General features: G+C 33.9%; 6 protein-coding genes across 7 annotated transcripts in view; 4 read left to right on the top strand and 2 right to left on the bottom strand.

Annotated features, from left to right (window-relative positions):
* Positions 1-20,405: 20,405 nt before the first annotated feature.
* On the bottom strand, positions 20,406-33,876 carry LOC145326776 (uncharacterized). The gene is made up of 9 exons (XM_080170184.1): positions 33,764-33,876; positions 26,192-26,241; positions 25,728-25,762; positions 25,241-25,310; positions 24,199-24,241; positions 23,626-23,694; positions 23,309-23,392; positions 22,708-22,796; positions 20,406-20,922 (listed from the first exon to the last, which is right to left on the bottom strand). Exons 1-9 carry the CDS (start codon positions 33,792-33,794, stop codon positions 20,689-20,691), a joined length of 705 nt encoding a protein of 234 aa, XP_080026310.1. The 5' UTR covers positions 33,795-33,876; the 3' UTR covers positions 20,406-20,688.
* Positions 33,877-35,919: 2,043 nt separating this feature from the next.
* Positions 35,920-39,070, top strand: LOC145326764 (uncharacterized). Of its 2 annotated transcripts, none has more exons than XM_080170167.1 (6): positions 35,920-36,048; positions 36,556-36,627; positions 37,140-37,181; positions 38,214-38,333; positions 38,634-38,730; positions 38,935-39,070. In XM_080170167.1, exons 1-6 carry the CDS (start codon positions 35,958-35,960, stop codon positions 39,035-39,037), a joined length of 525 nt encoding a protein of 174 aa, XP_080026293.1. In that variant the 5' UTR covers positions 35,920-35,957; the 3' UTR covers positions 39,038-39,070. The 2 variants fall into 2 exon arrangements, with proteins under 2 accessions (XP_080026293.1, XP_080026292.1); XM_080170166.1 differs by having other exon boundaries at positions 38,616-38,730.
* Positions 39,071-39,289: 219 nt separating this feature from the next.
* Positions 39,290-50,777, top strand: LOC145326763 (uncharacterized). The gene is made up of 23 exons (XM_080170165.1): positions 39,290-39,598; positions 40,157-40,294; positions 40,402-40,457; positions 40,888-40,949; positions 41,507-41,616; positions 41,974-42,134; positions 42,480-42,578; positions 43,133-43,255; positions 43,831-43,946; positions 44,309-44,393; positions 44,874-44,935; positions 45,442-45,477; positions 45,557-45,580; positions 45,936-45,983; positions 46,096-46,170; positions 46,296-46,406; positions 46,953-47,009; positions 47,598-47,648; positions 48,063-48,098; positions 48,666-48,716; positions 49,007-49,060; positions 50,407-50,457; positions 50,645-50,777. The coding sequence occupies exons 1-23, from the start codon at positions 39,353-39,355 to the stop codon at positions 50,668-50,670; spliced, it is 1,878 nt and encodes a 625-aa protein (XP_080026291.1). The 5' UTR covers positions 39,290-39,352; the 3' UTR covers positions 50,671-50,777.
* A 483-nt stretch (positions 50,778-51,260) lies between these two features.
* Positions 51,261-54,584, bottom strand: LOC145325526 (uncharacterized). Its single transcript, XM_080168505.1, has 5 exons — positions 54,469-54,584; positions 53,969-54,092; positions 52,707-52,781; positions 51,849-51,906; positions 51,261-51,364 (listed from the first exon to the last, which is right to left on the bottom strand). Exons 1-5 carry the CDS (start codon positions 54,553-54,555, stop codon positions 51,301-51,303), a joined length of 408 nt encoding a protein of 135 aa, XP_080024631.1. The 5' UTR covers positions 54,556-54,584; the 3' UTR covers positions 51,261-51,300.
* Positions 54,585-59,609: 5,025 nt separating this feature from the next.
* Positions 59,610-78,794, top strand: LOC145326762 (uncharacterized). Its single transcript, XM_080170164.1, has 20 exons — positions 59,610-59,795; positions 60,127-60,307; positions 60,818-60,948; positions 61,076-61,200; positions 61,594-61,657; positions 62,091-62,182; positions 62,570-62,642; positions 63,099-63,207; positions 64,129-64,204; positions 64,592-64,729; positions 65,278-65,376; positions 65,846-65,981; positions 66,310-66,454; positions 66,807-66,974; positions 67,331-67,530; positions 75,626-75,728; positions 76,229-76,364; positions 77,249-77,306; positions 77,716-77,860; positions 78,271-78,794. The coding sequence occupies exons 1-20, from the start codon at positions 59,646-59,648 to the stop codon at positions 78,402-78,404; spliced, it is 2,463 nt and encodes an 820-aa protein (XP_080026290.1). The 5' UTR covers positions 59,610-59,645; the 3' UTR covers positions 78,405-78,794.
* Positions 78,795-123,970: 45,176 nt separating this feature from the next.
* LOC145326582 (sushi, von Willebrand factor type A, EGF and pentraxin domain-containing protein 1-like) overlaps positions 123,971-124,635 on the top strand; it is a 139,881-nt gene continuing 139,216 nt past the window's right edge. Inside the window, exon 1 of the mRNA XM_080169953.1 lies at positions 123,971-124,046. Within this exon, the coding sequence (XP_080026079.1) occupies positions 123,995-124,046 (52 nt within the window). The 5' untranslated portion in view covers positions 123,971-123,994. The remainder of the gene's footprint in view (positions 124,047-124,635) is intronic.

Genomic DNA, 124,635 nt, shown 5'->3' with positions numbered 1-124,635 from the left:
GCATTATTTGTATCAATTTATGCATTCATAGGCCTATCTTTACCTATATGACACCATATATGGGTAACGCTAGCCTATTCATGGTAATCTGTATGTGATTTGCTAATAGTATATGTTTATTAAAGATATTATGTTTATAGTTAATGTAATCATATAAACAACCAGTACATATATGTATGCCTACAACCATGCCTGATTTACGTCACATATTAACACACAGATATTTAATTGCACAGACAAACACTAAAATCCTGGTCCAGAGCTAATGTTATAGCATGTACCTCTTGAATTTATTCAGTTATTTATTAACTCTCCTACCATCAACTTCTCTTTCTGGCTTTAAAAGGTAATGACTTAGTTGTTTGGCATGCATTGTAGTTTAAATTTAGGCCCCTTAGTACTTAGCATGAATTGAGCTCAGGCCATATGTTAGAACTCTAACACTTAGCACAATTCACTGCTTGGGACTTAGGGCACATTTCTGTCCTACTCTACTTATAATTTTAACACTTATCCTGTAAATATTTTCATACTTAACTTATGCACTTGTAATATAAATACACTTTATAAAAACATTTTCCTTCCTTAATATTTAATATGCTTATATAATTTTGATCGAATATCAAAACCAACCATTTATTCTTAGGTTAAAGCAACATAATACCTCGCGTGGGACTTTTGTTGAGCTTCCACCAGCTCAACCAAATTCGTATTATACTTGTGGGAATAGAGGGTTAAGCATTCTAAACAAACGAACCGACGATGAGAATGTCTATGTGTATTGCATTAAAATTAGGTTTTAGTAGTACTCATAGAAGAGCGGTCTCCATACCTAAATATGGACAAACGCCCCATTCGCACACACAATGGTGCAACTTACCGGTTGTATCTTGGAAAAATTTTACTTCATAAATTTTTTTTTCCTTACCGTACCCGAACCGCCTAAGGCAGGTATTTTTACCAAAATCGAATAATTGTAGTTATGGCAAAATCGGATTTACCAAAACCTGTGAAACTATTTGAGAGCAAGGTTAGGACTATGAGGCGTTTGAAGAGATAGGGACTGAAAGGCACGACACAAATGCAATTGAGAGCCTCGTGTACGAGCAGTTGCACTAGCTGACACTCTAGAGGCCCTAGAGAATGCTAGCATATTTGTGGCCATTGGTCGCCGCCCTATAAGGACACTCGCACTGGTTGACACTCTAGAGGCCCTAGAGAATACCAGCACACCGGCACCTCCATGTCCGCCTCTCTTTAGTAAAACACTTGGGTTGGAATAATCTATGATTGAGCTATGTGCAAAATTTTGATTTCTGGACTTAGTCAGAATTTTGAAATTTAGGAGTTGTGCTAGGTGGCGGAGTATATATAAATCTTCGGACTTAGTATGATTTTTACTTATTCGGAAATTCTCTAAGTGTTGAAATACTTGAATCTTTGATACTTAAACCAGAACTTATTAAGAATCAAGCATGGAGTAATTTTTCATTTATAAGCTATCAAAATACTATTTGTAAAGGACCATTTTGAACTGTCTTATTAAATGAAAACTTAGGAGCAAATCCTATAGAACACGGGAAACGCTGTTAGTTGGGATACATATTGTCTTTGGAGCCATGTTTCTGAAACAATATGCCGAAAGCAGTTAGTACTCTTGAGTCGTAGTAAAGGGCCAAAAGATTATTACAAACTTGTAGCATTTATACTCAAGTTAAACTGTACTAATACTTTGGTGCCGTTAGAACCGATTTTCTGAGATTTGCACTTACTTATACATGCCTAGGACTTATATTCTTAATGCAATTCTGATTTATATGCGGATGTATCAAAATAACTATTGCCTCCAAAATTTTGAGTTAAACAAAATATTTCAAAGTCTCAAAGATATTCTCAACATCGATCGGTTGGAATGATATAAGTATAAACAAATTACTGTATGCAATCAGCAATAATTCCAGAGACTTCCTGATGCTCTGAGCAAAATACTCCACTTTTGGACTTAGCACCGATCTATTTCTTTTGTTACAGAGAGAATTTCGAATCTCTGGACTTACAGTAATTTTTATGAAATTGGAAACTTGGTTGGAAATTTACCAAAATACGGACTTGTAATAATTGCAATTTTTCCAACTAGATTAACAAATTTCATTTTCCACACTTAAGAGAAAATTTTGTTTTAGAGTATTCCTGTCTTAGCCAAAATATTCCAAATTATGGACTTAGAGAGATTCTATTTCTTTTGGTGAAGGATAATTCTAACACTCTAATACTTTATGATTTTAAATCCTTAACTTAGCGAGATTTGCACTTAGTCAAAATACCCCAATATTGGACTTAGAGTGATTCTATTTCTTTTGACTTAAGGACAATCTCTAAAGTAGCTTTGTGAATGGACTGTTAGGAAATTTCATCTCGGACAAAATATTCCACATCTGGACTTAGAGTGATTCTATTTCTTTTGTCCTAAGATAAATTTGTTAATTTTTGTACTTAGCATAATTCCATTGAAAATCGAGAAACGTATGTTTACTTAGGCTTACTAGCACATAGACTATAACCAAGTAACATAAAAGTGTGTCTACATATAGCCCAGAGTTTTTATAACCTAACAGATTACTTTTAGATAAGTTAGAAAAAAAAGTGCACTAAAATCAGTTAGATTAGTTTTCAAAAGTATAAGTATTGTTTAATTCAAAGTTGATAGGCTCCTTTGAAGTTTGATTGACAACCTCCACATTATAGGTTGGCCACCTAGTGTAGGATCTCACACTTCCTCAGAGTAAACTTGCACTTGAATACTGTATTACTACTAATTATAATTAGATTACATCCGGTCAGATAATTTTGAAAACAATCTTTACATATATAAATATAGGTATATCTAAATTGTATATCTTACTACAGTTATAAGAATTGAAGTCATAAGTGAAGCCCCAATTTTGCGCAAATTACGTTATAGGATTGGAAGGAAACCCCTAATACAACTATAAGTAAGAGGTGGCGAGATCTTTGACATTCAGGCAAAATTGTTGCAATATTATTAGAATATAGACGATCCTTTGGGAGTGAACCTTAGTAAGTTATATTCATAATAGCCTTACAGGAATAAGTAGATCGTAGGCTATAAACACATATCCTTAGAGTGAAGTAAGAGTTCAACAAGGATTATAAATTGCTGTTTTCTTTTCTCGACAACCATAATTTGCTAGGAAAGTCGACTCCTGAGCAAACTAAACGTTAATTTGCGATAGTATATAAGCATACCCAAATTAACTCCGCTGCAAACATTACTTAACTTGATAACCAATTTGAATAGCTAACTAGCTCAAATTGATTCCATAAATAAACCTATATAAAAAGTTAAGTAGGAGTGTTTCTACAGTTGAGCTTAATTAAGGATAAGGGTGCATTAGCGCACATTTTAGAATATCAATCAAAAGCTCACACTCACGTATATACGACATAGAAACGACTATAGGTGAAGCAGATACCACACCCATCTATAGCTAAACACATTTTAAAGCAAAGAATTGTTGGTTTAAACAGATTCTTGACTGTTTTAAACTATACCCATTATTTGTACACCTCTCGAACTTTCGCTATTTTTTTTATCTTAAAAATAGTACAACATCTCACAGGCATTCAAAGAACTTACAATTAGTTCTAAGACTTTACAACTATTATCATGTCATCTTCCCGCATGCAAGGCCAGAAGGATGATGAAGCTGATAAGGAAACCACTCCTTGTCGGGGACGCTCGACAACACCTGGTATTAAAACCCCTTCAGCTAATACAGACACTAGAGACTCTGATGCTTATGAGGAAATACAAATATCCAATCTAGATGAATCAGAACAAATTGGTGAGAGGAATATAAGCCCTGAATTGAATGCGATATCTCTGGCCTCACTATCAACTCAAGCTAACTTATCAGACTCGTGGAAAACTGTTTCCCGCAGGCGGACAAAAGTAGCAGAGCCAGCAGATGAACTTCTACTCTCACAGAAACTGAACACAATACAACTTGGTAGACCTAACACGAGTGGCTCACTTGACGTTGGAAGGAATCTCTGCACAAACTGTACAACAAGTGTGGAACACAAGAGAACCCACAACACCAACACTTCGAAATCTAAAGAGAGAAGAGCTAACTACAGAGACAGACAAATTGCCAAAATAGAGGCCATCTCAAATTATCATAGAAGAAAATCCACCGTTAGAGAAATGGCTACAAAATCACCCAATCCCAAACCTTATCACAAGGATAACAGGGACAGGCATTTTCAAAGGAATACCAAGCGGGATTATCAAGCTTCTTATAGGCTATCACCTGGACGCTACTGTGTAGCATGTGGACAATATTCTCACAACATATCTGATGGATGTAGATTATTATGTGACGATACAGGGAGGTTATACCCAACTGTATTGACATCAGCTTTCTGCACAAATTGTTATAAGACATATGGTAAAGAGTTATACCATTCTCGACACTTATGTCCTGGAAGGCCAGCCATGATGGAATTATACCATAGTGGTAAGGTGAAACCTAGTGGTGTCTTCAGGCAAACATATGAAGACTGGGCTAAAGCCAATGCTGAGGAATCATCTAAAGATTGTAACCTCAGTGGAATCAAAGCTACCACAGCAGAAATAATTCCCAATGAGCCTAAAGATCAAGTAAGAGATAACATTACACCAGCAAAGGAGGAAGAAAGAAAATTATACCTTCATTGCTCTGGTTGTATGCCAGAAGAAATAGATTGTAAATATGACTATGACGTACGCATGACAGCCTTACTTGACTCAGCAACAGATAAAAACATCATATCAGCCAGGTACTATAGCAAATTGTTTGGCATAGTAATGAACGATGATAAGAATCAGCTGGAAGAAAGTCATGAGCTACCAGTCACATGTGCAGATCACAAGATCCCCGAACCCAGAGAAGTAACTCTCATGATTCGCCCCACATCATTTTCAAGCCGTCATTACCCAATTCTCTTTTCAATTGTAGCTGAAGACCATGAGGATGTCGCACCTATGATAATTGGACTGAGTGGTATTAGAAGCCTACAGCTAACATGGACGCCTGTCACAGACAAATACCGGTTAGCACCGTGTTTGTATTCTATTCTTCACCCTGAAGGACCGCTGAGCAGTATTTTCTGTTCTGAACTTGAGCTCCAGCTCTGTACAGGAGTAGTTAAAAAGATCAAAGCTAAAGAAACCCAAGTGATAGTAATGAATATCAACCACTTTTTCAACCTAGCACCTGGAACACAAGTGATCCTCAGCGATGATCATATTTCAAACGAAAATGCAGGAATTAAGATCTTACCTGGACAAACACAACTCATTATCAATGATGATGGACAACTCAGTGGCAGAGCTCTAATAATCAACAACTCCAATCACACTATCATCAACACAGTTATCACTGGTTACATAGAGTCCAGCGACCAATCTATTGTCAGAGAGGTAGTCATTGATTTTGACTTCTCAGGATCATTCATATATGGACTACCTATGCTACCAGAATTAGACGAATCTGATGACGAATTGGATCAACTTGCCATAGCCCGAAACACACCAGCTATTAATTAGATCACTCTAATTACTAGTAACCAACCCAATAATACTCCTATACAAATCTGAAACACAAAATCAATAATTACATTGATTAACTTATTAAGCTGATAGATACACTTTAAATCATACAGCTATCGAACAGGGCACTCACATATCATGAGTGATCTTAATCTGATTATCATCTTAATGCTAATAAAATTTCCAGTCTCATCTACTCCTGAATACAGTAAATTCGTTGAACACATAGATGATGTTGTAGAAATTAGGTTAAGGTGTATGGTCAAGATTGAAAATTTCACACACTACTATTTCAAATCAACACAAAAAAAAAAGAGAAAAAACTTGAATAGTAATATAGCTAATGCTTTATGGCATAATTCTAAAATCTTCATACATTCACATGTAGACAGAAAAGTCCTGAACAATCAACAGTGCCAAAATACCACTGGGACTTTGCCTAAAGACTATTATTACTTGTGAAGCAAATCTTACACTAAAACTCAACCTAAGACAGACAAGACAAAATTGTATAAAACAAAAATATATATTAGGACATGACCTAGATAGTACACTCCACCCCAGGAGCCCAGTATACTTAGGGAGTATCATTAAATTGATTGAACTATCTAAGGCCGAAGTCAGAATTATTGAGCATACATTTTGAATATTCTGAAGAAAGTTGTGGAAAATATGCACATAAAAGATAGAAAAAATTAGTTTAAGAAAATTTCAATTACCTTGAAAAGTTGTAACTTTTCCTTGGTTCTAGGTTTACATGTCTAGCGCAGTATAAATTGAAAGCAAGCATAGCGGTTTTCAAAAGATATATGGACTTACAGATTTTACTGAAAGAAGACTTTTTATGCGCATATTCACAACAGTAGGCATAAATGAGCCAGTAGCACATTCGATCTCACTTATATTTTCAGGTTGGACGAGCTTTTGTCTCAATCCTAGCACAAAGGTGAAACTTAGAGGACACTAAGAAAGTTTGGCAATTGGACCAATTTTGGTAGATTAACTAGCACGTTGACATGTAAAATAACCCTGTCAAATGAAGCTGGTACCACCTCTAGCTTTTATGTAATAGTCTTATTATAAATTGCATTGCCAGAACTCACAGATCACTTTTATCACCTGATCTAATCCTTATATGAGCATACAATACTATATCGTTCCTGGTGATAAGACACCAAGCTTATCGTTGCATTTTGCAAGCTAAGGAAAACGATATTGGACCGCCTAAATTTAATTTTGATTATCCTGAAAACCCTATGAATTATAATTCTTAAGTAACCTTGTAGTTAACATTAAGTCTAAGAAACACATCTCGGATACTTATCCCATCAGCCTATAATAATGCCTGAAATATATGCCCAAATCCATATTGCGACAAAAGTGCATCTAGTTTATATATAATTGTGATAAAAACAAAACTATCGATTAGGATCTGTACGAACAAAACTATATCTTTATTGCTCTTATTATAAGAGCACAGCAACAGTATATATTGTGATATGCCACAATTTCACCCATCAATGATTTTATTTAAAGATCTAGTAATTAAGCAAAAACCATTGCCTACCCTCAAAGAAAATTTCAGTCAAAACAAAATTAAGCTTTTCTTTCTTGCATATTGTACTCAGACTTCTTTAAAACTTTAAAACTTCAAGCGAAAACTCCTTCAGAACTATAATATAACCCAAATACTAATGCATCTTGTCAACAAATGAATAACAGGTATATTACAGTTCTAACCAAAGTAGATTTGAACTGTTATAACAACAACACAACTAATAATAATGCCATAAAATATTTAAGTTATAAACCATATGAACTAATTATAACTCATGCTATAAGAAGGGAACACTTTTGCTCTTCTTTCCTTACGCGATATTATATGCTGTACGCAAATTTTGATAAAACAGGGATATTTAAAAGTTTAAATAATAAAACTCCCCTATATCTACTTTAAAGATGCCAAAACCTGCTTTAATTGCTAATTAAAGATAAAATTACAACTAAAATCACATAAAAATAAAAGGTAAACTTACAGAAGGTTCATGGAATTAATTAAAGCAATACTTTCCACATAAGACCAGTCCTAACATCACACATATCCTCTCACAGTATTAATAAATCGCAAGTTTTCAAAATAAACATGGTTGAAAGGAGATCTGATATAAATACAGACAAGTTAAATACCCTTTCAAAATCAAAGAGTTTCAAACCAATTGACTAATATTTTGACACTTTCATAGAGGATACAAAAGAGTAATTATAAAGTCTTACAATAAAGTCATGGACTAAAAGATAATTAACTAAACGATATATTTCCGCCTATAATTCTGGCCAAAGCAAAATCTGCAACCAGAAATATGTGCACAGTCATCTCTTTATGCACAAATAAGCAGCGGAATGATTACCATTATAACAAAATGCAAATTTAATTAATACAAAACCTATAATTCTGGACACGTACAGAATTCATATCTATAAAACATTGAACATAAATTATAATATCAGATTTCAAGAGATATAAATCCATTCCAATAACAATCACTTACATTTCCGTTTACCCTGTAAACTCGGGAACAATATAATAGTATGTTATTCTAATCTGATAACAGAGATATCATAATTTATGTAGAATTTTCCCACTCAAGGTTATATATCCAGTGGTAAAATTTACGTCTTCTCTCTTGACAAGGGGAGACCAACCATATACAATACACGTCGACTAAATAAGTCGATCCCTTCGAAAATATTTATACACAAAAATATATAAAAGGAAAATTGTATATGTATAAGTTTTGAATCTGTATAGTCTAAACAGAGTCAAACGAGTAATACAAACTGTACAAACATACGCATGTCACTGCGTAACCCAATATATACAAAATTGATTTAAAAGTTAAAATATCTAATACAAACTATGTAAATTACACAAGCATAAAAATATTATTAGACAACCTATATATATATGCCTTGAATTGAGATGAACTTGATTAGTTATTAAGCCTATAACCAATCTACATACAAAAAAAATATGTCAAAAACTTTAATTATAGTTAGAAACCGGAAACGCCCACTCAGGATCTAGCAGTAGCGAAAGTGGGATAATAAATAGATTTTGGAAAAATAAGTTAGTTTATCATAGAACTCCAAGCAGTGAAGACCTTATCTATTAGTGTAAGTGTATCAGTCAGAAAAGCAACTTTTGATTGTAGATATAAGCATTTATTAAATAACCTTAACTGTTTAACAATGTATCCTAAGATAATATTAATAATACTAAGTACGTACTACTATAGTACAACAGCAAACACAATGACAGACTTGATACCCACTCACTATCAAAGTGGAGAGTATATAGGCTACACAGCTGTAGCAATTCAGTCCATTCAAGTTGATATATCTGTAGGCAATACAGCGCCTGAAATAGCAATCTATGATGGCCTGAAGACTCAATTAGACATTAGCTACGATGGACGCACATTCACTTCAGCACAAACTAAACTTATAGGCAAGTTATATACCAAAAAGATTAAGGACTTGCTTATTGAAGTAATAAAACTTATCCGCAAAATCAAGGAAGCTATTGAAACAGTAACTCCCTTAATAAGTTCTAACCGCATTGAAGTGACTAATAACGTAAATAAACTTTCTTATAAGCTAGATCATGATAAGTTTGATTTTACACAGTTATTGCTTGCGGAGATAGTACCACAAATTGTAAGTGGTATAACTCTTCATGCCAAAGCAGCTAACTTTGTGCAAACAGCAGAATACTCTTATGTTGATAGCTTGAGCAACTTAGCCATCACGAACTTAGAAGAGCTTAAAGCAGACTTAAACTTCAGACTTACTCTAGTTCAAGATCTTGCAAAGACGGATATCACAGACTCTATTAAAACTTTTGTAAGGCAAGAGCTTAACTTGGACTATACTCATAATCTTGGATTGGAAGTCCAAAGCCGTTTAAGTGGTGGTACAACATCATTCACCACTATCCTATCCATGGAATTAAGTTCTGAGCCAATAAAAATCTACAGATACGCACCAATTCCTTTTGATGAATGCTATATCGATTCCATCTATTACTTGGATAAAACCAAAAGAGTATATAGACAATCTTACTATAACGCTTATCTACCGGTTGAAGCTGACCAGTGTCTTAAGGGACTACTTAGCGTTAATGAAACATTGATAACCAAGCACTGCCCTTTGGCAAAACAGACTTATCCCTACGCTTATGTGCAAGATGGAATTGTCTTTACTAGCTTGAGTGAGAATACTAATCGCAGTTTAGAGAATGCATCAATAACTATTACATCCACTCCTTTTATTATAACAGGAGGATCATATAATCTCACATTGGGAGATACGATCACACAATTCGCACTAGGTTATGACCGACAGACCACGGCACGAACTTTACCATTTGCGTCAGAATCACTGTGCCCACCTAAACCTAAAGAACCATTGACCATTAGAACTATCTTCGCTCATATAGAAGAAATAGCTATATACGTGTCGATAACAATTATCATGGTCATAATATTAGACAGGATCACTACATTCCTAGTCAGACTCTTGAAAAGAATATTAAGAGTATTTCAGAGGAGTTTGCGTATACGTGGTAGAACGCTTATCCCTCAACGACCAGATGCACATCATCATAACCTAACGGTAATCTACGGCAGGAGAGGTCACCCCGCCGCAACTACCGCTAGTTATCGACCTAGAAACTCAAACAGAATAGTTAGATAAATATACAAGTTAACATGATCCCTATGACTTGACTTCTAATGCATCCGGATGAAAAGACTTACGGACATTCCCAATGATATAAAAGATTTTGCCAATCGGAAAAATATAATACTCTCGTACTTACCTATACAATATCATACTTATACTCTTGTACGTTTTTATAAAAATCTATGTTATTATTGAAGGATTTATCCTAAAAAGTAGTGATAGAAACGGCAAGAAAATAAATCACATATATAAGTAACTATGATACCAAAAGAACATAGCAGGTAATGATATTACTTATTTAATCATTGTAAAATGAGCAAATTTCAAAACTAAGTTAAAACGCTTCATAAAGGTAACAATTTTATCTAATTATTATCATTACTAACGTGACAAACGAACAAGTAACGCTTATAGAGTAGCTACGTAATTTTACACAACATATGTTAAACCAGTAATTAACAAAGTATGTATGTTACTTAAAAATCTCTATATTTATTTTAACAAAAGTAGATAATCTTTAGAAAAGGTATAAAAATTTTTGACAAATACTTCTTTTTGGTGAAAATTATAAAGTTAAGACAATTTCTAAAACAGGATATAAACTCCCATTTAACAAATCTTTGGAAACAAAATTGTGATAGTAGAAAAAATTTTCTGACAAGTTTTAACAAATTTAGTTAATATTTTTTTTTTGGTTGGACTTAAGTTGTATACTGGCACATAAGAAAAATTCCGAGATCACTAAAAATAATTGAGCAATAAATGTAAAAAAAAAAAAACTTATATATATAGGCACATAGCCTATCAACGACTCTACTTGAATCAGGAAAATTCTATTTGGTGGAAATAAAATTTAGATTTAGCTTTAATGACAGGCCTAAGAAAATTTTACCCCGAAACTTAAGTTTTACGGCTATTGTAGTAAGAATTAAAGGGATGTAAAGTTCTATAGCTTTGAAGAAGAATGATATATACTCTAAACCTTAATAAGTTAAACAACTCTTCCTTAATGAAATTACCCGATCAATGATACTACTTTAATTGCTCAAATATTAAAATTTACAAACAGTCTTTACATATCTCTCTTACAAGTACTTGAATAAGCATATTTAAATAGCTTTGTCTAACGTCAGTCTTTCAGTCTACTTAGATATCGGTTACAAAAAAAATATATGCTATTTACAGGTCCTCTATATATATCACAGCACAATTAAAATTCACGATTAATGCACAGGGGTGGATATAAATGAAAGATCAGAGAAAAGGTACTGAGGCGCAAGTTCGACTAAATATCTATATACATAACCCTTAAAAGCTAACAAGAATGAATAAATTGTGATATAAGGCTGAAATTAAAATTGTTAATATAATATTGAGAAAAGAAATTCAGTTCAACTATGACGAAAGTAATTGAGATTACATGAAGTTTTAAATTAGGGGAAAAGAAAATACAACCTTATACCATTATTTCCTTACATACTAAGTTCCTTACAAGCTAACATGTAATGATATAACAAAATAACAACGGTGTAAATTATTTGGTCTTGTACAGTATGAAAGTCATAATGTCTAATATTTTACTAAATAGTAATCACTATTTTGACTAGTTACATAGATTAAGCATTTTGTCACATGTGTCTGAGCAGTTTTTGTCTAATAAAAATTACAAAGTCTATGACCAAGCTAACATTCGCCACTTCAACGCGTACGCTTAGGGCCGGCAGAACCCCGTCGCCGAGGGACACCTTCAGCATCGGACTCCTCCCTGCTATTATCCGACGAACGCACAACTGAAGTCAGGCTAGCCGTCTCTGAGGCAGTCTCTGGCGGAAGAGATGGGGTGGGAGTCTCGATTGTAAGACACAGCCGCTCTAAACCTCCAACAATTCTCTCTGGCAATGGGAACCGAATCTCACTACCCATGGAACCGAACTGGCTGGATGGTATATCGATCTCGAACACGTCCACCAGAGGAAGTGTATTTTCCGCTTCCTAAAATAGGGAAGTAAATATTAGTTAAAACAGAAAATCTTAACAAATAATCAGGGAGAAATATAATAATGCTTACCCATATAGATAATTGAGCAGCCCTGATACTTTTAGAAAATTTTTATTAACTCCGCTAAAGTCATAATGCTAACCATTGGAAAGGGAATAGCACTATGGTTAAAATAACTTATTGTATATACGCATAGCTAAAGTCACCAAATTCTTTACCTCAAGTCACGTAGTTTTGGCGACTAATAATATTAAACGAATTTAGCAAACTTACCGCTGAAAGGTCCGCTGCAGATGGGGAATCAATGCGACTAAGGCATAGAGATGAACTATAGCTGGATCCTTCTGCAGACCCTCCAGTACTGGGCGGGCTAAACCTTAGCATGTTTGTATAATGTTCCTCCAGATTGATTGAGTTGGTCGCCTAAAATATAATAGATTTTATCAGTTTAATCGCAACACCAACAAAGAATCTAGGAAAATCAGGAAATGAGAATGCCTAAAATCCTGTAAAGCTATATGATTAGGTAGCGATTCGACCCACTTTATAATAGAATTAAAATCTTAGATCGGTTCAAAAATGCTTATGCAACCATACATTTTAAGATTAATATTCTACCAATAAAAGAATTTTAGTTGCAAATACCTCTAGATACGTGTACAAATGTGCAGCCTCTTTCTGAAAATTAATAGAAAAACTAAAGCATGGATACTTACATGTAGACGCTCTGTTTGATCAAAGATCAACGGACGGAAGCCAGGACTTCCCGACGGGGTGTCCAATCCCGCAGGCACATTACTTCCAGTAACTCGATCCTCAGTGGCAGACAGGCGGTGTACAGCAAACAGCCCAACTCTGGATCTCACTTCGGCTGGAGTCGATGGACTAGCAGAGGGAGCCTAAAACAAAAAGAAGACATTAAAGTCTTGATCTAACATTTAAAACCCCAATGAGAAACGTGCGGCACGAGCAAACTCTCAACCTTCCCAGAGGGAAATAATATTAGGTTGCTAATTAAGATTTTAGTAAATGTTAACTGGCATCTCAATTTAATTGCGGTAACCGAGCGGATTTCTCTGGCGACATAAAACGACGACAAACGGTGAGCGATATATATGGAAGAGCCGAAAGTCAACGTTGAGGAAGTGAGAATAGGACAGAACAACCCTGCAACATCATGATGCTTTATTAGACAAAACGGGTGGCTAGAAAAAAAAAATATACAAAACAGAAAAGAAATATACAACAGAAGAAACCTCACCTGTGTATCTGACAGAATATCATCCATCACAGAGGACGCGGCTTCGTACATGCCTGTATCCGACGGCTCCACAGTTGGCGACGTAACTCCAGATCTAGTCCTGTTGGTCCTGTTACCGCAGTGAAGAAGCTCAATGGTCCTGACGCCTATGTTTCGGAGGCGCGTACATACATCTCTTATCCAGCGAGCCAGCGACCTGTCTGAGGTGTTGTCTAAACGTGTTAGAGTCTCAAGCCCTACAGCACCGAAGAAGACCACTATGAGAGCACATGAAAACAAGCCTAAACCCAACAACATGTTAATTAAGCCATCCATGCTGAGTGCGTCCAGACTCGTCTTCTGGTCTCTCCTCGACTCGGCAGACCCAGAATCGCCTCCGGCAACATCGTCACCAATGTCACCGCAGGAGTTCTGCATCACCGAGTTGAGGAGAGACCAGATGATTTGTATCGTTCTACTAAGCATCAGTGAGAGATGCTCGTTGCCAAACATCTCCCCTTGATCCCTTTCGGACTCTACAGTATCAAAAGTACTTGTACTCCCATAGTCATCGACATCAGCAAGGCTTGGCATCCCAGACGCGTCGCTGTACACTGAACTCGAGTCGTCTAAGGAAGTTTCGAGAAGCGAGGAATTGGCAAGAGTGGCCGCAGCCGCTCTCATCGATTCCTCGAATCTTTCCTTAATATTCTGATGCGCGTCGAGGCTGTCAGGAATATACATTATGAGCGGATGTAAATTTAAAATAAAGGACTAGTGATTCTGAAAGGAAATATAGCAAAATTGATTTTATGAAAAAGACTGTACACACGAATATTTTTCTTAGTATTTTAAGCAACTATGGTTGAGCTTCCTAACCATTAAAACTTTGATTTATCATCTAAAAGTAAAATTCTTTAAGTTAAAGAATATGTAATTAATCTTACATGATTCAACGCTTAAAAATGGCTATCGTTAAGCTATCCAAACATTAAAACTTTGTTTTATCAGATTCAATTAAGTTAAAGAATATGTAATTAATCTTACATGATTCAACGCTTAAAAATAGCTATCGCTGAGCTATCAAAAACATCTTCATTATGATGTATCAAGCAATTAAAACTTATGTACTAGCTAAATCTGAATATTTTCAATGACGTTTTAAAAGTACTTTCGATAAAGCTAGCTAAATATAATTTTTGTAAGCGACCATTTTAAAATAAATATGGTTGAGTTATTCGTAACGTAAATAACCTATCAATTAGCGTCATTATAATTGAATTAAGTAAAAGGAAAATCTTATTTTAAAACCTATAGTAAACTTGTTTTAGAAGATTTGAGTCAGGACTCAATACATTTTGATTATAAAAAAGGGACGCAGTAATCAAAAGTTAAAACGAATAAAATGATGGAACATATCTGTGTCAATATAAGTTTTGCTTACGATGAACGACTTTAGCTTTGCAGACGGAAAACGTAAACAAAACAAGGTACGTCAATGTGCCTGATGATTCAGATATGTCCTATCAAAACTACAAATATTATATAAAACAAAATTGTCATAGATTGAAGATATACCCATATTGCTTCTAACCCACTTTCGATCAAAAATATAGTGATAAAGGCCTTATCGACAAAGAAAATAAGATTCTTGAGTCTTAAATAGAGGCTAACGAATGCAATAATGGGCATATCAACAATCTATAACATAAAAACATTCATATAAAACAAACGGGTTACTATATTTTATCACTTTTATATAAATTCTCTTAGAATTTAGCGGTAAAATTAAACACTCGAACGCAAGCTCCGCTCGCAAAGACAATTATTAATGAAATGAGCATAATTACTGGGCCGCCAGCTTTTTATAACCTCGCTCAAATCCAACCCCTATCACTTTTGACCGCCCAAACATAAACAAAGGGTTGACAACTTATTGTCACGTAAAATTTAATTACGGACGTCGAACGATATATTTTGTAGATATTAAGTCTAAAAGGTATACTTGACAAGCGATGTAATGTAAGACATTAGTCTTTAAAATGATTAAAATTTATTCGTGTTAAAAATAAGATAAATACAGCTAATGCCAACAATGGTATAAACCATATGTACATATACAAAACATACAAACAAGGGTTACCAACTATTGTTAGTAAAATCTTATATTTATACATATATACGAGTAATGTAACCAAAGAAATTAATACGATATGTAAATACTAATTGTACTTATACATTTTTATATAAAATATTGTTTAAATTTAGGAAACAGTTATATTTAACAGAAATAGAGATAACTAATCAATCCATTATAGGTCTATCTGTAACGAAAAGAATTTCTATAATATCCCAGGGATAAAATGATTAATAAAAGATTATTAAAATTTCTTTTGTTTAGATTACCATAGCCAGGATACCCCAAGGAACCGGTTGGAGCACGCGCACTAACTCTTTTTAGGATCTACCATGGACCAGTCTGGAGATAACCTAGATGATCATGGAGTATTGGAGCCCTACCACCACCCTACCTTGGACGGATTGCGGTTGTGTTCCTGTCAACACCTTGACACTATAGACGAGAACAACAACATTATCACCACACCAGAGTACGATGGATTCTCAGAGAACCTGTCCATCACCATCAGGAATTTCTTGTTAAATACAGCCCTGAATACCAGAGAAGATAGTAGAGTGGAGACCGATAGTGACATCAGCTCCAGCAGCACACTATCCCTCTCTACAAATGACCTCAACCAACTCTACTATGACCTGGAAAATCACTCAATCACCTTGGACGAGAATGGTAACGAGGTAGCACAAGTGGACGCCCTTGGCTACATATCTACCTCACCCCCAACCTCAACCTACACTTCGAACGAGAGCACTTCACCACCTAGTTCATCATCAGAAGAAGCTGAACTATCCAGAACAACCAACGCAAAAACATTTATTGATGTGACAATGTTAGATAAAACTAAACCCCTCAAGAAAAGAATGTATTCTATTTGGGAGGTTTATCATCTTGTATACCCAGCTATGAAAATACGCAAAGCATACTTTCTTAATGGAAAGCGTATTTAACTTAGCTTGGAATACATTTATAGTTTATTATATATGCCTATATACTGGGACTACTAAACTTTTTCTTTTTCTCTTTTTTCTTTTTTAACAACTTACCCCCATTGGAGATGCGATCCTCAATTTTCAAATTCTTTGAACGTACATATGAGACTTCTACAGAAATGCTTCGCATCTATAACTATCTATCTATGCTTGATATAAAGTCAACACTTTATAGATCATATTATGAATCTTTGATTGACACGTGCCCTGCAATTATCTAGTAGCACTCAGGGGCAAGACACAATTACTTTAGCTAGGCCCAAGGCATTATTTGTATCAATTTATGCATTCATAGGCCTATCTTTACCTATATGACACCATATATGGGTAACGCTAGCCTATTCATGGTAATCTGTATGTGATTTGCTAATAGTATATGTTTATTAAAGATATTATGTTTATAGTTAATGTAATCATATAAACAACCAGTACATATATGTATGCCTACAACCATGCCTGATTTACGTCACATATTAACACACAGATATTTAATTGCACAGACAAACACTAAAATCCTGGTCCAGAGCTAATGTTATAGCATGTACCTCTTGAATTTATTCAGTTATTTATTAACTCTCCTACCATCAACTTCTCTTTCTGGCTTTAAAAGGTAATGACTTAGTTGTTTGGCATGCATTGTAGTTTAAATTTAGGCCCCTTAGTACTTAGCATGAATTGAGCTCAGGCCATATGTTAGAACTCTAACACTTAGCACAATTCACTGCTTGGGACTTAGGGCACATTTCTGTCCTACTCTACTTATAATTTTAACACTTATCCTGTAAATATTTTCATACTTAACTTATGCACTTGTAATATAAATACACTTTATAAAAACATTTTCCTTCCTTAATATTTAATATGCTTATATAATTCTGATCGAATATCAAAACCAACCATTTATTCTTAGGTTAAAGCAACATAATACCTCGCGTGGGACTTTTGTTGAGCTTCCACCAGCTCAACCAAATTCGTATTATACTTGTGGGAATAGAGGGTTAAGCATTCTAAACAAACGAACCGACGATGAGAATGTCTATGTGTATTGCATTAAAATTAGGTTTTAGTAGTACTCATAGAAGAGCGGTCTCCATACCTAAATATGGACAAACGCCCCATTCGCACACACAAGAAAGTAAGTGAGTGAGAGAAAGAGAGAGTTAGAGAGAGTTAGAGAGAGTTATAGAGAGAGAGAGAGAGAGAGAGAGAGAGAGAGAGAGAGAGAGAGAGAGAGAGAGAGAGAGAGAGAGAGAGAGAGAGAAAGAGAGAGGGAGAGAGGGAGAGAGAGAGAGAGAGAGAGAGAGAGAGAAAAAAGATATAGAAATTATTCTTGGTTCAGAATAAATGATAGGCCCGTACAAAAAGATTGTGTTGATCTCCTTTCTAACAAAAAAACTGAGTTTTCAGAGATTAAAAATGTTATCACTAATAAAGTCTGCACATACAAAATTCAAATGTGCATCTAAAGTTCCTCTAGCTTCACTATTTAAAAGATAACACTAAAAAAATATACAGTTTTATCTCTAAATTTTATCAAAATGATAACTTAGTAAAATAAACAATCACTGCAAGTTTTATTTACAGAAACTGCGGTTCAACTAAAAAATGATAATGTTCTGAAATACTTGTTTTGTATTTAAGGTGTGTTGTTATTCATTTAGGCAAATAATTTTTTTAGCAAGTCATTTTTTTTCGTGAACGTATTATGACCGTAGACGACTTAGGGTGGTGGTAAAGGGGTGTTAACACCCCCTCAAACTTTGAAACCCCTCATCATGCCCTTCTCAAAATAAAAAGCTTGGATGTCCCTGTTTAAGACGTTATTTTATTTAATAACTCACTGGCTAAAATTAGGATCTTTCGCAGAAGAGTACCAAATAAGATCTCCAACGAAAATATTATATTGATTTATTGACATGTACTTTTTATACATATATAATCAAAACGTTGAGCTACCCAAGGACATAATCATAAGTTTTATATGGTGTGTTAATTTTGCTTTTTCATATATTTGCGGGTTTGTAAGAAACTTTAAAAGAAAATACGCTGTTTTGATGTTATCGTGTATTCTGTGTATATAGCCAAAATAAATTTTAAGAACTTGCGTTGTTGTTGTATTCTGTAAACTTTAACTAGGATAACAATATCCATAAAAGTACAGCTTATGAATCAAACAACTGGACTCACGCACATTGATAATAGTAGTGCCGTTAGAGATAAAAATATTTTATATTTTTTAAAGAGATGCTTACTATGGACTGACTTCCCCATAGAGAAAAATTCAGAAAAATTGTCGTAAATTTAGCTTACATTACACTCATTTATTAGGTAAGTCGTAAATCCAGTAGGAGGGGAGGGGATTTGGTAAAGGGAGTGGAAGGGTAATTCGTCATGGAATTCTGGTGTAAGATCTAAATAATAATATATCCATTACATCCTAATACTCTAGTTTAAAATTAGCCTCTGTAAGTGAAGTATGGGTACGATATGTAGAGAAGCTTTGCGCCGTGTAAAATGTTTGTCCTTGTTCTATGTGACCTATGTTGTCTTCTAACCACTAATAAAACCAATCTATTTGTATCTGCCCATAACAATGTTACCAAACTAACACCCCACAAAACCATCCTACCGCCTAAACGGGACTGCCAAACACCTCCCTTCAGTCTTCACCCTTAAAAGATGATAAATCACCTGTATCAGCTATCCTATCCTACTTTATTAATGAACTAGCGGCTACGCCCCTAGAGGCCTCTTGGGGGGCACTTGAGGAGGGTGGAGTCAAATTTGATAACCCTATTTCTTATTTTAGATTTTAAAAGAAAAAGTAAAAAAAAAATTTTTTTTGGGGGGGGGGATATTTTTTATTTTTGTGGGGATTTGGGGTGTCCCACTCCCCAAGAAAATAGTTATAAACCTTCCCGGGACCTATGAGAAGCTACCCTGTTAAGGAGAACCCGATCGGTTCAGCGGTTAGCGAGATCCTTCGGTACACACAGACACACAAACAGACAAACATCCTGTTACTTTAGTATAAGGATTAGTAATGTATTATTTTGTTGTGTAGATTTTTTAGTATTAAACGAATCTTTTACTAGAACACAACTTGATTGTAGCGAAGCTAACCAATAACTGTCTTTTAAGGACTCCTTCTGCTCCGGATTTCTGTGGTACGAGTTGGATTCTTGTACTACACAAGGACATAAAGCCAGAAGCGGGTATGGCTCACGGAGATTAAACCCAAAAGGATAATTTATTATTACCTACTACCTAATTAGGGCGGGATTTTAAGTTATCATTTAAAGAACCCAAGGGCATCATCCGCTTGTAATGGGATGCAATACTCTAATGCCCACTGGTGGATATTAGGTTAAGTAATATCCAACAGACAACCAACCCTTTGATGCACGACCTTTGACTGAGAAGTTCTAACTGTGCATGGTAATGAGTTGCGCCTGTTTTATGGGCTAAGTCAATCCCCCTACTTAAACTATTTATGTCGCGAACCTGACATAGCATCAGTAGGAACCATTTTTAACGTCTTTAGTTAAATGTTAGGTTAATACAGCAATTCTTTGCCATGATATAACATGTAAAAAATAAAATATGACAGAAAAAAAACAATAACATTACATAAAAATATATTTCTTAACGAATAACAAACAAGAACAATTTATACTTTAAAAAAAAAAATATGTATGTATTTTAAAGAGTTGGTCTTGAATAAGAATGAATGCGAAGAAAAAACAATGAAAATGGTAAAAAGACAGTCAATAAACAAAAACAATTTCTTACTTATAATCATACCCATATTTTTATGGAATGAATTTTTAACATGTATTTCAGATTCTTAGGTACATGAGAATATCCAATATATATTGGTAATTGACTTTTATAAAACAGATATAATAAACCAGTTAAAGAGTAGCTACACTTAGGAAAAAATTGGTTTACAATCAAATATTCCAATTAGAATCCTAATCTTTCAATATCAGGATTTAAAAATCTTGGTGTTTTAGAAGTTTCAGTAGCTGTTGTATTGCTTGATTCTGATTGGTCGAAATCTGTTGATGTTTCTGATTGGTCTATAATTATTGTCTGGTTGATACTTGCTTCTGATTGGCTATACAGCGCCATAGTTTTATTTTTGCTGCCCTCTGATTTGTCCATATCAACAATAATGGTTGCTCTTGCTATGCTGTTCTGAAATATTTTTGAATGAAGGTGTATCAACTTTTTTTTTATAGCTAGCCGGTTCTTTTAGTAAGTAGTAGATGTAAAATTTTTCATAGAATTCAGATATGCAATCGGTTTTTTTGTAGACCTATTATTTTTTAAGTAATTTAAGTTTTTTTAAAAAAATAATTAAGTCGGTTTTAAGGTACTAAAACGCAACAAAATAAAAGAAGAAAATGGCCAGTAAGAACAAAAATAGTAAGATCTTTAATTTGACACCTTACTTTTAAAATTCTGTTGAGTAATGATTGAAAAAATCTATTTTTTAAACCTCGGTTTAATAAAAACTTTAGACCTAAATATTTTCTCAAACAGACATTAAAAACATGGGTTCATATATACCTTTAGAATCAGAAAAATATTACGAATCCATTGTAAGCAAAATTGAAAAAAAGTAAAAAAATAAAAAAATAAACAAATGGCCAATTATATTTTTTGTTCAGGCAACACTATCGTCTTCCCTTTTTTACCCCCTCTATACCCCCTTCCCATTTTTATACTCAATTCAAGAATTAAGACGTTGCCTGTACAATATAATACGATATTTTCATATAATTCCTTTTATTGTAGTTTATATACTATATTGTAAACTTTTTTTTCAATTTTGCTTACAATGGATTCGTAATATTTTTCTGATTCTAAAGGTATATATGAACCCATATTTTTTTACCTGTGAAATAATAAAATTAAGTTCAAAGTTTTTATTCTCGTGGGTTTAAAAAAATCGATTTTTTCAATAATTACCTGACAGAATTGAAAAAGTAAAGTGTCAAATTAAAGATCTTACTATTTTTGTTCATAATGACCATTTTCTTTCTTTTTTTTGTTGCATTTTAGTACCTTAAAATCGACTTAATTTTTTTTTTTAAAACTTAAATTACTTAAAAAATAAGAGGTCTACAAAAAAAAACGATTGCATATCTGAATTCTATGAAAAATTTTACATCTACTACTTACTAAAAGAACCGGCTAGCTATAAAAAAAATAGTTGATACACCTTCTTTTAGAGAAATATTTTTTTTTCTGAAAAATTTAAACAATTTTAGTCTCATTACTTTCTGTCATTTTTTTTACAACTTTAAATTAATTTTGAAAATAATTCCTATTCTTATATTTATTTTATACATTTACATTAACAAAGAAAAAGCAAAAACATGTAAAGCAACAGAGAAAAAGACTTGTAGAGTTGCTTTTGTTTCTTATTTTTTTAATAAAAGGCGAAATAAAGGAAAATGAAGCTTTCTATATTGTCTAATAAAACAAGATAGAAAAAAAACTTTTGGCCAAAGAAACCAGAATAACGTTATATTAGAAAAATCCATTACTATAATATAGGGTTATTCTGGATACTTTGGCTAAGTTTTTTAATTCATCCCCTTTTTTATAGGTACTATAGGTATCTTCAAGAAAAACTTACTGTAATTTTTGTCCCTTTTTTCAACAAAGAAAACATATAAAGCAACTGACCATATTACTTGTAGAGTAGCATTGGTTCTAATTGAATTTTGTTTGAATAAAAAGGTGAGATAATAGTTATTTATCGCATAAAATTATAGACAGCTTTCCGCGGATAATAAAATGAAAAATTATAAGATTAATTACAGTTTGCTGGGGAAGAGGTTTAAGGCACAGTATTAAACTAAACTTTAAATTTAATTTATTATCTTTATTTTATTATTTGCAAAAAAAAGTGTCTTTAAGGGGATATTAATTGGTTTCGCAGCAATTGCCAATACTGAAAAAAAAACTTACTGTTATTTGATCCAAAAAATAATCTCTGTTTTCCACAGGGTTGATAGGAGGCAGAAAGTAGGCTAGTATTGGGGCTAGAAACAGTAAACCTAAAAAAATATAAAAAAAATGTTATATTTATATTTGTTCTATATTTTACTAGCTGCCACGCCCCTTGAGGACACATGAGAAGCTTTATTTTTATCTACATACACATTAGAGGAGAACAATGTCGGTAACAGTTAGCGAGATCTTTTAGTACAGACAGACAGAGATCCTGTTGCTTTTATATAAGGATATTAGTCTCTGTGAATTTCTCAGCTAGTATTATAGTTAGACCGCTAGATTTTCCGGTAAAGGTTCACTAATCAATGAGCATCTAGTTCATAACTCACTTAGACTGTCGGTCAAGTTGAAAAAAAATGAAGTAGCGGGTTTCGTCTTATTTTTTTAAACTAGCTTTTGAAAGGTTATTTTAGGTTAGGTAAATGTTAATGATTGCCCTGTAGGAAATAGGCCCCGCAGAGTTATAGCAACACGCAAGGGCTAGAAAAAGGAGAAAAGCTACTTTGAAAATACGACAAAACCAGCTACTTCGTTTTCTTTACAAAATTATTTTTACCTATGACAAAGATAACAGATTTCCATAGGAATGCATTTGTAAAATGCGCCAGTTGCATCCAGCTAGTCGCTAAACTGCCACCACCTTTATTTATTTATATTTATACAAAATTAAAAAAAACACCAGAATTTGGGGTGAATATTTTTATAATAAAATAGTTTCATAGTCCTTCCCAGGACTTATGAGAAGTTACACTTTAAAGGATAACCTTAACAGTTAAGCGGTTAGCAAGATCCTGTTAGTTTATTGTAAGGATAATATTTAGAATACTTTAAAGCTTTAGAAATGAAAATAATTTTGGTGTGTATAAATTTAACCTTCTCCAAAAAGTTGCACTGCCAGCTTTTCTTGTTCTTTGGCAGTCAAGTGATCATATCCAGATTCACCTAAAATTTAACAAAGTTTGAGGAGGTTTGTTGGTAAGTGATGAACCAACAGACCAACAGATTGTAGAGTGTCAGAACTAAATAAGCAGAATAATAATGCATAAGTCTAAACAAAATTGTAAGTAAATTTGTTGCAAAACTTCTTAAATACAGGATACTATTTAAGGACATTTTTATATTTTTAGGAATTGATTATAGCGATGCTTCCCAATCCCTTATAACTTTGTACCTTGTAAAATAGGAATCAGTATTTAAAAAATCAGATAAAAAGGATAATAACAACATACAAAATTTTCAAAAAAAATCAGCACACCTTTTAAAGGACTTACGGATTTTTCAAAATCCTACCTAATTGTTATAGTAATCATCGTGCAAAGTTTAAAACCGATAGGACAACTCTTATATGTCGAACTAACGAAAAGAGCTAACTGTCCCGGATGGACGGACGGACCCTAATTATAGAAAAGTTTAGCGTTTGAAAAATGTATCTAGGAAAAATTTTACCTTTTTTCCTCATATATTCTGAGCATGGATATCCATAACAATCCTAAGCAAAGAAAATACAAGTTAATAAGTAGCGCAACAATAATAAGCTACCAATATTCTTGAAAAGCAAGTGGAAATTAAAGTTATCATCTACACAACATTTTGGTAAATCAACCAATATGATTTCATTTCATATTTTTGCAATTCATTTATTATTTTTGAAATCCGTTAGCAAGCAAGAAGGGATTATTTCAGCTTACTTACTTGGTTGGTCGGCCGTTAATACACACTTTGTATTGCCTTAAAAGGAGCTGCGTTTTATAATAAGTGTATTTTGATTTATTTTCATATTTTATAAAGTTTACATTTTTGCCGCTAGGTGCCTCTAAACTTTTAAAAAACTACTGTTTTCTTTAAATTCAAAACATCAAAATTCTGTAAAAAAAAATCTAAAATTAATTATCTAACTTTAAGAATTTTGAATTTTGATATACTCTTTAAAATTTTCATATTTTTTTAAGAAGTCAAGAAAAATTTACAAATTGCTCCTAATGGGTCCTAAAAAGCCTTCCCAACAAGTACGATCCTTTTGAATGTTTAAAAGGGGAATGATGGCTAGTTGAAATCTATCGACTAAATGGTAGAAGCTTGCAGACGATTATCAAAAGTCGCATGCAAGTTATATCCTTCTGATCCCGAAAACACTTCATTAATTTTGTTTTAAGTTTCTGTTCAAGGAACGCTAATACTCTCATCAAAATAAATTTACTTGGATTAATCAATAGATCCATCGAATGTTGTAAAGGCTCTAAGAATGTTAGGTATGTCTTTATATTTTTATGCCAAGAGAAATATGAACTTGTTCGTCTTTTTAAAATCCCTGCTAGAAATAATTCAAATGGACTTTACTTTCCAGGAAAGTTTTCTTTCTGGGCTCCTTATATATTATAAGACATAGAAGGAAGAGTTACATTTAATTTAGTATATTTATATTTAGCGTCTGCGTAACTCTTTTATATAACATTACAAAATCGGCTACTGGCCTTTATTAAGACCTTACCTCTGGAAAGTTGTAGGGGATATATCTGTCCCTGGCATAATCTGGTACTTTAGAGTCCAGGTCAGGTTTCCTACAAAATTTTCATTTATACTTGTGGCTACTGCAATTCTTAAACGCGAAGCTTTTCTATAGTTAGGGTCGGTCCGTACGTACGTCAGGAACGGATAGCTTTTTTCGTTAAATTATACAATTATAAGCGAAGCATAACTATAATCAAGTCCTAAAAATGTAAGTATGTCCTTAAACAGTATACTGTTTTTTATTCAGCTTTAGCTTTCAGGTTTAGCACCGATAACCCTACCCCCCCGGGCCCCCCCCCCTCCCTTGTTTTTTTTTTTTAAATTGAAAACAAGGAGCAAGGGGGGGATAGTTTTTCATTTGTTTGTTTATATAACTTTAGGTCAGATAGAGTTAGGTTATATTGGGTTACCGCAATTTATTTAAAAAATAAGGGGTGGGGTATCAGGCTGTAAAAAACTATTTTTACCTGTGTAAACCCAATTCTTCCAGTTCTGTTAATAACTAAAAATAAAATAGAAATTTTTTTTTTTTTTATTACATGAACGTAACTTTTTGATAATCATTAATGTGAAAAATATGTCGGCGATATTCTGGGTTGTCAAGATCCTAATTATAAATAAAATAAAGATTATAACCCAAGGGGAAAGTTTGTACACTGCTGTTTGTACCATCCAGATAAGGAAACGTATAAATCAGGGATCTGTAGGGATAAGAAAATCTACCAATTGATGTACATACACACCCAATATTAATACACAAAATTACCCCTTCTGTAGATTACAATTAGCCAATCAAAATTCATAAAGATACACCAACGTTGTTAAGCCAACGAATAAGAAAAAATATTATTAAACTTTGAGGACTGTGATACTGATCAGAAACTAGAATAAAAATTAGTCAAAATAAAAATTGAAAATATAAATATTTTACCTTACTGATATCAGATCTACTTTGCCCACAATAAGTATTCTCCAATTGACCTAAGACAAAATATTTTCAATAGTTGTGCATCGCATCGTATTATAAACAGCTTTCCGCGGATATAAACATGTACAATTATAAGATTAAATGAGTTTTGTTAGACCCTTCATCCTAAAGTGAAGACTATAGCGGGTACACCTCAAGAGGCCTCTTGAGGATATTGATAGAAGGAGGGGGGGGAGTGTCGACACTCCACTTCCATTTCAATTTTCATTTTTTAAGTAGAAAAAATGTTGTAAGGAGGGGAAAATATTTTTTCAGGGGCTATATCTCTTGGGTTGTTTTTGTAAATTCCCCCAAACCATTTTTTTAACATTACAGGACACGTAAATATATACCTACTGTAGCAAAAAAGACATATTATTACTTAGATCTTATGTGGTATCCGCCGAGGATAAATGGCAGACACCGGAGTTCAATTAGATTACGGCAGTGTAACAGACGTGGACACCTTACTATAGAGAAGCTACGCTTCTCTAGCATTCACTAGATAATGATCAACATCTATTTCAGTTGTCACTTTATTGAAGGTTTAAAAGATACTGAAGCTATATACAACAAACAATAATTACATGGATAGGAATAAATAATCATAACATAAAAGCATCATAATACATATACAATGGTCAGTTTGGGCAATAATGATCCCCCATCCCTGAAAAAGGGTGGGGGAGAATTAAGAATACAGTTAACCATAATAAACATGACAGATTCAATCATTAATTTTAAGCATAGGGAGGGGGTCGCTAGACCCCTTCCCCAGGACTCGGGGGAGGGCCATTGACCCTCCACCGAACCCTAGATCAGGGGTGCCATAGGCATGGCTCACGGTTGCCGAATACCACAACTCTCCCCTCGGAAGGCTGGGAGATGATTTCCCTACCAGACTTCCGACAGTGGTTGAGGCCTTCGGTCCGCTCCTTAGGGCTAAGATATATATACAAACGATAATGATTCAATGGAATCCTAGTGGTGAGTGTCTTCTTAGGGTTGATGGGCTCCCAATGTGGGGTAGAAGGCAGAGGCTGGCTTGGGTTGGACACGTTGGTCAGCGCCGGCAGGTATCAGGTTTGCTGGTGGCACAGTTGTTGCTGGAACGGTCAGCAGTGGGGCCTGCTGGTTGTTGTTGGCAGCGGCTGGGGCGCTGGCTGCCAGGTTAATCGTCTGAGCAGCGGCCTGTCCTCCTGAGGGGCCGCGGGGTCGGCCAGAGGGCGGTCCTGGCCTACCTGGGCGGTCATGCCCGCTGTCAGTTGATTTCATAGACACCATTTCCTCGGCTGCTTCCCTGCCGATGGGAATGGCATCCCAGTCCACTGAAAAGTCCCGGGACTTGGCATGGTTGAGCCTGGCTCTAGCCAGCGCTTTCCTATACAAAGCTGGATGGTACAGGAACACTTGTGATATCGCATTCAGGGCTGCCCGGACTCCTCCTTGTGCTGCTGCCAGGGAAATGATGGTTAGGTCCCCCAGCAGTTTGAGGATCAACAACAGCAAACACAGTATGGCTGCGCCATCTCCCCACTCGTGGATGGCTTGTCTAAATCCAGCCCAGACATCCAGGGCTGCCTCTCCTTCCTCCGCCAGTCGGTCAATGTTGTAGGACACTATCCCATGGTCTCCTGTGGCCGAACAGCTGCCTTGCTGAACGCAGGAGCCATAGGATAGGCCGGTCAGCATGGCACTCTTGTATGCTGGGAACGCCAGCAGTTGTTGCCAGTCGTTCAACTCAGCCTGCGAATACAAGCCACCTGAACTGAAGTCATCTAAGGGTTCTGTCAACAATTGCTTAGGCGTATCCAGCGGGGGTGGCCTTTTCTTGGGAGCGGGGGTTAACTCTATCCAGCCTTCCTCCGCGTGCACAGTCAGGGGGTAGGTGGAGGAGCAGGGAATCTTGGTGGCGTGTTCACTATATACCCGTGTCACAGCGTCTACAAAACCTGTGGGCTCTACTGGCACTTTGTCCCAACACTCCTTGTGTTCGCGGACAACGTATTTATGACGTTGGCAGGTCAGCTGCAGCAGGATGTCTCCCCTCAGTACCGAGAACGTGCTCCCCTGGACACGCACAGGGTGGGCCGGGTCTAGTTGCTGGAGCTTCCAGCAGTTGGCCGCTACTTCTTCTGCTGCGGTGCTTTTCATGCGCGTTTCCAGGGTAAACCCAATATAACCTGCATGTATTTGTGCTTGAAGGGGAACGTCAACATCCCTGGCCGACACTCTGGGCAGCGCAGCCGCGGCTGGGTCAGCTGCCACGAACAACGCTGGATGGTTTGTGGCATGGGCCTCGAAGTCGCAGTTCACAATCGAGGTGGGGTTGGTCATGTTGATGAAAAACTGGGCCTGATGGTCAACCAGATATGCATCCATCACCAGGCTGGGCTGGAGGCTGCGGATCAGCCTCAAGGGGCAATCTCTTCCCAGGTGGTCCCACACGTAGGTTGCTTCCCCAGTGATGCAGGACAGCTCAGAATGGGGGCACTCTAGGGTCAGGTGGTCAGACTGGGACTCCACCCGTCCATCCTCCACCACATAGGTCTCCTCCTTGACCAGCAGCCGTCGCTCCTGGAGCACTAATTCGTTGCGGTATAGCTGGCCCTCGAAGTGGACGTCCTCCCCTTCACAACCCACCCCCTCGGGGCTGTTGACGAGGGCGCCCACCATATCGATGGTGAAGAACAGGGGATGGTTCAGCTGGAACGTCAGTGGCTGGGTCTTGCCTGGCAACGTGTAGACTCGGTTCCTGGCCAGGTCTCGGCACGCTTCTGGGTCTATCTTGGTTGGCCTCATGAGGGTGGGGACCGAGGTCACCTTGAGGTGACCCCATACTCCACACCTGAATGTCCACTGGGACACGGTGAGCTGACAACTGTACCCGGTGGTTTCCCTCACCTTGACTTGCTGCAGGACGTGTACTTCATGGCCCAGGGGCACCTCCTGGTGTAGGGGCTCCATGTTACACATCTTTTCTTTATTGTAGGATGTGACATGGGTGGGGTTGGCACAGTCCCATCCCACCAGGACGTAGCTGGTTGTAGGCCACACGGCTGCCAGCAGGAGGCCCCACAGGACCATCCACCAATGGGAGAGGCTTCCAGGCAACCATCTTCCTCGTACACGCGGCTGGGGATCTTCAGCTCTGGTCACGGCTGCTTCTTGGGACTGGACACGGCTGGGCTGCTCCTGGCTAGATACAAGTTTCCATTGAGCGTTATCTGTATGCGGCCGAGGCACCCCGATACCCTCCCCAATGACAGACTGGCAAGCGACTGGCACTTGCCTGGGTGTCGGCTCCCCTAGCCCCAAGTGCTCCCTTCCCTTGTCCAAAGCATGCCCAGTGGCATGGGGCTGAAGTGCATGTGGCACAGGCTCGCCCTTACTCACTTCCCTCCCCTGCCCTAGGAACTCAGGTGCATGTGGCACAGGCAAGTCCTTATTTTCCCGAATTTCAATCTCCCCAGCCTCTGGTGCAGGGGGCACAGGCAAGGCTGGGTTTTTACAATATCTTGGATACAACACATTTAACAAATTCAACTTATCCTGATGTTGAGCAGCTGGGTTCCCCTGGCTGGCAGGGGGCTCTGGATGGCATGTAGCTGGGCTCTCCCTGCAGGCTGGTGGCGCTGGCTGACTGGGGGTGACGGGTGTCACCCCTTCCTCTGGGACCGCTGGCTCGTTCCAGGACTCAGGTCTCTCGGTGGCGGCGACGGTTGTCGCCCCAGACATCAGGTTGGAGGCTGGCTCGTTCCAGGATCCAGGTATCTCGGTGGCGGCGACGGTTGTCGCCCCAGGCACCAGGTGGGAGGCGCTGGATAGCACCCCCCCATCATCCCAGGTGGCGACGCCGGGTGGCGTCCCATACATCGATGCAGAGGCGCTGGCTAGCACCTCCTGCCTCTCTCGTTCGGCGGCTGCCAGGGCCTCCCCATACACCGTCTCAGGGACGCTGGGCAGCGCCCCTCCACTCTTGCTGGGTAGGCTCAGTCGGGCAGGTTCCATCATGTTGAGGCTAAAAGGCTGGGGCCTCAGCACCTCTGGCTCGGCTATGTTGTTGGATTGTATCAGCTCTGGCCCCAGATGGTTAAGACTGAAGCCTAGGCCAACCCGGTTGGGTTCAGCCGCGCCGCCCAGTACGTTGATCCTAGCTGGGACAGTCCCAAACTGCGGCATCCCGTCGGCTCGGTCCGCAGCTCTGGGGGCGGCTGCTTGCTGTTGTGGTGCTGGGGGCGCGCTCCCTTCCATGTGGGCCACTCTGCTGGGCTTCCCTGGAGGGGCACTCTTATCGGCGGTGCGCCTGCGGCTGGCTACCTGGGCCCAGTCAGCTCTACAATCGGCCGCCGTGTGACCGTCATAGTGGCAACGCTCACACTTGGCAGAACGGTCACGGCGTGGCTGGGTGCGTCTCTCCTCTAGGCTAACTTCCACAGGCGTTGGGCAGTCTCGAGCTCGGTGGCCTCTCCCCTGGCAGCGGAAGCAGCGACCTGGGACCTTGTCATCTGGAGCGACCTTCCCCATCTGGTGGAGACCCGGAGCCAAGGAGCCAATCTCCATTGGCTCCGACTCGTCATATTGGGGCAACTGGATGCAAGCAGATCCAGTCAGCCCTTCGGTCGAGTCCACTAAGCACACACCTTCCTTCAGTTGCTTAGTAACCATGGTGACGGTAAACATGGCCTTACGAGTGTACTCAGGTACACTCGTAATTTCATGGTTCATCATGAGGCGTTTTACATTGGCGTTACGAATTCCACGATTTAATTCGTCCACCAACAACTCAAGATCCTCATGGTTGTAGGCGTCCCTATACAAGGCGCACTTAGTTGATATGTACGCTTGTATAGGTTCTGTCGAGTGTTGCTTGTAATCCCTAAACGCTTGTTTAAGCGTTTGGGATTCAAAAGCAGGGCGAAATAGCAATTCACACTCGGCCTTGACCTGTTCGTAGGTCAAGGCTTGGCCTGCCTCGCCAAACAGATGGGACGCCATTTCCGCCGCTTGCCCTACCAGTGACAGTAGGAGGGCGTTGCGGCGGTTGAGGGAATCATGAGGTGGCACGCGGTAAGCCGCCCATGACATCTCGAGTCTGCGGATATGTGCCGACCAGGATTGCTTGGGCGGCCCTCTATACTCCGGCAGATTGCTCAGCATCAGCTTGCGGTACTCGGCTGGGGCCGGCTGAGGGTCATCCTGGAGCCATCCTGGGGCTTGGTCACCTCCTGGGGCTTGCTGCTGGTCCATTGGGTCAACGGTTCAACGGCGGGCACAAAGTTATACAGTACTAAAATGAATGGTTTGTCACTTGAGGCTTTCTAGCCTAACAGCCAACACTGTTTGTATCACTAGGTTGGTAGTTTAGTTGCAAAGATATAACTTAGCTGTACTTATCACTAGTTAGGTGCTGAGGTTGTAGGGTAGGCTGGTAGGGGTAGATAGATGTTGAGGGTCTGAACTGCTGTCAGGAACTGATTGGGTTTTCCTTTATCACACTAGAGCTAGAAGGAGAGAAGCTTGTAATTCTTTATTTGCTAAAAATACCCCTGTTAAATGCTAGGGAGTAGCTCCGCTCCGGTGTGTGTGTGTGTGTGTGCGTGTGTGTGCGTGAAATCTCCTGTCCTTGCAACGCGCGTCCGCACCGTCAAATCCGCGCACACGGGGAAAACGCGCTCTCACCCCTCAACTCGCTCTCTCATTGGTCCGCTTCGTCCGTTGAATTTATGATATTTTCCGCACTCTGTTGCGCTACCCGTGAATGGCGCTCTGTGTGTCCGATCGCTAGCCCCACACTACAGACGGACTTAGTCTAGTGTGGGTAGGAAGGGGGGAAGCGCGTGAGGGGACGGGGGTAACTCCGTCCGTTTCCCCTGTGAGGGAGGGAGGTAACTGTGTGCTGGTGTAATAGTGCCTTTTCTTCTTAATCCTAGGCTTATCTATTATATCACCCTGATTGTATTTGCCTTCAATGGAGAGGGGCTCCTCCCTTTCCCTTGGAATAAGGGGTGTATTGTTGTTGTGCTGTGGGCTTGAGATGTTTTGATTGTATATCAGGGTCTTTATTATATTACATCTAGCTTCTATTTTTGTCCTTATCACAATTGCATAACAGATTTGTTTACCAACTCTGTTCTATTTTTAGCTGTTATCACAATACACAATAAATCCAAGCCTGTTCTATTCTTAGATTTATCACAACACAACAATTTGTTTGCCAAGCTTTGCTCATAAATCTATTGTTTAGCCATCACACCAGGGTGGTAATCCCTGCAATGTAACATAATATCTGTTTTTCTAGATGGGTGGCTGCGTTGTAGCCTCTCAGGATACTTGGAGTTGACGTAGTTTTTCTCTGTTCTGGTGCACTACACTCGTATGTTAGCTCGCAGCTTGCAGCTATGTGGCATGTTTCAGCCTATCGGCGGCAGGGAATGTCCCGTCCTGCTAGCGCCGCTGATCCAAATCCGGCTGATGGCGGCAGGGAATGTCCCGTCCTGCTAGCGCCACTGGTTCGGATCCTGCTATTTCTTGCAGTAAAGTTGGCCTATTTCCAGCCGTTTACACTTATTTGGCTTGTTTCAGCCGGTCCGCAGGCCTGTTTCAGCCCTTTGAGCGCTCAATTCTCCGTTAGATATCAGCGCTGCTCGCGGTTATTCGTCAAATTTCGCTGTCTCGCTTCCACAACTGCCGGATGCAGAGTTAAACTTTGCTGTCCAGGGTGGGTAATTCAGGTTGCTTGCGTCAGTTTTGCCAGATTCACTGCTGGGAGTACCTTAGCCTCAGATGCGCGTCTGCTCTACACTTGTGGTTCGCCGTAATCTCACACAGCTGTCACCAAAGTTGTGGTATCCGCCGAGGATAAATGGCAGACACCGGAGTTCAATTAGATTACGGCAGTGTAACAGACGTGGACACCTTACTATAGAGAAGCTACGCTTCTCTAGCATTCACTAGATAATGATCAACATCTATTTCAGTTGTCACTTTATTGAAGGTTTAAAAGATACTGAAGCTATATACAACAAACAATAATTACATGGATAGGAATAAATAATCATAACATAAAAGCATCATAATACATATACAATGGTCAGTTTGGGCAATAATGATCCCCCATCCCTGAAAAAGGGTGGGGGAGAATTAAGAATACAGTTAACCATAATAAACATGACAGATTCAATCATTAATTTTAAGCATAGGGAGGGGGCCGCTAGACCCCTTCCCCAGGACTCGGGGGAGGGCCATTGACCCTCCACCGAACCCTAGATCAGGGGTGCCATAGGCATGGCTCACGGTTGCCGAATACCACACTTACACCAGATTTTCATGTTCTCTAATACAGTGAAACATTCAGTGGGATGAAATAACGATTCCCCCTTCCTCTCCTTGCACCCCATTCCTCCCCTTCATCTAAATGAACTAATGAACTGACCAATAAATGAGAAGGGTAATAGCAACCAAAATTTTTCTGCAATCATAATATCCATTAATATATACTACTTTCATTTATCAAAAACAAGATATTAATCTTACCTATTATCAATAAAAACATAAACAGCAACATTTTTCTTTGAAATCACTATTAAAATTTTATGAAATATAAGTAAATAGTTGTATGTGACCACTACTACACAGGTGATGTAACACAACTGAGCAACTTTGGTACCTAGCTTTGCGGTCATATATTCATAATAATACTTCAAGGTTTTACAAACGGTTTAGAATTCATCATGTCCAAAATTGTATGAAATTACACATAAAAGCTTAGTGTAGCATAAATTTGAATAAAACGAATAAAGTGACAGTACTTGATATAGAACATTAATTTATAAATCTTGCTATGCTTTCTAAATCGTACCTAACTGTTATAGGAATCAGCATTCAAAGTTTTAAATGGATGGGAAAATACTGACATGTCTACATTAACGAAAAGAGCTAACCGTTACGGACGGATGGACGGACAGACCAACCCCTTTATAGTAAAGCTTCGCTTTAAAAAAAATCATTTAAAACTATACCTTCTATACAATCTTGGAGAGTATAAAAGTAGGCGTATAAATAAACAACCAAAACTTTAAAAAACTCCAATTTAATATGTAAAACTGTTATTAAAAAACAACAAATATGTATTTTTCTTGGTAAATAATGAATTTTATTTCAGAAATTTTTTTTCTATATAAATACTTTATTATATATTCTTTTTTTGCTACTTACTCTAGTATAAAAATTGCAACTAACTTTAAATGCTATTTCACCACGTTAATTTTTCATGAGTTGTATGAACACTAAACCCCTCAAAAAACCACCTAAATGCCCCCCCCCCCCCCCTTTAAATCCCCTCCTCCTTTATGATGTATCATAATATGCTACAGGTGATTAAGGGTCAACTTAGGCTGACACGCACGCTTACACAAAACACGCACGCACAACTTCCATATCCACGCCCACACACAAGCACACACATACACACCAATGTACCCAGTCTACAATATTTTGGAGGAAATATATTTAGAAATTCTAATGCTATTGTCATTCCCTTCCAGTAATTGATGAAAATGAATTAAGAAATTATATACAGTGGCGTGCAGAATGAGGTGTCAACCACCCACTAAATATTAAATTTGTAAGAGCCTCTTTCTCCTTTTTTCGCCCCCTTATATTTTTGAAACCCCTCTGGTGCATCGTTGTGCACGCCAACGCCACTACCCAATATACTAAAGCTTAGAGCCTAAAAAATTATTAAATATTTTAGAATTTAACTCATTTGATTTTTAAAAACTTCCTATAACAAAAGTAATCTAATATACTATTGTTTTAATAGAACAATCCAGCAAAAAATGCAAAGAAAATGTTTTGCATTCAGTATTTTAATTCTTGTAAAACATCAATAATTATTTTCTTTCGTACTGTGAGTGTTTGTAAAATATTAACAGTTTCATCAGTATGGCTTTGAACCTAATCGATATTCGGTGGATAAGAACCAGTTCTCGGTTACACTAAAAATCATGTATCGTATCGTATTATTTATCCAGTTTCTATTCAATGCACAATCATAGTATTAAACATTTTTATTTCCGCGGAAAGCTGTTTATAAAAAGATGAGATAGATAACTATTCTGATACAGTTTTTTTTTAGGGGGGGGGGGGGGAGGGGGTATTGAATGGGGTAGTATTCATATTTTTATGGGGGTTTCGCCCCCACAAATTTGTTTTTGATAAAAAATTTATTCATAGGACATTTTTACTTTTTTGAGGGAGTGAGAGGTGTACCACGCTCTCAAACAAATTGCTTAATATACCACCTCAGGACTCTAGGTATAAACCCTTAGGACCTTAGCGGTCCATCGGCTACCAAGATCTTAAAAATTAAGGCGAAATTCATAAAATGCCAAGAAAATCTTCAGCAAAAAAAAAAATTGAAAAAAAGGACCATGGAAATCTTAAAAATATATATATATAAAAGGACTAAGAAAATCTTCAACAAAAAAAAATGGGGGTATTTTTTTTCGGGGGGGTTAGGGTGTGTCCCACCCCCCAAGAAAATAGCCTAAAACCACCACAGGACTAGTAGGTATATTCCCCGAAGAGTAGAATCCGATCGGTTCAGTGTTTACCGAGATCTTAAGGGACAGACGGACAGACAGACAGACACCATTCTACTTTGTATTATAGATATCTTTAAAGATTCATTTTGTCAAAAGCATTTAAAAGTTTTAGACAAACAAAAATGGTAAAATGGAAAATAATTATAACAACAGTTTTAATAATTCCAGCTTTGTTAGCTGATCCTAAGAAGAAAAGTAGACAAAGAATGAAAGGTATATTACTTACAAACTTTTAATACAAAGGGCAAGACAAGTGGTGGGGTGGATAGAGGGGTGATTACACCACTCAAACTTTGAAACCCTTCATTTTACCCCACTAAAAGTTGCAGAAAATACGATAGATTACCACTCTTAAACATTTGAAACCAATATTTCCTCCACTCAAAAAGCTTGGACGTCCTTGGCAAGGATACTCTTTGTTTAATTTATTAAATTATTTAAAATTAGCGGTTATGCCCCTAGAGGCATAGATTGGGGAGTTGAATTCGATAACCCAATTCTAAATTCAAATTTTCTTTTCTTTTTTCGGAGGGGGGAAATTTTTTTCTAGGGTGATTCCTTTTGGTGCCCTCCCCCAAAATAGTTATAAACCTTCCCAGGACATTTGAAAAGCTACCCTTTAAAGGAAATCCAAATCAGTTTTATCAGTACAGACAGACAGACAAACATACAAACATTCTGATACTTTATTATAAGGATACACATTTTAATATTATTTAGATGAAAGTTTTACAGATGACCTGGAGGTTGAAGATTCTGTTTATATTAATAATCCTCCAGAACAAAATGGAGGTAATGATACTTTTGTATTTATGTCAAACAAAGCAGTTTAGAATTTTTATGTTTATGAGCCTTAATATACATTTTCTCCTATTTCTAGCCACTGCAGGAGGCTCTAAACATGTGGGGCCAAAGGCCTAACCCTGCGGGGCAATCACCTAATAACCTATCAAAAACTACTGTGAAAAACGACGAAACGCCCCTTAAGAGTCGTTGTCACGGATGGAACTATACCTGCTCATTTTTATAATTACAACTCTCCAGATCAAAATGTAGATATAATTCTGTATATGAACACATTGGAGCAGAATCATCTTTATATTTCAGCCCCCCAAAAATTCTATTCGTGCTAATAATAATGATAAAATGGAGTTAAGATTTTTAAATCTTTAGAGCAAAATTGATTTATGAAATTTCTTCAGGTTGCAGAAAAGCTCCTAGCCAAAACTTAAAACCTATCTTATAAAGACTTGACTCAATTAGAATATAAGATAAAAATAATTTATTTGTCTATTATCATTTAGAATACATAGATGATGAAACTAATGCCAATGAACATCACACAGGTAAAAAATGAATTCAATACAGAATCAAAACAAGGATGACAACATCCATATTTGCGGAACTCTGAAACGTTAAGACAAAAAACATTTACACTTGTATATAGTCAGAATTGGATAAGTAGAATACAAATCAAAATATTATAAGTAAAAGTCTGAACGAAATTGTAATTAAATTTGTTGCAAAACTGCTTAAATGCTGTTTAAGGCCATACCTACGGTTTAAAGACAAAAATCAGTTTCTTTTAAATGAACATACGGACTTTCTGGTAACGATTATAGAGTTACTACGATACCTAAATCATACCTTGTTATAGGATTCATCATACAAAGTTTGAAAAAATAGGACACTTCAAGCATGTTTAAATTAACAGAAAAGGCTAACCGTGCCGGACGGACAGACGGACCAACCTTAATCATAGAAAAGCTTTGCTTTAATTAAAACAATTTATCTAAAAAGGTTATGGTAGTGACTTTAAAGAGACATAGTTAAAATTTTCATTTATTATTGCTTTATTTTTAAGTGAGTAATAGTATTGCTTTCATGACATTTTACATTAAATAAATGATTAACTTTTTAACAAGAAAGGAACTCCATAGAAAAGGAACAAAGAAATAAATTAAAAGTAGAAAACTGCTTAGAGGCAGATTGTAAGCTGCGGATATATCCTAGACATCCTTATAATAAAGTAAGAGGATGTTTGTGTGTGTGTGTATGTCTGTTCCAAGGATCTTGCTAACCGCTGAACCAATAAAGTTCTCATTTACAGGGTAGCTTCTCATAGGTCCTGGGACGGTTAATAACTATTTTGGGAGAGAGTAACACCACCCTCTCAAGAGAAATCACCAAAAATACCCAAAAAATATTTTGAAAATTCCCGCAGGGCGACGCTAGTGTCGGAAAAACGTGAATAAACATGAATAAGAAAACCTCATCTTACCCTGGAGAAATTATTTCTAAAATTATGTATTTTAAAAGATTCCATTAGTGCCACTAGAGGTTTGGGGGCGTAGCCGCTAGTATAAACATATTTAAAGATGAGAGCAATGATGAAACCTGGAACCCTTCCAGCAATGATTATGTGGAAGTTGTTGATATTGAAGAAGAAGCACCAGACAATGAGGCAGAAATCATCCAAGATACTCACGATAAAAAGGGTAAGGATACTTGTTTAATCTAACCTGCGACTGTGGCCTAATACTTCCATTTGAATCTTTGAAAGGTAATCAGTTTGAATCTTTGCCCGACACTTCATCATAACTAAAGATGTAAAGAATGGTTCCTACTGCTGCTATGTCAGTTGTGCGACATAAATAGTTAGAGTAGGGGAATGACTTGGCTCAAAACAGGTGCAATCAAAGGGTTGGTTGTCTGATGGGCGAATGGACATAAAAAATCAAACACCTTATCTTCTAAAACCTTGTAATTAAATATTTTAGGTGATTTTACAAATTCAGATGATGATTATGAGAATATGGAGAAAGATGATGCCTTTGAAGAAGATGAAACTGATATGGAATCAGAGGTTTGGGATGCCAAAGATGTAGAACAGGAATGTAGAATCAGTTTAGGCTAATACTTTAGACTAGGATGAAATCACTTTAAATTGCACATATATGTTTTTTTTAAAGCATGTTAAGAAGTATGTATATATAATAAAGATCAATATACTTTAAAAGTTATGTTTTAACACTTTGACAATAAGAGAAAGAAATATTCGTAGTACAATTGAAAAGATTTACATTTCTGAATGAAGGATGAGGATCCAATGTTTGAGGGAGGAGAAGATTTTAATGATGAAAATGAAGAAATGCAGTCAAGGAATATTAAACTTTCTCTTTTTAATTTATCTTTTAATTAGGGTAATATATACAAGTAATTGGGAGGATACTTAGTTCTAATCTACATAGGCAACAAATGCAACATAATTAAAGGGGTTAAAATGTCTTATATGAACAACTTTGTAGAATGCACAGTTAGACTTCTTTCTTAACAAGGATTGTTAAGTTAAGGAGTTTGGCGAACCAACCATTACACCCTCATCCCCTTGGCAAAGGGAAATTCAGTAACAATTTAAGAAAAGGAAGAAAGATAATTTAATATTATCAGAACTGAAACAAAACAATCGGATAACAGACAATTACCGCTAGCTTCACCAAATAATCAAGCACTTGATATGCCAGAAAATGATCCAAATGTTGATAAAGCAAAAGAAGCAGAAGAAATTTATGAGGAATTAATGAAACAACAAATGCCTGGCATGCATCCAAAGCTCAATATAAAGGAAAGACAAAAGAACAATGAAGAACAACAAATGTCAGAACAGATAATATCAGATCCAAAGTCAGCATTTGGTATTCAAGAAGGACAAATGAGTGATGATGAAACCAATGCTGATACAAATGATTCTGTTGGTGATGATGTAAGAAATTTTGAGGAAATGTCTATAAATGATTTTAATAGCAAAGCTACTCCTTATTTATACTTCTGTTTTGACTCCTTTTTTAGGCGAAACAAGAATATCATAGCTTACATTTAATAAAGTTATGTTCATGTATTGATTCCTTTGACCTGAATTAGTGAGCTTCCAGGCATTCTTGCTTGCTTTCAGGGAGTTGTTGGAGTGAGTTTGGGCCACATCACGTCATTCTAGAGACTTAAAAATGGTACCTAATGCTGCTTTGTCTTGCTTGTGACACTAATTGTAATAGTGGCTGGAATCCTTTGTTTAAAAACATGTACAACACTTTAAATCCCTAGTTAGAACTTTCAGACAAAGGTTGTGCAATCAAAGGGTTGGTTGTCTTTTGGGTTCTACTAGTACCCCTGGGCTTTACAATAGCACATTCAGTTAAAATAAAGGAAGCCATGGGGTTCTTGGATGACCGCTTGATGTCAAAAAGGACCTCACCTTCACTGACACTAGGTGGGTAATAATGACAGGTTTTAATCATATGGAAATCATTTGAACATAATTCAGCAGGGAGATGAGGAGGAGAAAGTAGAATCTAGAAATGACAAAAGTGGCGGATTAGCAGATGATAATACACGTGCTGGGCAACCTATGGCTGATCTAGTCACTGAAATGGGATGCAAGAAATCAACATTACAAGATTTTGTAAGTATTTCAAGAAAACATCATAATTTGTTGAATACAAAAGAATATAAACCAAATGTAAAAGGGTCTATATAATAAAATTTTACATATCTGTAAATCATATTCAGGGCAAAGATTTTGTTTGGAACTGCCCAGACAAATTAGAGTTTGGAGCATACTGTAGGTAAATTTACATTTACAAATTTTTATTTAATTTATAAATTACTAGTGGCTACGCCTCTAGAGGCCCCTAGGGGCATTTAAGGGTTTGATTGGGGAGTTGACTCCATTAGTTTCAATTTTAGTTTAAAAAAAAAGAATTTTTTGTTAAGAGGGGGCTATGACCTATGACAAGCTCCATTGTAAAGGAGAACCATATCAGTTTAGTAAGAACCTTCCAGACAGAAAGACATTCTATTACATAAGTATATAGATTCATTAAATCAAGCCATGGGCTATTGTTAACTAAATTTGCCTGCCTCAACTTTAAAAAAGCCAATCTAAAAAGACATAGCGAGCTTAAATTCTACCTAACATTGTGTAACTAACAATTTACTTTTATACTTAATATACTTTTAAACTAAAATTACATACCAACTTGTTGAAATGTTAAGATTGATGTGTGCTAAAGATTCAATTATAAGTGGTCAAGTATATGCAACATGTACTATTGGAGGTAAACTTTAACCATTGCTATTGTTTATTTAATTGTTGATTGCAGCTAAGCCCCTAGACGTCTCTAGGGGTACTCAATGTGGAGAAGAGGAAGTCGTGATCCTTCCCAAATCGTAAAAAATTTTAGTTTCAGAGAGAAAAAGCAAAAATAATTTTTTTAGCGGGGACATTTTTTTCTAGGGGTGTTTTCTCTTGAGGGAGGTGTGGTATTCTCCCAACAATAGTTTAAACCTTCCTAGGACATATGAGAAGCTTTATTTAAAGAAGGACCATATCGGATCAGACTCTCAGACACTCTGTTATTTTTTTTTATACTCATTGACAGATTAAAAAACATATTGAGAAGAAACAGCTTATAGTTCCTAATAAAAAATGGCGTCATACAATACAAATGACCAATGATTGTAATTGACCACTGGTAAAATGTATATTGGCCTATCATTGGTCATTTGTATTGTATGACGTCATTTTTTATTAGGCACTATAAGCTGCTTCTATTGAGAGTCTGAGAGTAATAAAACCTGACACTTTCATAGGGATTGAATACATTTTGTTTAGGTTGGGTAAGTGCTCCCCCAATGATGCCTTTAACCTGCAAAAAGCTGGATTGTCCAGATGTTAAAACTATGACAATCAAGGATAGATGGAATTGCTTGAAGCCTAAAGTTGTAAGTAATTTGTTAAAATTAGGATAACTTTATGGTTTAAGATAAATATATAACCAGACAACTACATGGATCCCCCTACTAAGGACCTTTTTCGTCCACTAGTAAATTGTTTTCTACTCTTTTGTAGCGATTTGGCTGTGTTATTATTCCCGACGCTATTCGTTTATTTTCAAAGACAAAATTGAAAGTCAGCACAGGGTCTTTTGGAAGGAGACATACAGTTATTTAACCCCTTCCCCCTCAGGTGTTTTACTCTAATGGCTCTTCTATTGAACAAAGATATATAATATTTTTCCTAATTTGATAGTTATATGCAACTGTATTTTTATCTAAAAGTGATGGCGCAACCTTTTTCAGGACTGTCCAGCTTCTGGAATTGACCGCCTGGGAGAAGTGTGTGTGCTGAACTGTCCGAAGAATAATGGAAACATGAATATAACTCTATCCCTGGGTCACCAGATGACAGTTTGCACTACTCAGGGCTGGGCACCCAAAATTGATCTTCTGTCATGTCCAGAGTAATTTATTTTTATTTTAGTATCGTATTATATAAAGTAGTAAGGGTTTTCTGTCTGTAGCAAAGAATCTCGCCAAACCCTGAACCAATATGGTTCTAATTTACAGGGTAGCTTTTTATAGGTCCCGGCAAGATTTATAACTATTTTTGGGGAGAGTACCACCAACCTCCCAAGAGGAATCACCTCTAGAACACCTCCAATTTTTATCTCATTTTATTTTAAAACTAAAGATAAAAATATAAAGGGGGGCGAAAAAAATGGTTTTAATCTTATTACTGTACATTTTTCTATCCGCGGAGAACTGTTTTATAATACTATGCGATAAATAACTATTTCTTTTTTTAGTTTGACTTCCAGGGATGGGAATAGAAATAAAGAAGAAATATTTCCTCCAGGATGGAACAGAGACGGACATTCTCCAAGCGGAGATAAATCAATAAACAGGTAAAAAGACTATGCTGTGTTCCTCCAATTATTAGTGGAATTTGATAACTTTGAGGCAAAGAATCACTTAGTACATTGATAAATTTTTGATTAATCAGTCTAAATTGCAATTGAACAAGGATGACAACATCCATAAGTAGTGAAGAACAAAAATTATTGATGGATATTGGATAAAAATTAACGATAGAACAGTGTCATAAAAATAAACATTAAATTTGATTATCACGAAACCTTTAAAATCAAGAATTTAAAATGCTAGTAATCAATCTAGCACCGCAATTAATAGATAAATGATAATGAAAAAAGTGAAATTTTCAAATAGGAATCGAGAAAATCATGAAAACCTAAAAATCTAGAAATCGATCTAGCACCCCAATTATTAGACAAATCTTGATGAAACTTGGTTGAAATATGACGACTATAAACTTGTTTAATTCCTAAACTGTCAGCTGTCTGTCTTGAATAGGAGCCGAGAAATCACGTTTCTCCCACTTTGTCTCTAACAGACGGACGGATATTTTGAATTATAGATTAATGCCATCTTATTTGTTAAGGAACAGCGTCTGCATAGATCCAGAAAAGATGAGAATACCAATAGAGCAGAAGAATGGGAAATGGAAGTGTATGGGAGAAAAATCATTAGAATCTTGTGAGCTTCAGTGCAATAAAGGATACAGGTAACAATAATATAGTTTTTTCCCGTTGTGACACTCTACAAGTGTTAATGTTTGTTTGTCCTATTGCTTCAGAGCTTCGCTTTTATGGATGTTGTTATCCTTGTTTAATCTTTGTATTACGAAGGAGCCTTTTCTATGTATAGTCCTTGAAAAAAAGAAAAAAAGAAACATCCATCAGGCTACAGTGAGCAATATAGACAGACATAAACGTTCACATAAAAAAAGATACTATTCAAGAAACTTTTATAGTGCCTAAAAAACATACGTCCTACTGGCCTACAACTTAAAAATTAAAATGTATACTGGGATGCCATTGATAATTTAGTTTGTGTATTGGCCTATCATTGGTCATATGAATTTATGACGTCATTTATTATAGATACTTCATAAAGATCTTCATTGAAGTAGCTTGTAGTGCCTAAAAAATGACGTTATAAAATAAAATGCCCAATAATAGGCCAGTATACATTTTACTATTGGTCAATTACAATGCATATACTGGCCTATTATTGGTCATTTGTATTGCATGGCGTCATTATTTTAGACACTATAAAGAACTTCTTTATTTAATTTAGACCAGACAAAGATAACATAATAAATTGTGTTGAGAATAAGTGGGACTCTCCGCCAGCTTCCATCAAATGTGTCAGAGATGATCCAACCCGTACCTGTGACTTTCTACCAGGAGCAGGTTTGCTAATTCAGCTTTATACCAGAATTATAATCATTTTCATCATTAGAAACAGAAGCTGTTTATAGTGCCAATTAAAAAAATGACGCCATACAATTGAAATAACCAATGATAGGCCAATACAAAGATTAAATGACCAATGACAGGCTAGTATACATTTTAATTGACCAAAGGTAGGTTAGAATGACGTCATAATAGGCACCAAAAAAGCATCTTAGAAATTTAGGTAGTTAAATGCATAGAATTTTTTAGTCGACTTATTTACATAAAATCTCAACTTTACATTTCGGTATTATAGAATTTGGAAGCTTGAGTGTAATGGAAAAGATTGTGGTTTTGGAATCACAATCCTATAATTTTAGAATTTGGTAGCTGGGAATGTGATGGAATAAATTGTGCCTTGAAATGTGATCCAGGATATGAAACAATTAGACCCGTAACAGCTAAGTAAGTTAAATTTCTTTAATTCTCAGGTAAATAGGTTTTAGGCCATACTATACAACCTCTTTCGTAGATCAATGGATTTTTTATTATTTGGATCTTACACCAGATTATCATGTAAACTAATAAAGTAAAACATGTAGCTGGCTAAAATAAAGATTCATATCCATTCATAGATCAATTTCAAACATTGCCTGGTTTTTCCTATAACAGATAGGTGCGATTTAAGAAGCGTAGCAACACTCTTATCGTTTCCAGAGAGTCCGTATGTCCATTTCATACATGTTGATTTTTAACCTTTTTAACAACAATTTTTTATGTGTTATAATTACATTATTCATCTGATTTTTGAAATAATGATTCCTATAACATCAAGGTAAAATGTTGTAAGCAAAGCATCTATATAATCAAGTTCTAAAAATATAATTATGCCCTTAAACAATATTCTCTATTTAAGCAGTTTTTCTTTTGTTTTACACTGTTTAGATGTGTGAATAATGCTTGGTGCACATCACAACCTGGTATTGGATGTAGACCAAAATTTCAAAGTAAGCTTCCTATCCTATTATATAAAATAGTAAGATTTTTTTTGTCTGTAGCCAATGATCTAGCTAAACGCTGAACCGATATGGTTCTCCTTTCCAATGAAGCTTCATATAAGTCCTGAGATGATTTTAGACTATTTCATTTTCAGAAATAAGTCTGGTTATGGTTCTAATTGCTGGTCGTTTCACACATAGTGCCTAGTCCCTAGTCAAAAACAGAACCTCCCCTCCTCCCTCCATATTTTGCAATAAATTGTAGTGTTAGTTTTTCGAATGTATTAAGATCAGACTAGGGTAGGTTATATACTCGACAGGGTTATGGCACCGTAGGTAAACCCCGCAGAATTAGGGCCCAAAGAAAAAAATCTAGCCTCTCCCTCCCCATTATTTTCAATTTATTTCAACAAAGCTAGATGGAGGGGGGGGGGAGGGGTAGTACATTTTAAGGAAAAGCACCTCATTGATTAACTAAACATAATTAAATATAATAAAATTTAAATTTAATTTAGGTGATCAAAGTAATAAAGTTTTACCAGAGAAAAAAGGTAAAGTTTATTTTGCTAATAACTAGTAGTCATTTTTTATTCTTAATTAAATCTAAATGTGAAGATATTGTCTTCTTAGGTGACCCAGAAGGATATAAAAAAGGTAAAAAATGATTTCATTATGCATCATTAAAGGAAGCCTGCAGGAAATACAGCGCTCTAACTGCTGAAATTCTGAATACCCCAAATTTGAAGCCTCCAGCTTAATTAACAAAAAAAGTTATAGGCTTTTGAATCTAGAGGCTTTAAATTTAGACTATTTGATCTAATTGTGGCCATCTTTTAGCTGTTAAAGCGGTGTATTTCCTGCAGGCTCCCTTTAAGTATTATAAACTAACAGACCTTCCTTATACAATCATGAAAGAAATATCTGTGAAACAGAGATTCTCTTGCCGTTAATGGGAGTGTTATAAGACACCACCCTATCCCCCTCAAATTATTTTATCAACTATTTTCAGTTGAGGGTGGAATAGAGTTACCAAATGTATTTGTTGGGACAAAAGAAGGTGATTTTCTAATTTTAAGTAAATATAATTTATTTTAATTGCTTGGCTTAATACACCGCCACCTGCCGCCCAAATATAAAGACCTATATTGAAGGCATTATTATTTGTTAAGATAACAACAGACTGCAAGCAGATGAAGAAAATGCAACTGAAAGAATTGTTGAATCTAATGAAGTTCTTGTTAAAGGTTGGTTTCATTTTAAAGTGAACAAAACTTTTAAAAATCCTTAAAAGATGAAAAAATTAAATAAATGACAACTTACACAAATATGCAAAAGCACATAATTAAACAGAAACAAACCTAAAATTTAGATGAGAATGAAGGTAATACTTTGACTGACCTAAACACTATGGATGATAATGGTCCTCCTCTCATGGAGGGATCACAAGGATTTGACATGAACAAATTCCAACAGCCTCCTGGTAATTACTTTTCATTTGTTACTTAAGATCTCCAAGATTAAGATTAAATATTACTAGAGTAAAGTGTGCTGCTGAAACCTCTTTGATAATAAACAATGGATCATGGAAAGAAAACGAAGTAACGGGTTTCGTCTTATTTTCTTATATTTCTAGCCACTGCGGGGCCTATATTCTAACCCTGCGGGGCAATTATTAACATTTACCTAACCTAACCTAAAATAAGCTATCAAAAGCTTTCATATGTCGAAACCCCCTACTTCATTTTCTTTCCATCGTTGTAAAGATTGCGTATTTGTTATCTAAATGAAAACTTGGCAAGTTTCCCTATAGATATTTATTTTTTTATTAAAATAACAAACCTAAAAAAACCAGGCCAAAACGCCAAAACTCATCCTCCTACTATCAATATAATCCACGTAATTGCATTTGGGCATTCGTATAGCTCTCATTAAACATATCTTAAACTTGTATAACTTAAAAAAGCATATTAAAATGAAGGGGGGGGGGGGCTTCAGTTGTCTACTAACATAAGACTATTTTGCCCAGGTTCTGAATGGAATCCTCCGCTGCCTCCATTAAATCCTGGAATGGATGGTGGGGTTGGTAAGTTATTTGGCACTCATATTTAACAATTAACGTCAAGCTTATGAAAGGACATAAATTGACGTTTTACATCTCATTAATATTTAGATGCAAAAAAGTGCAAAAATAAGCAGCTTATAGTGCCCACAAAAAATGACATCAATACAAATAACCAATGATAAGCCGGTATGCATTTTACCATTGGTCGATTAAAATTTATATCATATCATTGGTCATTTGTATTTTTGACGTCATTTTTTATAGGCACTATAGGCTGCTTTTAATCAAAGATCTATATTAATGAAACAATAGTTTTAACAAGGAATATTTTTTTTAATTTTTGGTAAAACTTCAACTTTAGTAAAATACAGCATTAATGTTTATCATCACGAAGCTCTTTACAGAGCCTACAAAAATATGGCGTGATGCAATACTAATGACCAATGATGCACAGACTAAATTACCAATGATTTGCCAGTAAACATTTTAATTGACCAATGGTAGGTCAGTGTGGCGTCATTTTTTATAGGCACTATAAAATGCTTTTATCTTCTTAGAAGTTTAAATAAATGATCCTAATTTAAATTCTTTTTGCAATATACTTTGCAGATATAGTGGATGGAGATAATGGCTTTGATGCGTTCCCTCCACTTAATCAAGGTAATTAATATATTAATCCATGCGCCAAGCAAAAGATAATTACTTTAATTGTAATAGCTGCTGCCGTATCAGAAGCATCAAGGTAAATTTGGGGGGAAATTTTTGGACCATTAAACACAGAGAGAGATGGGAAAATAGGCTGTTTATCACACTAGTCCCCAAAGTTAAATTATAACGTTTTCTTATTCATTTGCTTAGAACCTAAGTGGATTTTGATTGGTTGATATATTAAGTTGGGTGTTTAAACGTTTCAACCAAAAATATTATTCTACAGAAGGGGTAATTTTGTGTATCATCATTGAGGTTGTACATCAATTTATCAAACATTGTCTTATTCCTTTAGATCCCTGTATTAAACAGGTGAATTATTTTCTCTTTTTTTTCAAAATTAATAGTATGATTAATTTGTATTAGGAGTTGGATTACAAGAACCAGGACTTCCAACAATACGTAAGTAATAAAGTCAAACTTTCTGAAAGAGGACAGATAAACTAACCAACTGACCAATACACAAATTCAAAAATTTCTTTGCTGTCACAATTTAAAAAAAAATTCTTGTGTATTTAAGTATTTTTTGCGGCTAGGCCCCTAGAGTCTTCTAGTGGTTCTTAAAAAGTCGACCCAGTCTACTTTTTTTTTTAGTTTTTAAAGAAAAGTAAAAAAATATTTTTAATAGGTGCATTTTTTAAGGGGCGACTTCTCTTGTGAGGGTGATGGTTACATCCCCCAAAAAAGTTATATTCGTTCCCAAGACTTATGAGAAACATCGGTTTAGCGGTTAGCGAGATCCTGTAGTACAGACAGAAATCCTGTTACTTTATTATAAAAAGACGCCATACAATAAAAATGACCAATGTTAAGCCAGTATACATTTTACCACTGGTCAATTAAAATGTATACTGACCTATCAATGGTCATTTGTATAGTATGACGTCATTTTTTTAGGCGTTATTATCTGCTTCGAAAAACTGGATTTGAACTTGATTTATGGTTAAGTCTCATTTTTTTCCCTTATAGGTAAACAAGGTGTTCCAAGGTTTAGACCCAATCAATACAACCAACGACAAGGTAAAGCAGATTAAACAAGGATGAAAATATTTAAGGAGGCTAAACTCATAGAGTCTTATAATGCTTGGATAACCTATACCGTTGATTATTTCATATTGAAATGTCAACTAAAGCCAATCTACTTCTTTTATTTTATATTTTCTGAAACCAGAGATTATCCTGAGTGGGTTTCTTAACCTTTACAAGGCGGCTCCAGCACGGAGGACATAAAGCATGACTGCATAAACCATAAAATAATTATAATTTACAAATTTTTCAAATACTTTTAATAACAAATAAAAATATTTTAGGGAACTCTATGAATCTTCTTCCTGGGCCTAACCTTGGTTTTAACCAGAAGCAAGGTAGAAATTCATAAGCTACTGGTTGATTCGCCCCTAACCTCTAGGGACTTTGTCCTAGTACGTGATAAGAAGTCCACCCACTCCTATGCTTTTGTGTTATGTATTATTTATTACTTATTTTTTATGACAACTTTAACATAACAGAAAGTGTATTTTTATCTTTTTTAGGGGGTTGGGGATGTCCTCCCCCACCCCCAAGAAAATAGCTTAAACTATCGCTGGACCAGAAGCTAATTTAAACTGTTTTTAACCTTTTTTTAAAACATATATAAAAAATATACTATGACAACAGTAGAATCGGACTGCAGAGCCTAAATTTGAATTAAGTCCCCAATAAACTTTTTTGGTGGGATTTAAGAATTAATTTTTACTGATGCTCTCGTCATTTTTGACCAGAGCAAAAGGTCTTTTTTTTATTGGGGTAAAATTCGTAGCTTTTAGAGTGTTTTGCTTCATAAATCTTGTATTCTGGTATAGAGTAAAATTAGGCCTTTTGATTTCATCTAAATTAATTCATTAAAAAATTAATTCTTTGTAATATATCAATGAATTAACATTAACATATTTGTGTTCTATCACTTAATTTTTAAACATAAAAAATGGCTGTAAAGGGTTAAATGACAACAAATGTTTATGCAATACAACAAATTTATTTTTGTCACATATACAAATGTGATATAAAATAAGATTATTCAAACTTATTTTTTAAAATAATTTTAAAAAGTATGTATTTTTTATGTGTATGGTTTTCATTCTTTTCATTTTAATTAAATAAAAATTATTTAACTACATTGGAAATAAGTCACTTTGTGAAAACACTCTTTTTTTGAATTGTAAAGAATTGAAATAAAACAAGACTTCTTATTGGTTAGATTTCAGAATTATTTGTTTTATTGTAAACGTTAGATTTTTCAATGAAATTAATTGTTTTGTAAAAAATTATTTCCAATGAACAGAGTAATGTTTTTCTTATTGTATCAATATAAAGTGAATTATATAAAAATGTTCTGTAAGCCACAATATTAACCAAAGTAAAAAAAGAGCTTTTGCTCCGGTCAAAATGACTACAGCAAAACTAAAAATTTATTTTTAATTCCCCCCAAAAAAAGTTTTATTGGGGACTTAATTCAAATTTGGGCTCTGCAGTCTGATTCTACAGGTGTCCTAGTATATTTTTGACCCCCCATTCAAAAATAGGTTAAAAACAGTTTAACTGAAGAGTAGAAATTAATCAGTTAAACAGTTACTGTATCTTGCGCTTCAACACCAGAATTAATCCTATAATTTATCGATTTGCTATCCGTGGAAAGCTGTCTATGATACGATGCAATAAATAACTATTCTAGGGGTATCCCGAATGGCAGGTGGTGTGAAAAGACGGAGACATTTTAATCCTAGTAAGTTAAAGCGTAACTTCTCTTTAAGCAATACAAGTCGGTAGTTTGACATCTTAATAATATTTATAACTGCTTCTCTGATAGGGTAGAGCAAATCTTCAAGATGCTTTGAAATATTTTATTTAGGGTTAAATCTTATAAATATTTCGTTATAATTGAACATAAACCTCGTTGTTATAATTTTTAGGACCACGGCAGCCATTGATGGGATGAAATAATCAAATCTTTTAATATCTGTATTATTTATGTGAAATTTTATTTAACTATATAAATAAATGTAATGTGTATTGAGCAATATGATAAATAAATTATCAAAAAGCACGAATTATACATATAATTATACATTACCAATTATAGTTGTAAGGAAAAATAATCATCTTTGATCTTTATATTTATTCTATTAAAATTAGTTTGAGAATCTCGTTATAGTGCCTATAATTTTTTTTGCTTTTTACGTCTAATTTTGAATACTGTCTTCATGTTATCAAGTTGTTAAGGTTTTAATTAATGTTAAAGTGTTGATAATTATTTGATCATTATTTTTATTAAAAGTTTAATTTCAATATTTTTATTTTGACGCCATACAATACGAATGACCAATGATAAGCCAATACACAGACTAAATTACCAATGGCAGGCCAGAATACATTTAAATTGACTAATGGTAGGCCAATATAATGCTTTTTATAGGCACTATAAAATGCTGCTCAATTTAACAACAACAGCAATTGACATACGTGACTCTGTCAGACGTTCTCATACTCTAGTTGTAGGGAAGCTTCGCTGGTAAAAATATTGCAATTCTTTAAAACATTATTTATTTATTTGAAAATATGTAAATGGTTAACATAATATACTTGAACAAAATCTATATCTTGATTTGTTAGCATCGCATGGTTTAGCAAACCTAAAATAATACAATTATTATAGAAAACCAAATTAAGAAAATAAAAATTCAATTAACTTTCTTTAAGGGTTACTTTTACCTAGGAGTTTAACTTAAACCTGATATTGGACCACCAGAGCCCTAAGCAAGCATAAAATTATGCCTTTTCCCCATAAAATTTCTAAAATATTCTTACATCCAGCTACTTTAGTATACATGCTCGTAATTAGTAGCGAAGCTACTCTATAATTCACTTTGTCTGTCCGTGAGTCGCTGAAATTAAGGGATTAAATAAGTTCACATTCATTTACACCAAGTTTCATTTAGGTTCGTATATTAATTGGGGTGCTAGATCGATTCATATATTTTTAAGATTTCATGATTTTCTCGACTCCTATTCAAATTTTTTTAAGACATTGCTGTATAATTTACTTTTTCCGAGAGTCAAATCATATATAATTAGCTTCGCTACTTGCACATGTTATCATCCTTGTTTATATTTTACTTTCTAAATCTTCTTGCATAAGATGACTTTAGACAAACACCTGCATGGGCTGAACATCCTGAAATTGAGTTAAATTATTGTTGGGCCCTTAACATCTAAGGGCTCTGTATTCAAGGAATAACTGAGAAGGTGGCTTAAAAATTACCTAAAACCTTTTAGTTCAGTAGTTATTGAAATCTTATTGAAAGCTTCAGACAAAAAAGCCTTTCTACTGGAAGAGGCATGTAGAAATTTTCATGACTTAAAAATTCTTTACTCACCATTTTTTTATGGATATTTATAAAAGGGGGTCTTAATATAACAACTTACAAATTCAATTCAAATTTACTTCCATTAATAATCTTTTCAATATCATTATTTTCAACAATAGCTTTCTTAATTTCTTTTTCTTTAATTTAGAAATTTGAAAAGGCGAACCAAAAGTTTCAAATCTGCAGCTTTTCATGAAAACATATTTTAGTCTTATCTCTGCCCTACCTTACCTTACCTCGTAATAACGTGATTCTCCTTCGTTTTTCAGTTGATCAGTTAGAGAATCCAAAGCATCATCCGCTTGTAATTGGATGCTATACTCTAACACCCAAGGATATGAACTTAAGTAACATTCAACAGACAACCAACCGCTTGAATGCACGACCTCTTTCTGAGAAGTTCTAACTGTGAATGGTAATAAGTTGCTCCTGTTTATGGGCTCATTCCCCTAGTCAAACTATTCATGTCGCGCACCTGACATAGCAGCTGTAGGAACCATTTTTAGCATCTTTAGTCATGACGCACGATTCGAACCTAACACCTCCCCAACGACGAGCATATGCGCTATGTGTTGAGCCACGGTCTAGGGCACTTTGCAGCCGTTACCTCTTCTGCAAGATGAATTAAAAGTATCCCGTATTGACTGTGCATCATAATCCTTTCCCAACTCCGTCTCCAATGCTAAACAAATTAAAACATTGTTTTCTATCAGATCTAAATCTTTAAATCACAGCCTCTAGTGAAAGCGGCTCACCCATGGATACTTAAATGCAAATGGCAGTGGTGAGCCGGAAAACACTTTGGAAACACCCACCGGTTCACTGGCATTGCAAAATGACTACTGTCACTGAGCAGGTGGATGTTTCCAAAGTGTTATCTTGCTCACTGCCATCTATAATACAAAGTAGAACGATGTCTGTCTGTCTGTCTGTTTGTCTGTCTGTTTGTTTGTAGCGAAGGATCTCGCTAACCGCTGAACCGATCGGGTTCTCCTTTACAGGGTAGATTCTCTTAGGTCCCGGGAAGGTTTATAACTATTTTCTTGGGGGGGGGGGGGGAACACTGAAATTAAAACTAAATTAAAATTAAAATAAAAATAGAGGGGTCGACTACCCCCCCCCTTCAAAATTAAAAAAATTCTTTTAAATCTAAAATAGGTACGAAAAATTTGTTTGATCAATTCTCTTGCCCCTAGAGGGTAGGGGCGAAGCCGCTAGTTTTGAAATAAATATTTTATATTTGTGCCCTAATTTTCTCAGGTGATAAATGTTGATTAATATAAAGTTGCTTGCTGCTTAAAAGGATGACAACATCCATATATAAGTGAAGCTCTGAAACGGTAGGATAAACGAACATTAACACTTGTAGAGTGTCAGAACTGAAAAATTTAAATATAAATGTATATGTCAAAACAAAATTGTAAGTAAATTTGTTGAAAAACTGTTAAATACAGTTTAATGTTTAGGTACATACTTACATTCTTAGGAGTTTATTATAGAGACGATTCGCCTATAACAATGTACTTTGTTGTTCATGGAATCATTATTCTAAAATATCAGAATAATAGCATAATTATAACACATAAAATTTTTTAGTTAAAAAATGTTAAAAATAAAAATTTCTTAAAAGGACGTACGGACTTTCTGGTAAACGATTTTAGAGTTGATATGCTTCCTAAATCACACCTAACTGTTATAGGAATCGTCATGCAAACTTTGAACAGTTCCAAAATGTCTAAATTAACAAAAAGAGCTAACCGTTCCGGACGGACGGACCAACCCAATTTCAAACAAAATATTAAATATGTAATTCAGCCAAACATACAACAAAACACAAATACACAGTAGCTGCTCTACTAAAATACTTACCTTCTAGCTCTTGTTTAGAAATTTCATCTGGATCTGACTGTTGGGTGGCTTTGGTTATTAAAACATCAGTCTCATCTTCTTCATCATCATAGTCATAGTATACTGAATAGTCCACATTACTTCCCTAACAAGGATGACAACATCAACAAAAGCGAAGCTTTGAAACGAGAGGACAAACTTACATTAACACTTGTAAAGTGTCAGAACTGATTAAACATAATTTTAATGTATAAGTCGTAACAAAATTGTAAGTAAATTTATTGCAAAACTGCTTGATTACTTTACTAAATACTGTTTAAGTACATACTCAGATTTTTAGAACTTAATTATAGAGATGCTTCGCTTAATATTGTACCTTGATGTCCAAAAATCGAATAGAATAAATCTATCATACAAAAAATATTGTCAAAAAGGTTAAAAATCAATGCTTTAAATGGACGTACGGAATTTATGGTAACGATCATAGAGTTGCTACTTTACAACTTTACGTAATAGGCTACCTGAATAAATGAACAATTAATTATCAACTGAAGAAAAATAAGAAGAAGAATAGTGATTCTGTATCCAAATGATTTACCCAACATCATTTATTACATTTCAAGTCTTAATCTGAAAAGAATTTGAATTTGATTGTGAAATACAAATTAGTTTAGGTTAGGTTCAGTTAGGGTAAGAAGAGCTCCGCAAGGATATTAACCCAAAGGTATAGAAAAAAATTAACAACCTCCAGAAGCTGCGCCCCTTATATCAGGAGGCTCTGTATTAAACGCGTGGCCAAGGGGGCAGAAAAAAAGTTTAAAACCATCAAAAGACTCAAGTATGAAAAATCATATGTAACCCTTCTCTAAAATGCAGAACTCAATCGACCAAATGTAGATTAAAATTTTAAGATTTAGACAATAAAACTTTACTACTTATATAATAAAACTAGCGGCATCTATAGGCTTTGTATTCAAAGGGATAGAGAAATTGCCCAAACCATCCCAAGACTTAAATCTGAAAATGTAAAAGCCAAAAAATCATTACGTGACATTTGCTACTGTATATGAAAGTACTAGCGGCAATACCCCTAGAAGCCTCTAGGGCACCTGAGGGGAGGATGGGGAAGGTGTTGATTTATTCAACCCATTTTTTTTATTTTAGAATATTTTTTTTTTTTTGGGGGGGGGGGGAAGGGTGGAGTTTACCAACCCCCATTTTTAATTTTAGTTAAAAAAAAATTTTTTTTTCATGAGCGAATTCTTTTTGGAGGGTGGTGGTACCTTCCCCCAAAATAGATATAAACCTTTCCTGGACCTATGATAAGCTACACTGAAGGAGAAACTTTTCGATCCAGCAGTTGGCGAGATCCTTCGGTACACATAGAAAGACAGACAAACAGACAAAGCTCCTGTTACTTTATTAACGGGATTACCGAACATGGACTAAAAGCTATAATCAACTACTTAACTATTTATTAATTTTATATTTGGTAAATTCTCTAAAATTTTATCATAAAAAGATCGCAGCTGCTCTACAATTTTTTTGTTGGTTTTCAGTCAGCCTGTTACATGGTCTATTTTTACTTTTTAACGGTTTAGTGGTTGGCGTGATACTTCCGTACAGACATACAGACAAACATCCTGTTACTTTTATAAAATTGTTATCTATTTATTTTCAGAATTTTAAACATTACTTTCACAATTTTAAAGATAATAATAAATATTGCCATTCTTGTATAAATAGAAGAAATTTAAATACTCTGTTCTGCAAAAAAATATTTAATATACTTTATCCTAATGTATAATGTCACTTGTTTCAAAATTACAAAAAGTCAAATCTTATATTTTAAAATCATAATTTTCACTACATAACTATATTAAAGTTAAATTATTGAGATTTCAAAACTATTCATCCCACTGACAAAAAAAGAAGGTATAACAAGTTCTGGATTGGTTGACTACTACGTCTACCAGGCACGCTATGACAACTCACTTGCCTACACGCAACCCTGTTAACATTAGCGGTGTCGTAATATCTTTAACCTCACTGTTAACTCATTATCGGCGCCGCTAACATCAAAGTCCCAAAAAATATAAAATCCGTGTCCGAATGAAATTGATCTGGACAAAAAACGGTTGGATGTAAAAAAAAAGTTACTTTAAATGATCTGTAGTAAATTTAATTGCCTAAATAAAAGTACTTCAGAGTCAACTTAATGAAACAAATCCTTCCCCAAGCAGAAGATGATGGATTTACCCCCTCCCCCAACATTTGATTTTAAAATTATAAAAAAATTCGATAAAGTTATTATCTTTAGGTGACGTTCCTCTTGATTATTTTTCGTAAAGAATTCTAATGCCAATCGTCATGTCAAATGAACTTGTTTTTTTATTACGCAATATTAACAGAGTATCATGGATGGAAAACTGGAAATTTCACATTTTATTGACTTTCAATTAATGCAATAGGGAGATAGAAAAATGTTATTACAAATCCAATTTTATCTCTCCAAAAGTGAAGCTACTTTATAGTAAGGTCATGGATCCGTTCGTACATCTGTCTGGCAGACTTATTGGTATCATGCAAGTCAGAAACTGACTTGCTTGCATATTGCTGGATATCCTTGCAGAAAATTACAAAAAAAACTGGTATAGTGGATATAGAACACGTGGATATTGTGAAAGATTCTGCTACACCCTGATAAAATGTTTCTCACAGCTGTCTAATATAACGATACCCCTCATCCTAAGCCCTGACCGTGGAGGAACGTATTGACCTATATATGAGAACTATATTAGCAACATCAAATTAAAAACTTATATTCCTCTGGCATAATATCCACGTATTCTATATCCATTCCTGGTACACGCCCGCCACGTAAACACACAGAACACAATTTTTTATATGTTAACGAATGTTGAAATAAAGATCATAAAATTAATACCATTTTTGTTAGCCTAGGACTTCGGCCCCTTGGGGCTTTGATTGTATTCAGAAAAAAAATAATTTAGTATAAATGACAACAATAAGAGGCATAACAGTTTTCACTTTTCTTGGATTTTTTCTATTTTTTTCTGGAACGGAGCCAACAATCTAAAAGAATCATTCAAAAAAAATCATAAACATCTATAATTTATTTATTGGAATGAATATAAATTTAATAAAAAAACGCTCTTTTTCCTTAAATAAAAATATAATTTTTGCTTTTTTACGTCTAATTTTATATACCCTTGTAGATTGTTAAGGTTTTGTTAAAGTGTTTATAATTACTTGATCATTATCAATATCTATATCTAGAGTTTAATTATGATATATTTTTTGAAACTATGGTGCCTATAAAAAAAATGACGTCATACAATACAAATAGCCAATGCATATGATAGACCAATACACAGACTAAATTACCAATGAAGGTGTCTTAACCATAACACTTTGGTTAAGTGTGACTTCCGAATTTGCGGGAAGTTCTAGAGATCTTAGTCTTACGGACAAAACCCCCAACACCAGGAACCATCAAGTTTCAACAGCAGGTTTGAGTATAGATTTATTGACACAAACTATTTCAAAGTCCTGAAATTACAAAATCAATTAATACAAAATTCCAGTTTTTATATCCACACAATATTATTTGCTTTTTAAAAATCTTTTTTTTTCTACAGTTAAGAATCTTTGGGTACTTTGGCTCTAAAGGAAAATTATTTGATTTAATAGATCATTGTTAAATGCATAAATATAAGCACATAAAAATTACTAAAACATAATATTTGAATCATAATAAAGTTTCACGTGTAGCTGGCTAAAGCCTTTAAACTTAATAAATCCGTACTATACGCCATACAATTATTTATAAATGAAGAAAAATCTACCTGAAGTTCTTATGGTTTAAGCACCTGGCATACTAGGGTTATTCACGCACTATGAGACCACTGATAGGCCCGACTCAATTCTCCGAAATCTTTATCCACACACATATCATTCAAAAGTAACGTGGAGAGACCCAAACATAAACAATATTCAAATGCCGCGACTCTTTAGGAAAGTTAAACAAAGACGACATTTTTTCTGACTGGAATTATAGAATAAGGAAATTAATTTCGATCTTGACAAACACAAAGCTTCCTTGAAAAGAGGTTAAGACAGCAGGCCAATATACATTTTGATTGACTAATGGTAGGCCAGTATGACGTTATTTTTTATCGTCACTATAAAAAGCTTCATGATTTTTATTTTTCAATATATATTTGACATATAATATTTAGCGCAATAAAGAATTGCTAAAAAACTATCTCTTGTGCAAGATTTAATGTTTGAACATCATTTCAATATCTTAAAAGAAAGCCTATATTATACCGAATGGTTTCTACAACAGCAGTTTTCTTGATTTTTTGTTTATAAGCAATAATCTTAAATTTTTCCCGTTATTTTATTGACAAAAAAAATTAAAGAGAAATAGTCAACAAAAAATTTTTTTTTTCCTTATAAAAATCAAATTAGAAGGCTTATCTAGAAAAAATGCTTTTCAATGCTGCTTATATTAACCCCTTCTAAACTACTGTTAAGTTTTGAATTAGATTCTCAATCACTTTAAATTAAAATTCCCCCCCCCCCCAATTTTTATTTACTTTTTCTTTTAAAATCTAAACTAATAAATTGGGTTATCAAATTCTACTCTACCCTCCTCAAGTACCCCTAGACTAGAGGCCTCTAGGAGGCGTAGCCGCATGTATATTACAAAAGAACAGTAAACTGTAGTTCATTTATTATGATATAGAAAGTGCTTTTTACGACAAAAGTTTCAACTAACAACTTACTTTGAAAGTGTGGCGTTAGAATTGACAGGCGACAAACCTTATAGTCATAGCTACGCTATTACTTATAGCAATTGTAGAAACAGTTTGAAATGTCGTCGGTTTTGGACAAATTATTTCCCCGACAAACAAGCTTTCCTTTTTTGCCATTAAAATTCATTTTTTGTCTCAATAATTATTTAAAAGGATAGAAAATTAATCATTTAGCTTCAAAAACATATTAGTCTTTTTTTTCTATTGAATTTAATGTCAAATTTAATTATTGAAAGTGGGGGAAAATATATACGGAGAAAATTTGGTTCTCATTCACAGTGTACACTATTGGGTTTGTTTTGGTTTTCTGTGTTCTGTTTACATTATGCTAAATTACATTTGTCGGCAGAAATATATTTAAAAAAAAAATTAATTTCATCCATATATTTTCATGTGTTAATGTCAGAAATGCCACTTTTGATTGTAAAAATAGTGGCTGCGTCTCTAGCACCTAGGGTCTATATATTGAAATTATATATTTGGTAGTATAAGATATGTCGACAATAAAAGATCGAATATTGAGCTACACATCTATATATAAACATTTTGTTGAACCTTTTCAAATAAATTAATACAGAGGGAAGGGGGGCCTTAGTTTCTACCCTCCCCCATATCTCTATTATTCCTAATTTAATTTAGAAGTAAGAAGTGGAGGGATCGTTTTCTTTATAGTTAATTACATAAAAATAAATTAAGTGGTTAGGTAACAAAGAAAAGATATAGCTATATAACATTCCTGACTAACTTAAAAGAAGAGTCGTATGGACAATGGTGATGCACGGCCCATCAAAGAGTAGCTTTGGTTCCTTTTTAAAAGTAATGTCTTATTTTAATTATGTAAATTTCAGCTAAAAATGGATTCCCGAACCATTGGAGGAGTGGACAATGGTTATATCAAACTTGAGCCCCTAAATCAATTGACGGGGGGTGTGGGACCCCCCTTAAACACGTCTCAAGTTTTTCCTGGGATTCAACATTTCATGATGGATGAAAATAATATCAAGGAAAGTTGGTGTAGCTAAACTCAGAATAAAATCTAATTTAAAACAAACAGGATTAATGTGTGTATGTCTATAATATAGAACGATTGGTCCAAATATTAATAGAGACTTAGTATTGATACAAGTCATATCTTAGACTACATGGCGGGGATGTTCCGTTGTATATATGTCATCTACTTAATAAGAGATTTATAGCTCAATTCCACCTTGTAACCAAGTAAAGTTGAAAAGAGAGGGTTACAGTCTTGTAGATTTAAGGTTTTTTAATTTCATTACGTTTTGGTTTATTACCTATTGTTTTATAACTTCTCACCAACTTACATGTATTGCTTAGACTCAAAATCAAGAGAAAGAAAATTCATTTGAGTGCAGTGTATGTCAAAAGCGCCTAGCCTCCAAAGAAGGACTGAGACGGCACGAATTACTTCACGAGGGGGCTGTTCACGAATGTCAACTGTGCCATAAGAAATATACTTCACATAAATATCTTAATATTCATATGAGAAGTCATACGGGTATGTTTTTTATTTGTTTGTGTCCGTAATTTTTACTCACTAATGTATGGTCAGGGATAAGGTACAACCAAAGAAAAAATATATTTGGCGTGAACTTGAAGTCATGTGTCAAAAAATGATTCATTATATATTTCGTGACAAGATACGAGGTTTTTTAATGTTATTGGTAAAAACTAATAAGGTTCCTCATGAATTACAACTTTAGATAACTGACGCAAAATCCTAACAGATCCTTAGTTATTTTACCATACAATAATTTACCTCAATGAAAATAACTTTTAAAATCTTACATTGGTAAATAAATTATATAAAAAGAACAGAGGTGAATTCTTTAAAAACTTTTGGCTCACTAAAATCAGTGAGGCCTGCTAAAAATTTAGAGGGGATAATTTTGCCTTACTAAAATTTTAGTGGGGCAAAAGTTTTTTAAGAATTCACCTCAGTTGTTTTACTTTTGATATTCTGATTTTTTGTAGATTCACATAACAGGCATATTTATATTTATTTTAGGTGAAAATTGTTACAATTGCTCTGTGTGCAGTAGAAAATTTCCCACAAAAGTTTCCTTGTCTCGACACGAGACTATTCATGCTGAAGTTAAACCTTTTAAGTGTTCACACTGTGACAGAGGTTTTTCACAGGTAAGCAAGTACATTGAAATTAAGATTTTTTACCCCGGCCGTTTGAAATTAGTATCAATCAAAAGTTTTAAAATTTAATTTTATTTTTATTATTTAAAAAAAAATATTTATACCTACATAATTTCAGGAAAGCGGGTTACGACGTCATGTTCAGCTACATACAGGAAATCTTCCCTCCACATGTGATGTTTGCCAGAAAGGTTTTCCCAACGCAACAACTTTGAAAGCGCATATGGCTGTTCATATGAAGGAAAATATGACATTCAGTTATTTATACCATTATTGTAGAACTTGTCTTTAAAGTTCTGTCTGTAAAGTGATTATTTGAATAGAGGCTTTTTTAATTGGAAAATTTCAGATATTTATATTTTATTCTTATCAGCTGAGAAAATCATGTCCCACCATTAGAAATTCATTTAATCCCATAGCATTACAGACAGATCCTCAATTCATAGGTCAAGAACATCTTCATTAAAAAATTGGCCGTCTAGTTTCAATAACAGTTGAGTAAATCATATTTCTTCATAGGACACACAGACAGTTAGTTAGAATAGTTTAAATTTCCAACTTCAATTGTTAAATACCTAATGATTATACCCCTTGAAAAATCAATCAAGAGAATGTCATTGTTTTTTTTTGCTAGGAGGAGGACATGCCTTTTGAATGTGAAATGTGCGGCAAAAAGTTTGCTAGACATATTTCTTATGATGTAAGTAATTACAATAACCAGAAAATAAAGAAAATTAAATTTATTACCTAAATAACCTTATGAGGGGGGGGGGGGGCGGGGGGGGGGGTTGAGGAGGTGCATGTGTTTGTCTGTATAGGGGCAGTTTAACGAAGTGTTCTTCACTATACCTAGCATGTAAAGAAAGAATTACAATAAAGACTTTATAGTTACAATCTTGTGATATTTGCATCATTTAGAAATGTAATATTTTTATTGTTTGATATCATATTTTTTACTATTTTTTACATATTCCCGATAAAATAAAATACTAATTTAAAACGGTAGATACCTAATATTGTGATTTTTGCTTAAAAAAACTTTTGCAAAATGTTAGGATTTGACATCTGCCATTTTAACTTTTTCGTATCTTTTTTCTCTATTATAACTTTTATTTCACACATCTTATTTTTAGGTTCATATGCGCTTACATACCGGTAATCTTCCATTTAATTGTGACATATGCCAAAAGAGTTTTGCTCAAAAACGTACCCTGCAAAAACACAGGTGCAAAACTTTTTCAGTTGAAGTTTAGTGAATTTGCATTTTGCTTTCCTTTTTTTACGAAAAGAATAAGTTTGGTCTCTTTCAAAAGTGTAATTTCTATATAACACGGGTCAGTATGTACGTGATTCCTTCTGTCTGTTCATAATTTTTTTTATTTACTTATTGAAAAAATAGATACCTATTACTTAGAATTAAACAATTATTTGTTGCCCTATTACCTACCTATATTGTCAATTTCTAATGAATTTTTGCAATTTTATTTTTGTTTACCTACTTTGTTAAATAATCCCCAATAAATCTGTACCGCACTTTTTGTCGTTTGCTTTTTGTTTATGCATTTCCTTTGTTATAAATTGTCCCTGTTAAAAAATGTTTAAAATATTCCAGGATGACTCATTCTGAGAAGGAGCATAAATGTGGAGATTGTGGGAAATGTTTCGCCCGCCAAGATTTACTCAAGGTTTATATTATTTTACAATTTATGGTTTTGATTATACTTAACCACTTATACTTAACTTACAAACTAAATATTTCACCCTTTTCGTCGATATAGATTTCTGTGAGATTTTCTATTTTAAAAATATGTAGGTAGATATCTTAAACTTTCTAAATGTAATTACAAAAATAATTTGTCCGAAAATTAAAGGCATTTTTTGAATGATTTAGAATTTTAAGGTTTTAATAGAATAGGTATATAAATAAAATATGAAAACTCACTAGAAAAAAGAACTAGGTATAAAATAATATGAAGAAAAATGATATTTTTAAGAGAAAAACTTAAACTTAATCTTTTAATCTGTTTTGAGCTAAATTATCTATCGTTTTTAATTTCCCATTTATATACTTTATTTTTGTTTATCCCATAATATCTAACCATCTTCAATTTTCAATCTTTCATTCTTCCTTATATTTTTAGATTCACATGAGAGTGCATACTGGAGAGATGCCTTATGAGTGTAAGGTCTGCCATAAAAAGTTTAACTACCCTAATTCCCTGCGGCTTCATGAAAAGAAACATTTAGAAGGTATGTACAATTAATTTTCATAAGCGAAGCTTTTTTTATATTATGGATGTGTCCTGACATCTTTTCTATGATTGGATGGATAGCTTATATGACAAATTTTAATATTTTAGCTTGTCCTACCTATTAGTGATGGCAATCCGTCGAATTTTTGGGCCGGATTCGGATTCCGGATTCTTAAAGAATCCGTCAAAAAAAGTGGCGGATTCCGGATTCGGACTCCGGAATCTAGCAATATTTTAAAAGGATTTTTAAATTTTTTAAAAATTAAGTGCTACATATGTCCTAAAAATCAATGTTCTTGGTGTTCTCTATAATTCACTTCCGAGAATCGAAGATATTATATATAATGATGAAAATCTTTGCCTTCAAAGAGGAGGAGTTGAAAGAAAAAATTCAAGACGCTAATTTTAGCCTACCAAAAAAGAATCCGGAATCCGATATTAAAAAACGGATTCCGGATTCGGATTCCAAAATTGGCCAAAAATTGGGCGGATTCCGGATCCGGATTGCTAACCCTACTAACTATAGATTTTAATCTTTTAAAAGTTACAACAAAGCTTTATTGCGGTTTCCCCTAGGGACCTTAACAAATATTATCTATTTTGAAAACTTTTTTCAAATAAAGAGGGAGGTTGGTTATGCTAAAATTCCGTAAAGGTGGGAGTTTTAAGAATTAAAAACAGTAATAGAACGATAAAATTTATGTTAACTTTTAAAACAAAATTGTCTTTTCAATAAGAAATAACACATATTTAGTGAATATTATCGTTCTACTACTGTTTTTATGCCTTAAAACTCACACCTTTACGGAATTCTAGCACAACCTATTTCCCCCTTTAAACTTATCTTATTTTAAACTATGTACTCTATTTTATGATAAGTGTATCCAATTAAAATAAAGCTAACTTTTAACGTTTTTAGGTTCATCAAAGGAATTCCAATGTGATACATGTGAGAAAAGATTTTCTAGTCGTGCAACATTAGCAAGACACACGAGGTTGGTCAAAATTGATTTTTGTAAAAGTTACATTCTATAACTTACTTTGTCTGTTCGTCCATACGACATGGAATTTACTAAGACGCTTTAGGAGATATGCTTCTGTACTTTGTTTTGAAGAATCTTCAGACTAATTAGAATCTATTTTATATATCAATCTGCCCGTATCGCTATGGGTTAGTTAGTGTTATTTCTATTTGAGGAAATGGGATTTCAGCAACCACTAAACGGGATATGCTTCTGTAATTTGTTTAATTAATAAAAGATTCATTTAACAAAATATTAATTTTGTTCGTCTGTACATTTGGTTTTTTTTTTTTTTTATAAATTTTGTTTTTAAGTTAAAGCATTGCTTCTCATGCATTTTTAAAATTGTTATGTTTACAGATTACATACTGGAGACCTGCCATTTGGATGTGATACTTGTGAGAAAAGATTCCCGGACATAACAACCCTGAATGCGCACAAAATAGTGCACACAGAGAAAGAGTTAGAATGCACAGATTGTGGGAAAATGTTTAACAGGTAGGTATTTTGTTCCATAGAAACAGTGATACGTTATTTAGGGGGGGGGGCAGAGGGGTTTAATATTATTTAAATTACTAGCGGTTGTGCCCCTAGCATCTAGGGACTATGTAATGGAAGGGTTGGACAAAAAATAGCCTAAAGCCATCTTAAGATTCAAATTTAAAAATAACAGTCTAAACTTTAAAGCCATAACGTAAACCACAATGGAGGACTTAATCGGTTTAGAAGTTATGGATATCTTAAGCTAAAAACAAAAGAAACATTATTACTTTATATATCAGGATTGTTCATTCCTAGAATAATATAAAGATATTTTGTTTACCTTTAAATAGTTCTAACTTCACTGTTACCTATGTAAGTTTAGGTAAGAGTAAGAGTGGGGACGAGAAGGGATTTGGCTTTGCTTAATGATGATTTAATAAGACCAAAATAGTACCAAAAATATTTTGTTAACCTTTGAATAGTTGTAACTTATTTTAGGTTTGGTCGATTTTTGAGGTATTTTTGAATACCTACCCACCCATTGATTATAAAAATATATTTAGGGTAAAATTGTTAGAGCTTCACATGAGATTACATACCGGAGATTTACCATATGAGTGTGATATCTGTAAAAAGAGATACCCATTGAAATACAGTCTAACGTAAGTTTTTAGTCTAAATCATTGATCATGAATACATTTTCTTTTAGTTACTCAAAGACTTTCATTCATAAAACTCAATTCCGACAAGTGGCACAAATATTTTTGACTACCTTACTACTTTTGTTGGCAATTTAGGCCGCAATTCGAACTCATTAACTACACTACAATTGGCTAAATGTTTATGCAAGATATAGAGTGTGTTTTATATTTACCTTACAGCTTTGAAATCTGTCATTCTTTTCCAATACAATATTTTGGATCATGGAAAGAAAACGAAGTAGCGGGTTTCGTTGTATTCTCACAGTAGCTTTTGATAGGTTATTTATTTTAGGTTAGGTAAATGTTAATGATCCTGGCAGGGTTGGAGCCCCCTGAAGGGGATAGAAATAAGAGAAAAGCCGCTGTGAAAATACGACGAAAACCGCCGCTTCGTTTTCTTACCATGATCCTATTTTCTTTATTCCTTTAGGAAACACATGAGGGTACATAACAAAGATCGAGAGAAGAAGTACAAATGTAATTTATGCGACAATACTTTCTACACCAAGGATGGCTACACCAGGCACATGATGGTACATTCTGGTGATCTTCCATTCCCGTGTGATGTAAGGATTTTAGAGTTGGTAGCGTAGCTACTCTACAATTTTCTTTGTCTTAAAGTATATCCTGTTCTATTGTTTAAATGCTTCATAGTTCATTGTCAAAGGCTGTATGGTTATCTTTTGAACTCTTCCGTCAGTAAAAAAACTAATTTTGTCTGTCGTAATCTAGTGGCAATATAGTCCTCTTTTAAGTGTAATATCAATTATTTTAATAATCGTATATTTTGATAGTATTATTTAACTTAACCAAACCTAATAAGTAAAAAAATGTAGTAAAGAATACCAAGGCTAATATTCAGGAATGAATATATTGTTCATCATTAAAATTTAGATGTGTGATATGAAATTTGTGATGAAAACTCAGCTTGAGAACCACATGAGATGTCATACCAAAGAACAGCCTTACCAGTGCAACCAATGTGATAGGAAGTTTAGTCAGCGTGGCAGCTGGAAACGCCACATGCAGCTTCATACAGGTTTGTCATTGTTTAAATTTCACTAATACGATAAACTGCATCATCAAAACATAAATAAGCGATCCTCGTATTTTTACCTGTCAATACATATTTTTTAGCCTAAATTGTTACCTACCATGTAATAATATGATACAATAAATTTAAGATTACCTAGCACAACTAGAAAAATATAAACTATATTTTTCAAAATTTTCATTGTACATAAAATTTGATTTTAAAATGCCTAGAACTTTTTTGTTATTGAAGCTGAGGCTTCAAATTTGGGGTATTGGGTCTACTTGTGGCAGTCTTTCAGCAGTTAAAGCGTGGTATTTCTTGAAGGCTTCCTTTAATGTTGAAATGTTCTTTTTAGGTGATTTGCCAATCACATGTGATATATGCAACAAATCCTTTGCCAACAAAGCAATCCTGAAGTCACACATGCCAGTGCACAAAACAGAGCGGGATTATGAATGTATGGAGTGCGGGCGTGGGTTTACTAGACAAAGTCAGCTTAATTATCACATGAAAATTCATCAAGGTGCGCTTTTTTTCCTTTTCATTGTTTAAGGCATTAAAAATCTTTTTTCAAGCTAATGATGTATTGTATATTATTGGATTTAAACAAGCAACCCAAAAATCAAGCGATAGGTTTTGTGAGTTAACATTTCAATTTACATTTATTACTAACGGCTACGCACCTAGAGGCCTCTCTAAGGGATTTTAATTGAGGGTAGGAGTTTTTTTGCAGGAGACATTGGAGGTACCGTACTCGTCCCCATAATAGTTAAAAACCCTCCCTGGACCTATCAGAATCCTATCGGTTCAGCAGTTACCTTGGAATTTAAATGTTATATTTACATTTTACATAAACTATTAATACAAAATAATATTTAGGTGATCAGCCGTATGTTTGTAAAATTTGCGACAAGGGATTTATTCTACAGTGTAGATTAGACAAGCACATGAGAACACACACCAAAAAGAAACCATTCTCCTGTGAGGTTTGTGGCAAAGGATTTGTAAAAGAGAAGAAACTAACTCTGCACATGAGAGTCCACAGTGGAGAAAAACCTCATGAATGTGCCATTTGTCAGGTGAGTGAATATCTGTTTACCTAACTTTACATAGTAAGGTGGGGGGGGGGGGGGGGGGGGGGTTAATGGTACCATCTCGTAATCAGTGTACAAATGGCACTTAGAATCCAAATTTTGTTATGAAGCAATGTATGAGTAATCCTTGTAAGTCTATTTTCCCTTAATCGAACAAAAAGTTGGAAAAGTAACGGCTAACGGCTCAGTCGAGATGGTTGCATTACCCCCCCTCCCTATCTAGTTTGTAGGGGGTTATTCTCGAATAAAAATTTCAAAGAGATCTAGGTGACCCAAGGACATGATTCGCTTGTAATGGAAATTGATACTTTAACTCCCAATAAAGGATAATTTAACTAATAATAGTTTAAGATGTCTGGAAGTCCTAACTAACTTTTCACGCTAATAAGGTGCACCTGTTAAGTGTCCAAGGCATTATGATTCCTCTGATCTCACTATTGGTGCCAGGGTTGTCATATTGGGCACTTTTTTTGATATTGGGCGGCCCAATTGCCCAAAAGTGGTTTTGGGCACCCTTTTTGGGCAAATGTCGTAAAAAGCATATAAAAGGATATAAAATAGTCTAAAACCATACTGAGACTTATTATTAGAAATAAAATAGCCTAAAACCATCTGAGGACCTTTAAAAGCTCCACTAGAAAGGAGAACCATATCGGTTTAGCGGTTAGCAAAATCTTATTCTAGATACAAAAAAAGCTTACTAATCTATATAATAGTTAATATCACCCAAAAAATACTCCCGCCCCACCCCCCTCTTTTTTACCCACTCCCCTTTTTTTCATCCCCCTCTTTTTTACCCACTCCCCTTTTTTCACCCCCCAAAACGTGGGGTGCCTATATCTGCCCAAAAGGTCCGTGCTCAGAAAATATATGGTAAACCTTGATTAACAATGACAATACAGAACCTCCCTGGACCCTGGATAAGTATCTTTATTTTATATGGAGTTTTACTCCTCAAAAATTTTCTTTAATATTATAAGAAAGGCAGCTAAATAGCCTTAAATCATACCGAAACTTATTATTTTAAATAAAATAGCCTAAAACCATTGATATCAGGACCTATAAAAGCTCCACTATAAAGGAGAACCATATCGGTTTAGCGGCTAGCAAGATCCTTTACTGGAAAGGAGAACTATATCGGTTCAGCGGTTAGCGAAACCCTTCTCTAGATACAAAAAAAGCTTATTTAATACTTATTTTTGCGGGAACTTTTGTTTAATGAAATCTTCCAATTTTTAACATTTACAAAACAGCCTGCTTTATTGAATCAAGATCCATGACAGTCCGACATCAGAGCTCCAAAAATTCTAGAGTTATCTCTAAATCTATCAAAAAGAATGAACTTGATGAAAACATCTCTTTCACCCCTGAACAAACCTGGAAAGCCATAAAAGCCTCTAAAGCCTCAAAGGCCGCTGGACCTGACAACATCACCAACCTACACTTAAAACACCTTGGACCAATTGGAGTTAGTTACCTAACAAAAATCTTCAATCTATCCATGACCACCAGCGATATACCTGACATTTGGAAGAAATCAGTCATCATTCCACTCCTTAAACCAAATAAACCCTCAGATGAATCCGACTCATTCAGACCTGTTTCCCTTCTTTGTCCTGCCATTAAGATCCTGGAAAGACTTCTTCTCCCATCATTAACTGAAAACCTTAACATCCCTGTCCTCCAACATGGCTTCCGGAAAGACCATAGTACAGTAACAGCTCTCAACGACTTTAATGAGCAAGTTACCAATGGTTTTAACAAGAAATTATCAGCGAAACCTGATAGAACAGTTCTCCTGCAGATCGACTTAAGTAAAGCATTTAACATGGTAAATCATGACAAGCTACTTAAGGACCTCAATGGATCTACCTTACCTCCGACACTTAAACGTTGGTTCTGTGGCTACCTTAAAGGCAGAAAGTCCCAGGTAAACTTCAGAAACACTTCTTCTAAGTTCCGTAATGTAAGGGCAGGGGTTCCACAAGGGGCAGTCACCTCCCCTATCTTGTTCAATTTCTACCTTTGAAACCTACCACACCCCCCAGAGAACATTCAGGTAGTTCAAATGTGACGACATAAGCATTTATGCCACTGGAAACCCGATACCAAGATTAGCTGAAACCATCAACAAATACATTCCAGCAGTCCTGAATTTCCTGGAGGAGAGAGAGCTTAAGGTGTCACCAACGAAATCTACAGTGACCCTTTTCACAACAGATACCAAAGAATTCAACATCAAACCATCTATATACATGAATAATGTTGAAGTTCCCCATGAACAAACACCAAAACTCTTGGGAGTTACATTTGATACAATGTATTGCTATGCTAAACATGTGAAAAATGTAACTGACACAGCTAAGTCAAGGGTTAACATGATGAAATCCCTAGCTGGCTCCACCTGGGGCCAAGATCAAGAAACACTCAGTACCACCTACAAATCTATTTGTAGAAGTGTTCTAGAATATGCTGCACCAATATGGACGCCTGTCATATCTGATACCAGCTGGGATAAACTTCAATCTGTACAAAATCAAGCTCTCAGAATAATTACAGGCAATCTAAAGATGTCTTCAGAACCCCATCTTCATAGAGAATCTAAAATTTTGCCAATTAAAGATCATTGTGAAATGATTTCAAAACAGTTTCTCCTGTCAAACTTTGTTTCAAACCATCCTAACCATAAACACACTTCAAAACCCCTTCCACCAAGAAAAATCAAACCTTCTATTCAAACTTACAGGCCTAACATAATTAGGCATCTACCTGTTACCAAAGACAATCTAAAACGTAAAACCAAAGAAATACATACCAAAGAAGTCAAAACAATTCTATCAAAATATCCACCAAACAAAGTCTTACAGAGAAATCCCCCAGAAATCAATATAGAAGAGAAAAGACTTCCCAGAGCCACAAGAACACAACTCTCTCAATTAAGATCTGGATACTCCAGACTTTTGAAGTCTTACCTTCACAGAATCAACGAATCAACAGACGACAAATGCCCCAACTGTAAAATACACACCCACACTACTAACCACTTGTTCAACTGCCCTCAAAATCGTACCAACCTAACTGTTTTATCCCTATGGACTCAGCCTATCCAGGCGGCGAATTTTCTCAACCTCGACACGGGCATAACTTGAACTGAACAGAAAAAGAACTGTGATGACAATTCCTGCTGGAGGCTTATCAATCAATCAACAGATCTATATAGGAAATAAATGTCTATATATGAGCTCAAGTTTCCCAAGCGATAAATGTTTAAAACTCATAGTGCTCCGATAATTCGTAATAAACTCTCATTGACCAGAACGATAAGGCCCATTATTTTACTGTATGAAGAATAAATTCATTTTTTTATTTCATGTTGCTATTTGAATTATATTGAAGTAGGTATTACATTTCTATCCATAAAACAGAAAATTTAAATTTATAACCCTTTAAGGACGATAAATTGAAATAAAAAATATTAAGATCCTAAAATAGTTTAAAAGAAAGAAATTGTCAGGGAGAAGATAATGGAAAAATAGGGTTAATAGTCAGAATTCAGATAACCCAAAGAAAGTAAATAAAACATTGAATAAACCTAGCCAATAGCAAGATAATTATATCGAGCCCAACTCTAGTTAATTTATATAATAGTTAATATCACCCAAAAAATAGGCCCACCCCCCCCCCCTCTTTTTTCACCCTCTCCCCTTTTTCTCTCCCCCTAAAAGGGAGTGCCCAAAACTGCCCAAAAGGACCTTATATTGGGCGGCCCAAAACTGCCCGCCCAAAACCGCCCGCCCAAAATGACAACCCTGATTGGTGCCAGACGTCTGACATAGCTGCATTAGTAACAATTATACCTTGCAAGTATAAAAAGTAGACATCTATATTTTAGATATTTCGTTTATAGAATACCTAATTTTTCTATTACTTTTCTGTCAGCCAAAAATTGTTAATTAAATTGAAATAGTTCATTATTGTTCACGCTTTTCCTCAACAGTTTAGCGGATTTAAAACCGACACGCAACTAGCGGCCAATGGATCCTATAAATAGACACATTTGCTGAAGCAAAACTGGTTTTACCTAAATTGTATCTGTTCCTTCTTCGCGATTATAGAATTTCAAAGATTTTAACAAAAAATGTGTGATGATTTGACTTTAAAATGGCCTTTGATGTAAAATATACATGCTGTATATTACCCTTAACACATGAAAGCAGTAGTTGTTTTAAAAACCTTTTTTTGTAGATTAATTATAACTTATAAAATTGTCGACGGGGTAACTTCTGACTTTATCTAATGCTTGTTTTTCTTCAAATTACCTTGAAATTTTAAACTTAGAAAGTAAAAACAGTAATAAAAAATAAACATATCATTTAACTAAAAATACTGGCACAATTGATTTACAACATATACTTTTTTTTAAATTGAAGCTTTTCTACAATTGGGGTCGGTTAGTCTGTCCGTCCGTCAGTAACAGTTAGCTTTTTAGGTGGAACAATTACCTTTTTCATTAACTTGGACATGTTAGAATTTTCCTATAGATTTCAAACTTTGCAAGGTTATTCCTGTACTAATTAAATACGGTTTAGAAACCGTATTTCTATAATCATTACCAGAATGTCCATACGCCCTTTTTTAATATGTTGATTTTAACTTTTTTTAACAACAAATTTTTATGTGTAAAAATGATCTAATTGATCTGATTTTTGGAATACTGATTCCTAGGACAACAAAGTTCAATGTTTAAAGCAAAGCATCTTTATAATCAAGTCCTAAAATGTAATTATGTCCTTTAACATTAACCTGTATTTAAACAGTTTTTTTAATTACAAACAATTAAACAAATTTACTTACACATTTGTTCCGACTTTTATAACTTTATATTCTGATTATTCACTTCTTAAACTGCACAATGATAATGTCAGTTTGTCCTACGGTTTCATAGCTTCGCTTTAAAGATGTTGTCATCCTTGTTTATATAGAAACAATTAGCATTGCCACTCGAATTTTGTATGTAAAAAAGACACGATAGTATTAAGTTATCAACCCCATAAACAATAGATTGTTGAAGACATTAGGCCTTTAATTGATTATATCAAAGGACTGTTTTTAATAAGTATACCTAGTCAAATTAGTTAACAACTTAATAGTTCATTATACATTAAATAACAAGGATGATAATTTCCATAAAAGTGAATCTATGAAAGGGTAGGACAAAAAAACATTAACATTTGTAGAGTGTCATAACTGAATAAGCAAATATACATATATGTATATGTATAAGTCTAAAAAAATGTAAGTAAATTTGTTGCAAAATATTGGATACTGTTTAAGGACATTCCTACATTTTTTATATGCTTTGTTTATAACATTCTACCTTTTTGTAGTAGGAATATAAAAAATGTTTCAAATCAACTTTTTGTAAAAAGACAACGATTGTAGAATTGCTACGCTTTCTAAATCGTACCTTACTATTACTACAGAAATAACCAACCATGCCAAGTATAAAATCAATAGGACAATTATAAAATGCCTAAATTAACGATAAGATCTATCCTTCATGAACAGACAGACGAACAATAAATATAGAAAACCTTTACATGTAAAGGTTTTCTAATCTAACCTAAAGACTAACCTTTATTAGTTTGTTAACGTAAAATCCTCCATTATTAAAGATACTTGTTGTATGTATATGCTTCTATCCTTTATTCTTTATCTTGAAAGAGTCTTGTTTTTAAAAAAATATAGTTATAGATCAACAAGGACCAAAATCTTTGACCTATTTAGATTATGATCACATTTTGAAAAAGGTTTTGCCATGTCTTAAATAAGATACAAAATTAAATAATAATCGTTTTCAATTGCTAAATAATCTTAAATACACAAGACATTAATTTGGTGTTTAATGAAGATATACTAGCTCAATATAAAAAAATAGCGATTGTGCCTATCGATTTCAAACTTTGCATGGTCATTCCTGTAGTATTTTGGTACGATTGTAAAGCGTAGCAACTCTATATTCATTACCAGAATGTCCGTACGTTCATTTAAAACATGTTGATAACTTAACAACTTTTTTAACAACAAATTTTTTATGTGATCTAATTCTCCGTTTGATCTGATTTTTGGTATATAGATTCCTAGGACAACAAAGTACAATATTATAAGCGATGCAACTCTATAATCAAGTCCTAAAAATGTAAGTATGTCCATAGACATTATCCTGTATCAAGCAGATTTTTTTAACAAATTTACTTACAATTTTGCTTCGACTCTTGTACTTTTATATTCTGATTATTGAGTTCTGACAAGTGTTTATGTCCGTTTGTCCTACCGTTTCATTGCTTCGTTTTTATGGATGTTGTCATCCTTGTTCATTATATCAATTATTTTATCCATATAAAATTCAAAATGGTTTAAAACAAAAATATTTACTTTTGTGTAATAAACGGCAAAGGATCTAAACAATTAGAATTAATAATTAAAAAGTACTTTTGATATGACTTTTTATATCACTCATAATGCATAAAATAACCATTGTTATAAATCCTAAATATGCAGTGTTGAATTGTCTATAGAAATATTGTTTTAAAACCTCAACAAATATGACAAACTTATATTAATAAGCCATGAACATTAAGATTAAATGCTATTTTAAAGTCAAATCATCGCACATTTTTGGTTAAAATCTTTGAAATTATATAATCCTGAAGAAGGAACAGATACAATTTAGGTAAAACCAGTTTTGATTCAGCAAATATGTCTATTTATAGGATCCATTGACCGCTTGTTGCGTGTTGGATTTAAAACCGCTAAACTGTTGAGGAAAAGTGTGTGTTTATACATAAACTCTCAAACAATTAGGTACACCATATTTCAAAGTAAAAAGATTTGGATTTTATTTTGTTTTAAAAAATTCCTTTTTCCAAAGTACTTAATATTGTTAGTAGCGAAGCTACTCTATAATTTGAAATGTCCGTCTGTCCGTATGTCCGTCTGTCCGTCTGTCCGTCTGTCCGTATGTCCGTCTGTCCGTCTTAGTTTGGGGGAAACGTAATTTTCTCGGCTCCTATAAAAGATAAAAGGCTGAAATTTTTTGACAACATTTCCATTATGAAGGAGCACAATTAACTATAAAACATCAATGGCGATAGGACCGCTTTTTAGTAGGTTTTAGGCTATTTTTGTATTTTTCACATTTTTCTCCATATCTTTGGTGTTTATGGTCCGATTTCCAAATTTTTTTCAGTTATAGAATCAAAATTAAATTTCCTGTCGTTTCAAGAAAACAACTATGACGGTCAGACTGCCTTTAAGTAGGTTCTAGGCTATTTTTGTATTTTTCACATTTTTCTTCATACCTTTGGTGTTTATGGCCCAATTTCCAAAGTTTTTCAGTTATAGATATTAAAATTAAATTTCCTTTCGTTTCAAGAACACATCAATGGCGGTCAGACTGCTTTTTTGCAGGTTTTTGGCTATTTTTATATTTTTCACATTTTTCTTCATATCTTTTTGTAGTTAAAAATATCAAAATTAAATTTCCCGTTGTTCTGAGCATCCAGTATGTAATTTACTTTGACCGTCAGTCTGTTAGTCATAGTACTGAAATATAAATAAATATTAAGAAATTAAAACAAATATTGAAAAGGTTTCGTGATTTTTTCCTAATATACATGCTTTTGTCAACTAATATCTAAATTCGTATTTAATTGTTTATGCTTTGCTACTTATGGATGTTGTCATCCTTGTTAATCTGTTTTTGGTTAAACTTATATTAATTTTAACTAGTATGAAGCTTGTTGTTTTCTTAAGAATTTTTGCAAATATGGTTATTATTTTATAGAATTGAGAAGTCTTGAATAAAGCGAAATATATTTTCTACAAAGAAGTGTGCTCTTACTGTGTAGTTAGCTCTAGCCGCGCGTTTTTTGAGATTATTGTTTTCATTATTGATTGGAGGCTAAGTTTTTTTTTAAAATAACTCTAAGCTCTCATACAAACAAACATACAATCACTTTCATAGTAGAATATCAATTAATCTGGATAATAAAGAAAATACCTACTTTATGTGTTTTAGGAAAGATTTTCTTACAAGCGCAGCTTAATCTCTCATGCAATATCTGCTCATGGCGTTGAACAAGAGGAAGCTAAAGATCTCATTATCACCCATCAAACTCAAGGAATAATATGGACAAAATTTGTTTTATAATTTGACGGAAGGACAGAAAAACGGATTTGATAGATTAAAGTGCAGATTTTTTGCTCATGGAAGAGTACAAACGGACAAAGTGGGTTACATAGTAAATTATGGAAATCTTTGTGACTAGTTTCAAAAATCTATCTTAAATGACACCCGAGAAATGATCATAAATTTGGGAATATATATAATTAGTATAGTTATTTATCGCATCGTATTATAGACAGCTTTCGTGGATATTAAAACGAAAAATTTTAAGGTTAAAACCAGTTTTGTTAGCCCTGAAAGACCGAAGGATTAGTCTAACAAAGCTAGTGTTAATTTTATGATTTTTATTTTAGTATTTGGGGAAAATTGTCTGTAATACGATGATAAACATGGCTTTTCAGTATGGCTGAGAACCGGTTCTATTCCACCGGATATTAATTGATTTTGAAGCCATACTAGAAAAATAATGATTTTACCATAATATTTTGTGGATAGAATTTAAAACTGACGAAACTGAAGAGAAATATGATGCTTACGATGTTGACAACAACGCTGATACTTACGACAACAATGATCTTGATATCCATGACAATGATTTTGATGATATTCATATGGAGGAAATTAGTAACAGGTATAACAATTGATTGCTGTAGATGAAATCTCTTGAATCTCTAGTGAAAATTTTAAAAAACTCAAGTTTCATTGTTAAGTCCTAGCGGCTTCGCCCCCAGCCAGCCCCTTTCTTAAAAAAACAAGGATCTACTGCAGTTCACGGTAAAATATTGCTGGTAACGAATATTGCCAAAAATTTATGAATTTTAAAGGCTGCTAGCTGCCAAACGGCTGAACGTACAGATCATACCCGCACACAATTTTAAGCGGTATAAGAAGGCCTACAAATAATCTGGAATAACCAAGATCCAATGATGCACAGGGAAAGCTTCACTGAAGAAAAAACGCGTAAAATAGGCCTTTTTCGCGTATTTCTCTGCACTGCGAGATAATTATGCATTATTGATTTATAGCTATTCCAGATTATTTGTAGGCCTTCTTATGCTGCTTAAAACAGTGTGCGGGCATGATCTGTACGTTCAGCCGTTTGGCAGCTAGCAGACTTTAAAATTTATAGATTTTTGGCAATATTCGTTACCAGCAATATTTTACCGTGAACTGCAGTAGATCCAAAAACAAGCATCTCAGAATGGGCTATAGAGTATAGGTAGCCTAATCACTAAAATTATTTGTGCATAAAATCTTTCAAATTTATTTGTAAAATCTTCGAAATTGGATAACAACTTCTGTTAACATTACTTCTATTATTTTAGACTATAGATGGATTTGTTTGGTGTTATTGTTACCCATTAAATCGATTAAACCGGTTAAACAATACTTATTTGTTTTATGAACCCACCTTAGCTGTTTTTTTTTATTGATATTTACTAAGGCCATCTTAGGGTCTAACTAAAGCTTCCCTGAAAAGCGCCAAGCACATTAAAAATATTTTATTATCGGTAGGATAAAACAAAGTGATGATGAACAAGTTAAGATGGAGGACGGGGATGTCAAAATTGAGGTAAACATTAATATGTTTGTGGTAGCGTAGACAATGCCCGATAAATTTACGTACAAACCCAATGATGATACACAAAATTACCATTTCTATAGCCCAATGTCTCCTCCCCCTCCGATAGACAATAGCGTGTTAATATGTGCCGATGATATACGTATATTTTTCTAGTATATTTGTAGTAGTTTGCAAAGAATTAGGTTGGTGGTAGATTTTTCACTTGTTGTAACCAAAACTTAAACACGAAGGATTCCAACCAAAAAAAAGTTAAAGCACTAGTATTTGGTGCATGGCAGTTAATGTGGTACAATGTGGAACTGTGAATAAACTTTTGGATATCCTTGATTAAACATTATTTTCCATAAAAAAAATTTGATGTCTTGTTAGCTCTAATGGTATATACATATATATCAAGGTAAATGAGGAAGAAGCGCACAATGACAAGAATTCTATTGATGTTGACTTCAACCATTCTGAAGCTGTGGCTGTTCTTAACTCGAACAGTCATGACATCGCCAAAGCTGCTATACTTAAGTCTAAACTGGCTACCTCTTCTGAAGGTAAGGCGTATTAAATACTAAAGTAGCTGGATGTATGTATGTTGTGTGTCCAATTAGGTCAATTGAATTTCCCTTTTTCAGGGAAGTTTATATTGGTGGAGAAGGGGGGGGGGCAATGAAAATGAAGGTTATTTATCGCTTCGTATTATAAACAGCTTTCCGCGGATATAAAAATGTACAATTATAAGATTAAAACTTGTTTTGTTAGTTCTGACAAAATACATGATACATGATTTTTCGGTAAGGCTGAGAACCGGGTTCTAATCCAGCGGATATTAATCGGTTTCAAAGCCATACTGGAAAATGTTTTATAACTTTAAGCTTATTAGTGGCTTTGTTTGTATTTGTAAATTACAACTCCTAAAATATTTTGGATATGAATTTTTTACATGATTGTATTTTCTATTTAGGAAACAAAAAACGAAGAAATGATATTAAGAAGGACTTTGACAGTTTTGCCGCCGCCATTTTTGAAGAAGATTTATTTTTATGGCTGATGTTTGGTCTAGTCATACTAATATTTATTGTTTTCAAGTCAAGATAAACTTTAGTTATTCTATATTAATTGCATTTTAAGATATTCTTATATTGGCATTCCCTACATTGTCAAATTAAAAGTCACCTTTAATATCATTGACCCTTATTACCTAGATTTAGAGATTATTTTCAAATATTTGAAATTAAAAGGCATTACCTACCTATTAAACATATGAAAATATTAGATACGTTCATTTTATTTTCTATATTTTATCTTTACATAGTTTTTAGATATTTATTTCTTTTTAAAATAATTGGCTAGTTCAATAAAATTATTGTAAGATCAAATGTTACCTTCTTAATAATCAGTATTAAATTGTATTGTAATTTTTTAAGAATCAGTTTATGATAAAAATTATTTGTTATTGTTAAATATAAATAAAAAATTTAATCTTAAGATTTTATCTATTTATCAGCGTAGCCCATCTTTGAAGTATAATTGTCAGGCTGTCTTTACGTTATAGGGTGTTAAAGGGTTCGTCGAATCCTATACACCTTACCTAAAACTTTAAGAACACTAGGAAAAGAAGGTACATTTGATAATGAATTTATGAGTTAAAAGTTTGTTTTGCTATTCCTAGGTTTCAAAATATTGGGGGATTAATATTATTTCTTGAATGTATTGTACAAAGTAAAAGTGTCAAAACAAAACTTTAATGTACTAAGGGTTATTTGGTTGTTGTCAATTCAGAGATGTACTTATTTTTATTAGTTTAGTTTATCTATAAATGTATAATTGTATGCCCAATTTTAAAACGTTACATGTAAAAGTAAAACTCTGATTTTAAGACTATTTTTATGGATCAGCTTACCCTTATGCTCATGTATTACGTAATTATTTAAGGACTGGGCTTTCAAGATGTTGATGTGATATGATGTTGAAGTTTCATAAATGTGCATGTCATCAGAAAAACTACTTCCTTGATGCTAAAATGCAGCCCACACACTCAATCTTACACACACAGACATACAAACGTAAACATTAGACTTGTCAATGTTTTTTTCTTAGTTTCTTTTAAGTTTTTACTAGCGTGAATACCCCTAGAGGCTACTTGAGGCACTTAGAAAAGAGGGTGACGAGATGGGGGGTGGGAGGCAACTTTCAATCCTAGTTTTTATAAGAAAAAGTACAAGGGGGACGTCATTTTTTCTAGGGCTGTTTTCTCTTTGTAGAGTGGTTGTTTCCTTCTCCAAAATAGGGTTAAACCTTCCAAGGACCTATGAGAAGCTACACTGTAAAGGAGAACCATATCGGTTCAGCGGTTAGTGAGATCCTTTGTTAGACAGACAGACACCGATCCGGATACTTTTGTATAAGAATAAAAATAAATCGTACATATTGAAATATGCAATGATCTGCAGAAACAAACCCTAATTGTTTTAGCCAAAACCAAATATGGATGACTTCAAATAAAACATATTGAATTAATTTATATTTATACTTAGTTTTTCGCGCCATCACCATTTTCTTTGTCAAATTTTCTAGAATAAGGATTTCTTTACTACAACAAGAACATAATTGTCTAAGATAAATTGTGCACTATGAACAGGCCTAACGCACACAGACACACACACATAGATACAGTCACAAGCACATGTAATTCTTTCCTTTGAAGGAATAAAGAAACAGAGAGAGTGGGAGCAATGTTGTGGCAACTCACAGGCTTACAACAAAGACGATAGTGTTCAGTTGTAGCCAAGGAGTAAATCAAGGAGGAGGGGACTTTGGGCTGTTTATTATCGAAGTTTTATAATAACGTTTTCTTATTCATTGGCTTACCAACTTTGGGGACTTTTTGGAATTTCATTAGTTAGTTCATTAAGTTGAGAGTCCAAATGTTTCAACCACTAATTGTAATCTAAAGAAGCGGTAATTTCTGGTATCATCATTGGGGATGTATAGCAATTGTGCCATTGTCTAATCCCTTTAGATCCCTTTAGGTAGCAAATATAATCACATAAATTTATAGATATTGTAAATTTTCATACACTCTTTTATTATCCTCTTTACATTTCACCTTGTTCAAACAAATAAAACCAATGATTCTTATTAAAAGCTACCGGCTTGATACTTCACTTTTACTTTACCTAATTGAAAAAAATGAAAATAGTGTTCCTTTTGTATTTAGATTATTTTTACAAGCTTTTTAGTCACCGCGCTTCCTTATGAAGAAATTCCCATCCCACTCCTAAACACACACCCACCCTGACAGACATACGGACATATGTGCACAGACAGACAACCAGGCGGCGTATGTATGAATGTATACGCCGCGTATATCATACATGCCATTCATTTAAAAGGCCTGCGGGGCTTTTTAAAGATTCTGGTCCCAGCCAGGGATCTAGGTCAGTCAGTCAGGGCGTGTGTGTGGAGGGGGGGGGGGGGGATAATTTTCTGAGGGAGTGTGGGAAGTTTTTCTGCCTATGTAATTTGTCTTGCATTTGCATTTTTTTGTATGGGAACTACGAGGTTTTCACATTTTTTTAACTTGAATAATATAATTGAATTATATAAGCATTTATTTTCATGTAAGGTTAAGCAATATCCTGGTGAGCATTTAGAGACTCAAAGGAAGCTAAAAAGCCCATAACATTCGATCGCAGAACTTAAATTTAGGATTAATTTTAGAAAAAAAGAAAAGCGATGCATGTATTTTTTATATAGAATATGTAAGGGTTAATACTTGGTGACATTTTCATCTTTTTTTCTTACTATTAGTAACGCAGCTTCTTTTCAACCACTGTTAAACCTCGAGGCATTGTATTGACATGCAATTTTAATCATTTACATCGACTATCTAACATATATGTATATGAAAAGTGGTCATAATTGAAATTCACATACTACGCTTTACAAATAATGAGTTACATAAGTTTAGATATTGTCAATGGAAAAATTCCATCAAAAGTACATCTTGCAGTTTTTAGACGACTGAAATAACCATTTGGTGTGATATTAATAAAATATTTTGATTAAAGCTGAAATAATCAGAAAGATAATCTATTTTTAAAGTCTTCAACAAGGATAATTATGCCTGAAAGTAGTGAAGCTTTTTGAAACTTCCTAGTAAACTTAAAGAAGTATCTGATTAATTAACACGAAATGCGCGAACTAATGCTGTAAAAATTTGCTAAAATTATTTGGAAGCAAGGCATATTTACAACTGACAGATTTACAACTAGATGTTTTTTTTTGTCAAATTGTGTAAACCTCCGACAAAAAAAACAGCCAAACTTAAAGAAACTGTCATAAATACATCTAACACTGGCATTTATACATCCAATATTACATCTATTTCGTGCCAAATTTACATATAACCCTTTGCTATGTCATTGATGCATCCTGTACATTTTATTAATTCATCTTAAACATCCACTGTGTGCAGAAAGAGAACTGGTATGACAAAAAGAAAAACAAACCCGTGGTTAAAATGCCTTCATTGATTAAAAAGACATCATCTATTGTAAGTTTATAAATAAACCTTATTATTGACCAATAAAAAATACTTTTTGGAAAGTTTTTTCTTTGATTGTCAATGTCATACGAAAATTGACAAATGAAGAGTAACAACGCATTTAAGAAGAGATATAGAGATGCTTCTCTTTAATATATTATACCTAAAAGTCATAGTAATCCATATTCCAAAAATCAAAGTTATCACTCATTTATAAAAATTTTAATGAAAAATCCAAAAGATGGACTTGCTGGTAATGAACTATAAAGACTGACTGACGGAACGACCCTACATGAAGAAAGCCTTGCTTTGAAATATCAGGAAAATTAGAGAGAACATTTTTTTTAAAAAGATACCAGCTTTTTATTTATTGTACTATGATAGTCGCCAAGCCTTGAGAAATATCTAATAATAAAACTCATTGTAAATACCTTTAATTAATCAGTAATTAAATAATTAACAGTTTTTACTAGTTTTATCATAGGGCAACACTTTTTAAGGTTTAAATATTATGTAAAATATTATGAAAATCATTTCTAAAGTAAAATATATTTCCAGAACCATTTTATAGAAAAACTAGCGGCTGCGGCCATAGCATCTAGGGGCTCTAAATTGTAAACAATAAAAAGGGGCCAAAAATAGCCAAGAACCACCACATGGCTTGAGTGTAAAAATAAAATAGTTCAAAGCCATTACGGGTACCATGTGAAGCTTCTGTAAAAAGGAGAACTCAATCAGTTCAGTAGTTATTGAAATCTAAAGCTTTAGACAAAACTCTTTCTACTTTATATAATAGAATATCAGGAGAAAAAAAAAGGTTGTGGCAGGTTTTTCTTTTGGTATCAATCCCTCCCTAAAAATAAAAGGTAATTGAAACTGTAAAACTAATAAAACCTAATAATAATAATAACAAAAAACAAGGATGACAGCATCAATAGTAAGCGAAGCTTATCATTTAGAACAATTATTTAGCCATCTATCTTTTTGGGAAACCGAGAAAATTAAGTTTTCTTTTAGTGAACGGACGGAGTCCGGACGGACATTTATAATTATAGAGTAGCTTGTGATAAATATTTAGTTGCACCAACAAAGGACAAAGATTAGAAAAGTGGAGGATAAAAACTACTTCAGACTATTTTGACAAATGATACCAAATTATTATTATGGTTTAACCTTTAGCTCTCACTCACAGACAGACAGACGGACGGACGTTAGACAAACTGACTGACAGACAGACAAACAAGCAAAAATGCATAGGGTAAGTTTGGAAGCGATGCTACTCATACATTCACTTCATTTGTTTTTAATATTGAAAGCCAAGAAAAGTTTTTAGGTGCAATTTCTAAAACTTACTGCAAAAAGCAATTTTTTTGTCTATAATAATAGAAAGATGTCAATAAATATTTTTATGCTTTGATCAATTCCAATATATTCAGGCCTATCATTGGTCATTTGTATTGTATGACGCCGTTTTTTATTAGGCACTATAAGCTGCTTCTTTTGCTATGTTTTTAACAAACGCTAAATCTGGATAAAATTTATGATGTTTTAACTTGCTACAGCAATAAATTATTTTATTCTTGTTTGTAATACGTTTTAGTAGAGAAACATAAAGATTAATGAAGCTAGCATAATTTTATTATCCTTAAAAGGCAAAAAAGCCAAAAATTCAATTATGCCAAGACGAGAGGGGAAAATGTCAAATTAAGGAAAATTCGTAAATATTATTTGCATTTTTAATAAAACACGAATGAAAAATTCATAAGTAGCGCAGCTCAAGATTATATTATTTAAACTATTTTTTACACGAACAAGTATATCCAAATTCATGCAAGCGGAACGTAGGAAAAGAATTTAATTAATACAATCATTGTGGAATCATGTATCAGGTTCGTTGAACAGTATATCAGCCTAAAACCACACCCATACATATGTAAAGCTTTCCTGGAAAATCCAATGGTGTATTTTAATAGTAGAATGATAAAAATTTTTTTTTACAAACTACAAGTTATTGAGTAGCTCAGCTTCTAATGACTTTAAAGTCCTTTGTTCTTCTGTTAGACTATTTTTTCATTAAATACCAAAGATACTTTCTAATGCAGGGGTCTTAAGGGATTAGAAAATGAGCGATAAATTGACGCATATTCCCAATGATTATTAACAAAACTTAACCTTCCGTAAAACTTGACACTGTTAATTTGAACCTATAAAGATTTGTAAAAGAACCAAAATTATTTTTGAGCCAATGAATAATAGAACAAGAAGCTTATAAAACTTTGGGAACCATTTAAATTTACAGCCCATTATCCCCTCCCCTTCTTCACTGTGTTAAAATCTCAACATTAAAAGGGGAATCACACAAAAATTGATCCTTTTTCGAGATGAAACATAGATAAGCAATTTTTAACAAGGATACTACAATTGTTTCTCTGGAATATGCACATAACAAGGATGACAACATCAATACAAGCGAAGCTTTGAAACGGTAGGAAAAAATAAATAAACTTTCTAAATCCTTTTACTACAGGAATTACCATGCAAAGTTTGAAATCTATAGGACAATTATAACATGCCTAAATTGGGACGGCAGTACGAACCTACCATAATTGTAGAAAAGCTTCGCTTTCGAAAACATTAATTTTGAAAAATATTTGTTGTCAAAGGAAAAGAACACGGTTGACATAGACGTACAAACTTTCTGTTTCTGCCAATATGATTAGAAAATTATACCATATGGTTTTTAGAAGATAGAGCAATTCTAACATGCCGGAAATTGCCATCAAACAATTACGGACAAGAGATCATAGCCTTAATCTAGAAATTTATTAGAAAATAAAAAAATATGTATATTAATTATATTTATTTCATGCATATATATTAATAATTAAATATAATAAAGCTATTCATATTATTTAAAAGGTGATCAAAATACATTTTTTATCACAAATTTAATCTGTAAATTTCACTTTAAAAAACAATAAAATATTTAATATTTTCTATTGTAATAGTATCATATACTTGATTAGGGCATAAATAGAGCTAAATAATATTATATAATAATAATTTTACAGTATTTATATATATTAAATATAGGTATCACATATTAAGTTATAAAATAGAAGAAAAAATTACAAAATTTAATAAATTTCTTATTTTTGTTTGCCATTACTACTGAGAGTATATTTACAAGATTTAGTTGGAATAATATCAACACTGTGAAGATTTACACATTTTCTTGCCGCCTTTCTTAAACTTTCACCGCCATCGCCGCGATCATCATTCCCACCGTCCACATCCCCGCACGGCCGTGTAACACCCGAATTATTTCCGCCGGCGGTTGACGACCGTCTGACATGATCACCCGCTGACACGACTCTGACATCTGGGCTGAGGGTGATCACTTTGACCGGCTGAAACGTCTCCTCCTCGAAATCGCTGAAGATGACGAGTGTGTTGTTGTTCGAGTCAGGCGTCATCACTTCATAGGCTGTCATCTTTTTTTTTTTAGAAGATTTTTTCAATTCTAATTCGAAGATTCTATTTTGTGTAGAATTTAAGTGACAATTAAACAACAATGACACTTGTTAGAAGACAGTTACAGGACTGTCAGTTGATTTAAACGTTTAAGAAAAACGTTCCAAAGCTTTGACGGTAGAATGCACTAGATTTCGTTTTGTAGGCAGCGATATCCTGGTTTGGATGAGTTTGGTGCTGTCCAAAGTTTCTAGGATAACTAATTCATGACACTCATGGTTGGGATGGGGTGCCACACCACTACCCCCACCACCAGGAGGTTTCACAGGGGGGTTGGGAGGGGGGTGGTTAGGTCGTGTAGGGGCACGACGACACACAGGAAGCTTATACTCAGAGATGCAGGGATAAGATAATGGACGACGAATTAATGTATCAAAAAATTAAAATATATCTACTTTTATATTTTGTAAATTTTGTGAAGAAAGTGATAGTTTGATTTATATGCCATTGTCCTCTTCCTCCCTGCTTATTCTAGATGTTTTATAGGAAGTAAGAGCGCTTCTCTCCCTCTCTCTCTCCCTCCCACGTATTTTACCACAGTGAACTTCAGGATAAGCAGGCATTTTTTTTTCAAATTAAGGGGTGGGGTGGGGGATTGTGCACGTAAGAAGGCGCAATTTCACAGATGCCAGGAGTGCCATTTCAAATGGCGGGGGGTAAATTAGGATACTGCTTTTCCCCCCCCTCTTGAATCCCCCTTTTTCTTTTTTTTGACTTGAACATATGGCTTTAAAGAGCAGAGATGGTTTTTAAATTAAGAAAGGTTGGCTGCATGTTAGCTGCGTGTGTGTTATGTTATTGTATTTGTGTGTGTGTTAAGGGCTCACCAACTGACGTGGGATGGTTTCATTACACACACACGCATACGACATGACACACGCACACACGACATGAAACACACATGACATAAGGGAAGGTGTGAGGGGGTTAGGCCTGTGCAAAATGTCATGACTTACATAGGAGGGTGTTTATGCAAAATTAGAGAAAAATTTTTGACTCTTTTCAAAACATATTAGTTTGAGGATGGAAAACCAGAGAGAGAGTGCAAAATAAGCTGTTTATTACACTAGCCCCTAAAGTTTTATAATACCTTACCTTATTCGTTGGCTTTACAACTAAACGTTTCAACCACTCATTGTAATATACAGAAGGGTTAATTTTGTGTATTAGTATTAGGATGTACATAAATTTAGCGGCCATTGTCTTATCCTTTTAGATCCCTGGGTGAACCAACTATTTGAACATAATCATGATTTGAACAACTCTTTCAATCATTTATTTAATCTCAATAATATGAAATCTAAGACAAATAATTTTAAATCTGCTGCTAGAACTTTTATTTGTAGTATAAAAACGAGCATATTTACAGTTTAGGCCACTAGAAAACATAAATTTAGACTTTTAGTTGAAAAAATTGCAGTTTTGTTTGAGGACACATGTGAGATGAAAAGTCGAGGGGTTCAATCAAATCAGTCAGGACAGTAGGGTAGGGAATTAGAAGAAGAAGAGGGTAGGTTAGGGCTAGGGTTGGAAATTACGCATCCATACAGGGATAGGACAATGGGAAATTTTACTTTATCTCTAGATTTATCTTTAAAATTTAGCAAATATTCAAGTGCCAATTGACAAATTTAATTTAGTTTGCAGGGACGATGTTCTTGATGACAATAAACATCGTTTTGCTTTGAACTACAACTAACAATCGAAATATTTTATTAGGGAGTATTTTCAGACATTATCTTTACAAAATATTTTATAAAATGTATTAAATTGAAAAGAAAATATAGATGAACATCCATTTATTGGACCATTAGTCACATAGTGTAACAATTTGGCCACATCATTGGTTGAATGTATCCGAGTTGAGCTTTCTTACGGAGAACCTTTTATTATCAAATATTGTATTGCTTGTAATATGGGTTTGAATCATATTAAACTAGATATCACATATTCATATACTAATTTTTAAAAATTATTGTATATGATTGACCATCTGTGAAAATATATACTTATCCAACAGAACTAGAATATAAGATTTTCCATCCTATCCCCCAAATCCCTGAATTCCACCACAGAGACATTCATCCACAAAAAGAGTGGAAAATCTTCTGTGCATTCATTTCCGTAAATTATCAAAACATTAGAACAGCATATTTTTATATACACAGCATCTCTATAAGTATCACTTCCTTCACTGACTTATTTCTAATAGATTTTACACTAAAATTTCTTTTTCAATTTTTTACCTATATTTTATTTTTCAAATATTCACGGAGGGAAGGGGCAACGAAAATTAGATCACACACTCTCTCCTTATCTCTTTAAATGTCACATAAGTTACTTTTTCTATATTAAATCATATATATACAATTACAACTACGCATCTATGACCGTTTTTGGTCTTGTTCCAATACATCAATCTTACACTTTCCATGTATGCAAATATGAACACTAAGTGGATGTTTTATTATGCGGAAATGAACACACACTATCCAACCACCCTTCTGTTTTTTGCTATGGAATTTTCCTTTTTTTTTATAAAAGGATGATTAAAATACTAGCAGCACAGCTTTTTAAATAATAATAAATCAGATTGATTAGTATTTAAAAGAAAAATTTCTTAGTCTAGCCCTCATAGATCAATGAAAGAAACCTATTTCCAACTATAACGTAATATATTAAAAATTTTAAAATTTATGCTTTAATCACAATGTGCCTTTATATATGAAAATAGCTTTAAAAGTTCCACTATTTTGGTGTTAATTCCACTGTATCTTCATAAATAACAATCAAATTATAAATATATGGGAAGAGAACATTCTAGTTAAGTCTGGAAAGGTCGAAAATAAATTTTACAATAATTTAATTTTTAAATGTAAAAATCTTATTTTTTACAATCTTAATTAAACTATATTTTTTTTAATGTTATTTGCTTTTTTCTTAAAAATAAATCATTACTTAGTATGTTGATAACTAAATTTTGTTAATTTTGAAGAATGTCCTTTTAAAAATGCTGCAAGCATGGCTTGATAATTCTCTCTAACACTTTACCAAACTCTCCCTTTCCATGTATGTATATCTGCATGTAACATGCCAATAGACATCTATAATAGATTTCATTTTTAATGCTAATGTTTTGTTAAAATTGGGGCTAATCAATAACTCAATTTGTTTTACAACTGGGTAATCTTATTCGTTGGTTCAAAAATTTAAGTTACTTTTTTTTTAAATTTATATTTGTTGGTTCCAAACTAATGTGCCCAAACCTTTCAACCAAAAATTTTAATCTACAAAAGGAGTAATATTGTTTATCACCATTAGTGATATATATTAATGTTTCGTCCTTATTTTTATTCCTTAAAATCCCTGATAAAAAAGCATTAATATTCTAAAATTAATAGTGGCTTAATTCAGGGGGGGGGGGGGGAGATTTGGGCTGTTTATTTGAATTTTGATTGGTTGTTTCATTAAGTTGTCTGTCCAAGCAATGCAACCACAAATTATAATCTACAAAAGGGATGATTTTGTGAATCATCATTGGAATTGTGCATCAATATATCGGTCAATATCACTTCAGATCCCTTGGTTTAATCAGCTAATAGTATAGTTACCCGCGACCGTGGCTCAACACGTAGCGCATCCGCTCGTCGTCGGGAAGGTGACAGGTTCGAATCTCGGCCCGACACCGCGTCATAACTAAAGACGTTAAAAATGGTTCCCACTGCTACTATGTCAAATGCGCGACGTAAATAGTTAGAGTGGGGGGAATGCCTTGGCCCAAAACAGGCGCAACCCGCTACCATACACAGTTGGGACTTCTCAGACAAAGGTCGTGCATCTCAGAGAGTTGGTTGTCTGATGGGTGAATGGACGCTTTACACCGCAATCATAAGTATTTATGTATGTTTCAAGGTGCGTGGAGAGAGGTCTAATTATTTAGTACCCGAAGCGACACCTAGCCCCCCAGAGTCTTAACTCTTATTGGTATAGTTAGCTTATTTTTTTACTTAAATTATTTACATTAGGGTAAAACACTAGAGGGAGAAAGGGTTAAATAACTGTATCTCTCTCTCGCCACCGCCTTGTGCAACATTTCTATTGGGTCATTGAAAATCAACCAATGGTGTCGCTTATATTAACACAGCCAAGTAGCAGAAAATAATTCAGAAGCAGACTAAAGAGGCATTTGAAAAAGGAAGGGAGGTAGTTGTCTGTATATAAATGTATACAATATACAATATACATAGATCTGTTTATTAACGTACTTTGTACAGTATTCTGTCGGTAAGAATCTGTGGGTTAAAATTTAATTAAAAGGACATTACAAAAAATTCTTATTTTAAAGAAATATTCATCTTTTGTTTTGTATATCTGTAGATGCGTCTATCTATCTGTATGTTTGGCTGTTGATTTCACTCTCGTCGAAGCGTGCATTTCATACCATTTTAAGAGCAATACATTTCTATAAGTACGAACTGGACGTTAAAGTGACCGTTTTCTTTATTTGTAATATTTTATCACACAAATATAGTAAATAATGTTATAAAAAGATTTCGATTTCACTGAAAAAAAGTTGAACTTTTAAACCATATTGTGTCATTATTGGAATATCGTTATGTTCATAAATGTAAGCCTTGACCACTTTAGTTAATGCCATATACACGATTGCATAGACGTCCAAGCTTTTTTTTGGGGGGGGGGATTAACATTTTTTTAGGGGGGGGTAACTCGGTTTTGGGGGGGTAATTACCTCCCCTGAAATCTGTTGGCAGGGGTAAATTTTGTTTACCCCCCCAAAATTTACCCCCGGGGTAAAATTTTTGGGGGAGGTAATTTAAATTTAATTAAATATTTAGTATTACAAATGCGCGCGAAGCTCGCAAAAAAAATTTTTGTTAGAGATTTTTTATTTTGGGGGGGTAAATAGTAAATACCCCCTCCTAAATGGTTGGGGGTGCCTACGGCACCCCCAGAGTAGAGGTAAATTTTAAATGGGGGGGGGGGGGTGGGTAATCGCCACTTTACCCCCCCCCCCTTGGACGTCTATGCACGATTGTAACTCAATATTTAGTGTTTTAGTGCAGAGAGAGAAAGAGAGAGTTTTGAAATAATGTTTTTAAATTTGTTGGCTTTTACTGAATTTTGATCGGTTTGTTTATTAAAATGAATGTTCAAACGTTTCAACCACTATTTTAAATTTACAGAAGGTGTAATTTTGTTTGTCATCATTGGGGATATACATCAATTTATCAGCCATTGTCTTCATCCCTTTAGGTCCCTGGTTTATAAGTGTTTCGCTTTTATGGATTTTATGATCTTGGTTCCACTTTCATTCCAAACAATTTATACACGTCTATTGTGAACAATGAACATATATCATTACAATTATATAAACTAGTGACGCCTCTCATAGCTTCTAAGGAAGATTAAATTTTGAACTAGAATGTAATCATTCTTGTATCATATCCATCTAAGCCATTGTCGGCAGCATAGACTTTTGCACTTGAGGATCGCTTAGCGGTAGTGAGTCTGAGTTTGGCTGCAGCTTAGGGATGGCTAAGGTTGAGTAAAACGGCTAAGGGATGGTAAAGGCTTAAAGCAGCTGAATTGAAATTTTGTGGATACAGCTGAAAGAGACGGCGGATAGGTTCAACAGTTAATGAGCCTTATTTTGTGACCTACAGTAGCCGCGAGGCCCGGCAGACGCCAAAGCTTCTGTAAGCTGCTTGGCTGAATACGGCTCTGATTATAGCAAAACGTAATAATTAGAAATACGTAGATATACAACAACGTAATATAATAAGGGTCAAAATAATGAGTCATTGCAATATCCAGGAAATTGGACAGATATTAGACGAGTTTAATCGTTTGTAGCATACAAATTTGGTATTCATAAAAACCTTAAAAAAGACTATATACCATCAAAACAACATATTTTATTTCAGAATTAAAAGTCAAAAGTATGAGCTAGTATGTTAATTTAATAAATTTACATTAAATAATTAAGATCAATAAAAGTGTTGAATATTTATCTATGTCATGTACTATACTGAGAGTTTAGTAACCAATGCAGTTTCAACTCAAGAACTATCCAACTTAAACAGGTTTAACATGGAATCGAAAGTTGAAAAAACAAAGCTGTCTTTTTGCAGGGATCATAAGGGATAAGACAATGACTGATAAATTGATGTACATCCCCAATTATTATACACAAAAAAATTTCTATTGTAAATTACAATTATTGAAACGTAGACACTGAAATTAATGACCTAACCAATCAAAATACTATAAAAGTCCCTAAAGTTGTTGAGCCAACGAATAAGAAAACGTTAGTATAAAACTTTGGGGACTTATGTAATAAACAGTCAAATGTTCCCTCCCGCCCTGGTCTTTTTGACATAGTTATAAAGGATATAAAAATAATAATGATTAGGCTTGCTGCTTCTGCTAGTAGGAGGACATCAATAACATAGCAAGGGGTCTCTACAGATACGTTGATATATAGAAATATAGAGAGATGAAAGGGAAAAAAGAAAGATAAATAAAGAGATGGAAAGAAGTCAGGAATAAGGTATAAACCAACAAGCGAGATAAATCTAAAATAATTTTTGGGGGTAGATGTAAAGGTCGTCAATTTTACTGCTTGTTGGACCTCAACGACAGCTTAAATTACGTATAGGTTTCATGATTTTTTTAAAATTAATTTCTTTATTGGTTTAAGCTGAAAATAAATAAAGACAGATATAAAGATAGAAGGAAATGAAGAAAGAAAAAAGAAAGATAGAAAGAAAGACGAAAGGAAAGGAAGAATGAAAGAAAAAAGAATGCATTTGAGAGACACAATATGTGTCGTGGCTCGACGTTTGGTCAGGGAGTTTGGGGATATGCAATTATCTCCATAACAAGGATGACAACATCCTTAAAAGAAAGCTCTAAATCGGACAAACATTAACATTTGAAGTGTCAAAACTTACAAAATAAAATTTAAATGTTTAAGCCACAAATTTTTAAGAAAAAGTCCCCTTAATAACAAAACCTTTATCCATGAATAGTTATACAATCAACGTATTTATTTACCCTAAAATCTCCACCTTATGTTTTGTTTTGTTTCCATATGTTATTTGATAACAAGACTGCATGATAACAACCATCAGAGCAAAATAGACATTATAATAGAGTAGTTTTGCTGTTTTGACAATACTTAATTACAGCAGGAATACTTATGTAAAGTTTTAAATCGGTAGTATGATTCTATCTAGCCTAATCTAACGGACAGTCCTACATGTAGATTAGCCTTGCTTTGCTATGCACATCAAGATTTTTTAAAAAGTAAATAGTTTTTGGTTTATATAGTTTTATTAGATTTATAGATTTTTATGGTTATTTTTTGTTCTATTTTCATATATTTTCAATTCAATACGTAGATTATTATGATTGTATGGTTTATGTAAAAAATGTCTGTTACAACAAATTAAATAATTTTGACTGGGAAAAAAAGTGCACAGGGATTCTTAGATAGTTAACGATGAGATAAATAACTTTCATAGGCAGCTTTCCGCGGATATTAAAGTGAAATATAATAGGATTAAATCCAGTTTTTTTAGCCCCGACCGGCCGAAGGCCCGGTCTAACTAAACTGGTATTAATTTATTCGTGGAAAATTGTCTGTTATACGATGCTATACATGATCTTTTAATATGGTTGAGAACCGGTTTTAATCAAGCAGATATTAATCAGTTTCGAAGCCATACTGGAAATAATATTTGTAAAATTGAAATTGAATTTTAAATTTACATGTAAAGACTTCCTACGAACTAAGGAGTTTACTTGTTGCAATCCCCTAGGGGTAAAGTTTAGACAAAAGCAAATTTTTTTTTATTTATAACAATTCCTTTTTGTCTGATTAAAGCGTACATGAATGCGTATGTATGTGTGTGTGTGTGTGTGTGTGTGCGTATGTTGTGTGTTTTTATTTGCTTGGTGGCTACTTTTTCTTACTCATCCCAAGAAAGAAAGTTATACAATATGGTAAAAGTATTGTGTATTTACTGGGTTAAGGGATAAGGAAATATGGTAACAGTATTGTTTTTTTATTGGGTTAATGGATAAGGAAATATGGTAAAAGTATTGTGCATTTACTGGGTTAAGGGATAAGGAAATATGGTAACAGTATTGTTTTTTTTTATTGGGTTAAGGGATAAGGAAATATGGAAAAAGTATTGTGTATTTACTGGGTTAAGTGATAAGGAAATATGGTAAAAGTATTGTGTTTTACTTGGTTAAGTGATAAGGAAATATGGTAAAAGTATTGTGTTTTTACTGGGTTAAGAGATAAGGAAACATGGTAAAAGTATTGTGTATTTACTGGGTTAAGGGATAAGGAAATATGGTAACAGTATTGTTTTTTTTATTGGGTTAAGGGATAAGGAAATATGGTAAAAGTATTGTGTATTTACTGGGTTAAGTGATAAGGAAATATGGTAAAAAGTATTGTGTTTTACTTGGTTAAGTGATCAGGAAATATGGTAAAAGTATCGTGTTTTTTTTATTGAGGTAAGTAATAAGAAAATATGGTAAAAGTATTGTGTGTTTACTGGGTTAAGGAAACATATTATTTTTGTGTTTTTTACTGGGTTAAGGGATAAGGAAATATGGTAAAAGTATTGTGTTTTTATTGGGTTAAGAGATAAGAAAACATGGTAAAATTATTGTGTTTTTTACTGGGTTAAGTGATAAGGAAATATGGTAAAAGTATTGTGTATTTACTGGGTTAAGGGATAAGGAAATATGGTAAAAGTATTGTGTTTTTACTGGGTTAAGAGATAAGGAAACATGGTAAAATTATTGTGTTTTTTTACTGGGTTAAGTGATAAGGAAATATGGTAAAAGTATTGTGTGTTTACTGGGTTAAGGAAACATATTATTTTTGTGTTTTTTACTGGGTTAAGGGATAAGGAAACATGGTAAAATTATTGTGTTTTTTTACTGGGTTAAGTGATAAGGAAATATGGTAAAAGTATTGTGTATTTACTGGGTTAAGGGATAAGGAAATATGGTAAAAGTATTGTGTTTTACTGGGTTAAGAGATAAGGAAACATGGTAAAATTATTGTGTTTTTTACTGGGTTAAGTGATAAGGAAATATGGTAAAAGTATTGTGTATTTACTGGGTTAAGGGATAAGGAAATATGGTAAAAGTATTGTGTATTTACTGGGTTAAGTGATAAGGAAATATGGTAAAAAGTATTGTGTTTTACTTGGTTAAGTGATAAGGAAATATGGTAAAAGTATTGTGTTTTTACTGGGTTAAGAGATAAGGAAAAATGGTAAAATTATTGTGTTTTTTACTGGGTTAAGGGATAAGGAAATATGGTAAAAGTGTTGTGTTTTACTTGGTTAAGTGATAAGGAAATATGGTAAAAGTATCGTGTTTTTTTTATTGAGGTAAGTAATAAGAAAATATGGTAAAAGTATTGTGTGTTTACTGGGTTAAGGAAACATATTATTTTTGTGTTTTTTACTGGGTTAAGGGATAAGGAAATATGGTAAAAGTATTGTGTTTTTTTATTGGGTTAAGGGATAAGGAAATATGGTAAAAGTAGTTCGTGTTTACTGTGTTAAGTGATAAGAAAATATGGTAAAAGTATTGTGTTTTACTGGGTTAAGTGACTAGTGATAAAAAATATGGTAAAAGTATTGTGTTTTTTATTGAGTTAAGTGATAAGGAAATATGGTAAAAGTATTGTGTTTAACAGGTTTTAGGGATAAGGAAACTGGCCATAAGACATAAAGAATAATAAAATCCAAAAAGATAGAAACATAGAAAATACATAATCCTTATAATAAAGTAAAAGTATCTCTGTCTTTTTGTTTGTCTGTCTAGCTGTGTGTACCGCAGGATTTTGGTAACCACTGTATAGATATGATTCTCCTTTTCATAGGTCCTGGGAAGGCTTATAACTAGTTGGGAAGGGGTATCACCACCCTCCCTGGAGAAATCGCCAGAATTTTCTTTTAGATATTTTCCATTTCCTCTACGCAGCGTTACAAACTATGGTTATCCATTTATCCTGGGATTTAAAATATGTGTGCGTGTTTACGTCAGTGTGTAATAACACAAATTAAATAATGACGCAAAAATTGGAATGTCCAATGCATTAAAATGACGCATATTTACCCTTATTTGCTTTTGGTTACAGGAAATTCCATTTTTATTGTTTTTTTAGCTCATAGATTTTCTCTCTTTTTTGTTGTTGTAAATATACATTTATAGAAAGAACAAGGACGACAACATACATAAAAACAAAGCTTAAAATTAGACGACATGACAAACGAACATAATCACTTGTAAGTGTGTCAGATCTGAATATATTTCTAAAATACAGGATACAGTTTCAGGACATACTTCCATTTTTATGACTTGATTATGGAGATGGTTCGCTTATAATAATGCACCTTGTTGTCTGTTGATATAGGAATCAATATTCAATAAATCAGATGAATAGGATAAAGATATCATAAAAAAATATTGTCAAAAAAGTTAAAAATCAGCATGTTTAAATGGACAAAGTTGCTACGTTGCTAAAGAAAATAAGTTTCTAAATTGTACCTAACTATTACAGGAATCATAATGCAAAGTTTGAGGTCGAAAGGACAATTCTAACATACTTAAATTAACAATAAGAGCTAACCGTTACGTACGGGACGGAAGAACTATGAGACCCTATTTATAGAAAAGCTCCGCTAAAATCTTTGGGACAAACAGAAGGACACACGGTCATCCTACTGCTTTTATAAAAGAACATTAGAAATGTTATCATAAAAGGTTGCGTGATTTTTTTTCATGAAGAAAAAACATTTTGTGTTTTTTTTTATATTTGAGGTATTTTCATTATTTCACATACTTTTAAATGTAAAATTGTTTTTATAAACAGCTTTGATTTTTAATCTTTGATATTAATCTTTGAAAAGAAACCGATTTAAAGAGATTGACGCCCTGTAAATTTAATTGCATGAATGTATAAATGAAAGAGTAAATTTTAGTGTATATGTGTGTGTGTGTGTGTATGTGTGTGTTTGTGTGAGTGTGTGTGTATATGTAAGTGTGTGTTTGTGTGAGTGTGAATGTATATGTGTTTGTGTATGTATGTGAGTGTATATGTGTAATGTAGTGTGTGTGTGTGAGTGTGTGTGTGAGTATGTGTGTGTTTGTGTGAGCGTGAATGTATATGTGTTTGTGTATGTATGTAAGTGTATATGTGTAATGTAGTGTGTGTGTGAGTGTGTGTGTGTGTGTGTGTGTGAGTATGTGTGTGTTTGTGTGAGTGTGTGTGTATATGTTAGTGTGTGTTTGTGTGAGTGTGAATGTATATGTGTTTGTGTTAGTGTAAGTGTGTATGTATGTGAGTGTGTGTGTATGTGTGGTAATGGGAAGAATCTTCAATTTCCTTCTCAGAATTTATGCTAAACATAAACTGCACTATTTAAAAGCACACACTCTATATATTTTATGTAGCAGAGCCACTCTATGTATATACCTGATTATAATACCTCTTGGGGACAATAGATAACAATGTAGGATCATACATTCATCACCAATTACCCCATCTCGCCATTTTTTTATTCTACCCACAATTCAACCAGATCGTACATTAAATAAATTGTAGGAAATCTCAGAGGGGGTAGTGCTAAAAAAGGGAGAGAAAATGGTTTTGTCGTTAAAGGAGTGACATGGTTTTAGGTTTGCGGAGAAAGCTTTTGTTAGATCCATTTCCCGCAATTTTAATACATTTTCTTTTCATATAAAAATGGAAAGCGTCCTCAATGCACTCAGTTTCATTTTGAATCTACAATTATCAACATACCGACCAAAGTTTCTGGTAATGCTGCTAAGAAGTCTGACAAGGCTCAAAAAGCCATCGCCAAGGGAGACAAGAAGAAAATGAAGTTGAGAAAAAGACACTGGTGGCTCCAGCAAGGCCATGAGCAAGCATCATAACCTTATTTATCAACGACATCTTTGAGCCTATTTCTGCTGGGGCTTCCCATCTGGCTCACTACAACAAGAGGTCCACCATCACCTCCAGGGAGATCAAGACTGCTGTCAGGCTTCTCCTTCCCGGAGAGTAGGCCAAGCACGCCGTCTCTGAGGGAACCAAAGCTATGACTAAGTACATCAGCTCCAAGTAAATCTGATATTGACAGAAGCCTACAATGACCGGATTTGGAAACGGTCCTACATATATAGGACCATAACCATAAAAATCTACTTTAAGCAATTGTAAACCTTTTTACATTATTATGGAAACATCAAATAATAATAATGTTGACAAAAAAAAGTAAAAGAAACTTTTATGAACTTTGCCAAAGCTTGTTGAATTAATGAAACGTGTACTCAGAATTATAAATTTATAGAAAGAAAACAAAGATAACTATATCCCGAAATAAAGCTTTGATATTTAAATGAATATTCAGAATTTAATGATATGTAGGTTGGTAAGCCACAGACGGCATGATATGCTACTTAGGGACAAAATTATCCTAGTTTTTTTGAGCATACAAAATTGTTACAAACATCCTTATACAAAGTTTATTTACGACTAGTGGGTACGTTCCTAGAGGTATCTAGGAACACTCCAGAGGAAGGTACGTCGAACCACAACTTTACCTTTTTAGTTTTTTTTTTGCCATGATGGTATTTTTTTCTTGAGTCGATTTGTCTCAGAAAGCAGGTTGGAGATACCTAATCCAAAACAGTTATAAACCTTACCTGACATAAAAAAAAGCATCTCGAAAGGTGATTTCCTTATAGGTTCAGCGGTTAGCGATTCCTTTACAACATACACATATCTTATAACAATTTAAATTATGGACGTCCATACCATAAATGAGAAAATCTTTGCTATATAAAATAAGAATTAATAAGAAAAGACTTACATTAAACCTTGTAAAATCCTCTAATGTCCTAACAAATTAAATAACATTTGCATTACTTACACAAAATAACGTCAGGTAGGATTTATACATCTTTTTATTGCTTGTAGCAAAGCTACTGCATAATCATGTCTTACTTTTACTTACTCCTGAGAGGGACTGGACAATGGATTTTTAATTCGTTGGCTTAAAAACTTCGGGTACTTTATTAAATTACTTGTAACTTCTACTTAATCCTTATTATAAATTAAAAGGATCTCTAAATGTCTGTTTGTACCAAAGGATCATGCTAACCGCTGAACATATGGTTCTCCTTTACAGTGTTGATGCTCATAGGCTTTGGGGTGAGGGTACCACCACACTCCCAAGAGCAATCACCAAAAATTTAAAATAAATATTAAGCGGATATTTTTGGTGAAAAGCTAATCTTAACATAGAATAAAAAGAAAACACTTTATGTGCTCCTAGAGGCCTCAAACTGCTAGTTGTCGATAAAGAACTTTAGAGTTTTTCCTGAACATCTGTTTGGTTGTTAGATAAAGGGATTTGTTGATCTCTGTTTATGGACGTTGTCGTCCTTATTTTTTTAAAAAACGCTATGGAAATTTATTTGAGTTAATGTTTCGACCGACCTATTTGAAGCGACTGGCCGACCCGTGGTAAAATCTATTGCATTGTCGTACTAAAATTAGCTACATGACCATTCATCAATCATTGCACTGTACTAAAGGGAGGGATTGATATCCCATTAAAATGACACTGGTACCCAAAGTTTAAAACACAATTCTCAATAACTTTGGGTACTTTTATTTAATTGTGATTGGTTAGCTAAAACTAAGTGTCCAACTTTTCATAATTTGATATAACAAAAGGGAAAATTTTGTTAATCATCATTGGGAATTTATCTCAATCTATTGTCTATTGGCAAATCCCTTAAGTTCTCTGACTGTACAATATACATATAATTCGGCCATGAAAGCTAAAATATTACATATTCAGAAATCAGAAGTCAATGATAGACCATTTCTAATAGAGTTAAATTAGAACACTTTTTATCAGTTTTAAGAAGTTAAAATGAAACATTGGTTTATAATCTCTAGTAATCCATAAATCCTTCAGGATAGACCAGGAAGAATTAATAAAAGTTGAATTTACTTGTCTGCAATTAAAGATAAACGGCTAAATTTTTTTGTGAAGACATTCTTCTTTACTTTATATGTTCGTTAGTGGCTATGCCCTAGAATATAGAGGCTACGTATTTAAAGGGGGGATAAAAATAGCTTAAAACCATCCAACGACTTAAAACAGGAAAAGCCTGAAACCATCATAGGACCTTTGTGAAGCTTACCTACAATTGTAAATACAATCGGTTCAGTAGTTATTGAGATCTTAAGCTTCAGACTAAAAAGCCTACCTATTCAAATAAAAGGATAACAAAATGAAAAATAAACATTTAAAAATGATTTTTTTGTATAATCATGATTAGAAAAAGGACAATTATATACGAAAGTAATTCAGCAAAAATAAATCAATAATCTTATTCTAAAACAAAAGGCAAACTATTGCATTAGATTAATAAAAAAAAATAGAAATTAACCTAGTTACCAGCTAGTCTAAATTGTTATGTCTAATGTTATTACACCCATACTTATTATTCAGTCCAAATATATCACTTTCTCTGTGAAAATTTCAATACCTTAATTTAACCTTCCCAAGTTCCAATAGGGGCAAAACTTGATTATCCCGTATGTATCATCCTTATTTAAAGGTAACAGTATGTCTGTCTGTTTGTACTGAACCCCTGCTAACCGCTAAACCGACATGGTTCTCCATTACAGGATAGCTTCTCATATATCCTGGAAAGGTTTATAACTATTTTAGAGGGGTGTAACCCGCACACACAAATTAGGGGGGATTTTAAATTTTCTTTTTGATTAAATCTAGGGGGGGCGGGGGGTATATTTACCACCACCTAATGTGTCCCTAGAGGCCTGTAGTGGCGAAGCCGCTAGTACATTTATAAAGTAAGAGCTTAAAAACCAGAAGGAAAGTGAACAAAAATAAGTCTAAGACTTAGTTCTCTGTAGAAAAAAAACAAAGATGACAACATCCGTAAGTAGCTCGAAGCTCAAAATTTTATTAGAAAGAATAACCGAGCAAAAAGTACATAAAGTGAATATAACAGACAGATGAATGTAATAAGCTGTATACTTGTATGAAGCTCAGGGAACATCAAATCTCCTCACAAAATTTCAGAAGTCTAACCTTTGATGACAGCTTAGGAAAACACATAGATCCTATAAAAATTTCATGTATTTTATAGTAGTATTATTATTATTTAACTGAATTCAGGAAAACAGAAAATCGCGGGTTTTATTTTATGTTTCACTCTGGTCTACAGTTCTATAAGATGTGTAATACTATATTCTAAAAAAGTAAGTCGTGATGTAAGATTTTGTAAACGGCTAAAGTTAGCACTCTATAGATTTTCACGGAAGCTTATATTTGTCCTGGGCTTGTCTGCCCCATCCCCCCCGTTTATCCCTTTTTTACTAAAACAGATAATAATTATATATAAATATTATATAACTAACGGGCTTTGTATTCGAAGGGGCAGAGAGGGGCTTGAAAACTAAAATCTAAAATTAAAATAGCCAAAAACCACTACAAGACCTATGTGAAACTTTCCTAAAATAGATAATCGTATCGGCTCAGCAGTTACCGAGATCCTTTGCTACAGACAAAAAAGCTAACTACTTATATATTAGGATAGTTTTAATACTGACAACTTTTAATTTGAAGATAAAAGACATTTAATGAACAAAATTTTGAAATCTCCCATAATTAAGTACAAAATTCTGCCTTTCTCATTATTAGAAGAAGATGAATTATACCAATACCCCCTGTCAGAGAGAGAGGGGACAGTGGGCTGTTTATTATACTAGTCCCCAAAGTTTTACAATAAAGTTTTCTTATTCGTTGCCTTAACAACTTTGGGGACATTTACTGAATTAAGTTGAGTGTTCAAACATTTTCACGACTTATTATCTACAGAAGGGTTATTTTTGTGCATCATCTTTGGGGATGTAATCAATTTATCGGCCATTGTCTTATCCCTTAAGATCCCTGATCCAGCCCCCTGTACTGAATGAACACCAATATAATGGTTCTTTGATAGACGGCTTGTTTGGTCAAGTCACCATACGGAGAGAATAATCCCGCAGTTTTTTCGGTCACAACTTTTCTATAACTAGAGTCAGCTTTATTTGTATAAAAATTATATATTTTGTTACAATAACACTAAACTTTTACCTGTTATAATTTTGTCAAGGAATAATTTCAAAATTTAAGCTGACTTTATTCTTTGAAAGTGAAAAAATGCACAAATATTCTCTTACTCTCCGACTCTTTGAGAGAAAATGAGTGTAGAAAATCTTTCAGTTTACATATAATCTTTGGTTGTGTTGGGTATGTGGCTTGGTTCTGCCGCAAATTAGTGTTTAAAGTTGTTTTAGTAGGGAAACTATTCTGTAAGACAACTATGTCTGTCTTTCTATAAATTAAGCTCTCCTTGTGTCTGTCTAACCGCCAGGCTGATTTTTATTGAAAATTTCTTTTGTTTATGGACGGATTTGTAAAATTTTCAAACAAATAAAACATCTTATATAATTGCTTTCATTACCTTATCTTTGTGACACTATGTTTAAGGACTTAAAATATTAATTAAATTATTGTATCGAAAAATCATTTAATAGTTATTTATTGCATTATATTTCAAACAGCTTTCTGTGGCTATTAAAAAGAAAACTATGTAAGATTAAAACAAGTTTGGTTAGCTCTAAGTGGCCCGTTCTAACAAAACTGGTATTAATTTTATTTTTTTTTCATTATAATATTTGTAGAAAATTGTCTGTTCTACGTTGCTACACATGATTTTTCAGTATTGCGTAGAACTTGTTCTAATCCAGGAGATTTTAATCGGTTTGGAGGATATAGTGGCTTTTCACAATGACTTTTATATTCTGTTTAATAAGTAGCACCTCGACATCAAAATAGCGCTTGACTACGTAATTGTAAACTTACAGCGCGACTCTATAAAAAAAACGTCGGAAAAGTATTTCCATTGGCTTTCAAACCGATTATTTCCGCCGAATTATAACCGAATCTCAGCCATAATTAAAATTCGTTTATAACAAATTATTTCATAAAATTCAGACGAATTCCAAAATAAAAATAATAAAATTTTAATTAATAGTAGTTTAGAAAGCAAGGGCATTATTGTTAAATCAAAAGTATTTGAGGTTTATTTTAAAAAGTCACTTTAATTTCTGTCATAAAAACAGAAGGATATATTAAAACGGTTCCAGGACAAACGCAGGAGTCCCAAACATCGGAGTGGACAAACGCAGGAGTGTTAAATATTAATTTAATTAAGTATTTCTATACATATTAGGTTAGGTTAATATATGAATGTACAAATAAGCCCCCCGAAGGGGTTAGGCATTTAAAAAAAAACCTATAAGTTGGTCTAAAATAGGTTATGTTAGGTTAAGTGTTCACTCCTGCGTTTGTCCACTCCGACTTTTGGGACTTCTGCAATTGTCCTAGGACCATTAAAACGTTCCAATTATGTAGTATCTACGCTTCGCTATTAAATGTATTGTTTTGTCTGTATGTCATTATATTGTGATATTAATCAAATTTATTATCAAGTAAATGACATAATACATAAAATTGTCATTAAATGTGTTTCAGCGTAGATTTTTTTATAAAATAGTTGTTTGGCAGCTATTACAAAAAAAACAAAGATTTTCTATAATTAGAATCTGTCCGTACATTACTACGGCTGTACGTTCATAATGGATAGCTCTAATCGTTTATTTAGGCTTGTTAAAATTACCATATTGATTTCAAACTTTGGGTGATGATGATTCCTGTAACAATTAGTTACGATTTAGAAAGTCTTTACGTCCATTAAAAACATGTAGGTTTTTAACTTTTATGACAATATTTTTTATGATATAATTATCCTATTTATCCCAATTTTTAACAATGAATCCTACAAAAACAATGTACAATATTTTAATAGAAGTATTGTTAATTTACTTTAATCAAACGAGTGCGATCACATAAAACAGCTTGAAACCTGCCCTTAATAATCAGTACGGTTGCTTAAGAGATCTTCATTGCAATTTACAAACATACACAAATCTTAAATCCAGCTACTTCATAGAAAGTATATAATTTAAAGACATAATTGTCTTTTATGTGCTTTACCTTATTTAATTTTGTAAGAGGTTTGACAACAAGATTAAATATCAAATATTTTGTCTTTTGATCATATTATTATTTCCTAAGATATTTTATACAAGTAGGAATTTATTAAAAAATTGGAGATTCATATCTTTAAAATTATATGTTGATAAAGATTCCTTAAACAAATAGTCTCGGCTTCTATTCAAGATAGATGGCTAAAACTTTTTGTTAACATTTTCTTATATTGTAGAATATATATGAAATATTATGAATAATAGTAGAATTCTTTATTTATTTATAGATTTCAAAGAAAAAAAAATTGTTTTTTTTTGCACAGTCCAAATGATTGAAGACACAGGCCGGTATGACGGATGCTGCGCCACTTAAAATTTCATATATATTTGTATCATATGATTCTCTTATCCTTTCTTTAATATATTTATTGCTCTAGTATAATTTTAGATATAGGAAGGTTTTTTGGATAAATTAATCTGTTCTAATCAACATGTTATATTTTTATGACTTTAAAAAAAAAGTGGTGTAGTATTCGGTTGTTCCACCTATTACAATATTTCAATGCTTTCTCATTTCTATAGCCTTAAGTTACCTTAAAATATAAGTACACAAAAAGTTTGTCGGTGTGTGTGTCGTTACGGTAATCATTAAACTAATGGTTTACTAAATGCATAAGTAGATACACATTCTCTATATCAGCCAATAAGAATTTATAATTACAATGTAAAATTTAAATAATTTTTGTAAAATATTTTACATCTAGTCATAATATATCTTTTCTCAATAATTTCTTGCAGTCTGCCTGTCGGCCATGCTTAAAAAGACATAAACCTTAATATTTAATTTCAAAAAGTGATCAGTTTTCCTGAAAACTATTCTTGTTAAAGCTATTTTTGAAAACGTCATCTGCAGATTTGTTATAGGTTGTATTATTTGTCAAACGTAGTATAGAAGGAACTCTAAAACAGATTGGGGATCATATTGGGTAGGTTTTGAGCATATGCTTTTCAACATTTCCTGTTGTAACAATGATAGAATTGGTAATGATTTTATCATTAGAATAATGTTATGTCATGTACCTTGAATTGGATCTTCTAAATTTAAAAATGTGAACACTTGGACAAATGGATAAATTGGGTTCTACTTTTCAGGGAATAACCATTCTACTTCCTAAAAAAATAAACCATAGCATCCGCCCCCCCCCCCAAAAAAAAAATAATATTTAACGTAAGTGCTTATCACTTCATCACATCTTTGGAAGAAGCCCCTTCAGGCTGAGGGCAAAACCACACGTATACATATACATACAGTATGACCCTCGAAAAAGTATTTTTAAGCATCTGCAGCCCTTGTTTCTCAATGAATTATTAAGAAATGTATATGTCCTTGTTCTCTATAGATTTCCACATAAGTAGATATAAAAATTTTAATTTTACCTCCATTAACTCCGGAGATTTTTAGAGCTAAAGTTTTGAAAAAGTGACTGAGAAAAAGAATTTTTTTTTGTTTCTTATAATTTTTGGATAGTTATATTATGTTTTTCTGGCAACTGAATAATAATACACAAAGAAAAACAAGTTAACTAATTATTTCTTTTTTATTCCACCAAAAAATATCAATTTTATATGGCAAAAAATACTACTGAATGAATTGATTATTTGCAAATTTTAGGTTATTTATTTACCCTTATTTATGAAAAGGATTAATTATGACAGTTGCTCCGCCCCCTTTTCTGACATCTCAATCATTCAATAGGGGGTTAATTAAGTATTTTAGACTAAAAAATCATTATGTTCTAATTTTGTTTTCTTCATAACTTTTTTGTTATTAAAGTTAGGATTATGAAACAAAAACAATTTTCCTGCTATATTCATAAAGATTTATTTGGTTTTTTAATCTAAAACAAATTTGCCTAATAAGTAAGTTTTTCAAAATATCATTAACCTAAAAAGACTAAAAAAATATGTGTAAAAAAATGCTTTTTACTCAAAGCCTAAATTTTTTATTTCATTTTTGTATAAAGTTTCTGCTAGTAACAAAAATAAAAGGACTTCTACCTTAATTTTGCTAAAAAAGTCGTTTCATGTTAAAAGTTACTTTTTCCTCAGTCACCTTTTCAAAACTTTAGCTCTAAAAATCTCCGGTGTTAATGGAAGTAAAATTAAAATTTTTATATCTACTTATGTGGAAATCTATAGAGAACAAGGACATACACATTTTTTAATAATTCATTGAGAAATAAGGGCTGCAGATGCTTAAAAATACTTTTTCGAGGGTCATACTGTATATCATACATTGACTTGTTTTGAATATTGTAAACAGCTTGCCACGAATATAAAAATGTATAACTATGAGATTAGCCACGAGATGCCGAAGGCACGGGATAAAAAAAACTTATTTTTAATCTTATTATTGTACATTTTTATGTTCATAGAAAACTGGATATGATACGATGCTAGACATATATTTTTCGTATGGCTGAGAATCGGTTCCAACCTACCGGATATTAATGAATACGAGAAAACCATCCCTTTCCTTTCAAGTGTAGACAGATAACATACATTATTATTATTGAACACTCATCATCAGTAATTGATAATCAACACACAAAACAGCAAAATATTCTTGGTTTTAGGGAACATAATAACTTAATAAGTGACCATTATTACACTATTCAACAAAGTTTTATAACAATACTTTCTTATTCTTTGGCTTAACAACTTTGGCGACTTTAATTGAATTTTGGTTGGTTAATTAAGTTGAGTGTTCAAACGTTTCAACCACTAATTATAACCCTGCCATTTATGACATTTTGCCACATATGTTAAACATTATTTATTTGTGTACAGAAGGGGTATTTTTTATCATTGGGAATGTAAGTTAATCTAAATTTCTTGACTATATATCGATTCTATTATGCTTTGTTTTGGCCGTTTTGTATTCACATATTCCATTTAATCTAAGGAGACAGACACATACATTATTATTGAGTCTTGCCTCAGGAATACTCTGAGCTGGATCTTTAAATCATTTTAGTGGTGATATAAAGATCCAGCTCTGGTATTTTGGAAGATAGAAGATTAATCTTTCATCAATATTTTTCTGTATATTAAGATAAGTGGTTGAAACGTTGGAACACTCAACTTAATGAAATAACCAACCAAAATTCATTATTGTCCCCAAAATTGTAAAGCCAACGAATATGTAAACGTTGTTATAAAACTTATGGGACTTGTGTGATTTTCATCCACTCTGGGAAAAGTTTTGCATGTGATAACTTTGTTGTTATATATTTAAACAAATGTATTGTTCGCGGACATTTATTAAGATTAATTGACCGGGTAATATTTTTTATATCGATTAATACAACATTTTTATCTTGTTAAAAGCTTTTTTAGTATATATATATATATTTATTAGGAAAATTTTGTTTTAAATATTAAAGAACTATAAAAGAACCCTCCCCCTCCCAATTATATTTAATGAGTTAAGATTATAGACGTAGGACAGATCTTTCTGAATTATAGAGCAGATTTGCTACTTCTACAAATAACTAATGTCACCTTGTTTAATGTTGATCAACACTTTATTAATAATATAGTAGATTCAATAATAACTGGATATATGTATATATTACTTATGATTCTGGGTTGGTATAATGTAACTGTGGTGTCCACACCTAGGGACTCAAACCTACAGCTACAGGGGAGCGAACCTAGCTAAGCTAAATTCTAAAACCAACTGAAGTTGTCTAGCTTTGCATTGTTTTACCTAAGCCCACAGCTTATACTTTATTGACAGCTACCCCTTTTGGCCATTATCCATTTTAGCTGTCTATTTAGACTAATTATTAAGATCAGAGCAAAGCTAGTCTTTAACTTATACTACATTCTCCCGGACTTAGAAGGGGATGTAAATTACATTCCCTTTACCCATAATTACCTAAATCCCAGAATCTTTCCTTAATATTAACCATGGCACTAATAATTAAATCATTGATTACCGCTGGTAATCTTTGACCCTCTTACATACTAATTCTTACATACTAATACATTAAACATATCAAAAAATGGCATAATTATCAAGCATTACAAAATTCATCATAGCGCAGCGCAAGAACATAATTTTAACTTTTAGTTCACTTATTTAATTTTGGTACAAAGCAGCTTAGAGGTATAACTGTTTGTGGTCACAATGATAATCAAGTTATCCCCCTTGGCGGTTGCGCCCATGTTGACGTTGCTGGCGGCGTAGTCTAATGTTGATAACTACTAAGGCCACCAAGTGGGCGATAGATTCAACTAGTCAGCTGTCGTTCTCTTCATCCACTTCATCAAGGATAGCTGGATCTGGTTGCTGATCTGGAGCAGGTACAGGTGCTGGATCCTGGCAGGTTGCGGCCTCGCTGGCAGCAGCTGATCTCGTGCGGATCCCGTTGGGATTCCCTTTCCTTTTCTTCCTGGGGGGCTCGGTCCTTGGCGGCTTGACATCTTCATCGCTGGATTCAGAGAAATCACCAGGCTTGTAGGAAGGAGAGGTTGGTGTGTACTTGGGTGAAGTTGGTGTGTACCTGGGTGATGGGGGCTCATAGAGCGTTTCATCATCACTGCTCATGCCACCAGAGTAATCATCTCTGGTGTACAAGAGCCTGTCGCTGGTCATGGGTGGGGTGTGTGGTCTGGGGCTGCGTGGACGGGTGGAAACAAGGTAGCGGTCAGCCATCTCCTTGGCTCTGGCTACTGTTGAACTTGAAGGGCGTGGTGGCGAGGTTTGCCTAGCTCTGGCAGCAGCAGAAATTGATGGTTCAGCTTCGTTACTACGCTGTGCTTGGACAGGTGGATCCTCTGTTACATCAATCTCAGCTATGGACAACCTGTTTTTCGTCCAACCTTGGAACTGGTCCAGCTTCAATCTCAACCTGTCTTGGGCTGATTGTACAAGTGTCACTGAATTTTGGATCTTCTTCAGCTTATTCTCCAAGGTGGCGGTGGTGGCTGGAACGATGCCCTGGCACTCTCGTCGTAAGATGTAGCCCAACTCTTGGACACTGGAAATGCGGTTGTCCCTGGTCACGCTATCAGTATGGGAATTGACCGTTTCAGCCAGCTTTTTGAGTTCATGGATAATAATATCCATGTTCTCAGAGAGCTGACTCTGACTATTTTTACCCCAGAAGGTAACATTATTTTGGAGTGCGTTGACCTCCTGTTGCCACTGGTCTAACGTGATCCCTCTTTTCCCCGTGTGCTCCCTAAGGGTGGTGTCCACCCTTAAGGTCTCCTTCTGCAGATCTTTGATGGCTGCAGTGTTGGCCCCAGCTACAGCGGTCAAATTATCCAGCTTAGTGTTCATGGCGTGCACCTGCTGTCTAACCTCAATCATCACTGCGAGCATCGTATCGTTAGATACCAGGTTGGCTGCGGCAGCTGCTGGAGGGGTGGTGTCCCTGGGCTCAGTTTTGAACCTCCTCTGGCTGGCTCCACGTCCGAAGGGTGCTGCAATATAGCAAAATTAAATTACAATATCAAACAATACAAATACAATATTAACACATATTAATAGTCAAATAAACAAATAAACAAATAATATATGTGCTTTATCATGGTTTATTTTCCCACCCAAAGGAATATGGTGCTTTCCCTTTATTTCCCACGAATAAAAGGATATTTATTCAAATATATTTAGTGAGTGGTGCTTTCCTCCCCCCATCCAAATACCACATGTTAACAAATATATATGTGTTTTATGGTGCTTTCCCCTTATTTACCACGAGTAAAAGGATAATTATCCAATAATTAACCAATAAAGGTGTAGTTATTATCCATACATTAATTTTATTCAAATATATTTAGTGAGTGGTGCTTTCCTCCCCCCGTCCAAATACCACATGTTAACACAAATATATATGTGTTTTATGGTGCTTTCCCCTTATTTACCACGATTAAAAGGATAATTATTCAAATATATTTAATGTATGGTGCTTTCCTCCCCCGTCCATCACCAATAAAGGTGTAATTATTATCCATACATTAATTTTAAATTTTAAGACTAATTAGTTTCCCTCCCACGAATAAAAGAATAGTTGTTAATTTGTTGCTTGCCCTTGTGTATTGTTCACCTTAAATATTTTAGCACAGCAACATAAATATATCATAGACCCAACCAAGCAGACCGATAATGCTGCAGCTAAACCCCCCGCCATGTACATTAAAATTTCATGCCATTTAGTTGAAACCCACCCGGATATTTTATTTACATAATACTTGACCCATGTCATCTCGACTTTGGGTTTAAATTTTATAGCGTCGTGGGCCAGCTCCTGTAGTTTAAGGACGTCTAAGCTAATTAGAGACGTTTCCCCCTGGTCTGCCTGCTCATCAATTACTTTTCCATAAAGATCTTCAAACATATAAGATTTAATTTCCCCCTCTGTTACTGTTACCAAATTTATCCCTTTATCCGTGTTAACGGCGTACACATTTTGATTTACTGAAATGTACGTTGGGTTAAAATTGCAATCCACCTCTATTAGATGATCTTTATTTACTAATAATCTAGTGTTTGGTACAATGCCATAAATGGACCCATTAATTGCCACGGCAAAATGATTGACAAAACAAGGCAATTTTTCGCTAATATTTAGTTTAACCCTAACTTGTACACATTGTTGTTCCAAAATTATTTCCCCCATAGTTCTTTGAATTTTCATTTTGTGTGCTTTAACTAGATTGTATAAAATAACACTGTCAGAGGTACAGTCATTGTGTTCATTTATTAAGTTGTTATAATGCCCATAAGATAAATAAAATTTATCTTCCAAATTTGCATCTATTTCTGCCCTGTGGATGAAAGGAAAAAATTCCTTTATGCTGTGGGTAATCCATACATATAAACCCTCTACGTTTGTTATATAGTAGTAAATTCCTGGTAGGACATCCCCAAATATTTGTTTATCCCCCATTTCCACAGCTAGTGAATGTTTTTCATTGTAAATCACCCGAAGTTTGTTATATAAGATATTATCTTCTCCCCATTCACTGTGCGTTAGAATAGATGCATTCAAGATTTTTATTGTTCTAAACCCCGAATAATAGCGTTTTTGAGTATCTGTCTCATTTAATGCTATTATTCTACTCATATCCCAATGAAGATGGGGCGTCCCGCAATTCCTGTTTGTTTCATTGTCAGTGGCTAATATTATATCATTAAAAATACACCCATTCTCTGTTTGTATTAAATCAACGGTTCTAATATTAATGGTTACTTCAGTATCAATAAATGAATTAGGAACGAAAGTGTTGCCCACTAAAATCCCTTTTCCCTCGCATTGGGGATTAAATCCATCCCTCCATGAATCCCTGAAATATATTGTTCCATTTATTAGAAAAGATTCTTTAACCTGTTGATTTAATTTTACTGATATGGGTATCCCTCTAATAATTATTATCCCTGATTTATAAGCTTGTGCGCATTCGTCAGCGGATATTAGTATTGGTCTGTTAATTTGTGTTGGTTTTGCTAAATGAAGGTGTGCATATGCCCCGCAGTAATAAAAGTGTTGTGTTTCATAAATGTGACAAATCACCCCAGGAATTACCCACTTTTTTGCCCTTTGCAGAATATGTACGTTTACATTATCGTTAGTAATATTAAATAACCCATTCCCACATTTACTTTTTTTAATTGTTATGTTTCCCCCCGTACAATTTAGCACACTGACATTTAGTTCATCCGCCCAACCAATATTGAATAGCCATACTGACATTAGAAACAAAAATGTACCTTGGTTAAATCTTTTCCCCGACATCTTGCTGGTGACACAAACTGAAACAAAAAAATGAAATTAATTATTTTTATTTTTGTTTTTCTTTGTATATTGCCTTGTAGGTGCTACCTCATAATGCTGCTCCAAATTTTTGGATCTAGTACCATAATTTTTTCCCACTATATTGGTGTAAACATATTCTGGTAGCGTAACTTTTCTATTTTCAGGTATGGAAACAAGTTTTTCAGGTGAGGATTGAATAGGTTCCTTATTCCAAAAAGAAGATTCCCCAGGAATAGTAGTTAAATCTGCATTCCCCCCAAAAGAGTGCCCTTCCCCTGAAAATACCTCATCCTGTTCCTCCCCCTGATATTGGCTTTGCTCCCCTTCCTGATATTCCCCTTGATTACTACCTTGATCCCCTCCCTGATCACCATCATTACTGGATTCCTCGACGCCCTCCCCCCTAGTATCCTCCCCTCCCATATCTTCATTGTCGGAATTGTCCATTAACTTGTCAACAGTTACAAAATCCTTATCCCCCGCTCCCTGTATTTCTAAACTTTCATTGAAATTAGGGTTTGAATAGGATAATAATATTTCATTCGATGGAAGGATTAGATCTAAAGGGTATACGTTAAATGACAACTTTTCTCCACATACTTTGACGCTTGAGTGAATTTTTCTTAACTTCCCTGGTAATAACATGTTTTGATTTTACATTGCAATTATGAATTGGAGTTATTTCAAATAATGCATTTGAAAATTTATGGCTAACAATGAACGGTCCTGCATAAAAACTTTGTAATTTTCTTGAAATTCCCACTTTTGCAATATCAAAAAAGGCGTATACGATATCATTAACTTCCAAAATTTCCCTGGCACCCCTGTTCCTGTTTTCGTATTCTAAGTAAATTTCTTCCTTACCAGTAATGTTATACATAATCTGCTCAACCTTTTCAAGAAATGTTACATATGATTTACAATCCAATTCATCCACTAACTGTTGCTCAACAGGTGAAAATACGTTCAAAGGTAACAAAGGTTGCCGTCCAAAAACTACAAAATATGGAGAATACCCCGTCCTTTTGTTCTTGCTTATATTAATTACAAAAGTTGCCATTTTAATTTTCTTTGCCCAATCCCTTGGTTCGCTGCTGGTATCTGATCTAATTGCATTATATATCCCTTTGTTATATCTTTCAACAGGGTTTGAATTAGGGTTTCTCGCCGGAATTAGTATAGTTTTAACTCCCATGCTTTGCATGACGCTTTTAAACACTTGTGACGTAAAATTTGTTCCCCTGTCAGACCTGAGTGCTGAAAATAAACCATACGTAGGAATGAATTCTTCTAACAAACATTTTACTGTGCTTTCTGTAGTAGCATCAGCTATTGGGTGAGCGAAAACATAGCGTGAGTATAAACATACTAATATTAGTACAAACTTTACCCTCCCCCCCTGAAACATTACTTCTGTCCAAGGGCCAATTAGATCAATAGACACACACCCCCATACTCGATTATATCTGGCAGACTGAGTTATAACACTGTTGTGTTTAGGAGATTTATTGTATTTTCTCAAACAGTTGATACAATTATTAATTCTGGTCTCCACCAGTTTGTTTACCCCAGGTAAAAAATAAACGCTGTTTATTTTTAGTGTAGTTTCGACTACCCCCCTGTGTCCGCCCCCATATCCGCTATGAGCTAATTCAAATATTTCATTATATAGACTTAAAGGTGCTACTGGTCTTTTTACATGTTTACCATTGGGTAATGGTTGATTGAAAATAATGATACCTTTATCAAATTGCAAATGTGGTAGTAATTTAACCAACATTTCCTCCCTTCCATTTAAAATTTCCAATTCCCCTTTGTTAAATACTTTCCCTTCCAAAATATAATTTTTTATTTTTGATAAAACAGTATCATTTTGAGTAGCTAATATCCAAGCTTGTTTATCTGACCCCACTCGCACCCCCTCTACATTAAAGATTTGGTCCTCTAGCGGACATGTGTCGAGATATGGATCTAAAGTATTGTTATTTATACACTGTGTACATTCATCAATACTATGGTCTTTACATAAGAATTTCCCTCTAGATACATTATCTGCATTTGCATGTAATTTCCCAGCCCTATGTTCAATGGTAAAGTCGAATGATTGCAGGAAAGATATCCAGCGGTGTGTGACACCATTTAAAGAGTTTTTTGTCCAAGTCTTATATTTAGTTAGACTCATTGAGTCAGTCCTAACAACGAATGGCCGAAATCTAGCTAGGTGCAAAAATTTCTTTAATACAAAAACTAAACAGGCCATCTCACCCTTCCACGCTGGATACCCCCCCTCTGCCCCATTACACTTTCTATTTGATATACCGATTATCTTTTCTTTTCCTTCCTGAACTTGAGAGATTACCCCTGCATAATAATGACTACTATAATCGATATCAAATATAAAAGGGTTAGGATTTTCCCATTGAGGGTAAGACTTTGAGATTGCTTCATTGAACATATTTTTAAAATTATCCCACTCTGAATTTAATTCAGTGTCCCATTCAATTAAATCTTTATTTCTTAACCCATCTAGCTTGTGACATAATTTTGCATAATCTTTAAAGTATTCACGATAGTAACCTGCAAAGCCCAAAAATCTTTGCATGTCTTTACCCGTCCTAGGTTTAGCCCACCTTTTTACCGTATCCAAATATCCCTCATCCATTCGTGTACCTTCCTTTGATATTATATGCCCCAAATATTGACACTTTTCTGTGAATAGATTGCATTTATTTAAATTAAGTTTTAAATTTGCCACCCCCAAAACTTTAAACACCTTCTCAATGTGGCTTAAATGCAGGGATATTTCCTTAGAATATATTATAATATCGTCTAAGTAACTCAAAGAAAAGTTTTCCAATTCCCTATTTAGGCTCATCACCCGTTGCATTAACATGCAAAAATAGCTAGGGGCATTAGACAATCCGAAGGGAAGGCGGTTAAAAAGATATTGTTTATTATTTGCTGTGAATGCTGTGTACGGTCGACTTTCTTTATCTACAGGCATACTGTGGTACGCTTGTGTCAAATCTAATGTGCTAAAAATCCGCCCCTCCCCCAACCTTTCTAAATTATCCTGAATTAGTGGTAAAGGCCATTGAGTCTTTACCGTCTGGTTATTAAGCAGACGGTAGTCGACAACGAATCTTAACTTCCCAGGGTTCCCATTCACCCCCTTTTTTCGCACAGCAAAAATTGGGCTGGACCAATTAGACATTCCCTCACTAATTACCCCGGATTTTAGCCAATTATCAAGTTGTTCCCTAAGACTTTTTTCATAGGTGGGGTTGAGGGGTATGACTCGAGATTTCGTTGGAATTGCCCCAGGTTGAAGTTGTATATTAAATTGCATGATATTAGTATGTCCAATGTCCCAATCTCCTTTTGAAAATATATGAAAATTATCTAAACAAATTTTAAGTAATTTACCCTTTAATATTTTGTCATTCTTTAGAATTTCATTTTCATCCAACCTTAAATTTTCTTTTAGAAAACGTATTCTTTCCAATAAATCATCTGTTGATAAAGAATTAATATCATTAGATTCAGGTGCCTTTTCATATGAAGATTGAAACCCACAAGCAATTTTTATCCCTTTTTGTAATTTAACTTCTTTCCCACTCATATTTACTAAATTAATTAAACACGTCCCATCAGAGTTTGGCCTATAAACCCCTTCCAAAACCATAAGACTTGTATTAATTAATATTTTATTTGTGTTCGGACCGACATACCATTCCCGAGAGTGAAATTTTGCAGATGGCGCTTTTACTAGGAGCGTTGCCCCCCCCGGTACTATGTTTGCCCCCTGACATAGTGTTAGGTTAAATTTTTGCCCCCCTACTGTTCGCATTGATGATTTTTGGTGATTCTTAATTCCCGGTACCCGTACATCAATGTTTTGTATTAATTCTTTTAATTTAGGAATTTTACTAACTTCTGCACAAATTTCCCCCCCCATTTCGTACGGCGGCAGTTTAAAGTGAACACCCTCTATTTGGATTTCATTAGTATCAAATAGTAAATTTATTTTATTGTTTTGCAAAAAACGTAGACCTAAATTTACCACTTTACTAGTAACAGAAGGTACATAAAATGTTTCTACAAACGAACTTTTAGATTTATCCAATGTGAACCTAAGTTGCACCCTCCCAATGATTCTAACTGGTTCCAAGTTAACATTTAAAGCTTGTGCTTCTAGAGGCCAATAATTTATATTATTTTCTTCCAACAATTCTTTACTAATTAACGAATGGTAGTTGTTTCCGCTATCGTATATACAATTAGCGGAAAACAACTTTCCCCCCCTCTCATTGTTAAAATGTATGCTAGAATAAGCCATGATTTCCCCCGTCTACCCCATATACTTAGGTTTTACTTACTTGACTTCACTTTAAAATAAAATATACACTACAATAATACATATATGTAATAATATATGTGTAACCAATTAATATCAAAATACTCACTTTGATTTTTTGTTTTTATAACCAATCAGAGTAAAAGCCAAAAATAGACTGTGCTTTCAAGCAATGTCTTTTTGGCTTTGCTAAAAATGTGTGGTTGTTGTGTTTACCCCCAATGAAAAACAACAATCTTGACTTCCCCCCCTTCTCTTTTCTCCGACGCGTCACGGAGAAGATTTGAACCCTTTAGAAGCCCATTAAGCTGTTTTAATGGCCCCGCAGGCAAGTGCGTCCTATTATCCCACCCCTTCTTTTGCCCCATTTTGCTAGTGCCAAGATTTTGTTTTGACAGCTTATATTTTTGCAAACTTCCCCTTTGTTTTGCAACCCGGGCTATTAATTACTCACCAGAGATAAATATTTGCCAACGTTTCAAAACAACCCATTAGGAAGATTTTACAGTACAACCGTATTAAAAAAATTTGTATTTTGTTTATAAAGAATAACCCCAAAATGTTTTTTGACTCAGCAAAACAGTTTTATTTTGCAAACGTGTCAAAAGAACATTAGTTTTGATTGTAAAGTAACCCTAATTTTATTTATGAAACACCCTAGTGTGTTATGCAAAGATAATCCATTATAATCCTAATAATGGATATAATATTGCAAGCTAGTCAAAACAATATTAATTTTTGTTTAAGAAATCAACCCCAACTTATCTAATTTCAATATAAATAATAAAAGGCGCTACTATCATTTTATATATAATAGCTAGATAATTTATTAATGTACTTTAACGAAAATATTTTTCTTTGTGTCGACATAACCCCAATCAAACTTGAACAAAATGTGTTTATAATTCCCCCAATTTTAGACATAACCCTTTTAAACATATTTGTGCACAATAATATTTTGCACATCCATATCAATATAGATCTACAATAATAATATTGTGTTAACTTTTATGTGTTTAAATAGGTGTATGATTTTGATTTACTTCCATTCCCGCGGCTATTAAATATTCGATTTCCCGCGTCAATTTATCATCCCCGCCGCTTTTAGCTTCCACCTGATTTACTTGTCGAGCAAATTGATCCGAAATTGGCCGGGATGAGGGTTGAAATCTAGTTGCTGCCCCCTTGTTTTCCTTGTTTTTGTTCATTTTCCCAAAACGAGAATTTGGTAGTGGTGGTTTACCATCCCTTTTTATAAAACATTCATTTGCTGCATGGCCATCTTTATTACACCACCAACAAATAAAGTTCTTTTTCATTCTCGTGTTCAAGGCTGCGATCACATTCAACAATTGCTCCCCAGTTATAGGATCTGTGCTATCTATAAATTCTGCAAGTTGTCCTTCCGAATGTGGGTCATTTTGGACGATGCCACTTTCATCCCTATTTATTTCCCCGTTTTTGACCTCGTTAATGACAATTTTGTCATTCTTACTCTCTTTCTTACATTCTAGTTCATCCTTGGTGGCCGTAGTAAAGCAAGAATCTATATTCTCGGTTTCCCCCTGCCCATTGTTAGCCCAAGAGATGTAATGGGCCCCTCTCTTTACCATATAGTTCAAGTAATCCCCATAATTTTCTGGATTCTTTATGCTCTCCCCATACTTAGACATGTCCCTGGCTAGCTCTTTGTGTTTTAAGCCCCTTGCCACATTATCATAAAACTCTCTCCATTGTCTTGCATTGACCGAACTTGGATGCATATTTTTATATGCCTTAAGCTTTTTAGTGAAATACAAATCCAAGGGTTGGCCATCATTTTGTTTTACCGTGTAAAACAACTTTGCTGCGGTTTCACCGTCGGCATAGGGACTTAATATGCGTCGCAACTGAAGGTAATATTTAAAGGCCGACGCCGAAGCGAAGCGTTCAGGAGTAGCTATTAACCCCACCATATCTGGCTTGGCCTTCATGACTTTTTTGTAAAGTACTTTTTTGATAATACTTGGATCATCAATCAAATTTTCCTCAGCGCCCCTCCATAGTATAGTGAAATAATCCTCAAAATTAACCCTAATATCCCAATCAGGTGAAAAGTTGTTAAAATTATCATTCCACTTAAGTTGGCGCTCAATTCTACGAGTTACATCCTGTGCGGAATCGATCGCACCCCCCTCCCTAGTAATCCTATTAAGAGAAATACTCAAACTTTCAAAATAAGTGTATCTGTCATGGATTACAGGGATTTCAGCGATCAATGCTTGTTCAAAATTTGAAAAATGTTTCTCATAACAATTCACCCAATTTGTATTGTTGTCGGGGCCCCAAAAGTCAAACATACTGTTTTTTAACTCGCCAGGTGCCATTATTTTGGACTTGTCCATTCTACCCGCCCCCTCTATTAAGTGAGAGGTTGAAACATGCTCTCCATAGCTAATATCCAATGTATCGTCCATACTTCCACCCGCTAAACCCATGGTTTCCAACACTTGAACATGTTCAATCCTGTCCTTAATATAAGAGTCTAGATTCCCATCCTTGGGCAGGTCCTTAGCCACTTTCCTAAGCTCCTTAATATCCGTTGTTACCCCAGTTAATTTAACATCAACATCATTGGACAGAGCATCGTTTTGTTCCTTAACCTGTGCCGAAACTAAATTCGCCACTTCAGTTTTGGTTGCGTTAATTTCAGTTAATTTGGCCGTTACATCTGCCATGAACTTATCCATGGCCGCCCTGAGCTCTTCAACCTCCATATTAATATTCCCCTTATCAGTCGCCATCATAAAAATAAGAAGTCAAAAAGTTCAAAATAAGATTGGCAATTTAGGAAATTAGAAAATTGTAGACAAAAATAGGCAGCGAAGGTTCTATACAATTCAACCTATGAAAAGTACAAGACTGCGCCAAAATTGTAGTATAGACGTAGGACAGATCTTTCTGAATTATAGAGCAGATTTGCTACTTCTACAAATAACTAATGTCACCTTGTTTAATGTTGATCAACACTTTATTAATAATATAGTAGATTCAATAATAACTGGATATATGTATATATTACTTATGATTCTGGGTTGGTATAATGTAACTGTGGTGTCCACACCTAGGGACTCAAACCTACAGCTACAGGGGAGCGAACCTAGCTAAGCTAAATTCTAAAACCAACTGAAGTTGTCTAGCTTTGCATTGTTTTACCTAAGCCCACAGCTTATACTTTATTGACAGCTACCCCTTTTGGCCATTATCCATTTTAGCTGTCTATTTAGACTAATTATTAAGATCAGAGCAAAGCTAGTCTTTAACTTATACTACAGTGTTTTAAATGACTATCCCTAGATAAATCGGACAGACAAAGTAAGTTAATTCGGTACAACTACCAAAACTAATACATACATTATTTATTACACTAGCGGCTTCGCCCCTAGCCAAGCCAATTTTTCGTATTTTAGATTTAAAAGAAAAATAAAAAAAAATTCTTTGGGGGGGGGGGGGGGATTTTTTTTGGGGAGAGGGGGGGCTAGTCGACCCCACTATATTAATTTTATTTTTCATTTTTTTGGGGGGTTGGGGGTGTCCCACCCCCCAAGAAAATATCTATAAACCTTCCCGGGACCCATGAGAAGCTACCCTGTAAAGGAAAACCCGATCGGTTTAGCAGTTAGCGAGATCCTTCGCTACAAACAAACAGACAGACAAACAAACAAACAGACATCGTTCTACTTTGTATTATAGATGACTATTTTTTATTATTGCGAGGTCAGTAAAACTGATTACTTATCTGGAATTTTCTATTAATTATTACAATACACATGTGTCTATTATTTTCCTACTTTAGGTTATAAAGCTAGTCTATAACTACAAAAGTAAAGCTGAAAAGTTTTTGTGAAAGACATAAAAAACTCATAGTTTAGCTTCATTGCTACACAAAATAATTTTTTTTGTTTTGAATATTTTTAAATATATTGAAACATATTTTCTTTATTGAAACATCTTAAAATTACACAAATGTCATGGGAACAACTATACAAACTGAAGAAAAACTATTTACCTCGCAACTTTTTTGCCAACATGTCAATGATATGTCAGCCATGATCACTAGGATATATAAGTTGGAAGGAATTTTAATGTTAGGGGGAGATTTTAAATCTGCATCAAATTTTAAGGATTTTTATAAAATTCGTTTTTTTGAACCTAGTAATAGTGTCTAACTTTTTGTCTTTGTGACGTAACAAAAATCCATCTCTTTTTTAGGGGTTTCCTTTCCCACCTCCCTTCTCATCCTTCGATTTTTGTTACGTCACAAAGATAAAAAGTTAGACACTATTACTAGATTCGTTTTTTGTATAATTCCTTATCTAAAAGCGGAAATTCAATTTAAGTTAATTAATTTTGACCAATAGGATAGATGGATTAGAAACTACCTGCGCTCTAATTGGGTGAATGATGTACGACACTTTAGCTTCTCCAATCAGAGCGCAGATTTTTTAAATCCACCAATCACAGATGTCAAAATTAATTAACTTAAACTGTATTTCCGCTTTTAGATAAAGAATTATACAAAAAATGAATTTTATAAAAAATCCTTAAAATTTGATGCAGATTTCAAATCTCCCCCTAACATTAAAATTCCTTCCAACTTATATATCCTAATGATTACTTTAATTTTAGTGTAAAAGAAGCATTGAAATAGTGCGTCTACATGCATAATTTTTGTACACTAAGAGTAGCAGAAAACATACCATTTTGGAGAAAAAAAATATCCCAATCATTTTAGATGTTATATCTTTGCTAGTCCATGCAATAATGTGCATTCGATGATAAATTTATAAACTGACATATTAATCCACCCTTCCTCACCGATATATACATATAAATTTTATTTTAAAATAGCATTTGTTTAAATTTCACAATATATTTTTATACTAAACCCCGAACCACTTCATTATGCAATCTACATTTTCCTGGATATTTTGTCTACGGTAGTCCATAAGTGTACAGCTTTACAATACATTGTTTCTATTTGTTAAAGCAACACGTATGAAAAAAGAAAAAGATTCTTTTTAAAGTAAAATGCTTATATTTTAATCAAAATCTATATTTTTGTATTTTTTACCGATCCACTTCATTATGCAAATCAAAAGAAAATCAATGAGAAAACGTTTGTTTTGCACTTTTCTCCACTTTTAAAAAATGATTCTGATAAAATAACAATTTTTTAAGTGATTTATGCATTAATTATAATGAAAAACAGTTTCAGGTAGATTTTAATGATTTTTCTAAATACGAAATAATTGTAAAAAAGAAATTCTATCCTTATCACTTTAGAGGACAGCTGCTGACCCCCAGTCTTATGGATGAAGCTAAATACATGTTAAAGATAAAAATTACCCTGAAAAGTATACAAAAATGTTTTTTGATGTGTTAAAAAAAATCCATTTTAAAATCTTGATTTTGAGGATGATGGCCTTTAAGATGCTCTTACTGGTGGTGAAGGTGAGCTAAAGGTTATCTAAGTACATGACCATTACAACAACTTGTCTATTAACCTATGTACCATTTTTTGAAGTCATAGCAGCCTCCAGTGGAGCCTCTCGACATGAAATATAACCATTATCTAAAAACTACATTATTTACTTTATGAATTTTAGTAATTAAAATTGCAATTTTTTTCTTTTTTAATATTGCTTGGCTGGAGGCTGCTATGACTACAAAAATTGGACCATAGTTCAATATATAAGTTTTCTTCAAGGGCATGCACTTTGATAACATTTAGCTCACCATCACCACCAGTAAGAGCATCTTAAAGGCCATCATCCTCAAAATCAAGATTTTAAAATGGATTATTTTAACACATCAAAAAACATTTTTGTATACTTTTCAGGCAAATTTTTATTTTTTACATGTATTTAGCTTCATCCATAAGACTGGGGGTCGGCAGCTGTCCTCTAAAGTGATAGGGATAGAATTTCTTTTTTTCAATTATTTCTTATTTATCAAAATCAAGGATATTTTATGATAACCTAAAAAATACTTACTATTATGTTTAGCTCGATTATACTAGTGTATACACCCAAATACAGAGATTTTGAGTTATATTTCAAATTTTCAATATCATTGTTCTGATTATAATGTTTTGCTTTGCAACATTATTTACTAAGTATATTTGCGATTACTTTTATTTAATGAAATCTTCCAATTTTAAACATTTACAAAACGGCCTGCTTTATTGCATCAAGATCCATGACAAATCTATATAGGATATACACGTCTATAAATGAGCTCGAGTCTTCCAATGGTAAAGTGTTTAAAACTCATAGTGCTCCAATAATCCTCATTAAACTCTCATTGGCCAAAGCAATAAGACCTTTATTCTATTTGTTTATGGAATGAATTAAGTTTTTCACTTCATGTAGATATTTGAATTACATTGAAGTATTTAATCCTTATTTCATAAATAAAAAATATACGTTCATAATAGAGTAAATCTAAGAAAACTCTATTTTAAAAGAATTCGATTGTGGCGACACTTCCTTTGTGTTAAAATATGAAAACTAAAATTTTAATCATATTAACCCTTTGGTGATGGTAATGTGAAAAAAATATAATTGAAAAAATCTTTTTAAAATTATTTAAATTAATAAATATTTACTTCTTTCTTTTAGATAGTAATGGCGGGGGAGGAAATTGATTTATTGAGAAATAGATAAATAGATATGTACTTATAGAAAACTAGCCAATAGCGATATAGTTATATTGAGCCAACTCTAGTAGTATTATATGAAATACTGTTGAACTGTAATTTTGCATTTCAACAGGGTCAGGTTTTCTATATTAAAATTCAGAAAAAAATTGTTACATTTAGGAGCTTACATACCAATACGCTTCCAATGTATTATATATTAGTGGCCCCCTTAAATTAAGGGGGAGAGTTGACCTCCGCTCATTTTCAATTTAAGTTTTTTAGAAATATAAACAATATTTTTTTTTTGGGGGGGGGAGTGGTAGGGGAATTTTTTCTAAGGGTGATTTCTCTTGGGATGGTTGGCTCTCCCTCAAAATAGTTATAAACCTTACCAGGCCCCATGAGAAGCTCGTTAATCCATAGTTTTTTAATATAACATAAGTTCACACATATGTAAGTACTATTTTTTCGTAGTTAAGGATATTCAAACCTGTTCTTTTCATTTGAAGAAAACCATCCTTTCCTGTATTTGAAATTGTACATGAAGAACTTTAAACTGCACTCTAAAAATTCATCAAGATTTAAGTTTATTAAAATTAGGTATCCTGATTTTTATGTTAACTAGGATGACATGCAACATCCATGAAAGCGAAACTCTGAAACGGTAGGACAAACGAACATTAACACTTGTCGAAACAAAATTTTAAGTAAATTTGTTAAAAAAAACCGGCTTAAATACATTACAAAACTGTTAAATACAGGATATTGTTTAAAGGGCATACTTGCTTCGCTTATAACATTATACTTTCTTGTCCTAGTAATTAGTATTTCAAAAATCATATCAACCGCCTTTGCCATACCTAACTGAATAATTTTTAAACTGGGTTTGAAATTGTTAGAACGATTTTAAATTTGCTGAAGTTTTATCTACAGTTTTTTAGTGTATGTATATTGTATATGATACATAAAGTCAATATTCTGAATAAGTTGAAGAAGCTAATCTAACTGAACAAACAATGTTTAAACAATATAAACAAATTGATGCTTCCTATCCATCTATTTATACATACTTTTATTATATATCTATCTAACTCTTTATCTTTCTGACTTTCTATCTATCTATCTAGCTCTATCTAACTATATGACTCTATCTATTTATCTGACTCTAAATATCTATCTAGCTAACTCTATTAATTAATCTGGCTATATCTCCGACTTTTTCTATCTATATTATCCATCTATCTATCTATCTTACTTTATCTATCTATCTATCTATCTATCTTACTCTATCTATATATCTAACTCTATATATCATTCCTACTCTATATAGATCTGTCTATCTATTTATTCAGTCATATCTCTATCATATAATTATCTCTCTATTAGTAAAACTATCTATCTATTTTTTAAAAATTCTTAGAACTCTGGCTATCTATTTTCTATTTAACAATTTATAGTCATATTTTATTTTAAAAATTCCATCTATGTATTTATGAATCTATATTATTTTCAGAAAAATATACAAATGACTTAAGATGAACTGGTTATACCTATCAATACCAATATTTTTGGCCGTATTTCAACAGGAATTAAAATTATGCATTTCAAATTTTTGTGTTTCAACGTTTTTAAGGTTTACTCTAAGACTATACTATTATTATAACAGAAATTTGATTTGATTTGATTTTTTTAAGAGAAAGGCTGTAAAGAAGCGCAGCTTCTCTAAGATTAGCAAATTGGCTAGAACCCAATCGGTTCAGTGGTTACCGAGATCTTAAGCTTTAAGAAGACAATGGTTAATGTTCAACTGCTTTTCACGGTTCTGATTTTCATCAAATTAGAAAAAAAGTTTAATACAATTTATAGTTGATTTTGCCACCAGTATTACAAGAAACTAAACTATTAAGTTTATTTATTGGTCAATTTATTTCTTGCTTCTAATATTTGTCAACACATTTAATACAATTATGGCGACAACACAGGTTTCACACGGATTTTTTAAAAAGTAGTAAAGCTCTGTTTATTACACTAGTCCCTAAAGTCTTATAATAAAGTTTTCTCATTCGTTGGCTGAACAACCTTTAAGACTTTTTTAGAGTTTTGATTGGTTGGTTTATTTAGTTTAATGTCCAAACGTTTCAATCATTTATTGTAATCTATAAAGGGGTAATTTTGT

This window comes from Acartia tonsa, chromosome 8, assembly GCF_053477335.1.
Source record: "Acartia tonsa isolate MP-2025a chromosome 8, ASM5347733v1, whole genome shotgun sequence".
NCBI lineage: Eukaryota > Metazoa > Arthropoda > Copepoda > Calanoida > Acartiidae > Acartia > Acartia tonsa.
This window is presented reverse-complemented; position numbering and strand designations above follow the sequence as displayed.

Excerpts from the sequence above, each read along its gene's own strand:
- LOC145325526 (XM_080168505.1), bottom strand. The coding sequence starts at position 54,555 with ATGATGTTGGGTAAATCATTTGGATACAGAATCACTATTCTTCTTCTT. Across the intron at positions 51,907-52,706 it reads TAATTCATCTTGCAGAAGAG|GATGTTCAGCCCATGCAGGT; the intron begins GTAACGGCTGCA and ends ACTCAATTTCAG. Across the intron at positions 51,365-51,848 it reads TATGCAAGAAGATTTAGAAA|GTTTGCTAAACCATGCGATG; the intron begins GTAAAATATAAA and ends GTATTATTTTAG.
- LOC145326776 (XM_080170184.1), bottom strand. The coding sequence starts at position 33,794 with ATGTTGCTGTTTATGTTTTTATTGATAATAG. Across the intron at positions 24,242-25,240 it reads TCCCCTACAACTTTCCAGAG|GATTGTTATGGATATCCATG; the intron begins GTAAGGTCTTAA and ends TTCTTTGCTTAG. Across the intron at positions 20,923-22,707 it reads ATTTTTTGGATCAAATAACA|AACAGCATAGCAAGAGCAAC; the intron begins GTAAGTTTTTTT and ends AAAATATTTCAG.
- LOC145326762 (XM_080170164.1), top strand. The coding sequence starts at position 59,646 with ATGGATTCCCGAACCATTGGAGGAGTGGACAATGGTTATATCAAACTT. Across the intron at positions 59,796-60,126 it reads TGGATGAAAATAATATCAAG|ACTCAAAATCAAGAGAAAGA; the intron begins GAAAGTTGGTGT and ends TGTATTGCTTAG. Across the intron at positions 67,531-75,625 it reads ATGAATGTGCCATTTGTCAG|GAAAGATTTTCTTACAAGCG; the intron begins GTGAGTGAATAT and ends TATGTGTTTTAG.
- LOC145326764 (XM_080170166.1), top strand. The coding sequence starts at position 35,958 with ATGGTAAAATGGAAAATAATTATAACAACAGTTTTAATAATTCCAGCT. Across the intron at positions 37,182-38,213 it reads TGCCAATGAACATCACACAG|ATGAGAGCAATGATGAAACC; the intron begins GTAAAAAATGAA and ends ACATATTTAAAG. Across the intron at positions 38,731-38,934 it reads GCCAAAGATGTAGAACAGGA|TGAGGATCCAATGTTTGAGG; the intron begins ATGTAGAATCAG and ends CTGAATGAAGGA.
- LOC145326763 (XM_080170165.1), top strand. The coding sequence starts at position 39,353 with ATGCCAGAAAATGATCCAAATGTTGATAAAGCAAAAGAAGCAGAAGAA. Across the intron at positions 40,295-40,401 it reads AATCAACATTACAAGATTTT|GGCAAAGATTTTGTTTGGAA; the intron begins GTAAGTATTTCA and ends AATCATATTCAG. Across the intron at positions 43,947-44,308 it reads TGACTTTCTACCAGGAGCAG|AATTTGGTAGCTGGGAATGT; the intron begins GTTTGCTAATTC and ends CTATAATTTTAG.